Consider the following 122242-nt stretch of genomic DNA (forward strand, 5'->3'; position numbering starts at 1 on the left):
AAGCACGGTGAACTGAAAATGATCTCTTTTGTAGCTTTTTTTTGTCAAAAATAAGTGTCTTCATAATTGTATATAAAAAAAAAAGATGCCTCAGGTTGTTTCATTTATAGATTAATAAATGTATCATTTGCTAGGTCAGGGGTTCCCAAACTTTTTCATTCGAGGACCCACCTAGACAAGTATAATCAATCTCAAGACCCACTTGCACTGGTGCTACCAACTTTCTCAGTTAGTCGCACCAGCATGATTTGGTCGCACATTTTTTTTTTTTTTTTTTTTTTTTTGCTACATGCCATGGGATTAATCAATGCATGCTGATGATCTTAATCTGTATACCCTAGTTTTGCACTGATGTAAAAAGACTGACAGTGACAAGACCTCATGTTAGCAAAATATTTTAAACTTTTAATTCTTAAAAAAACAACAACAACAAAAAAACATGAATGTTCTTTAATGTTTGATTATAATTTTACCGTCTTCACATAGGGATGGGAAATGATCAGATTTTATCAATAAAAATAATGCCACTGACAATTCTGATTGTCGATCCGATTCTTTAACGATTCTCTTATCGATTCTTGATAGCACTGTGTGGAAAAATTTCATATGCTTTTCAAAAAAAACAAGGGGTTTTATTTATTTTAAAGCTTAAGCTTGAGTAAGCAAACTGTACTTTTTATGTAATGTAATAAATAGAACCTTATTGTAAAGTGTTACTGATTATACACCGATTCATACGTCTCCTGAGTTCACTGTTGGAAAGATCAGTTGTTTTAACCATTCATTAAAATGAATCGGTTCAAAGGAGTCATTAGTTCGCGAATTGGACGTGTGCATGTGCGCGTTGTGTGATTATCCCAGCAGTTAGGACATGGACATCCAAGATTTCTGTCAACACAGAAAACATTTCATCACTGGATTTTTTTTTTCGTTTAATTAAAGTGTTGTTTTATGTCGGCTGAATGTCTGGGACGCTTTTCAGAGAAGATAAGGCAACTTATTTAGCACAATTCACACCCAGCAGTAATTCAGGAAAAAAAAAATCTCCGAATGCTCCACATGAAACTTTGGTCTTCCGACCTTTTACCACCATGTTGATTTATTTTGATTAATATGTGCGAGGGAGAGAGAGAGAGCAAGACAGCGCTTAGTTTGAAGACGGTGAAGTCTTGTTATGTTTACACTTTCGCCTGGCTCCGAAGAGAGAGAGAGAGAGCGCGCGCGCGACCGAGTCTCTCTCTCTGCTCGACGTTCTTTCAGTTAAACATGCGCTGTGACAAGCGCAGCAGTTCATCTAATTACTCACCGATCAAATAAGATTTTGGCGGGACAAAAATTCACTTTGGCGGGCGCTAAAACTCACTTAAGAGTCGTTTGGTCATTAATCGGACTGGTTTTGTTTCACTCATCGTAACGTAAATTTAGCTGCAGCTAAGTGCCTTTGTGCGACCCACCTTTTCTCACTGTGCGACCCACAAGTGGGTCGCGACCCACAGTTTGAAAACCACTGTGCTAGGTTATAGGTACAGAATTTGTTTTTCGATTGTTAAATATAGGCTATGTATTATTATAGGCTAAATGCAAAACATTGACATCTAATTTACAATCTTGAAAGCCTATAATTAAAAATAATGAGTTGTTGTAATCACATATATTAGACACTGGGTATAACTGTGCACACAAAAGACTGAGTCTCGCTGTATCGCTCAGGCTGCACTGCAGTGTCTATTCACAGGCGCGATCCCACTACTGATCGGCACGGGGACTTTGACCTGCTCCGTCTCCGACCTGGGCCGGTTCACCCCTCCTTAGACGACCTGGTGGTCCCGGGCTCCCCCAGGAGCACCATATCGATACCGAACTTAGTGCGGACACCCGATCGACATAGTCCACTGCAGCCCAGAACCCCTGAACTCAAGCGATCCTCCAGCCTCAGCCTCCCAGTATCTTGGATTACAGGCGCGCGCCACTGCACCCGGCGAGAGCTGTGAGAATCAGCGCTGATACTGAATCTAGTGGCTCACAGCGACATCTAGTGTATGAAAATAGATGATTAGGTTACAATAAGGCATCGTAAGTTAAAGCTTTTTATAATCTCATTGGTAGATTTTTTTTTTTTAAAGAATATTTTCTTCATAATTATTTGTTTCAAATTCATGCTTCAAGTTGATTCAGCACAAAAGACACACTCTCACTCACTCACTCACACACACACACACACACACACACACACACACACACAAACTCAATAGCTGTTTAACCACATTTCACGAGTTCACATGTTAATGAAATCTGATGTAATATTATAATGCGTATTTGGCTTGCTGTCCGGGGGGAGGGCTCCGAGCTCGGAATTCAGCCCGACCCCAGAGTACTCCCCCCTATGAATGTATAGATCATGGGTATCTATGAGCAGACCCATCTGAATGTGAGGTGATGGGGTGGTGGCGGGATGCTGAGAAATTAGTCATGAGACACGAGGTAAGGGAAGGCTTTATTTATACTGGCTTCTTCTTGTGCTGATTAGATGATTACCTGAACATGCTCCTCCCGAACTTTGTTACATAAAACTTCATTCAAGTTTTACTTTACTTTCATCAAGACAAGAGAAACTGCCTTTCATAATGCAATTAATTAAAGAGTATTTATTCATAGCACCCTATATGAAAGCAGACTGTTAGACTACTGTAAGCACGGTGAACTGAAAATTATCTCTTTTGTAGCTTTTTTTGTCAAAAATAAGTGTCTTCATAATTCTATCCAAAAAAAATAATAAAAAACTGATGCCTCAGGTTGTTTAATTTATAGATTAATAAATGTATAATTTGCTAGGTTAAATATAGGCTATGTATTATTATAGGCTAAATGCAAAATATTGACATCTAATTTAAAATCTTGAAAGCCTATAATTAAAAATAATGAGTTGTTGTAATCACATATATTAGACACTGGGTATAACTGTGCACACACAAGACTGAGTCTCGCTGTATTGCTCAGGCTGCACTGCAGTGTCTATTCACAGGCGCGATCCCACTACTGATCGGCACGGGGACTTTGACCTGCTCCGTCTCCAACCTGGGCCGGTTCACCCCTCCTTAGACGACCTGGTGGTCCCGGGCTCCCCCAGGAGCACCATATCGATACCGAACTTAGTGCGGACACCCGATCGACATAGTCCACTGCAGTGCAGAACCCCTGAGCTCAAGCGATCCTCCAGCCTCAGCCTCCCAGTATCTTGGATTACAGGCGCGCGCCACTGCACCCGGCGAGAGCTGCGAGAATCAGCGCTGATACTGAATCTAGTGGCTCACAGCGACATCTAGTGTATGAAAATAGATGATTAGGTTACAATAAGGCATCGTAAATTAAAGCTTTTTATAATCTCCTTAGTAGATTTTTTTTTTTTTAAGAATATTTTCTTCATAATTATTTGTTTTCAAATTCATGCTTCAAGTTGATTCAGCACAACAGACACACTCTCACACACTCACACACACACACACACACACACACACAAAAAACTCAATAGCTGTTTAACCACATTTAAGTTTTACATTACTTTCATCAAGACGAGTAATTGCCTTTCATAATGCAATTAATTAAAGAGTATTTCCATAGCGCCCTATATGAAAGCAGAGTGTTAGACTACTTTAAGCACGGTGAACTGAAAATTATCTCTTTTGTAGCATTTTTTGTCAAAAATAAGTGTCTTCATAATTGTATAAAAAAAAAAGAAGATGCCTCAGGTTGTTTCATTTATAGATTAATAAATGTATCATTTGCTAGGTTATAGGTACAGAATTTGTTTTTCGATTGTTAAATATATGTATTATTATAAGCTAAATGCAAACCATTGACATCTAATTTACAATCTTGAAAGCCTATAATTAAAAATAATGAGTTGTTGTAATCACATATATTAGACACTGGGTATAACTGTGCACACAAAAGACTGAGTCTCGCTGTATCGCTCAGGCTGCACTGCAGTGTCTATTCACAGGTGCGATCCCACTACTGATCGGCACGGGGACTTTGACCTGCTCCGTCTCCGACCTGGGCCGGTTCACCCCTCCTTAGACGACCTGGTGGTCCCGGGCTCCCCCAGGAGCACCATATCGATACCGAATTTAGTGTGGACACCCGATAGACATAGTCCACTGCAGTCCAGAACCCCTGAGCTCAAGCGATCCTCCAGCCTCAGCCTCCCAGTATCTTGGATTACAGGCGCGCGCCACTGCACCCGGCGAGAGCTGTGAGAATCAGCGCTGATACTGAATCTAGTGGCTCACAGCGCCATCTAGTGTATGAAAACAGATGATTAGGTTACAATAAGGCGTCATAAATTAAAGCTTTTTATAATCTCCTTAGTAGATTTTTTTTTTTTTTAATATTTTCTTCATAATTATTTGTTTTCAAATTCATGCTTCAAGTTGATTCAGCACAACAGAAACACTCTCACACACGCACACACACACACACACACAAAACCCTCACTAGCTGTTTAACCACATTTAAGTTTTACATTACTTTCATCAAGACAAGAGTAATTGCCTTTCATAATGCAATTAATTAAAGAGTATTTCCATAGCGCCCTATATGAAAGCAGACTGTTAGACTACTGTAAGCACGGTGAACTGAAGATTATCTCTTTTGTAGCTTTTTTTGTCAAAAATAAGTGTCTTCAAAATTCTATCCAAAAAAAACAATAAAAAACTGATACCTCAGGTTGTTTAATTTATAGATTAATAAATGTATCATTTGCTAGGTTATATATATAGATTTACAGAATTTGTTTTTCGATTGTTAAATATAGGCTATGTATTATTATAGGCTAAATGCAAAATATTGACATCTAATTTAAAATCTTGAAAGCCTATAATTACAAATAATGAATTGTTGTAATTAAATTTATTAGACACTGGGTATAACTGTGCACACAAAAGACTGAGTCTCACTGTATCGCTCAGGCTGCACTGCAGTGTCTATTCACAGGTGCGATCCCACTACTGATCGGCACGGGGACTTTGACCTGCTCCGTCTCCGACCTGGGCCGATTCACCCCTCCTTAGACGACCTGGTGGTCCCAGGCTCTCCCAGGAGCACCATATCGATACCGAACTTAGTGCGGACACCCGATCGACATAGTCCACTGCAGCCCAGAACCCCTGAGCTCAAGCGATCCTCCAGCCTCAGCCTCCCAGTATCTTGGATTACAGGCGCGCGCCACTGCACCCGGCGAGAGCTGCGAGAATCAACGCTGATACTGAATCTAGTGGCTCACAGCGCCATCTAGTGCATGAAAACAGATGATTAGGTTACAATAAGGCAGCGTAAATTAAAGCTTTTTATAATCTCCTTGGTAGCTTTTTTTTTTTAAAGAATATTTTCTTCATAATTGTTTGTTTTCAAATTCATGCTTCAAGCTGATTCAGCACAACAGACACACTCTCATACACTCACTCACACACACACACACACACACACACACACACACACACACAAAACCCTCAATAGCTGTTTAACCACATTTAAGTTTTACATTACTTTCATCAAGACGAGTAATTCCCTTTCATAATGCAATTAATTAAAGAGTATTTATTCATAGCGCCCTATATGAAAGCAGACTGTTAGACTACTGTAAGCACGGTGAACTGAAGATTATCTCTTTTGTAGCTTTTTTTGTCAAAAATAAGTGTCTTCAAAATTCTATCCAAAAAAAACAACAAAAAAACTGATACCTCAGGTTGTTTAATTTATAGATTAATAAATGTATCATTTGCTAGGTTATATATATAGATTTACAGAATTTGTTTTTCGATTGTTAAATATAGGCTATGTATTATTATAGGCAAAATGCAAAATATTGACATCTAATTTAAAATCTTGAAAGCCTATAATTACAAATAATGAGTTGTTGTAATTAAATTTATTAGACACTGGGTATAACTGTGCACACAAAAGACTGAGTCTCGCTGTATCGCTCAGGCTGCACTGCAGTGTCTATTCACAGGCACGATCCCACTACTGATCGGCACGGGGACTTTGACCTGCTCCGTCTCCGACCTGGACCGGTTCACCCCTCCTTAGACGACCTGGTGATCCCGGGCTCCCCCAGGAGCACCATATCGATACCGAACTTAGTGCGGACACCCGATCGACATAGTCCACTGCAGCCCAGAACCCCTGAGCTCAAGCGATCCTCCAGCCTCAGCCTCCCAGTATCTTGGATTACAGGCGCGCGCCACTGCACCCGGCGAGAGCTGTGAGAATCAGCGCTGATACTGAATCTAGTGGCTCACAGCGACATCTAGTGCATGAAAATAGATGATTAGGTTACAATAAGGCGTCATAAATTAAAGCTTTTTATAATCTCCTTGGTAGCTTTTTTTTTTTAAAGAATAATTTCTTCATAATTATTTGTTTTCAAATTCATGCTTCAAGTTGATTCAGCACAACAGACACACTCTCACACACTCACTCACACACACACACACACACACACAAAACTCAATAGCTGTTTAACCACATTTAAGTTTTACATTACTTTCATCAAGACGAGTAATTCCCTTTCATAATGCAATTAATTAAAGAGTATTTATTCATAGCGCCCTATATGAAAGCAGACTGTTAGACTACTGTAAGCACGGTGAACTGAAGATTATCTCTTTTGTAGCTTTTTTTGTCAGAAATAAGTGTCTTCAAAATTGTATAAAAAAAAAAAAGATGCCTCAGGTTGTTTAATTTATAGATTAATAAATGTATCATTTGCTAGGTTAAATATAGGCTATGTATTATTATGGGCTAAATGCAAAATATTGACATCTAATTTACAATCTTGAAAGCCTATAATTAAAAGTAATGAGTTGTTGGGTAATCACATATATTAGACACTGGGTATAACTGTGCACACAAAAGACTGAGTCTCGCTGTATCGCTCAGGCTGCACTGCAGTGTCTATTCACAGGCACGATCCCACTACTGATCGGCACGGGGACTTTGACCTGCTCCGTCTCCGACCTGGGCCGGTTCACCCCTCCTTAGACGACCTGGTGGTCCCGGGCTCCCCCAGGAGCACCATATCGATACCGAACTTAGTGTGGACACCCGATAGACATAGTCCACTGCAGTCCAGAACCCCTGAGCTCAAGCGATCCTCCAGCCTCAGCCTCCCAGTATCTTGGATTACAGGCGCGCGCCACTGCACCCGGCGAGAGCTGGGAGAATCAGCGCTGATACTGAATCTAGTGGCTCACAGCGCCATCTAGTGTATGAAAATAGATGATTAGGTTACAATAAGGCAGCGTAAATTAAAGCTTTTTATAATCTCCTTGGTAGATTTTTTTTTTTAAAGAATATTTTCTTCATAATTATTTGTTTTCAAATTCATGCTTCAAGTTGATTCAGCACAACAGACACACTCTCACACACTCACACACACACACACACAAAAAAAACTCAATAGCTGTTTAACCACATTTCACGAGTTCACATGTTAATGAAATCTGATGTAATATTATAATGCGTATTTGGCTTGCTGTCCGGGGGGAGGGCTCCGAGCTCGGAATTCGGCCCGACCCCAGAGTACTCCCCCCTATGAATGTATAGATCATGGGTATCTATGAGCAGACCCATCTGAATGTGAGGTGATGGGGTGGTGGCGGGATGCTGAGAAATTTGTCATGAGACAGGAGGTAAGGGAAGGCTTTATTTATACTGGCTTCTTCTTGTGCTGATTGGATGATTACCTGAACATGCTCCTCCCGAACTTTGTAACATAAAACTTCATTTAAGTTTTACATTACTTTCATCAAGACAAGAGAAACTGCCTTTCATAATGCAATTAATTAAAGAGTATTTATTCATAGCGCCCTATATGAAAGCAGACTGTTAGACTACTGTAAGCACGGTGAACTGAAGATTATCTCTTTTGTAGCTTTTTTTGTCAAAAATAAGTGTCTTCAAAATTCTATCCAAAAAAAACAATAAAAAACTGATACCTCAGGTTGTTTAATTTATAGATTAATAAATGTATCATTTGCTAGGTTATATATATAGATTTACAGAATTTGTTTTTCGATTGTTAAATATAGGCTATGTATTATTATAGGCTAAATGCAAAATATTGACATCTAATTTAAAATCTTGAAAGCCTATGATTACAAATAATGAATTGTTGTAATTAAATTTAGTAGACACTGGGTATAACTGTGCACACAAAAGACTGAGTCTCGCTGTATCGCTCAGGCTGCACTGCAGTGTCTATTCACAGGCGCGATCCCACTACTGATCGGCACGGGGACTTTGACCTGCTCCGTCTCCGACCTGGGCCGGTTCACCCCTCCTTAGACGACCTGGTGGTCCCGGGCTCCCCCAGGAGCACCATATCGATACCGAACTTAGTGTGGACACCCGATAGACATAGTCCACTGCAGTCCAGAACCCCTGAGCTCAAGCGATCCTCCAGCCTCAGCCTCCCAGTATCTTGGATTACAGGCGCGCGCCACTGCACCCGGCGAGAGCTGTGAGAATCAGCGCTGATACTGAATCTAGTGGCTCACAGCGCCATCTAGTGTATGAAAACAGATGATTAGGTTACAATAAGGCGTCATAAATTAAAGCTTTTTATAATCTCCTTAGTAGATTTTTTTTTTTTTGAATATTTTCTTCATAATTATTTGTTTTCAAATTCATGCTTCAAGTTGATTCAGCACAACAGAAACACTCTCACACACGCACACACACACACACACACAAAACCCTCACTAGCTGTTTAACCACATTTAAGTTTTACATTACTTTCATCAAGACAAGAGTAATTGCCTTTCATAATGCAATTAATTAAAGAGTATTTCCATAGCGCCCTATATGAAAGCAGACTGTTAGACTACTGTAAGCACGGTGAACTGAAGATTATCTCTTTTGTAGCTTTTTTTGTCAAAAATAAGTGTCTTCAAAATTCTATCCAAAAAAAACAATAAAAAACTGATACCTCAGGTTGTTTAATTTATAGATTAATAAATGTATCATTTGCTAGGTTATATATATAGATTTACAGAATTTGTTTTTCGATTGTTAAATATAGGCTATGTATTATTATAGGCTAAATGCAAAATATTGACATCTAATTTAAAATCTTGAAAGCCTATAATTACAAATAATGAATTGTTGTAATTAAATTTATTAGACACTGGGTATAACTGTGCACACAAAAGACTGAGTCTCGCTGTATCGCTCAGGCTGCACTGCAGTGTCTATTCACAGGCGCGATCCCACTACTGATCAGCACGGGGACTTTGACCTGCTCCGTCTCCGACCTGGGCCGGTTCACCCCTCCTTAGACGACCTGGTGATCCCGGGCTCCCCCAGGAGCACCATATCGATACCGAACTTAGCGCGGACACCCGATCGACATAGTCCACTGCAGCCCAGAACCCCTGAGCTCAAGCGATCCTCCAGCCTCAGCCTCCCAGTATCTTGGATTACAGGCGCGCGCCACTGCACCCGGCGAGAGCTGCGAGAATCAGCGCTGATACTGAATCTAGTGGCTCACAGCGACATCTAGTGTATGAAAATAGATGATTAGGTTACAATAAGGCAGCGTAAATTAAAGCTTTTTATAATCTCCTTGGTAGATTTTTTTTTTTAAAGAATATTTTCTTCATAATTATTTGTTTTCAAATTCATGCTTCAAGTTGATTCAGCACAACAGACACACTCTCACACACTCACACACACACACACACAAAAAAAACTCAATAGCTGTTTAACCACATTTCACGAGTTCACATGTTAATGAAATCTGATGTAATATTATAATGCGTATTTGGCTTGCTGTCCGGGGGGAGGGCTCCGAGCTCGGAATTCGGCCCGACCCCAGAGTACTCCCCCCTATGAATGTATAGATCATGGGTATCTATGAGCAGACCCATCTGAATGTGAGGTGATGGGGTGGTGGCGGGATGCTGAGAAATTTGTCATGAGACAGGAGGTAAGGGAAGGCTTTATTTATACTGGCTTCTTCTTGTGCTGATTGGATGATTACCTGAACATGCTCCTCCCGAACTTTGTAACATAAAACTTCATTTAAGTTTTACATTACTTTCATCAAGACAAGAGAAACTGCCTTTCATAATGCAATTAATTAAAGAGTATTTATTCATAGCGCCCTATATGAAAGCAGACTGTTAGACTACTGTAAGCACGGTGAACTGAAGATTATCTCTTTTGTAGCTTTTTTTGTCAAAAATAAGTGTCTTCAAAATTCTATCCAAAAAAAACAATAAAAAACTGATACCTCAGGTTGTTTAATTTATAGATTAATAAATGTATCATTTGCTAGGTTATATATATAGATTTACAGAATTTGTTTTTCGATTGTTAAATATAGGCTATGTATTATTATAGGCTAAATGCAAAATATTGACATCTAATTTAAAATCTTGAAAGCCTATGATTACAAATAATGAATTGTTGTAATTAAATTTAGTAGACACTGGGTATAACTGTGCACACAAAAGACTGAGTCTCGCTGTATCGCTCAGGCTGCACTGCAGTGTCTATTCACAGGCGCGATCCCACTACTGATCGGCACGGGGACTTTGACCTGCTCCGTCTCCGACCTGGGCCGGTTCACCCCTCCTTAGACGACCTGGTGGTCCCGGGCTCCCCCAGGAGCACCATATCAATACCGAACTTAGTGCGGACACCCGATCAACATAGTCCACTGCAGCCCAGAACCCCTGAGCTCAAGCGATCCTCCAGCCTCAGCCTCCCAGTATCTTGGATTACAGGCGCGCGCCACTGCACCCGGCGAGAGCTGTGAGAATCAGCGCTGATACTGAATCTAGTGGCTCACAGCGCCTTCTAGTGCATGAAAACAGATGATTAGGTTACAATAAGGCATCATAAATTAAAGCTTTTTATAATCTCCTTGGTAGATTTTTTTTTTTTTCATAATTATTTGTTTTCAAATTCATGCTTCAAGTTGATTCAGCACAACACACACACACACACACACATACACACACACACACACACAAAAAGCTTGTTTAACCACATTTAAGTTTTACATTACTTTCATCAAGACAAGAGTAATTACCTTTCATAATGCAATTAATATAAGAGTATTTATTTATATCGCCCTATATGAAAGCAGACTGTTAGACTACCGTAAGCACGATGAACTGAAGCTTATCTCTTTTGTAGCTTTTTTTGTCAGAAATGAGTGTCTTCAAAATTGTATAAAAAAAACTGATGCCTCTGGTTGTTTTAACACAATACACAAAATCACACAGTAACCATTTAACCACATAGCCAAAGTTTTCCAGACATAACTTTCATCTAGCCTTTCTTAACACATTATATTATTTATCTTCCTCTGTTCTCATTCATTTGAACACAACTGATTATTTTTGTAATCAAACTGATTTTAGTTTAATAAATTAATAATTTGCTAGGCTATATTGGCTATGTATAGATTTACAGATGTTGTTTTTCGATTGTTAAATATACAGTAATTAAAAAATGCAAAATATTGACATCTAATTTACAATCTTGAAAGCCTATAATTAATAATGAGTTGTTGTAATCACATTTATTAGACACTGGGTATAACTGTGCACACAAAAGACTGAGTCTCACTGTATCGCTCAGGCTGCACTGCAGTGTCTATTCACAGGCGCGATCCCACTACTGATCGGCACGGGGACTTTGACCTGCTCCGTCTCCGACCTAGGTCGGTTCACTCCTCCTTAGGCGACCTGGTGGTCCTGGGCTCCCCCAGGAGCACCATATCGATACCGAACTTAGAGCGGACACCCGATCGACATAGTCCACTGCAGCCCAGAACCCCTGAGCTCAAGCGATCCTCCAGCCTCAGCCTCCCAGTATCTTGGATTACAGGCGCGCGCCACTGCACCCGGCGAGAGCTGTGAGAATCAGCGCTGATACTGAATCTAGTGGCTCACAGCGCCATCTAGTGTATGAAAACAGATGATTAGGTTACAATAAGGCAGCGTAAATTAAAGCTTTTTATAATCTCCTTGGTAGCTTTTTTTTTTTAAAGAATAATTTCTTCATAATTATTTTGTTTTCAAATTCATGCTTCAAGTTGATTCAGCACAACAGACACACACACACACACACACACACACAAAAACTCAATAGCTGTTTAACCACATTCAAGTTTTACATTACTTTCATCAAGACGAGTAATTGCCTTTCATAATGCAATTAATTAAAGAGTATTTCCATAGCGCCCTATATGAAAGCAGACTGTTAGACTACTGTAAGCACGGTGAACTGAAGATTATCTCTTTTGTAGCTTTTTTTGTCAGAAATAAGTGTCTTCAAAATTGTATAAAAAAAAAAAAGATGCCTCAGGTTGTTTAATTTATAGATTAATAAATGTATCATTTGCTAGGTTATATATAGGCTATGTATTATTATGGGCTAAATGCAAAATATTGACATCTAATTTACAATCTTGAAAGCCTATAATTAAAAGTAATGAGTTGTTGGGTAATCACATTTATTAGACACTGGGTATAACTGTGCACACAAAAGACTGAGTCTTGCTGTATTGCTCAGGCTGCACTGCAGTGTCTATTCACAGGCGCGATCCCACTACTGATCGGCACGGGGACTTTGACCTGCTCCGTCTCCGACCTGGGCCGGTTCACCCCTCCTTAGACGACCTGGTGGTCCCGGGCTCCCCCAGGAGTACCATATCAATACCGACCTTAGTGCGGACACCCGATCGACATAGTCCACTGCAGTCCAGAACCCCTGAGCTCAAGCGATCCTCCAGCCTCAGCCTCCCAGTATCTTGGATTACAGGCGCGCGCCACTGCACCCGGCGAGAGCTGCGAGAATCAGCGCTGATACTGAATCTAGTGGCTCACAGCGCCATCTAGTGCATGAAAATAGATGACTAAGGCAGCGTAAAATAAAGCTTTTTATAATCTCCTTGGTAGCTTTTTTTTTTTTTAAAGAATATTTTTTTCATAATTATTTGTTTTCAAATTTATGCTTCAAGTTGATTCAGCACAACAGACACACTCTCACACACTCACACACAGTCACACACACACACACAAAACCCTCACTAGCTGTTTAACCACATTTAAGTTTTACATTACTTTCATCAAGACAAGAGTAATTGCCTTTCATAATGCAATTAATTAAAGAGTATTTCCATAGCGCCCTATATGAAAGCAGACTGTTAGACTACTGTAAGCACGGTGAACTGAAAATGATCTCTTTTGTAGCTTTTTTTTGTCAAAAATAATCGGGTGTCCGCGCTAAGTTCGGTATCGATATGGTGCTTCTGGGGGAGCCCGGGACCACCAGGTCGTCTAAGGAGGGGTGAACCGGCCCAGGTCGGAGACGGAGCAGGTCAAAGTCCCCGTGCTGATCAGTAGTGGGATCGCGCCTGTGAATAGACACTGCAGTGCAGCCTGAGCAATACAGCGAGACTCAGCCTTTTGTGTGCACAGTTATACCCAGTGTCAAATAAATGTGATTACAACAATTCATTATTTTTAATTAGTGTTTCAAGATTTTACAATTATAACAATACGGTATATAGAAAAATGGTTCTAAACAGTATACCAAATTAGGGTTCTTCGGTTTGTAACAATAGCAGAACCCTTTTATAAGGTAGGCTATAAGAACCATGCTTTGAAAGTGCTATATAGAACCTTAACGGTGTTATAAATAACCGTTTCAACAATATTTATTTTCATTACTATTAGTATATTGTCTTCATTATGAATATTAGTAAAATAATTTTTTATCAATTATTTATTAATGTATTTTTTTATTTATTTTTAGCCCTCTATCTTATATTTTGTTGCCTCTATTTGGGTTTAACGTTTAAAAAAAACAGCATGTTCTTGTTCATGTACTTTTAATTTTTATTGACATACATGGCAGACTGTAGCAAAAATGACAGTGCTCTAATAAAAGTTGTAGCTGAATACATTAATAAATAACAATTGACATTGAACATGATACGGATGTAATGAAGAACAAGTTCCAGTGAAATATGAAATATACTTTTCTATCAGCATGTTATTATCCTATTCAATTCAATGTGATAAATGAGGTAGGTCAAAAGTATTCTACAAGTAATTAAAAAGTAGTCAGAAAATGTGTATGGATTATGTTGCTAACTACATTTTATGTAATGTAATTTGGAATCAGTAACGGACTACAATTTGCAAGTAATCTACTCAACACTGCCTGTAGTCTCACTCATTGATATACTGAAAGGTATTTTATTTTATTCTGTTTCTTATATAATATAGCCTATATTTTATTTTGTACTGTACACTGCAATAATTTTATTGTTTGGCACATTTTCCCCACTCAATTTTATTATTATTATTATTATTATCATTATTCTTTTTTGTAATCTGTATCCTTTTAGTTTGTGCTTTTAATTGAGTGTGTAATGCTTAGCCTATAATGTGCTTCTTTTGAAAAACTGAAAATTGTTCAACCTTGTGGCTTTTTAAGAATAAGCACACTTTTCACACTCGCTATTTTATTTAATTCGTCTGCTAATAATGTTTAACTTTCTAAATCCAAATCTCACAGCAGAATTCGGATTATTTTTTGTAATGTATGTCATTCCTGATCTGATGTCCCCCTGTCCTACAGAGGGCGCTGTGGCGCGTTATAATGGCATCACGTCCCAGAACGTGCAGAAGTCAACTCAACACCTGTAACAGAAAATTCCAAACATAACGACGCCGACTCTCCTTCCTCATGGATTATTTTTGACAATGCACCGGTAACTCAAAACAATACATGTCTGTGTTACAACCTGTGTTAATTACGAATAGTTATTTTGCTTCAGTTTCATAGAAACTACTGGTCTGTTAGCCAGCTAGCTGAATAGCTTTCTTATTCTTTTGTGCAAGTTTCAAGAATTAGATGGCGTTTTAATTTAGAAACGGAAAGTGTATAGGCTAGTATATGGCACTGTGCAAATCATTTTATATAGGCTAAAGCATATAGGCTATATTAAAACGAGGTCTTCTGAGGCTACACGGGTGTCTATTTTTAACATCGCTGTTATATACAAATACACCTTTAAATGGTATCTTTAAATTTCTGCTTTTACTTTCGGCAGTTTATGAAACAAAAGCTATCTAAAAGACAAACAAGAGATCTACTTTAAGACTGCATAGCATACGCCCTGAAACGAAGTTGCACAATTCGGTTATAAGTCTTTACAGTTTCATTTGAATATGGGGTCTTGAAGCATATTTCTCTGGCAGGACTGACAGTACACGACCATGGCCATTGGCTGTGTGTGTGTGTGGCTGCTTAAAAATAGTGAGAGAGATATTTTTAGCAGTCAGTCAGTAGAGATGTATGACGTGTCAAATGGTGCCGGTTCACCATTATGCAAGGTTTGGATTCAGAAAGCCTCTGGGGTGAAAGTCTCTTGGTCATATGTCACAGGAAACGCATCACTCTAAGGCTTTTCAAAACAACATTGTAATGAATCACACTTATGCAGATAACATATTTTCCCAGATTACCAAATGAACACTACTGAGACAAACTAAGTGAGACTATATGTCACAATGTATATAAAGAACAACAGATAGAATAGTCAACAGAAAACAACAACAATACAAACATCCCCTTCCAATTTCAAATTCTTTTAAACAGTCAGGTCCCTCATCTGACCTATAACAAAAAAAAACAATAAAATATATTTGCAATAAAGCTGCGGCCACATTAGCAATATTTTGGTGGAATTTTGCAGACAAGAAAAAGGTCCACTGTCAGTAGTGTAGCGATGTATTAAGCACTGCACACACAGAAGTCCCTTTCAAACCAAACTTGAACATTATCAAAATATACTTTTTTGTCCTCAAGAAGGTGGATGCAGTTGTTAGAAATTACTTTTAAGAGTTCAGAAGTTAAAAAATAACAGTATTTATTTCAAATAGAAATCTTTCGTAACAATATACACTACCGGTCAAAAGTTTGGGGTCATTAGATTTCATAAAAGAAATTGATACTTTTATACAGCAAGGATGTGTTAAATTGATCAAAAGTGATAGTAAAGATTTATATTGTTAGAAAAGATTTCAATGTTCTTTTAAACTTTTTATTCATCAGTGAATCCTGAAAAAAAGTATCACAGGTTCCCAAAAAATATTAAGCAGCAAAACTTTTTCCAACATTGATAATAAATCAGCATATTAGAATGATTTCTGAAGGATCGTGTGACGCTGAAGACTGGAGTAATTGCATCACAGAAATAAATTCTATTTTAAAGTACTGTATTAGTTAACAAATTGTACCTGACATCCAGCCTTCTGGTGGGATCAGGATAATCAAAAATCTTTTGGAGATCAAAGGTATCCCACTCCTATTAAAAGGTTTTAAACACATATTGAAGTTCTAGATCTAGATAAAAATCCAGACTGATTTAAGAATCAACCTATTTACATGATTTGATCCAATCCAATAGCTGAAATACAAGTTGTTGTTGTTGTTTTTTTGCAAGGCCCTGATGATACTGAACTAACATAGATATCTTTTTGACTGCAGGAAGGTTACATGTGTAGCTGGGGTCTGGCAGCAGTGACATGGCGCTGTGCTGGGGTGGTTTGTTGGTGTTGGCGGCCCTCTCCCGGGCCCTGGGCTCTCTGCAGCTTTCAGAGGAGCATTCTGTGCCAGAAGAATGGGCCCTGCTCCATGTCGTGCAAGGCCACATAGGGGCGGGAAACTACAGCTACCTGCGTCTCAACCACGAAGGACGCATTATCCTGCACATGCAAAGCCTTAAAGGGGATGCGGATCTCTACGTCTCTGACAAGACGCTGCGGCCAAACTTTGATTCCTACAAGCTTCAGTCTACCACCTGCGGCCAGGACGTGGTGGTCGTCCCGGGGGATTTTCTCAGGCCTGTTGGGATCGGGATCTACGGACATCCCTCCTACATGGAGAGTGAGTTTGAGATGAAGGTGTTTTACGACCAGACAGCACTGAAACAAGGTGAAAATGAGAAAAACTCTTATCCTTCAGATGAGACTCCTGGTCAGTCTCAACACTCTCAGGGCCCCGAGGATGTGATGGAAGAGGAGGAATCCATCCTGTGGACTATTCTAATTGGGATTCTTAAGATCATACTTGAAATTTTGTTCTGATTTTGATGTGCCAGCTGGCAAAATATCACATTTGCCACAACATTCTTCCCATTTAGATCAAATAAACAGATTTTTTTTGTTTTTTGGCCGGAGTTTTGACAGAGGATTAGAAATGATTTGTCTGAAGTTTTGTTTAAATATAGCGTGGCGCCTCAACCATTCTATAAGGATTATGTTCATTTCTGCCATAGTTTTCTTAATATGTCATCTAATTTGACTAACATTTATAATTTGCATATCAACACAACTGATTGCACTTGATATGTTAAACACAAGGTTCTTTCTTTTGACCTGATTTGTTTTCTTCTGACATTTTATTGATTGAGTTAAAAAAACACACAAAAAAAAACAGTTGTCTTTTACTGACCTTGGGATGTAAATTCTAGGTTTTAAACTGCACTATGCAATCACACAAATCACCTTGTGATGAAGGTTGTACGGCTGTGCCTATTGTAAAGAAGAGTCTGTTGGCTAATAAACAGCAAAAAAACTTCTGCACCTGTAGTTGTAAGATACAAATAAAAGAATCACTTATTTTTGAAAAATTCTCAGTGTTCAACATTACTTAGTAGTGTTCAGCTTTTGTGTTATATATGTGTTTTTTGTGCAAATAACAAGGTGGGGTTTCCTTTTCAAAAATACCAAACGAGTGAGATAGATAAAAACGGTAATTTAGGTTTGGTCACTGTTAATATAGTATGGTATTCCATGAGCACATAATTAGATACAGCTGTGTCTCTGAATAAATCACATCAACAATATTATAACTACATTATTATTGTTTTAGAAACAATGTACAGTAAGTATATTATTTTAGAATGTGAAGATACCTGTATATACAATAACATTATGCTCATCTCAATCTATGTATAAATATTAGAATACTATATATATATATACACTGCCGTTCAAAAGTTTGGGATCGGTAAGATTTATTTTATGTTTTTAAAAGAAGTCTCTTATGCTCACCAAGGCTGCAAATCCTTCTAATATGCTGTTCTTTTTAACTTTTTATTCATCAATGAATCCTAAAAAAAAAATTACAGGTTCTAAAAACACATTAGGCAGCAAAACTGTTTCCAAAACATTGATAATAACTGAGTATCAAATCAGCATATTAGAATGATTTCTGAAGGAACGTGATAACAACGCGGCATACGTCATATGAGGGCGACGGAAGTGTGCGCACACCATCACGACCTTCCTGACAGGCAAACCAAATAATGTAAGAAGCTGATATTATAACAGCAGTGCTTTTAGTATTTATTTTATTTAGCCCGCATCATGTTTCGTGCCACGTTGGCAATATGTGGAAGAACAGTTGTTAAAAGGGTAAGTGTGCGCATGCAATTCATCATGTTAAACTCTTGTGCATGCGATATTTCTGTTCATGCTGATACACACTGACTAGTGTGTATTAAACCATGATTTTTCTCAAACCAGTTCATCTCATCGGTCTCCGGAGAAAGCGCGCTTCCATCAAATCTGCGACTCCCATCAAATCTCATCGGAGTCGCGGGACAAAGTAGGCAAAGCTTTGTTTATTTAATAGAGAATTATAATTCATTCTTCTTCTGAGAAGAAACTCTGGCTTTGAAGTGTTTTCAGCTTTACACTCCTGCTTACATCCTTGAGTTAAAAGTACACCACGGTAAAAAATAGTTTTTACAAATATACCATAGTTACATAACAGCTGCCACAATGAAACTGAGAACTTTCGATTAGCCATTATTATCTATAAAGCTATTCAACCAAATGACAGATGGAGTGCAAGGACAACCTATATTCATTTAGTATAGTTTCACATTAATAACTTAAGTAATTAAAGGATTGGAAGGAACTTTTGGCTTCCATGCTACATTTTTGTATGTTGTCAATGAAAGTGCCACAATACCATTTTAAAATGCATGTGGCGTGTGTTTTCTGAACTCTTGTTTCAGAGAGGGCTCCTCCATCCGGCTCTGATCTTCCAGTTCTGCGCAGATGTGACGCTGATATCCCAGCTCACCTGGCACCCACTCAAACGTGGCTCGAGTCTTTGGCCGGTCTTGACAGTGAACCGCTTGGTGTGGTTGACCTACACCCTGATGTCTTCTCAGTGCCTGTTAGGTAAACCATTTAATCCTCTGAATCCTTTCAGGAGTTATTCTGCAAACAAATGGTATTTTTTTTCTGTTCCTATTAATAGGTTGGACATTCTCCATGCTGTAGAGGTCTGGCAACGTAATTTCAAACGAATAGTAAGTAACCCTGAGGAGCATTTTATGTTTTCCGGTTTGGACTTGTGCATTAAGATACCGTCCAAATCATGTTCTATGAACCTCAGTCATATTGAATCATTGCGAATGAAATAAACATATGTAATGTGATTACTGTAGAGCCACGCAAAAGTCAAGTCAAGAGCTGAAGTCAGCGGTGGAGGCAGGAAACCTTGGAAACAAAAAGGAAGTGGGCGGGCACGACATGGAAGCATTCGTTCTCCACTATGGAGGGGGGGTGAGATATAATTTGAGTTCAATTTTAAACACATAGATTAATGACAATATATAGCAGTGAACAATCTGAATCACTAAACAAATGCTCCTCTTGCACATTCAGGAGGAGTAGCTCATGGTCCACGAGGACCAACCAGCTATTATTACATGTTGCCCATGAAGGTGCGGGTGCAAGGGCTGAAAATCGCCCTAACTGCCAAACTGGCTCAGGTAAGGGGGGGGTGCGCTCTAAAAGTCTTGCTTGCTTTGGAATGCACTTCAGTATTATACCGGTTTAGTATTTCATATTTTGCAGGTTTTTAATTTTTGAATGTTCAATTGTCATTTAAATTTTAAGTATTAGTTATTTTATTTGTTTTTTATATATATATATATATATATATATATATATTTATACATACATACAATATATATATTTATACATACATACATACATACACACACACACATATATATATATATATATATATATATATATATATATATATATTTATTATTATTTTTTTATATATATATATATATTTTTATATTTATTTATATTTATAGTTTTATCTAGCTTTTACCCAGCAAACATTTGTACATTTAATTACCGTTGAAAAGACACATCATCATAGTTAAAAAATAGTTCCAAAATGAAAGTCGAACGGACATCTTTGACGTTATCTGTTCTGTGTTACATATTTTTAACGATTTATGCTGTCCTACTGCGACTATTTTTGGCCAGGGACTCGACGGTGCCGTCAGACCAATGTTTGATGGGTATTTTTTTTATGTTTTAGCTTTAGACATTTTAGGACTTCTTAAATCTTGTTCCTTAAACTTTTTTTTCATGTAATTATTTTATCTCAGCTTTTTCAATTAACAAACATTTTTATAGTTTTAGTTAACAGTAGCAAAACTGATGCGCTTGTCAATAAGTGAAAAGTGGTTTGGTTCATATATTTTCCAGGATTACCTTCATATTGTGGACTCACTGGAGATTCCTACTCTAGACCCCCACTATCTCCAGGACCTGGTCAAACACAGACAGTGGGGGGATTCAGTCCTCATAGTTGACGTGTAAGTAACATGCCGTTGCAAACCTGATATACATATTTGTTTCCTTAAAGGGATAGTTCACCCAAAAATGTAAAATTCAGTCATTAATTACTCACCCTCATGTCGTTCCAGTCTGTTCATCATATAAAGCTATCGAGTCTCTTCAGAAAATTTGGACTAAACTGCTCAATTCATATGGATTAGATTTACGATCTCTTTATGAACTTTAAGCATTCAAGTGGTAGTTGTGTAGACTGTCAATGGAGGGACAAAAATAACTCAGATTTCATTAAAATGTAAAATTTGTGGAAAGACATGAGGGTGAGTAAATATTTGGATTTAAGTCATTTATTTTTTTGCATGCTTGCATTCCAGAGGTGAAGAATTCCCTCAGAACATTCTCAAGGCAACCGAAAATCTGAAAACAGTGAATATTATTCCAGCTATAGGTAAACAAACTAACTACATAAGCGCACATTTATTGTAGACCGAACATAAGGGATTGTGGCTTTTGTATTAAAACATATGCAATTTGTTTTGTTTTTTACAGGCCTAAACGTCCACAGCATGTTGAAACACGAGAGCCTGGTTCTCACTCTGGAAGCTGTCAAATTTCTTGAAAAGAAGCTTCTTTGGCATGATGTGCGTTACACTCCCCTGTATCCCTTTAAACTCCCATACAGAGACCTGCCATGAACACAGCACTGATTTCAGAGTATTAAAATGTTTATTTCATAAAAACAGTGATCAAGTTGTCTGATTTCACATATTCCACGTGGTAAAAAAATGTCCATATCATATGAATAAATAACATTAAGAGTATATAAAAGATAAGGCATCAGTGGAATATTCTTCATCAGGGATAGGAGATTTTTGTTGGGATAATGCCGTGTGCTAAATCGTGTCGGATCTCCCATCTTAGAGCAGATCGCTTCTTCTCTGTTGGAACTACATAATTGTTGGGAATGAATGTCTTCTGAGGTCTCGTCTGTAGAGAGTGAGAGAAGGAAAAAAACACTCAGATTGAGAGAATCTAGGCTGTCCTTTCCAAAAAATAAATAGATATGGATATGTGTGTGTCTTACTGGTGGAGGCTGATACATGAGTTGTTCCTGAGAAAAAAAATAATAAAAATAATGTAATAAAAATCAAACTTGCACACATTAATACTCTTGGTTTTCTTAGCAAGCAGCCACTACTTAAACAAGTACAGGTTTACCCTGATGGCCCAGTGCAGCTCCTTCCTGCTCTTCTCTCCTGGAGGTTTAAACATCTCCCAGTCCTGCTTATATTGCAAATACCTGATAAAGCAGTCAAACGCATTTAGATCAGTTTGTGGTGTTCAGAGGGTTATCTATCACATTTCAAGTGTAAATCCTTCCAAGTATTATGAGATCTTTAACAGCAACTGTAAAAGCCTGAACCAAATCACAAGAGATTCAAGTCTTGAATCATTTATGAAGATCAATACAGGACGCCATACTTTGCCACTGGATCAGTTTTCTTCAAGTTCCTCGTGTGAGGATGATCAAAAACTGGCCGTATAACTGTGAAGAGAATCGGATTGTGTAAATGCACGCAAACCGACAGTCATGGGTCAGAGAAACGGGTATGATTTGAAACTAGACGTGAACATGGAACTTACATGACTTTGGACGAGGGCGGATGTCATTCTCGCTGTGTGATCGTGTCTGTTGGAGGACAAGGGCGTAGAATTTAGTAGGAACGCTAGGGTCATGTCCCTACCAATATCCAGTGACTACTGAATTGTCCCTAGCAATAACTTTAATCAAACAATTCAAATATATTTATATACAACCACTTGTTGCAATTTTGTCGCATCTGAAATGGGTCATACCACTGACATTACCTCATAAGTCAAAGTAAATAAATTAGAAAACTGCATGCACTCTTTCAAGGACACGCATTTAATGCATAAACAGAGAATATAAGGTAGGTGTTTAAGTTTATCCTCTTAAACTTAAAATATTCTATATATCTTTAAAATATTTTTGTAAATATGTGCGATTTATCTGTCAAACATACGCGTGAAATTTGTGTTCGTTTCTTTAGCAACAGTAGATTCCTCGTCTCGTTTTCTTTCAGAATTTTCACTGGTTCAATTCATTTTTAATATTAAAATAAAGCAATGAGTTGAAGCCGACAGCCTCATGGGCAGCAGAGTTTGAGTCCCGGCTCGGGGACCTTTCGCCATCCTGTCCCATATCCTCCCACTTTGCTTACTGTCAATCACCTATAATGTCACCATAATTTCAATAAAGGCAAAAATGCCAAATATAAATCTATAAATAAACAGCGTCATTAACTGTGTAATTAGCACCCTGCCTGCAAGTCCTCAACATACATTATATGCATGTACTCTGATGTAGGCTACTCTAAAGTTAAGTCTCTGTTATGCCTCCTCGTCTTCATTCCTTACCTTTAAAATATAACATTACAGAACTGATTAATTGTCAATATGAGCTAAAAACCTTAGTCGATCCCTGAATAACTTGAGTAATAAGTGAGATCCTACCTATATCTATAGATAATAGCTTTATATGACATGAAATTGCAATTAAAAGTCTATCATAAATGCAAAAAATAGAAAATGAGGGTGGGGTGCTGCTTTTATATTATATTACCATCAATGTCAAAATCAAACCAACGCCCTTAGAAAAACAATTCCAGTTTAGAATTCAAAACTGTAGAAGCGATCAGTAGGAATGTGTCTGTGTACTGACCATGCCTCTGATGTATTCCAGGAAAGCACTCGGGGGTTCCTCCGTCACAGAGCTGGATCTGTCACTGTAACTTCCTGTTTCTTCACTCTCGGAGTCATACTGCACACGAGATGCACCGATCCGCATGTGGTCCAAACGCTCCTCCAGCTCACTAACTGTACCTACAAAACATAAGTACATGATTACACACATCCTAAACATCTATAATATTGTACATTATAGCCAGTTATTTATATCTTTTGATATAGTACGTCAGTAGGAAATATCAGTATACATTTCCAACATTCCTTTTGCCATTAATTGTAATAATCCAGTGAGATTTTTGTATGCACAAGGAGTCTGACAACAGCCGGTGCTCCACACGGAGATCTGTTAGGAAATGTAAACTTATATTTCCTACTGATGTATATGTATATATATGGTTTACACAAAAATATTAAGCTACACAACTGTTTTCAACATTGAGAATATTGTTTCTTGAGCAACAAATCAGCATATTAGAATGATTTCTGAAGGATCATGACATGATGTACATTTGCCATCACAAGAACTGTGACATTTTAAAATATATTAAAACAGAAAACAGTTTACACAAAATTACTATTTTTACTGTCTTTTTGATCAAAATAGTACCATATAAATATTTAAGATGTTACACGCTTCTAAGCAGTATACACATCTTCATAATGAGTATTATATTCATAATAATGATCCCAGTAAACAGTGTAACACACCAAGGCAGCCAGTATAAACTCTGACCCTCTTCCCCTTTGAGCCGTCATCATATCCATCATCATTCTGTTTCTCCTCGGGTCTCCTTTGAACTCTGCCCCTCCTGTGCCTCAAATTAAATGGGTGGTCAAGACTGTCCCGCAAAGCCTCAACCTCCAAACCATCGTTGAAGTATGCCACATTTTGAGAGCCTGCATCTTGAGTTCCAATGTCATTCCCTGTGGGAGTCTGCTGCAGGTCGGCTTCATGACCTTTGCTTGGCGTGTCAGGAAATTGATGACCATCATCCTCACATCCATCATGGCTCTGATCAGTACAGTGTACGGCTACATCTTTCCTATCATCCGGTGATTCTGCAGGAGCTCCTCCGTCAGATGTTTCTAATGCTTGATCGTCTCCGAACCACACCAGACTGCTGTTCTCCTCATAATCATGAGCATCTAAGATCGACTCGCTCTCTTCTTCTAATCCAGCCAGAGTACAGTCGTCTCTATAGTCCACTTCCTCTGGGTCTCCATCTTTAGACGAGTCTGGTCTGTACGTGCCATAGCCGGACGTTAAAGTGCTTGCGGCGGGGCTTCCCAGACTTTCATGATAATCCTCATCATAGATGTCTCTAGTTTCCTTCTTCTGCCGTACATCAGCATGCTCTTCTTCCCAAGCTGGTAACATGTTATGATCGTCCTCCTCTTCTTTCTGCGAATGGCCACTGGATATTGTAACATAATCATCATCACTTGCCCATGACTTCCTGTCCTGGTCCCAACTCTCCTTTCCCCCAACAGGAGCATCAAAAAACCAGTCTATCTCCTCTTTTTCCTTACTGCCTCCCTCATCCTCCTCCATCCCACTTTCATGTTCACCTGCTCCTGATCTGTTCTCTGCCAGATTGACATCGCTGCTTATATCTTCGTCTTTTTCATCACTCTTTCCAAGTTCTATCTCTTTGTCATATTCATTGATAAAACATTCTCTCTCTTCCTCTTCACCGTTTCCATCTCCAATACCATTCCTCTCCTGTTCCTCATTGCTGTCAGGGTTTTCCTCTGTACTGTCTTTTGCGAAAAAGTCTTTCTCCTCTTCGTCATTCATGTCTTCCTCATTTTTAGGTTCTCTCTCATTCGGTTTGATGTTCTCTGATCCCTCGCTTTCAGAGTTTCCTGTGCTCCCTTTCTTCACAAAAGATTTGCCACCATCTATTTTGTCCTCAATGCCTTCATTATCTTCTGATACATTAGCTCCTTCTTCATTTTCTTCTCCTTCCTCCTCCTCGTCTTGTTCTTCTTTCCCACTTCCACCTGTGCTCTCTTCCTTAGTGAGACCCTCTTTCTTTTCATCACTGTTTGAATCTTTATCTGTACACTTTTCTTCACTATTTGAGTCTTCTTTTGGAAAAGACTCTTCTTCTTCTTCACTCTCCTCTACACTCACCTGATCTTTCTCGCTCTCTGAATCATTGCTTTGGGCTTTGTTCTCCTCAGAGTTTTCTCCATTGACAGAGCTCTCTTTCTCCTCCTCATTATCCTCTTCCTCCTCACTTTCTTCTAGATACTCCTCTTCCTTCTTTTTATTCCTTTTCCCCTGTTCACACAGCTCAAACCCGTCTTCCTCGTCTCGACTTCCTTCTTCCTCCTCTTCACTTTCTTCCTCTTGACTTACTTCTTCCTTTTCCTCCTCATCACTTGCTTCTCCTTTTTCCTCTTCACTTTCCTTTCTCTTTTCCTCTTCTTCCTCCACTGCAAGTTCTCCTTTTTTCACCTCTTCACTTTCTTGTTTCTTTCCCTCCACTTGACTTTCTTCTTCAAGCTCTTTTAGAATTTCTTGCTCTTCACTCTCATGTCCTGTTTCTTCCTCTTCACTTTCTTTTCTTTTATACTCCTCCTCTTCAAACTCTTTTTCCTCAGCTTCACTTTCTTCTTCCTCCTCTTCACTTTCTTCCTCCTCTTCATTCTCTAGTCCTGTTTCCTCTTCACTTTCTTCTTCCTCCTCTTCAAGCTCTTTTTCCTCGTCTTCACTGTCTTCCTCCTCATCTTCACTTTCTTCTTCCTCATCATTCTCTTTGCCTTTTTCCTCCTCCTCCTCTTTTTCTTGATCTGTTCTTGTTACCTCTATGCCTTTTTCCATTTCATCTTCTATGAAACATTCTCTCTCGTCCTCACTTCCGTCTTCATCTGCCTTAGGATTTGTTTCAGCCTGTACATATTTCTTCTTCTCCAACTCATTCCCTTGAAGAGTTTCCTTCATCCTCTCCTTTTTATCATCTCCCATTACAAATCTTTCCTTCTCATCATTATTGTCTCTTTCAGGCTCTCTCTCAATCCTTCTGTTTTCTTTCTTAACATAGTCCCTGTCTTCCCCCTCACTTTCACGATCTGTCCAGAAAGAAGAGGACAGGGATCCTTCATCGTCCTTGCTTTCATTTTCCAAATGGCTGTCAAAAGCTTTATACATCTTGAGGTAGATGGACAGATCTCTCTTTTAGCCCTCAGTAAGAAAATGAAATCCTCTTCTGAGCCAAAGCAGATGGCTGAGAGGGAGGGTGAATGTAACTAAGAAGATTACTGATAAGAACTTTACTGGGTTTATTATAAGGCTAATTGCACCATCTGGTGTATGGGAGGTATTATTACTACTCTTCAGGATGTAATCTGTACATTACAATTCAAATGTTTGTGGTCAGTATTGTTTTACTGTATTTTCAATCTAATAAATGCAGCCTTGGTGGGCATTAGTCTTTTTTTCAAAACCATTAGAAATTCAGTTTGAAATAAAAAGCTGCATAATGCATTATGCTTCACATTAAAAAATTTTTTTTAAAGGTATACATTAGATACTTGGCAGCATTCAGTAAGTAGTTTATTAGTATTCCTGAAACATAATGACTGGACTTACCAGAATCTTCACTATGCGTGGACTCATCACAGACATGGGACCGACCTTGATGCTTTCTATATAAGGAGATAGAAAATAATGTTTACTGCACATGCGCATGGAAGATGATGTTGTTTTTTTACTTTAACAATCAAATCAAGAAATGATTATGTGTCCTCACCTTAACACTTTCCTTTTAATCACAGGCTTCAAATGAGCCCTATGTTCTCTATCAGGACTTGTCGTCTCACTCCCATCCAAAACTGAGTGAACTATTTCAGAAGGCTCAGTCTCCAGCCTGTTGGGTGCTGTGGAGGGCCGAGCTGGTCTGTGAGCAACTGAGTGCCGTGAATATGAATCATAGTAGTGATTCATACCAGTCTCTCCATGATCATCCTCATTAAATGTGGAGGTGAAAATCTAGGAATGGAAAATAGGAAAAACACACAATCCTAGAACGATTATACGTGTTTAAGTCACCATGAAATCAAAATAGTTCAATTAAATTCTTGTTTTTTATGGAATATTGCAGTTTATATAACTGATTTATTCGTGCACATCTTTTTTTTTTTTTTTATGTGCCCACATAATCAAAAGAACTCCCCCTCCCCCAATGCAGCAACATCTCTTCTTTGATGATGTGTTTTCTGGTATGAGGGCGGGACAACCTGTCACTCACATGACATAATAGCAATAGCAAACCACAACGGTCCAATCAATTCCCGGTGGACAAAATCAAGTTCCGCCCAACATTTTCTTTCTCATTTAAAAAGCCGTTTTACTCTCATACACATCACAATAATGAAAAAAACATTATCGCAACTTCCGTCTCTTTAAAAACTCATACCTCTCTCTGTTGCCCCGCTGAGCTGGTGTTCAAGAGAACGAAGTTAGAACCGTGACCAATGTTGTTCAGTTGGACTGAGGCAAAAACAAATTTAACAGGTTAAGTGTGTTAAAAAAAAATGCTTTAAAGTCACATGAAATTGTACAGCATAAAGCTGGAGTGACTGCTCACCCTTTTCCTTAATAAGCGCTGGTGGACTTTTGCTGGAACTGCTGTGAGATGTTGGAGAAGTCCATTCCCTGGAGCTGTGACTCTTTGACTTTTCATGAAGAATCAGCTGATCTAGATCTAGTGGAGATTCATAAATATGACAGCACTACTTCAAGGCAAGACATGCTATAAAATGCATTTGAATGCAAATAAATGCACTGATGTAGGCTGGAACAGTTCAAAATATTAGCCCACCTCGCTTGAATTCCCGCAGTCTTTCTTTGGGAATATTACTGTATCCAAGTGCAGCTAACTGCAGCTGAATCTCCTCCTCAGAATAGTCTAGACTCTCCATCTTTTAATAACGAAATAAACATATCAGACATTAGTCAAATACGTCGTAACTTATTTACTCAAGAGAAAACATATAGCCTATCTGCTAAGTTTAAACAAAACTCAACATAATCTTTCTTTAAACTGCCTCACTGACAGCAACGTTCATAGTGCTGAAATAAGAAGCCTGTTGTGCAACATATGAAAAGAAAACATAAGTGAAGTTTAAAGCACAATGATTATTTTTCTTCTGTTTTTCCTCACCTTTAAATGGTCAGATTTTATAGTTGTTGTCTTCACAGTACCAGGACAACGGCGGCGGTTCCGTTTTCAAAATAAAAAGATAACCGAGGAAGAAAGCGTTTCAATTAACAGTTATAGCGCCATCTGATGTTTGGGAGACCCTATGGTTATCGCATCAACCACATTACAGTCGTTAAATTATTTTATTTTATTTTATTTATTTATTAACCTTAGACGGTTATTTATATTTTAAGAAAAATCAGGAAAAGACTGATGCAAATATTCTATTTATTCTAAGTTTTTTTATCTCCACCATATTATATGGGATCTCGTTCAAATAGATTAAGAATTTATTTTTTAGATAAAAGTTAGGTGAATTTCTTTTTAGATAGTGGTCACTAATACCAAGTTTCCTATGCATAAAACATAAAGTTTTACATTGAAATCTCGGCGGAGACGGTTGTTACCATATTCATTTTTGTACCTTAGAAATACTGACTAATTTTTTTTTTAAAGTTACTAACACCGAATCCGATCTAAATCTAGGAATACATCTGATTCATAGGATGTATTGTTTACGAGCGGTACCCAGGTACCCGGAGCTTGAGCCACGCCCATTTTACACAAACCTTTGAACTCATATCCAATCACCTTCAAGTTCCCAACACGGCTCATGAATAGGCATGACTTTTTAATACTGCATCGAGAGACTGGTAGATGGTGTGGTTTAGTTGGGGAATATTGATAGAAAACCCGTGAACCCCAACAAAACTCCTAAAAAGGACTATTTTGCCTCCTTCAAGTCATCGGGGGTGACTATGGCGCACGCCGGGACTCTCCGCGCGCCCGTGCTGCTGATTTTACTGCAGTTAGTCCTGGTCATCTCTGCACAGGTAGGAAACAAGGGATTTCTTTAAGCAGTAGAGATGGACTGTGTGGGTGTTTTGGGTCCATGGGTTGAGTGAGTCTCTGTATGGCTCTTAAAATATTTGAATATTTAAACATAGAGACAAAAACATTAATTATAGGGAGAAAAGGAATGTGTGGTTTGATGTGAGATTATTAAATATTATCTAGCCTACTAAAGCAGCAAATACATTTTTCTCAAACTGTGCACTTTTTCTGAACTGTTTGTCTTATGTTACTTCTTTATTAATATGATCTGAATTTGCAAGTATCTTACAGCCAGAACATTATTTGACATATGGAAGGTATTTTCCGTAAATTGGTCCAGGTGTGCACAGCTGTTTTCACTTTCCCAGGATAAGAGGAAAGCCAGTGTGATACCTCAGCATCAGACCTCACATACAATGACTTCATTGTTTTTAGGACTTTTTTTATTTCAGGATAAAATTTGAGTAAGCGGTGGTTTGTTTCATGTATTTTTGTTTGTTTTTAGAGGGGGCCAGTTGGTCCGAGAGGGTCGCCTGGACCTCCAGGGCTTCCTGGGTTTTCTGGAGTTGACGGCATTGATGTGAGTCACATATCGATTATTTTGCTTACACTTTGATTTCTCAGAAACAAATTAAAGGTCTGTCCTCATACTATACACAAGGTATGTTTTGTAGCCGTGAATAATGTCTCTTTTTTTGTATTTTGTATGATTTAGGGGGAGAGGGGTCCTGGCCCCGGTCCTGATGGCCCCCCAGTGAGTATTAATCTTTTTCAAGAAACAAATGAGTACGCATAGCTGAAATTATATTCTACAATCCGTTAATCTGATTAATTCGGCAGGGCCTTGATGGGGACAATGGCAAAGATGGATTAAATGGCCGTCCGGGAAAACCTGGAGCGGATGTGAGTATTGTTCTTTATTTTTGTTGAGGTCTGGAAACCGAGATAAAATCAGCTTTTCTTTGCTAAATAACACTGGCGTCACCAGAGCAAGTGTAGTTTGCATTGGAGGGGTCTGAGTAATAAAAAAACAAAATCCTAGATGGAAAAAAGGATTGGAGAAGAGAGAGAGCAGAGAGAGACCCATATTAGCTTCCTGGTGGAGACAGAGACCTTTTTGTGTAAGTATGAAGCCACAGGAGCAGAAATGTGTACTATTACTGATGAAACTGAGCATTAAACCGAAGAACACCTATTCCTTTGTGACTCCTCTGAGCTTTATAGTTTTTTAAGTCATTTGAAAGGCTTAACGCAACACAAATCAATTTCTTTATCAGTTTTTTAGTCTTGTTTTTCAGTAAAAATATCCAAACATCCTTAAAATAAGATACATTTACTTTAGAAGCAGGCTTGTTTATGATGCGTGTTTTCAGAGACTATATCATGGGTTAAGTTTATTTTTAATATCTTTTAATATCTTCAGTTTTAATTTAATTAAGTGATTTTATCTTGTTTAAAATATATTTTACAAAAAAAGTTTCCTGAAAAACAAGACAAAAATACTGATTAAGAAAGAGTTCTTTTGTCCATAATAATCTATTATGTTAGCATTAATTAAACATACAGATGTTTTATTGTAGGTTGCTTGATATTGTAGTATATCATGTTAGCATTACTTTGCAAAAAAATAAAATAATATATATATATATATATTTATTTATTTAAGTCAATAATTATACAGTATATGTATGTATGTATATAAATAGAAATATATTTAAGTAAATATACAGTAGGCTATATGTATGTATGTATATATATATATATATATATATATATATATTATTGTTGATAGCATAAAATATATATTTGCTGGTTATATATTTTGGTTCTAAATGTTGGTATTACTGATGCAAAGGGAAAAAATACATTCATACTAAACCATTCTATATGCATAATTCCATTTTAAAATGAAATTGTTTTTGGTGGCTATCATTTTGGAGAGATGTTCCTTGTTCCCTGTAATGAAGTGTTGAACACAGGCGTCTGCAGTGGTCTACTCTGTACATATATTAGAGAAAATGTGGGCAGGGTTTGATATTTGTCAAAGTCAGGAGAAAGGTAAATGTCATTTCTGATTGGTTTAAAAAGTGGTTATCATTTTATTGTATTTTTTTTGTGTGTGTGGTAAAAAATGCAATTAATTTAATACAAATATTAAATAAGCATAAATAATTAGCTCTGCAATCCTGCAGCTGTATGACATTACCGTTAGTTCAGCTGTTGTCAGATCAGTGAATAAAGTTAATTTACAGTGAGTTATAGTGAAATCTATGATCATAAATGGTTTTGTCGTTCTAAGGGTTTGACTGGGCCCCGTGGAGTACCTGGCCCTGTTGGCCCTCTTGGACAGAAAGTAAGTTTCCACTTAATAATACATTTTATTTATTATTCCACGTTTTCTCTTAAAAATAAGTGAAAGTGCACACATGCATGTGAAATTGAAAGTACTAGGTCTTTTTTGTGAATGGCTGTATTATGACTGATACTTCAATTACATAAGTTCTAAATGTTAATCATTAAAAGATCCTATGGTTTGATGTTTATTCTTTATTAGGGTGAACCGGGTGAGCCAGGACTAAGAGGAGCCCCTGTAAGTAAATGATTCAAATTCTCTTCACACTGATCGGTCTCGTGTAATTTCAGTGTGCTACTAGAATAATCAGATATTAATAGGGATTTCTCTTCCATTAGTTTGTTATTATGAATAGATATATCTGTTTAAACAGCGACCGCCCATTATAAGATGGCTGTGCACACTTTTAACTGTTGCAGGCAGTCGGTCATTGATCAAGTTTACCTTCTAGCCCATACAGTGATGTAATGATACAAGGCTGTACTGAGCTGATGCTAAGTTCACATCATTGCACATCTGTTACTTTGTTAACAGGGTGTTGGCGAGGATGGTGAAGCTGTAAGTGCTTAATATTTGATTTAATTATTATTATTTTATAATGGCGGGATTTGCTGATACTTTTTTTCTGTTGTTATCGGCTCCTTTATTGTTTTCTTTTTTTACCGAAGGGTGCTGATGGGGAAGATGGATTACCTGGAGAGCTGGGCAAAGTTGGACCTCCTGTATGTAATATTACTCCATTATTCCAATAAATTAAAATAAAATAGTTGAATTATAATTTGAAGTGTCTGTCTCTGGTTCTGCTTTAAAGGGAAGTCGGGGACCGAGAGGTCCTGTTGGTGCGCAAGGACTGCCAGGGCCCAGAGTATGTATTAATGTTGAGATCTTTATGACCATTCACTCACGTCCATGATGCATATATGGCTATAAAAACAGAATTGTTAAATGTATATTCGTTCTATCCATAGGGCCCTCCTGGAGTCTGGGATGGGAAGGAGTTGGTATGTATCCTCAAGTCTCATATCGGGTTACCTTTGCACTAAATCTAGATTTCAGGAAACAGAAACTCAGCAATCTTCTGTAAACAACAGCAACACATATTTGCTGTTCTGTATCTGTTTTGGTTGAAGATGTTGAATTTGAACTTGTAAAATTAATTCAGCTGCTTGGTTACTTTCTCAATTGCTCCAACAAAACTGCCATCACATGTTAGGACTCTTATATTTCTGGGTGATTCTTCAATTAGGAAAAACTTTATGTCCACTATGATGACCCATCACACACTATATAACAATTCTGCAACATCACACTTCATGCCAAAATTGACTTTGATCTTTGTTGATCTTGATCTATGTGATAAATGTTTTAAAATAGATAAGTACTCTTAATTTTAATGGAACAATCACTCGTATGCATCAATGTTTCTACTAATTGATTTGTATTTGTTATGTTTTTTAGTGTCCAAATGCCTGTACTTCTGGCCTGAATGGTTACACAGGTCTCCCTGGCATGAAGGTGCCTTTTAAATGACATTATTTCAATTAATATGCACTTCCAGCCAAACACAAGGATGTCTAACACACAATGGTGTTGTTTTTCAACCTTAGGGTCACAAAGGTGTCAAAGGTGAATCAGGTGAACCAGGAAGGCAAGGACATAAGGTGACAGTTGCATAAATGAAGTTCTTTTAACAATTAAAATTATTATTATGAGTTATTTTTTGTAGAGCAAATGTGGGCAAATGACCTTTTAATTTATGGTGGCTCGTAAATACATAATTGTTAAAATAATTACAGAGCAAAGATCATGTCTAGGTGTGTAATTTTATTGATTTCTTACAGGGAGAAGAAGGAGACCAGGGAGCACCTGGAGAGACGGGTGCACAAGGATTACCTGTAAAAAAAGACATTACTTATCTAATATTTTTTACTGATGTTATCTGATATACTATATACTTATATGATGTTTGTTTGTATCTTTTCAACCCATGTGTTCCTGTTCAGTGTGTCGCTTGTTTTGTTACTGTAGGGTCCGCAGGGTTTGAGAGGAATCACAGGGATGATGGGCCCTAAAGGGGACAGGGTGAGTGTCAAAAGGTCTTCATATCTAATACAATAACAAGGATATGTTTTGAAATTACCAACTGCATATTCTTCTCCATTAGGGAGTTCGTGGGAATGTTGGCGACCTGGGCTCTCAGGGTATTCAGGGTGCTCCTGTAAGTGGCAAAATCAAAATGATGTAATTTTTTATCCTATAAAAATGCACTACAAAGGTTTGGCCTTTAACCTCATTTCAGTATTCTTGCCATTTATCCACATTCATAGTAATATTATCTTTTCCGGCTGCTTGATTTATTTTTGTAAATGAACACAGTAATTAAAACCTATAGATTTATATTGTATTTGATATTTAAAGGGTGATCGGGGTCAAAGAGGAAAAGTGGGTGAGACCGGACCAAAAGGAGCTCAGGTGAGTCTTCATACAGAAAACAACACATATACATTATATTTATAATGTCATATCAACAGCTCAAGAATACTCAACAAGCTTGCCATATTTTTTTCACTCCCTTAAAGGAATAGTTCACCTAAAAATGAAAATTCTGTCATCATTTACTCACCCTCAACTTGAGGGTGAGTAAATGATGACAGAATTTTCATTTTTGAGTGAATTGTCCCTTTAAGGCCCGTTCACACCAAGAATAACTATAAAGATAACTATAATATAGTTATTGCCATCCACATAAGCAGATGACATGGTTCTGTTTATTCTAAGCATGCACTGCCGTTTTTTCGCCTGTCGCTTTAAATGCTCGACATGATTCTGAATGAATTCTGATTGGCTGTCAATATTTTTATCATTCATCAGATGAAAAAAAAAAAATCCTTCTGAAAGTGATTTCTACGATTTGTGTTATCGTTATAGGTGTGGACTCTGATATTATTTAATTTTTTAGATTTTTTTTTAGAACTCTATCTTTATCGTTATCGTTACAGTTATTAACTATATCTTTATCGTTACTGTTATCGTCCTTGGTGTGAACGGGCTTTTACACTAAGAAGTTCTAATAACTTTTTGATTTACTATAATAATATATAATGTGACTTCTTCTTTCTAGGGACCTCTGGGGATGCATGGACTTACGGGTCTACCTGGACCGAAAGGAGAGGCTGTAAGTCACTTGTGCTGCTAAAGTGACCTATTATACCATCAAATTAATAAAAAAATGAATAGAACGTTTATGTGGTGTAGGGTTTGCCTGCTGTTGATGCTCGTGACGGTATTCCAGGGCTGCCTGCAGTCAAGGTAATGACTTTAATTTGTGCATGCACATTTGTCAGCTTTATTCGTGAAGTGAATTTATCTGCATATGTCTGTTATCGTTTTAGGGTCTTCCTGGGAAAGTTGGCTCACCTGGTGACGCTGGTCTTCAGGGATTTCCAGTGCGTATGATCCTTGACCCCTGTTCAAAATGCAACTTGTATGCAGTGATATCTGCTTGTGAGATTACCGGGAATCGTTTGCATTATTGATTATTGATTTATTTTCCTCCAGGGTTTGCCAGGAATTTCAGGAGCAAAAGGCCACATGGGTGTAAAAGTAGGTAATTCAAGTGTGAATTGTTAGAGTGTGTCTCCGTTTGATTTATCCAAGATAGATTCCTGTTTTAAATGTGTGCTGAGAAAAACTACTGTTTAAAGTTAGGGGTCAGTGGGGTTTTTTTAATACAGAAATTAATACTTTTATTCAGCAAGGATGCATTGAATTGATCAAAAGTGACAGTAAATACATTTACACTGTTACCAAAACATTCTATTGCACAAAAATATGCTGTCCTTTTAAATTTTCAACTCATTAAAGAATCCTCAATAAAATGTATCATGGTTTCCACACAAAAAAATTAAGCAGCACAACTGTTTTCAACATTAATAATAATCACCAAATCAGCATATTAGAATGATTTCTGAAGGATCATGTGACACTAAAGACTGGAGTAATGATGCTGAAAATGCATCACATGAATACATTGTATTTTTACAATATATTGATCAAATAAATGCAGCCTAGATGAGCATATGTGACTTTAAGTGACAAAAAACGATTGAACGGTAATGTAGCTCATTTATTCATAATAATTATGTTAACTCATTTATGATATAATTCTCATTGAAGTGCTGTAAATGATGAGTTTGTGTCCATTAGCAGGAAGGATAACCTGTGTTGTCTTTGCACCAGGGAAATACTGGTGATCCAGGTGTGGCAGGTCTGATTGGAAATAATGGGAAAACAGTGAGTCCCGTTTATCCATTTGTACGCCTCAGCCTACAGGCCCATGTGGATGGATGAACATCTTCTGGTGTTTTGATTTCAGGGAGAGCGTGGTGAGCAGGGAGAAGTGGGACCAGTCGGGGCAAGAGGTGGGCCAGTGAGTATATTTCCTCTTACATCGTAAAGTGTCATATAAAGAAATGTGTCACTTCTATAATGTTCTCTCTTTTTCTCCAGGGTGAGAGAGGAGTAAGAGGTCCAGATGGGCCTGCAGGCATGCCAGGTGCGAGGGTGAGTTATCAGGAACCACAATTTAATTGAACCTTATATTTTTACATTTAGACAATAACACTCTTACATGAAGCTTCATGAGCACTGAGAATAGCCTCGCCACTAACAAAAATATGTTCTAAGAACGTTTTGCTAACGTTCCCATTCTTGGTTATGTGAATGTTAAAGGAACATTCCATGATAATTTTCCAAACATTATGGGAACGTTACTTTTGAATGTTCTCTGTAGCATTAAAAAAATGATAGACGAACGGCCAACTAAAGCGTTTCAGAAAAAATGTTCCATGAATGATGAATAAATAATGTTTTTGTGCCTATGTTTTGAGAGCATTATTAAAGACCTGATAACTTTTGAACGAATGTTTTATAAACATTACTGGAAGAACGTTTGTTCATAACTTTGAGAGAACCTTGAAAAACATTAACCAAAGTTCCCTGTTAGCTGGGATGGAGCTACAAAGGAATGGCGAAAATGTACAGAAAGAGGTGAAGGACAGATGAAAGATGAAGTGAAAACATTAAAAGATGACAAATAAGACACATGTAAGTGGATTCCAAGGATAACGTCCCGTCCCCACCACCACCACCCTAAACTCTCAAAGGTCCTGTTCCAAATGGCATACTTGATGTGGACGTCCAGTTTTGCTGCCTTTGCATCTCTGAAGTCCACAAGACTGTAGGTTGTACACTTTTTTTTACGTCCTCAGTGTGTGGACTTCACAGCATATTACCCAACAGCCTGTTTGGGCAAAGTGTTTAAGAGGATAGCGAGGGCTGAGGTAACCATTTGGGACAGACCAAAATAATATTTCAAATAAGAGTGCACATTACAGTTCGAAATCACTTCAACTTGAATTAACACTTTTAAGTTATATTGCAGTATACATTGAGACATAAGCTCTATATTATTAGTTCTGATATATGTGAATAATTTAAGGCAAGATACCCCAGGTGAATACGGTAAGAAATTTCACTAATAGATATCACACTTCCCCAGTTGACTGATTACATTAAGAATTGCAAACATGCTTTGTATTACAATTTTTCTGAAATGTTATGTTATGTTTATATTATCTAATTAAATATGCTGTAGTTTACATACAATCCGAACACGGGATAAAGCCAGGTTCAAAATACTTGTCATTTTGTTGACATATTAGAGTCAAATGTTTTACTGAGGGGATCTAGGATATCTCTTTTTATTACTCCAAAAATCAGAAAATACTGTCAGCAGCCAGAATAAAATTAATTTTCGCCATGTTTTTAGGAATAACATAAAAACATATAAACTCAGGCAAATGATATATGAACAAACACCTCTGTAAGAACCTTTACATAATAGACAACTGTCACATTTAGTGTATGTACGTGCTACTGAAGTGGACATTTGAAATTATAATCGAGGGAAAAGATCTTTAAAGACATGCTTTGCATTTGATATAAATAGATAAGATGCAATAAAGTTAACACTTAAAAGTGTAGTTTGGATGTTTACTTTCCACTCGTCTTAAAAACATGTTATGCAAATGTCTCACAATTGACTAGTGCATGTAAAAGCAATGTTTTTACCTGTAGTGTAGGGAACTATATTGGGACCCAACGACTTGTGCATTTAAACTTGTACTACAACACTGTTTAGATGTCCCACAACAAATATAACACAATCAGAGACATGTTCCTCTTGGTCTTAGTTCTCAGATTCCTGTCCTATGTGCTTACTCTCATGCCGAGGAGCTTAATAGTGCTGCAAACCGAAACACAATCTCCTTAGAAAGCGCCGGAGTGCTTTAGTACAGTAATCGGCTGGTAGGGGCATGAATAGCCTGTTGTCATTGAGGCCTAGTAGCTGGGGGTATTTTCTTTGGTAAGGGGATATTCAGAGCAGGAAGGGGGGCTTGAATGAACCCTCTGTCTTACAGGCATTCCTTCTAGCAGCCGGCGAAGGGCATCAGGCTTAATCATAGTCCACATCCATCCACACACCTTACGTGCCCCGCCAGCACCCTGCTCACCGAGCTGCCGACTCTGTTTTTTTTAGCGCAGATGTGGTTTGTAAGGCAGCTACAGGCACAGGCCGTGTAGTGTTCATGAATTTGTATTTATTTATGTGTGTCTGTGTGTTTGTGTATCCTACAGGGAGCTAAAGGAGATCCGGGCCTCCCTGGTCTCCCAGGGCCCGCTGGCTTCATTGGGCAGAAAGGCGACAGGGTAGGATTTCAAAAGCAGTTTCTGTCCGCTAATCAATACAGAATAGCATTATAACATTACTAATAACATACTATCACTCTATTTATATACTTTTCTGCATCAAATTTGCATAGAAATATATTTAAACAATGGCAAAAATGTGCAGTATACAGTACATTAAATGCATCCCATAATGCAATTTTGAAAGTAAAATCAACTTTTGACATCTGTTTCTTTACTCATTTGATCAGGCTGACAAAATTTAAGGCATTTCAATTCTTGTATATTTTATATTAAATATAATGTAAATTAAATGTTTAATTCACTTTCTGAATTAAATATGTAATGTGGTGAGGTCACGTGTCTTCTGAATCTTTGTTAGCTTTGTAAGCTTTGTTATTGGTTATATGAAGTAAAATTGTTATTCTCTTTATCGCAGAACTTTAAAACTGAAATTTTCTTTGTAACATTCTCTCAGAAACATATGGAAGCTTGTTTCCGCCACAGAATAAAACATTTTAAGAGATAATTGCGACTTTTTATCTCACAATTGCGAGTTTACATCTCGCAATTCTGACTTTATTTCTCTGAATTTTGAGATATAAAGTCAGAATTGCGTGAAATAAAGTCGCAATTGCGTCTTATAAAGTCAGAATTCTGACTTTTTTTCTCGCAATTGATACTTTATATCACGCAATTCTGACTTTATAATACGCAATTGGGAGATATAAAGTCGCAATTGCGTGTTATAAAGTCAGAATTGTGAGATAAAAGTCCGTCTTTTTTTTCCCTTAGAATTGGACTTTATATCTCACAATTGTGAGTTTATATCTCACAATTCTGAGAAAATATGTCAGAATTGCGAGATATAAAGTCGCAATTGCGTGTTATAAAGTCAGAATTGTGTGATATAAAGTCGCAATTGCGAGAAAAAAGTCAGAATTCTGACTTTATAACACGCAATTGCGACTTTATATCTCGCAATTCTGACTTTATAACACGCAATTGACTTTATTTCACGTAATTCTGACTTTATAACACGCAATTGCGACTTTATTTCACGCAATTCTGACTTTGTATCTCGCAATTCTGACTTTATTTCTCGCAATTCTGAGAAATAAAGTCAGAATTGCGAGATGTAAACTCGCAATTGTGAGATAAAAAGTCGCAATTATCATTTACATTTTTTTATTTTGTGGCGGAAACAAGCTTCCATAGAAACAAGCTGGCAAAATGAATAAATGACAATCAATCAAAATCATTATATTTTATATGGTCTTGTTTAGGGTAGTTAGGATCAGATGTGTTACAATTAGGCTACTATTAAAAGCACAATCTTATCTTTATAATTCTTCAGGGCGCTGTTGGTCTCACTGGTCCAAAAGGAGAGCAAGTAAGCCAAATTAATTTTTTATTCTATACACTGTAAAAAAAAAAATATATATATTTTCATGATTTGTTATTGCAACTTTTTTTCTTTTGTCAAATAATTAATGTGGTTCAGATAACGTAATATTTTGAGTTTCTATTTATTAAACCAATCTCCTTCATTTTAGTAACTTAAATTTTTCATTTCAATGAACTCAATATTAAGGCAACCAGCTAACTTTTTTAAGTTAAACCAACAATATTTTTTTACAGTGAAAAAGTATATCTTTTTTAATAGTTAATATAAATAATTCGATCTAAACTAGACCTATTTTAATGCATGTTTGTTTAGGGACCATCTGGTGAAGAGGGAACACCAGGATACAAAGGAGATGTTGTAAGTAAAAACAGCACAGATATTTAATTATGTCACAGAATGTATTGGTTATGCATCCAGACACTGGTCATGACCCCCTTGCTGATCTAAAACTCCATGTCCTTTTATTTTCCCAGGGTGATGAGGGGGAGCCAGGCGAGAAAGGATCGGTGAGTTTGCTTTTAGAAGTGATGTTATTGTTGAGATCTCTAGAACTGTCCTTCAGGGTTATTATAGTGAATTAACTCTTTCCCCGCCAGCGTTTTTGAAAAAAGTTGCCAGCCAGCGCCAGCATTTTTGATCATTTTCACAAAAGTTGCATGGCCCCCAATATTGTGTTGTTTGAATATCTGAACACGCAATATGTACAATAAAGAACAGACCCTCTGCTGTTTTTAAACAACAAAAAAGTTGTATTCTAGCTTTATGCATTTTTTTTTTTTTATCAGCACAGTAAGTAAAAAGCAACATTTTGAGCAAAAAGCTGAGATGAGGTGAGAACGATGATTAAAACATAGATGGAGTAGATCGAGTCCATAAACACCCCCAAGGCTTCACAGTCCTATAGCTCGTCCTGGGTCGACATTTCATTCAGTAACATTGATTTATATGCTGTTAAATATTGATAATCAAGTTAGTTTACTTATGCATCTGCTTACATATGATATCGCTTGTTTCTGCTTATTTTTCACGTCTTTTGATCTGGAGATTCAGTACTCTTTTAGAAGATGCGTAATAGCTCCCCCTACCGTATAACAGTGAAAACACAGGAAGCTGGAAAATTACGTCAGTGGCAGGGAAGCGGTGTCTCATAAATGACGGAAATTTCCGTCAATGGCTGGGAAAGAGTTAAAACCATAACAAAAACGTTTCTGTTTCTCGAAATAAAAGTAACGGTAATTGATTTTTTTTTTTTTTTTTTTTTTTTGAAGCTCTCCTACAATAGGTTTACAAGCATCCAAGGTCAAAAAACACTTTAATTTTCTCATAATATACATTGTAGCATCACATCTTTTATCACAGTGTCTGAAACAGTTCAATCCGTTCCTTTCTGAAAGCCTACTCTGCTCTGATTGGTCAGTTGGCCCAGTCTGTTGTGACTGGTCTACCGCTTTACAGTTTGTCGGAAACTATTTCAGCTCCGGAGGATTCCACAGCGCATGTAGTAATACGAACCCTAACGATGGTCGGTTTGTACCATATTAATTTGAGCCTGAGTCCTTTTCATGTGTAAGTGCATGCAAAATGGATTTTGCTTTTCCAGTGCAGAAAACAACATCTTCTCGACTTGTCGACAGTACGAACGAAACTCTTCCAGGTCTCAGATAGAGCTACAGTGTTTGAGAGCAGGTCAAAGTAGACGTTCACAGGGAGTCCATATTTCCATATTTTCAATCCATAAAATGAGAAAAAGTGTACAAAATTCTACGTTGGCCTTCTTGAAAATGAGTCAGAGTTTATCTTTTGTTGTGCTCAGACTGGAAAACCAGGGGACGCAGGAAATAAAGGCCCAGAAGGTGGACGTGGCCAACAAGGACCCGAAGGCCCACCAGGAGAGCCTGGTCCAAGAGGCATGCAAGGAGACAGAGGGGTACCTGGACTGGCTGGGACACAGGGACGACCAGTACGCCTGTTTTAATCATCTTAATATTGACGGCTTAATCAAAGTTTATTGTATCTGTCATTCGAATTAGATTTCGCTGTACTAAACTCATTATATGGTTGGCAGACCATCAGGAATTTTACCTCAATGTGATTTTGTCAAGTTCTAAAGGGATTTTTTCCACCAAAGCCCTTTTTACATCCAGTCAGCGAGGAACAACAACAGGAAAATACTTGAAATATTAATAGTGTCCACATAATTCTCCTCTAGGGCCGAGCACCGACAGATGCACACATCAAGCAGGTCTGCATGAGTGTTTTGCATGGTCAGTATTTTGATATCCAAACAGATATTTACAAATGGAAGCTCAACTCATTGTTAAATCCTTGTTCTTCGATTGGTTTTGACATTTTCGTTTTTTCCTCACAGGACAGCTTGCCCAGTTGGCAGCCAGTCTGACGAGGCCTGAGTCGGGCATCTCTGGGTTGCCAGGTCCTCCTGGTCCCCCTGGTCCTACAGGGCCTGCTGGAGACAATGGCTTCCCTGGGCATCCTGGAAGCAGAGGACTGCCAGGTCTCAAAGGGCCCCCAGGTCTTCTGGGGAGGAAAGGGCCCAAAGGTACGAAGAGACAGTATTCAACTTCTGAAGCTGATTTTGTAACGTCTGTGACCTGGGACTCATTTTTGGGCCATCAAACAACAGTTGAGAGCCCTAAGCCCACTATTAAACTTTTGTGTTCCCCTTGATTTAGGTGACCAAGGTGACAGGGGAGATAGAGGGCCCACAGTGGAGGGGTCTAAAGGTATACCTGGACCACCAGGGCTCCCAGGTAAGAGCAAGGCCAACATCTGATCTAATATCCATAATTTAATTCATCACGGTGCGTTTAATGATCTCTGCAAATATCATGCCTCTGACCTCTGGCCTGTTTCTCCACCTGATCTCAGGTGAGCCTGGTAATCCAGCATATGGCAGTAATGGTCGTGACGGCCTGAGAGGACCAGCAGGTGTTCCTGGAATGCCAGGTGTGCCGGGACCACCCGGTCCCCCCGGCCTGAACGGATACTGCGAGTCATCTCAGTGCGTGCTTCAAGTAGTTCCAGATCCGCGGTCCATCAAAGAATCCAACATGAAGGGACCAGACGGTCTATGAGCCGACAGCCATCAGCGAGCCACACATCAGAGCCCAGCGTCTCTGGACAGGGAAACTTGAGAGACTAATGGAGTGACTCCCTCTACGAGGAGATTTCTGTGTCGATGGTATATGCAGGTGTGATTGTACTTATCAAACACAAGTGTGAAGTTGGATCCGGTTCCCAGTCTCATTCAGGCTGACACTTTTGTATAGGTCTAATATTTCTATTAAGAATCAAAATAAACCTAAATTGCCCCATAAATAATGCAATTATAGCTTGCAAAATAATTTGAATATACTATTATTTAGGATGCATACAGTGTTCAAATCATGCCATCACAACCTAGTCAACTTACATTGAAGACTGTTAAAACTTTTTATATCAGAGGGGGTCCAAACGTTGTAAATTTGTCAATATTGCATTCAGTTAGAAATAATTTGCAAGCATTTTATTAAATCGTTTTCAGGTTGTTTTAACCTTGACATTCTCCGATCTTTGCAGTGGGGCTGTTTAAAAATATCTAGGAATTTTCTATATTCTTTATTTATTGTAGAAAGGATTGCTGTGACACCTGCAGTTGTGAAAATGGAGGAAAATAAAAGAATTTTGATAAAATGCTGCATGTTATTAATTGAAAAATCAGGCTTCAAAGAGACAATATTTCCTTCAGTGTATCTTTATTGTACTCTCAAATTGGCGAACTTGTAGCAACTTGTCTCTCGCTATGATAAAACACATATCCACTGATATAAATAGGAGATTTAACAGTACACATATTCAAATACCATACATAAATCAATTATCGAAATATTAAGTTACGCACATCAAATAAAAAGGCATAAAAATACCGCAGACATTGAGGTCCAGTTTAAGCCAAAACACAAACATCACACTATTGACATGGCAGTAATAGGTAAACGAAGTTTGGATAAACAACAAAAACTAGTACCCCAACCTTCAATATATTTATATAAAGAATTTTTATTTTCCTCTATTTTTTTTTCTTCCTTTCTTCCTGATTTATTTATTTTTCTTCAGCAAAAGACATCGAGAAACCTCTCCAAATGCCATTGAGAACTGCTCCACCAGACGGCATCTTTCTTCTGTAATAAGGCATTTATTTTAGATCTTTTTGGAGGCAGGCATTTATTACAGATAGACTAAAAATCATATCAATAACAAAAAAATGCATTAAACCATTTTTTTTTAATTAAACCATTTAGATTATAAAGCATACTATGTGTTTGGCAGAGGTGGGATTTGACCATGTTCACCATCCAATATAAACGTCATCGCAAAACACCAAGCTCAAGTTCAAACAAGCACTTCACCTTGCTGACAGAGGCTCTCCACAGGAAAATACATAAAACAAAGAGGAGGGAGCGGGACACTTGTAACGAAATAAGCTTCATTTTTGTAATGGCATTTTCACACTTACCAATTAAGAGAACAAACTACTTATGCTAGATACAAATTTCCATTACACATTTGAGAAAGGCTGATGCGCAAGCTTTTACTGAATGCAGCAGTTGGTGCGGTGGCCGTTGGAGTCCTTGAATCGAAGACGCATTTTGGGATGATATTTTTCCAGATAGAAGAGCTGCTTGCTGTTAAACGCTCCACGGCGCTTTCTGGAATTAAAATAAACATTTCTCTTTAAAAAAATGGAGATCACGCGCTGACTATCATTATAATATTTTCACAAGTACAACGTTAACTCACTGTCGTATGAACTGAACAGCATCCTCGTATTTCATCCCACACTCAATCAGGGCCAGGGCAACCAGCACTGGGGCTCTATGGGAAAGAAAACACGCACAGCTCAGAACACATTTTACCCCATGTTTGCGCCTTATGATACAAGCAATGATATCTTGAATCCTATAAAACTACCTTCCAAGGCCTGCTACGCAATGTACGGCAATGCAGCAGCCTGGCTCCTCCCTAAACTTGAGCCGAAGAAGATTCAGCCAATCATCAACGATCTGGTTAGAGGGAGGAGCTCCATCGTCAAAGGGCCAATCCTGCAACGAACAACGGTGTTAAAACATGACCAGAGATGATTCATTTTCATTTAAGTGAATTGGTTCATACGGACGTACCAGAACCTGAATGCCTTCTTTAACAACCAGGTTCGCATCATACGTGGCCTCACACACTCTAACAACCGTCGTCACACCGTATTTCTTCAGTTCCTAATGGATGGGAGGGGTGTCATGTAAGTGATATTTTGCAGTTGCTGTAATTATAAGCAATTGTAATAGACCCTCATTATGAGCTCTATCCAAAACATCACTTTTAGTGTGTTCAAGCCATTTAAACCAGCACTCACCTCAATGAACTTGTGAAGCGTGGCATTAGTGGGGTTGTGGGTAATGAGGAATCTCATGTTTTTGTAAGTGATCTCCACTGGGGCAGGTCTATTCATACGAGCCATTTTGGACTTTTCAAAATAAAACAGCTTGAAAATCTTAAAGAAAAGTGGGAGAAACTCTCTCCTGTAACAACAGAAAATCTGGCGAATACAATTCGGAGAAAAGAGGTGGGCAGGATTAAGAGAATAAAAAAAAAAAGAAGAAAAATAGGGAGACGACCAAAAAACTAAAGAAACCGAGGCTGGTTCTCTGGTGAGAGTGAAGACGTAGGGCCGGCAAGGGCAGTGCACTTCAAGAGACTTTTTTTACCCCATCCAGAACCGCCGACCGCTGTGGACACCTGCTCTCCAAGCCCGATCCCGCCAACGTTAAAACTGTAACACAAGTCTCTCTTCTGATGAGGTAGCGAGGCTAGCCGTTCACTTCTCTGCATAAACGCCGTGCTGAGCCTGGCAGTAGTCCCCACTGCCCTTCAGAAACTCCATAAATGTGTGACCCAAAACACCACAGAACTGCTGCAAGGACACAAGAACAGAAGCACAAGCGGTCAGGAAACAGGACTTCATTTAGCTTTTTCATTCCTGATTTAAAGCTTCAACAGTAACATGTTTTTCGGCTTTCTGCTTGTCCAGTTGTGTGTGTCAACATTTGAAGTGGATCAAAAAAGTTCATCAAAGTTGCCCTAAGACAAAAACAGGTGTTGTTCAAAACTTATGGATCATTTTGATTACAGGTTTTGATCCACTTCAAATGTTGACTACTGTATATATATAGCCTAGTCTATACACACACACACACATACAAAATGTTAGCCTAAATGTAATTATAAAATAACCAAAATAGAATTTTAGAATATATACTGTTCTTTTTTTACTTTTTATTCATCAATGAATCCTGAAAACAAACAGGCTCCCAAAAAAATTACAACATTGATAATTCAGCATATTAGAATTATTTCTGAAGGATCATGTGACACTGAAGACTGCAGTAATGATGCTGAAAATTCAGCTTTGCACCACAGAAATAAATTGCATTTTCAAGTATATTAAAATAAAATAACATTTTAAATTGTAACAATATTTCACAATATTACTGTTTTTTTCATCAAATAAATGCAGGCTTGATGAGCATAAGAGACTTTTCAAAAACATCACATTTAAAAGCTACATAATTACTAGAAATTATAGCCTACAGAAAACTACAAAAAAGTTATTTAGAATTAAGTAATTTGTGGCAAAAACTGACAAGAATAGCCTAATTCACAACCACAGCAAAACAAAATGTTTACATTTACAAGCCATGAAATTTATGTTTAGAATCATGTCATCTAGTTCATGTACATTCTATAATACATATAATATTATAATAATTATAATATATAATATTATTAATCAAATATAAAACCGGACATTTTCAGACAAGTTGATTGGATATGATTTTGGATCAATGCTGACACTCTGTATTGACCAATCAGAAGTTTTATAATCTGAAACAGATACACTCATGAACACAATAATACTCATGCATCCCTATAGCCTAAAGAACCGAAACAGTGTCTTCGTGTCGGCTGTAAAAATGAACCATATTCCTCTCATTTCCATAAACACATGACTCAGAGATGAGTCAACGAGCATCATGTGGGTCATCAGAGAAGACCGGTTCCGATGGGATGCGTTTTCTGGGAAGGCTGAAATCTTCATGTCAGTCTCGTGAGGACACACACGTGTCTCATCAACTCTTTGGGATTACCAGATACTAAGCCTCTTTAGCAAACCACTTTAAAAACACGCAACAAGCCTCATGTATTCGTAACCCAAATCTAACATGTCAATCAAATGAAAGGCACAGATGTTTGGTTGGGTTATTTTTAAGCGTGACTTTATGGAAATGAAGTGTAAAGGCCCCAAACGAGGCCATTAAAATGACAAAATGCAGATTATGATGTAGAAAACCGGTCAAGGTTTGAAATGTGGAGAAATGTTTGAATTGTACAACCGATGAATTGTCCAAAACATCATATCCAAAACATCATCAACATATGCTAATTGCTCGACACAAAGACTTCCGCTCGGCTAATATTAGCAATGGGGCAGAAAACTCACAGATTACCTTCATTTTGAACAACACAACACTCATTATCTTCCCAGCTAAGTTACTTACTTTGATTCATTTTAATGTAATCGATTAACGAGAAATAAAAGACCGAAATGTCGTTCTGAGTGCTCTCACTGATGTAGCCTAAGTTAGCTGTGAGGCTAACCGAAGCTAACATCGTCACCAAGACGACATTATAGCGATGCAATCTAATATTTATAATCACATACACAATGTTTTAGATTTGTAGATAGTTAAAACAAAATAAAACACATGTATTCATGTATATATAAACTGTGGTCGACGACAAAATCTGTTTTGGTCTAACGTTAGTGTCAATTAGCTCACAATAGATCGAGATTACGACCACATTTCACAAAAATAAACCCCGAATCCGCGAAACCAATTAAATGTATATATGTTGAAAGGCTTCACTTACTGGAATATGCTTACTCATTGAAGATTGTAGCTTAATCATAAAGCCGCTCCGGAGAATATTTGTTGTGGTGTTTGACCATACAGCGCTGCCGTGTATGTGATGAGAGAGAGTCTCCGGTAACCGGTTACAGCTGGACTCAAGAAACCGCACCCAACTACACACTCCACAGCACACACAGCCTGACTCACTTACCATACACACAGTTTACACATACATCATTTTATTATCATTCAGGTTGATTGGGACACTTTTTCCCAGTCATCGCAAAAAGGGTCCCAAATTACGTGAATTTAATTATATTAATACTTTAAACATATCCTGCAATTGTAATACAACAACAGATCTTATATTTGTTAAAAAATATAATAATAATAATTATTATCAATAATACTTTTATTTAAAATGTTATTAAAAAAAAGGTTATTTAATTACATTTATATTCTAAACTCATCCTGTAGGCTAATAATAATTCTGGCATGGCAATGAATGAAAATGTTGATATGTTTGGTCTTGGCGGAATAGATCTGCTACGCTGCTGCTGCAGGCAAAGGTGGCCTTAAGCATCTGGGGGCCCGTTTCAATAACTAATATGGGGCCCTACCAGGGGGCCAATGTTTCGGAAAAACTGAAGCTTCCCTGGGCGCCGCCATTGATTAGCAGACTGATTAGCATTCCATTGACTCCCATTCATTTTGGCGTCACTTTGACAGCGAATAACTTTACATCTGAGGCGTTTAAAGACTCCATTTGTCCATTATTTATTTCTAAAGAAACACGAAAATGTATAAAAGACTCCATTACCTTGTATCTTACGTTATGGCCCCGTAGAAGCAGTTTTTGTAAAAATAGGCTAACGATTGCGTCATAACCACGCGGCTCTCTGTCGCACAGTAGAGAAATTACCGTTTGGACAGGAGGAGAAGCTTGCGGGCAATCGGGGGGACGTGGAGGCAAAATGACAAAATAATTCATCAGAATACTTAGCAAAAGTTGCTCCTGCTCCTAGCTCATGGACACCTCCTACTCACGCTCTCCGTCTCTGCAAGTTTCGGAAGGGAATGATTCAGATTTCTCTTGGCACAGCTACTAGAAGACAGACGGGTTGCTCACGTCACATCTACGTCGTCAAGCTCAGTTTGAGTCTGCGCAGTACGCTCAGCCATCAGAAAATGAGTGCTTCTAATTGACTTCACTTTTCTCCGTTGAATCCAATGGGGTCTCTGTGTCCATTTATTTTACTGTCTATGGGCCCTACCCACATACCTATCCAGCAGTTTGAGTTGAAGACAGATAATCTGTATTTTGGTTAGCATCCTGTGACAGGGGTTCGGCCGCTGCTTTCGCCCGGTAGGGTTACAGATACTGGACCAAAGACAGAGGTCACTTTTGGTAGACTGAATAAAGCTTTTCTTTTGTTGTCTTCGTTTTTCAGCACCACTGGCATAGGTACGTTTCATTTCCTCTTAAAATTATTTTCCTGCTCAAAATAACATTTTAACCTAACGGCAAAAAAGGCAAAGGTATAAACACATAAACTTATACTTCAGATCGCTTAAGCCGTTCACGGGGGCCGTACACGTCGCCATGGTAACCGCGGCGCGAGTTCAACCAATCAGAGACGTCAGTGTTTTGCTTAGAATTGTGGGTAGTGTAGTATTTCTCCAAAAGATCGCAAATAACAAGGTTGATTTCATACCTTGTGGCTTTTCTAGGAGCAGAAACTTTCGTTTCACAACCTCGTAGCTCATGGTCAATCTACCTTGGATGGTTTAGACATTATGGCTGAAAATCAATATCCTACGGAGAAAATGAATGGGATTTTGCTGGTCTGTTGGGGCCCCCCTTGGAGGGCGGGGCCTGTTTCAATTGAAACGGGTGAAACATAGGTAAGGACGCGTCTGGCTGCCGGGCAAGTACGGGACTTGCTACTGCCAAAACATACACGACACGCTGCTGTGAGCAAGACATGCTGCTGCTGTATAATATAGCATACATGAATTACCCATAGCACATCTATACAGGTGGAGCTGGGGAAGGTGGAGGGTTTCTGAAAGCAAACCACTACAGCAACAACTACAGCAAGTATTTGAAGGTTGAGCAGACAGCAGAGAGCTCATTGGCTACGGATACAACAGGAACCAATCAGCCTGCCCAATCTAGTTTTTCATGACAGAACTTTGTATTATTAATAATAAAAGTTCATTCTATTATCAGTTCATCTAATAATTTTCTAGACAAAAATACATCTTTGTTTGTGTAGCCATCTTTGAAATATGCCTTTTATTTATTTGTTCAAATTTACTTGGCAACAACAGTGCAAAGATATGTGTTCAATTATGTTCACTTTATAATCAATGGCGTTGGCATTCTGTTAAATAACCTTTAGTCAAACAACTGCATCTTTCTAGAGATTTGATGAATGATGTGTTGTGGGCTGTTGAAAACAGCTGATGTGCAGAAGCTCACAATAGATGAGTGGGACTGAACAGACTGGACGGTTCATGCAAATGGTTGGGGAGAAAGGGAGCAGACTGGTTTGTTTCAGTCTCTGTTAGTCAGTTGTGTGAGTCACTTCGATTGGGAAATGGTTATGACTTTCCAGACATTCACATAAAAAAACGATCATAATGCAAGAATCAGAGGAGTCCAAAGATACGGTAAAACTTCAAACCTTTGCAGTTATTGTTTTGTTTTTTACTTATATATTTTTGTTAAATGCAGTGTGTACATAAAGATGTATGTATATCATACTTTGATAATTTAGTATATGATTATGTGTTACTGTATTGTGAGTTATATTCAGTCTGAATGCCATAAATTTCATCTTCAGGAGAACATTCCAGACCAAGTGGATGGAGGAAGTATGAGTGCAGGAAAGAAGAGTGCAGATCTAAGAGAGAAGCATCGATCCTCCTCTAACTGGGACAGAAAAGGGACATCTGTACCCATAGTGCCATCAAACGTACCAATTCCAGGCCCAACAAACGACCCCATCCTTATTTCCATCGGCCCTCCACAACGTTGCCCCTCTGTCTCCAGTGAGTCCCAGTACCAGGGTTTCGAGAGGGAGGACGACTACGCCAACAGGCATGGATGGAGAAGGGAGAACGTGCAATATTACATGCCAACTAGTGAGGGTGGCGTCCCCAAACAAACAATGGATGAACTGAAAAGCGTGTTGTGCGAGAGCTCCCTACTGAGTGCAAAAGGGCAATATGAAAGAAGGAGCTACCCTCCTGGTCAAAGAGTGGACTGTAAGCCAGACCAAGTGCCTTTTAAGAGTTTCAGCACCTTCAAGCCAATTTCAGAAGCTAGGAGAGCGTCCAGACTAAGAGAAGGAAGCTCTAACTTGGATTCAGGCAGGTCTTCAAGGACTGATGGGCCCCCAGACAGGTCCTCTGGTGTGAAATCCCCCACTGTTGAGACATCCCACTGGGGTGAAGCTGGCACATCACATTCAGGTCAGTATGTGCCTTTGGGTCATCTTCTTCTATGAGAATATTTATGGTTGTCTGAGTTTAACTCATTTATTTTAACTTTCTCATATTTCACCCCTCTGTCAATCATTTCTTATTTCCAACAGACAAAGAGAGCTCACAGGAACAATCTTTTGCATCTCAAAGCTTCATTTCTGACGTTGAGAAAATAAAACAGCAAATTGCCTGGGAAAACATAAGCTTTGTTCGCTTTGAGGCCACCGATCTTCATGGCGTAGCCCGATCCAAGACCGTTCCGGCTCGATTCTTTCATGTAAATCTTTTAAATGCCTCTTATTGATTCTGTACTTTAGAAAGTGTTTTGGTATATTATGGTACAATCTTAAGCTGCTGTTTTTGTTCTATTGTTTACTTTTTTCTGTAAAACATTAACTCTGTATAAGGGATCAAGAATTTTCATACATTATATCTTGAATATAAGTGTATTTTGTCATAATGATACACTGGCATATTTTTCTGCTGGTTTAGTCAACAATCTCATCAGAAGATGTAAATATTTTAAAAGCTATCTCACAACCAATTCATACAAACCCCAGTGATTGGTAGGTTTAGGGGCGGAGTCAGGGGTTGGTAATTCGTACGAAGAGTTGCCCAGTAAAATATGTACGATTTAGCAAAAATCTTACAAGTGAGGTCGTATGAATTCGAACGAATTAGCCACCTCGTAATACGTACGAATTGCCTTGAGATCGTGTTGGTATTTTACAAAGTGTCAATTTCATATGAATTTGTAAGATGTGATTAATACGAAAAAAAGTATTTTTTAGGTCCATCCCTAACCCCACTTTTAAACCAAACTGTCAGATCTTATGAAAACACACGAATGAGATCATGTGACTTAGTCACCAATTCGACAAAATGTAAAATAGCTACTGATATCAATGAAATAAGTGTCATGAGAAATCACAGATGTTTCTATGACAGCAATGTCCTCAGTAAAAAGCAACAACAAAAATGAACATGGCCCTCACATGTTAGCCAATAAGAAAACTAGGAGGCACCTCTCTTTCATCTATCAATTTGCACATTTGGGTTTACTGAGATTTGGTTTGCTGGAGAGAAGAGGGTGTGAGGTTGATGGCTCAGCAAGATGGCTAACTTTGCTTACAGCAGCTTTAATTTTAGTAATAAGTTTGACTGTTTAGTATCCCTTTGTAATACTCAAAGTGTTTTTGAAAATACTGAATCAGTACTAAAAATTAATCATTATTGACACCACAGGAAAAAGCTGTATATGGCATCCCTATGCCGAGAAGCTACCTGGAGTTAACCCTAAGTCCCAAAGTCGATGAAGTTGATCATCAGAGCACAGCCAACTTCAGCAGTGATGTCCTCCTGGTCCCAGACCTCTCCACATTCCAAATCCTCCCCTGGGCGGACCAGACCGCTCGTCTTATCTGTGACCCCTGCACAATCACAGGTGTACCACTGCGAACATCACCCCGCCTCATAGCCAAGCAGATGCTCGGCCAGCTCCAGAGCATGGGATTCTCTCTCCACTCATCTTTCACGTATGAGTGCTGTATCTTCGGAGCCCCTGAACGAGTGGGACCCAAAGCTGTCTTCTTCCCTGCCACCACACTGTTGAGCAACCACGATCAACCCTTCCTTCAGCAGTTAGTCAGTGGGATGTACTACATGGGAGTTGATGTTGAGAGCTTCTCATCTGCAAATGGACCAGGACAGATGGAGATTTGCTTTAAATCCAGGTTTGGAATCCATGCCGCCGACAGCGCCTTCACCTTCCGAACGGGAATCAAAGAGATGGCCAGGAAATTTGACTATATCGCCACCTTTTTCACGGATGAAAATATCAACAATTCAGGATTACTCTCCCATAGCCTTTGGGATGCCAGTGGCAGAAGAAGCCTCTTCCACTCAGGCGACGGGGAACTTTCGGAGATCGGCAGGAAGTGGCTCTCAGGTCTTCTCCAGCACTCAGCCGCTCTGAGCTGCCTCTTGGCTCCAGGGATCAGCTGTCGAAATCAGCTTTCCCAAGGCAAGAAAGAGTCCAAGAACCATGTTTACGCCACATGCGGCTGCAACGACAACAGCTGTTCCTTTAACGTGAAGGTTCATGGTGGACGGGAGATGCACATCGATAACAAGCTGGGTTCGGCAATGGCCAACCCTTACATCGTGTTGGCGGCCACGATAGCAGCGGGACTGGACGGTATTAGGCGTAATCTCAATGCCGAACAGGTTCTAAGCAGAGCTCCAGTTCAGCAGAAACAGTTCCCCATCCCTATTAAACTGGATGATGCTTTAGAGGCTCTGTCAGAGGACAGCGTGATTCGTGGTGCATTGGGAGAGCCTTTCGTGCAGTATTTTATTGCCATGAAGCGTGTAGAGATTGAGACCCAAGAGCAGGATGCCGACAAGAACAAGGGACTTGAGTATTTTATTTAACTTTTGGATTTGGTCAATTTTGTGCATTTCAAACAAACAAAATACATTTAATCACCATCTGATAATACCTTTCTTGAAAATAAAATCATACAACTGACCGGCATCAGCACACTGTCTGACTGATTTTATTTACAGTGTTAATGTGTCTGAATAGTCTCAACTTCAGAAGTAATAGTGACTTGTTTTTAGATAACCTACTTGAAGTTTAAACTTTCCAAATCTGTTGAGTTTGGACCTGTCAGCTGCCTAAGGTTTCGGATGCAGCCTTGGCCCTCAAGGAGCAGAATTGGACACCCCTGGTATAATGTGTCTAGTCTGGTTAGCACACACAGCTGAATATTACCTTGATAGTAATCCTGAGGTTAACTAGCCAAACACTAATTCACAGACTGCCCATATTATGTAAAACTGAATCAAATTAATAATGTCCTTTTGGGAAATAAACAGAGACAAAATTCAACTCAGACTATTGAACATCCACTCCAGAGAGGAGACGGCAGATTTTTATTGGCACCAAAAAGCATTTGGAGGGTACAGAATAAAGACAGATAAGACAGCGGTGGCCTTTGTGATGATTTTTGACTGGCCCAAAAGCACTTTATTTAACCTTTATTAGCTTTTAGCTGCGAAAGCAACACATAAAACACAATCTTCCTATTTTCTGTCTCAATTTCAGAGATGAACTGGTACATTGGAGTCTGAAACTGATCTTAAAAGGACTCTTCCCTCAGATATTTTATTACAAGTATCTTTAATCTCGCAATTGTACCAGTGACAGATCCTGATTTGTAGACTTCTGCAGCAAACTAAAACCGATCATCTTCGGCTGATTTGAATCGAAACACTATAAATTAACTTTATCTATCTTCATGTATCTTCAGGTTCTATAAGCCATAGTTTACTAGTTACTTCTTAGTAGGGGTGGGAGATCGCATGGATCTTGGCGGGGTGGGGGATCTCATGGACCTTGGTGGGGTGGGCGATTTAGGAGCCGGAGTTGGAGTGGGAGACTTCACAGAGGGAGGAGGAGTTGGAGTGGGAGACTTCACAGAGGGAGGTGGAGTAGGGGTGGGGGACTTTATGGAGGGCGCAGGAGTCGGGGTCTTCACGGACTGTGGAGCGGGTGTAGCTGGCTTGGGGGTGGCGGCTGGCCTGGACATCTGTCCCAGTTTGGGCTCAGGGATCTCTTCGCCTTGTTTGTAGACGCTCACTGTGATCTCCACAAATTCACCGCCGTACTTGTTCCGCACATTGATGCTGTATTTTCCAGAATCTTCCACGTAAACACTCTTGATTGTGAGGCTGGAAAACTTGCCGCCCTCGAAGGTGATCTTGTAGCGGTCGTCAGACAGAATTTCCTGCTCATTCTTAAACCAGGTGACCTCTGGGCTGGGGTCACCCCACACTGTGCAAGTGAGACTCAAGCTCTGCAGAGGTGAGAGGTCACAAATTATGTGCACATGTACTGCGAATTAGTCCAGAAAATATGAACACTTCATGAAAACACAGTTAACTTGTGTATGTATTGAGTTCTAGTGAACATGGGGAAAGTAAAGGAAATACTACCTTCTTCTCCATAATGGTGACAACATCTGGCAGGCCACCTACCACTCTACCACGGTCTACAGAGGGCAAATAGTTCATTTAACACATTTGGACACTATTTCCAACTTTTTTTGGAATGATGTCTATTTAATAATAAATAGGTTACTTCCACTTGTATGAAAATTTGGCATCTGAACACATACCTAAGCGAATTTAATGAGATTATTTTCATTGCACAAAGCTTAATGATCCTAATGGAGTTCAAGTTGAACTGCCTGAGTTCAAGTATGCATGAATACCAGATTAGACCCTTATTAATGTTCCATTTGACCAGTTCTCAGAAATACTCACTCTTCTCAGCGAAAGCAGCAGCTCTGATGAAAGAGGAGGAGAAAATATCAGTGTAAAACATCAATAGGAAAAAAATAGAAGTCTGTAAAGAGAATGAATCCAAGCAATGTCGATTATCTTACTTAAGTCTTTGGAATTCCGCATAGGCATCAGTGTATGCTGTTAGAATGGAAGAAAACACAATAAGTAACACATTGCAGAATCCATGACAAATAATTGTTTCCATGATAAAGAAAAGAAAAACGTTATAAATATAGTTATAAACACATTTCAGAACAGTTGTATATCAGAACAGTTGTATTACCCTGTCATTTTTACCCGGACTTTATGCCCCAATCATAGAAAATAAATGTGTATTCAAGTATTAGTCTGAGCCTGTAGCATTCAGCAGTTCAGTCTCCACTTGCCTTGTCCAGAAAGGTCAAAGGTACGAGAGTGTGGTTTTTCCCCATCATGAATCTCAATGGTATAATGACCCTTTTCCTTATCTGTGGGCTCACAGATCTGCATCCAGGCCATCTCAGATGTGCCTCCAATTCTCATCTTCTCTGAGGAGGAGATCTTACTGTCTCTAAAGCCAAAACATCAAAAGAAAATCTCTTCAATTGGCGATAACCCACCGAACACAACATTGTGATGAATATCATTTCAGCATCATTCATTAGTATATTCTGAGTCTGAAGTTCTGAACAGATGGATGGCCTCTTTTCATGTGGATGTACCTATGAAACCAGCTGGTTTTCATCTCCTCTGTGTAATACTTCATGTAGCATTGCAGTCTGATACCCTCTGGTGTGCACTGAAGAACCAACTCAGAGGCAGAGGATCCTGTCGTGAAACACAACACAATAATAACACTATACTTATATAATGTGTTAAACTAATAGTAAATTCATTTAATGAATTCAGGTTACATTTTCATAAAATTGTCCAACTTACCAGCAATACTGGCGATGGCATTGATGATATCCTCAAACACTGGCAAAAAATAATCATATAACATGACAATTAATGTTTAAATATAATTTGTATATCACATAATGTGCCCATTTATACACCCACAGTATACCATTCCAACAATTGCGGTCTCTTATGTTCACTAAAGGCTCTTAAAGCTGCCTTTATTTGATCATTATATTTAAGAAAAATACAGTACAAACAATAATATTTTAAAATATTATTTTCTATTTCAATATACACTGTTGAGCCAAAACATTATGACCAACGTTATACATGTCTTTACCATCACTTTTGATCAATTTAGTGCATCCTTGCTGAATAGTAAGCCATGTATTAAATGCTTAAAAAAATCTTATTGACTGTATATATATAATTATTATTGCACACTCACACACACACTCAGTATATATATATATATAAAAAAATACCTTTGCCAGAAATATCATAGACAGAGGTGTCCTTTCCACGGTCATCGCCCAGTACAGCTTTGTAAATTCCCTGGTCTTTCCTGGAGAACTATTGGACCAAAATAGTTCCAATGTCACTGAATAGTTAGATTTATGAAGCCGCTAAACTGTTAAAAAACCTTAACTGCAATTATGTTAATGCTTTATAAACTTCGATCGCTGGAGTGCTGGTGATCATACCATGGGGATCGGAAGGGAGCAAGATCCAGACATTGGGTTGGGTGGAACGTCGACAGTTATTTCTTCATCTTCTTTAAACCAGGAAAATGTTGTCTCTTTCTTCACATTGGCCAGCTACAGTGTAAAAATATGACAAGGATAATGATATGAGACACTGATATCAATTTCTCAGTCTTTTAATTGTTGTGTTGCATTTACCTTGCAGACAAGCATCACTGTGCAGTCATCGGTCACATGGAAAGACAGGTATTCTGAGAAGTGAGGGCCTGAGAGAACCAGAATAATGTAACGGATTAATTACATCAGATTAAATACACAGTACAAACAATACTGAGATTTTGGGGATATGTGTAGCTTCACAAACCTTGTTTTCTGATGTGCTCTTTTCTCTGGAACTCAGCCTCTTTCAGAGCAACTTTGAATGCTAAAATAAAAAAAATACCAAGAACATTTGCTAACAGAAGTTTTATACTTTTTTAGTTTTATATAGAAATCCCGTAACTGCTCTGAGACTGGACGCTGTTAAGCCCTTACCGTCTCCCACAAGAACCAGTGAGCTTTGGCTTTTGGCCTTGCCATCGTGGATCTGAATGGTGTAAGTGCCTTCATTGGCTTTGGTGAAGTGCTCAACAGTCATCTGGATGATTCCAGTGGATACATCATGGCTGATTTTGCAACCCTAAACACACAGTAAAATCAATTTCAATATACTTTTTTCAAGGGTTTTAAATGGGACTAAAACAACAACAACAACAACAATAATAACAATAATAATAAATAATTGTAAACAACAATAACAAAGATCACAATAATAATAAACAAAAAACAACTGGCTGTGGCTAATGTTGTTAATATATGTACATTTATTAGTAAACAACAACCACAATGATAATAATAATTTTATTGATTATTTGTAAATGTGTAAATGTATTAGTATGATTTTAAATAATAATAATAAATAACTAAGCAATTTTGTTAGTTATTTGTAAATGTATTATTATTTGTAAATAATAATAACAAACAATTAATAATATAATAATAATAGTAACAATAAATAATAACTGGCTGTGGCTAATTTGGATAATAATTGTAAATCTATTATTTTTCATAAACTACAACAACAATAATAATAAATAACTGGGCCATTTTGTTAATTGTTTGTAAATGTATTAGTAAACAAAAACAATAATAACAGGATCATTTTGTTGATTATTTGTATATGTGTAAATGTATTAGTATTACTTTTAAATAAAAATAATAATAATAATAACAATAAATAACTGGGTAACTTTGTTCATTATTTGTAAATGTGTAAATGTATTAGTATTATTTTTAAATAATAATAATAACAACAATAAATAACTTGGCAACTTAATTATTTGTAAATATATTATTATTTGTAAATAACAACAACAACAAATACGGTAACAATAATAATAAAAATAACGGACTGTGGCTAATTTGGTTCATATGTGTACATTTATCATTTTTTGTAAACAACAACAATAATAATAACAACAATAGCCTATTTTTTCTCTTAAATTAAAAAAGTAATATTTTGGGAAAATGCTGTTATATGTCTTCTGAGTGATTTTGAAGCAGTGAAGTGTTTGGCTGTACCTCAGCACTCGTGATGGCTTTATCGTTGACGATGAACCTGTAGTTGACAGAGGAGGACAACTTCAGAGCCTGGACCCAGAAACGCACATGACCCTTCTCCAGAATCTCATAGTTCAGCTCCGTCTTCAGTGGAACAGCTGATAAAAAAAAGTTAAAAAAGTTCAACTTCAAACTTCTCATGAAAGGGCAATCAAAAACATTCATGAACAATCCACAGGCAACTCACTAGGATGTCTGATGTTGTAGCTCAGATCAAGCACTTTATTGAGCTCTGTGAAAGAAAACAGGTATCATATTCAGCAAACTTCATCTTTATTAGTAAATAAAGGAGATATGTAGATGCTCATCTCTGACCTTCCTCATTGACGGAGTAACTGGATGAAACTCCATTTGTATCGGTCACCGAGACAGAGTAGGTGCCCAGATCCTCCATCTCAGGGTTTACAAATGTCAGCTTTGACCTTAGCAGAAAACGTTGCAGCTTTTTAATTTACACCACGTTGTTTTATGATGCTGTTTTAATAAATGCAACAAAGTCTCATGACTATTCCTAAGTATTTTTCGATTTGAAAAATCTCACTATGATTTGCTCAAGCTCCCCTGAGGGTTAGGTTTTAGGGGTGGACCTTCATGATAGCGTTTTATCTTCAAATCACACGTTTTCATATGAGTCAGATTGTATGAAATTACCAACTTGTTCAATACTTACAAATTATCATGAGATTGGGTTGAATAAAATTACAAATTCACACAGAACAGACATACTTTCTTCCAGAGGACGTGATGGAGACCCTGCTTGATTCGGTGATTTCTTTGTAGGACTTTGACCAATTGAACTTAGAGGTTTCAGAAACTTCACAAGCTTCAAAGTTCAGGAAAACGTCTCCGGTCTCTTCATCCACACCACATACGATCTCCTTTGTACCTTAAGAAACAAAATAACAGAAAATAAAAACAAAATAAAGAGCTATATATCATAATCCACTTTTTGGCATACAATGAAAGTGAAAGGTGAACCCATTTGCCCCTGGTTCTCATCTGCTTTAATTGAATGGAAAACACATCCTGATAAACATCTTTTGAGTTCCACGCAAGAAAGAAAAGGGGCTTTCAGACTGGGTAGTTATAGGAACGAGCCACCAGGGCGGTCCCCCAAAAACTAATGTTCCCCTAGGGCCATTTTCCTGGTTGCATTTGCACCACCAACTCTGAAGTTACGTAAGCTGGCAAACAGCAACGTCATTTAAGCAAGGCATTCTACAACGTCAACAAAAGCTTGAGAAGTTCCTGGGCTTCGGCGTTGGTCCATTTATCGCTGTTTTCCATGTTTGTGGAGTTAAGTATATGTAAACTGTGTGTTTACAAGGCTTTTTAAAAATGGTGAGTACTGGTGTTTTGTAAGGCATGTATTCGGCCAATCAATGCACACTTACGTCTCTGGTAGCTCCTATTGTGCTGGGTTAGACCCTACTCTGAAGTTTGAGCTAATTTAGTCCCACCAAATGGCGTTCCTATTACTAAAATCATTCCCAATTCCTGCGGTGTGAACATTACAAAAAGCAGGTACTTCCAGCAATAGTTATAAGAACTATGAAAATGTTTCTCAGGTGCGAAACCCCCCGAAATTCGGGTTTGGAACGATATCTATATGCTGCATGTTAAAGAATGGATGTTACCTGGCAGTGCTTTTGCACATACGGGATCGGACACATCTGAGGCTTTTCCAACACCTTTATCATTCACAGCCCGCACTCTGAACACATATGACGCTCCACTCTCTAGTCCAGTCACCTACATATCAGAATATACACATTTGAACACTGAATCACATTTATTTATGTGCTTAGATTCTGTGTTGTGCCACTTCTTGAACTGAGAGGTTATTTGAATTTTGTAACAAAATTAGTTTTGTTTCATACCTTCAGGTAACAATGCCCCACTGGCTCAGCATTCACAGTGACAAAGTCTGATGAGCCCATTTTAGCCATGTCCACAAAGTATCCAGTGATGGGACCATCTCCGCTGTACACAGGGGCCCTCCACTGCACCAGGATGGAGCTATCCCGCACCTCCCAGAAACTGATGTCATATGCTGGGCCTGATGATAAAGAGAAGAATAGAGGATCAAGCTATAAGCAGCTCTACTGAAGACAATAGTGTCGTTATTCAGCTTGAGTCAGTTCAATGTTGAATTGTGTTAGTTCAATAACAGTGTTGATGTTGAGACGGTAGTATAGTGGAGTAAAAGGAGAACTGACCAGGCTCAGCCATTGTCCAGGCTTCACAGGCAAAAGCTTTGCTCGGCTCAGATGGCAGGCCAACTCCGGCCATGTTAACAGCCTGAACCTTGAACTCATAGAAAACGCCACCGGTCAGATTCTCCACCTGTGGCCAATCCGGGAAACGCACAGCAAAAGTATACATTTAGAGTACATTTTTATTCCATCAGTAAAGATTATTTTCATATTCAAAGTTCTTGTTTTAAATACACAAGAAATATATTCATGTAAAGCGCACCGTGAAGATCCTGTGGACAGCCGGAGTCGGGCTAACCTCCTTCCAAATAACCGATTCTGCCCTGCGCTTGTCCACGTAGTAAGACGTGATCTTAGAGCCGCCCGTGTGTTTGGGGCGTTTCCAGGCCAGGGTCATGGAGGATCCATTACAGTTCAGAAGACTGATGCCGTATGGGGCGGAGGGAGTAGCTGATTATGTGGGACAGAGAGACAATCATTCAGCGAGACGAATAAAGGTCCTGAGGATCACATATAGCATAAGTGATTGGAGCCGTGGATGAGCCATTGTGGATCAAATAATGATCAGGTGCAGTGATTAAAATAATTTACTGCGACAGCAGAATCACTTAGATACAGTGATATTGTTAGAGTGATTGGTTACGGTTAGCTTTTCATAAATTCACAAACAGGCTAGACAGTCACTGTGCCTCTTTCAATGACTTTAATGCATACTGAGTAAAAGAAGAGCGGATTTTATTAGGCTGGTGTGTAAATATCAGGAGTGGATGTGTCAAATTACTTTATAAATGAAATATATCACATACATACATACCATACTCCACTGCACCCGCTGTGTAAGATAACACAGGTGTTTATATGGCTAACTTCAAAACACTTCATTTAAATGTGTCTTATAAGAAATTTTACATGTTTCCATTGCATGGTTTCAGGTTTCTAAAATCAAACAATAGTGCACTTGATGCACAAAGTACCTCTGATAGCACACAAACCTCTTAGAGACGTCTATTTGATGTCTGTATTTAAGTCTGCAAGATGTATTTTTTAGAGTGTTTGCTCATCTGCAATACGTCTCTGAGACGTCTCCTGTCAGATGTCGTATAGACATTTAGAAGATGTCTTTAAGATGTTTGTGGTCTAGAATTTATGTAAAATTGATCTTTCTAAGATGTTTATCAGATGTATTTACACTGCAGATGTTTTCCAGATCTCTAGCAGACATCTTACAGATGTACCTGTGCTATCTTTTTCCATTTAAAAACAGTTCGACACATAAATAAATAAATAAATAAATAAATGCTTATAGTAGAAAATTGAAGGTGTATATCATTCTATGTCCTCTCTGCTGTTGGATACATTTGCATATTTTCACATTGCATCTGAAAATGTTTTTTTGCATAATAAAAACATCCACGCCACTAGGTGTCAGTATAAACCACAAGACCACTGTTGTCTTCTGGCCAGTGAAACAAATTATTTAGTGTGCCTTTAAGTCAACAATGAATCCCTTACAAATTATAATAGTCACGATTTTGGTTAATTAATTGTCTTATCCTAACTTTCCATTCCTTTTATTACTGTTTTTACAAAGCCATTACAAAGACACTGCTATAGATGTCAGTTGTGTACGTACAAAGTGCAGCATCAATGAAGAGGGGAGCCGATTCCTGTGATTCTTCACTCAATCCGTAAGCATTCACGGCTTGCACACGGAAAACGTAAGTATCTCCTGGGACCAAACCATGGACCACAAACCTGACAAAAGTAAGTCCAGAGAGACAGGCCCAATGTAAACCTACAGTACTTCCAGAAACCACTGTAAGAATTATCAACTTCTTTGGTGTGACAAAGTTGAACTAAATCTGGACATTTTTGAGGATATATTTTACCTGGTGTGTTTGTAAGGTCTGTGGTTACAAGGGAACCAGGTCTTAGAGCCGATCACAGAGGCATCTACATAGTAACCCATCAGGTTGTTGGTGTGTTTTGGGGCCTCCCACTGCACAAAAGCAGATGTTTTGGTGTTTCTGGAAGCAATCACCTGTCCCGGGGCAGAGGGGACACCTGCACAAACCAAACACATTATCAGATTCGTCATCAGATTTCGCCACAGATTTACTAGGGAGTGAACTCTGCCCTGCTGAAAGTGAACATGTTATGGTGGACGGATGTGGAGGTGGAACTGAACCACAGCAAATGTGAGCCGAACAACAACAAAGTGGAGGGGACAGCAATGCATTTCAGATCATAGTATTATTTCAGTGATTTCCTTTTCGCAAAGCAGAAGGCTGTGGAAGCTTAAACATACATACCAATGTTCGGAACAATACCTGCAAAATACAGCATGGAAGTAGTTACATAAGTAGCATATGTAGAGTTCTTTGCACTGAACATCATCTGAATGATCTTTCAAACAGCTTATTTAGCATATTTTGGCATCGGACAGTTAGACAACCACAACAGCAGGTCTGTTAAGTTGCAGTTTGACAGTTAGAGCCTTCTTACCATAAGGGTCCACCTTTTGGATGGGTGCTGTGGGCTCTGACGGCTCACTTGAGCCATACTTGTTGACAGTGATTATGCGGAAACGGTACGTTTTCTTGTCCTCCATATCGAAAACAGGGTAACGGGGGGATCGTAGCTGGACCGCAGTGTTGAATCTCTGCCAGATGTGACTGTCACCTTCACACTAAGCCGAGAGTCATAGATGACCATTATGAGGAGAGTTTCCCCTTACAAACCCAGGAATTATTGGATAAACAATCTATTTAAAAAATATGATGACTAGCACTGTGCAATTCATTTTCATGTATAAATTCCTCACAATATAAAAAAAAATTATTCTTGACTAATAACTTTTTTAAATTTAGCACTATGTTTATTCTTAAAACTTTTTAAGATTTTACATTATGTACAAATTTACATTATTTCATACATTTGTAACATTAAATAAGAAAAAAAAGATTTTTTTTTTACAGTTCTAAAAGTGCAAACACACACACACCTTCTCAATGAGGTACCACACAGGTGCCCGTCCTCGAGGGCTAGGTGGTGTCCAGCTCAGAACAATATACGTTTTGTTTATTTCTGTAGCATGCACATTGGTGGGTGGACCTGGTATTGTAACATACACTAAACAGGAATAAATCAGATGTTTGTTTATACAAAATACTTTTAACATCATCTACTTTACACTCTTATTCGCAGTGTGTTAGTACCAGTGTTGGGGGTAGCGCATTACAAGTAACTTAAGTTATGGAATCAGATTACTTTTTTACAAAAAATATCGGAGTTACTTTTTCAAATAAGTAACGCAAGTTACTTTGTTTTTCCATTTATTAACCTCTACTCTACAGCTGTGAATTTGTAGGTAAAAGTAACGCAAATGTAATGTGACACATAACTCTCACTAAAAACTGTAAGTAACGGGATAAGTATAAGTGTAAGTAACTAAGTAAAGTATTAGTTACTTTTTTAGGGAGTAACACAATATTGTAACACATTACTTTTAAAAGTAACTTTCCCCAACACTGGACTTAGTACTAATGTGTTGAGACAACATGAATTTTTGGCAAAATAAGTAAATAAATTATTAGGACTTGTATGCTGACAAACAAAGCTACTGTAGATAATTGGATTACTTGGACTTTACTCAGAATATTCTGTGAATATATTCTGTGAATATTTTGAGCATTGTAAGGGAAAGAAAATACATTTTAGCCAAAAATTCAGTTTGTCATTTCCTGTTTTTTTTTTTTTTGTTTGATTGACCACACTGCAGAAAAAACAAAGATTTTAACATGTTGAACTTTAATTAATTGGATTAATTTAATTTAGATGGATGAAATTAATTTAATGGATTTCACTCATTTATTTGCTGGTTAAAGTCAATCTGAGAAAACATGTTTGGGGTTAAATGCGGCGATGACGGTAAATTGTGCATTTTTACTGGTTAGCTGGTTAATAAGTTCACACTTAAAATGTAACATTATCTATCATTAATTATTATTATTGCCACTATTTATTCATTTATTTTTGCCAGACAGGTCTGGGTAGCTGAAATAAATACCTTTAGGAAATCATGCCTTACTTCATCTAAAAATATATTTTTATATTTATTTTAAAATTATATATTTTGTTATATTTGCAGTTTATATAACCTCATATTAATTGAGAGATTACATGTAATATCTTTATTTAAAAAAATAATTAGTCAAAACAGGTGATTAAAATGATGAAAAACTTGACCAGATACAGGACACTTTCCCTTATCCATTCATATAAATTTTAGCCTAAAATCTAGATTTTGATTAAAAAGGTGTCATACCTTTTTCTTTATCCTTGGTTACAATGTCCTGTTTACATTACATGCATCTCTCTTAAAAATGAGATTAAAGCTTCATGTTTACCCCTTTTTGTTTCAATAATTTCTACATGGTATGAATGAATGAAATGAGTGTTAAGCTGTAAGGTACTTTGACAAAGACAGCATGCAGTATAGGTGGATGGAGAGAGATGATATTAATGGCTCAGTGAAACCTGAAATCGAATGTACCTCCTTGTAGTTCCTCCTGTCGAATCGCAATGTCATATTTCCCTTCGATTTTAATCACTGTTTCAATACATAAACATAATACTTTCCCATCAGCTTGGGTGATTCCATTTAAACACATTAAACACCAGACAGCTTTTAAGATCATCACTACAGATGCATTTCTGTGTGCGATATGCGAGTGTGGATTATAGCAACTTACACCAAATACATACTATGACTAACAGTTGTGAAAAATATAGAAATACATTATTAAAGGCACTTGAATCACACATCTGAGAAAGTCGTCATTGTACAGTGAATTTGGTGCAAAACATAACTGAGGAAGGAAAAGCATATTGCTGTATACTACACACTTACCGTGTCTAAAGATAGAGGTGTCAAGAGCTTGAAGAAGCAGCCTTTTGCAACCAATCTTTTTTGCTCCCATTTAATAAAAACTCTTTTAACGTGTGTGGGCTATACTGGTCCTGTTTCAGCACAAGATATTTTGGTCTGCTGATAGTTTTTACTCCTACCTTCCACATCACTCTCCACTTCTGCAGCCGTCACTCCACAGGACATCCTAGAAGCCAGACTGATGCCATCTTTGTTCACAGCCCTCACTCTGAAGTGATAGGAAGCTCCCTCGGTCAGGCCGTGGACGGGCAGCTTACACACTTTCACAGGGGAGTCGTTGCACTGGACCCAGTCCTTTGCTCCTGACTTACGTCTGCCAAGGCAACATGCAAGATGTACACAAGATTTTTATTAGCATGCAAAAATAATTATTAATTTATTATTAATGTAAATAACAACAATGTACATTATTTATTTAATTTATTTTGATAATTATTTAATTTAATTTGAATTATTAAAAAATAAATTAGCTTTTGTTTAAATTATTTTCAAATAAAATTATTTAAATAATTTAATGCATTTAAATTATTTATACATTAAAATGAAATCTATTTGAAATCTATGTTTACCTGTCCACAAAGTATCCAGTGATGGGAGCCTCATGGGTGGTGTTTGGAGGTTTCCAGGAGACCAGGACGTAATCTGCATTGGCATCAGAGACGGTAACATCCATGGGGGCTCCTGGGGCCCCGGCCACTGTGGGAGGGGCATCTGTGAAACAAATACATTCACACATTTATAAAATAGCAAAACATTTGTGAATCTCTTTTTCAATGATGTGTTACTCTAAATGTAATACCTCTATGGTACTAACACCTAAGGGGACATGGTAGTGGAAAAAATATGAGACGATAGTAAAAATTATATTTCAATACCTTTGCATTTGCTCACAAAAAGTTTGCGTTGTCCAGAAAAGCTTTGCATTCGCTAGCAAAACTTTTGAATTCCCTCGAGGGAACTGAAATGTAATTTTTCCGCCCATCTCGTTTTATTTCCATCACCAGAACTTTTCCAGTCTCCCGAGAAACCGTGCATTCACTCGCAAAAATGCAGCTTTCTCTCGGAAAAGGCTCACAGAGGAACACAAAAGTTTCGCAAGCAAACGCAAAGTTTACTGAGGGAACATGAAGATTTGCGAGCGAATGACAAAACACTGAAAGATAATTTTTCGCAAAAAAAGTTTTTTGCGTATATAATTCATAATATATATAATTCGTAATATAATTTTCCCTTCCATCTCATATTATTTCCATCACCAGAAGTTCAGAACTTTTGCATTCTCCCAAGTAGGGAGCCCCTAGAGGAACATTATAATGGGAAAAAATTTGATGAAAGGAAAAATGATATGTACAGGTGAAACTCGAAAAATTTGAATATAGTGCAAAAGTTCATTTATTTCAGTAATTCAGCTTAAAAGGTGAAACTAATTTATATATTATATAGACCCATTACATGCAAAGTGAGATATTTCAAGCCTTTATTTGTTATAATTTTGATGATTATGGCTTACAGCTTATGAAATTGGAAAAACATTTTTTTTTACATTTCATAAGCTGTGAGCCATAATCATCAAAATTATAACAAATAAAGGCTTGAAATATCTCACTTTGCATGTAATGAGTCTATATAATATATTAGTTTCACCTTTTAAGTTGAATTACTGAAATAAATTAATTTTTGCACGATATTCAAATTTTTTGAGTTTCACCTGTAATTGCTTTTGCGTTCTCTCGCAAATGTTTTGTGTTTCCCTGAAAAACGTTGTGTTCGCTTGCAAAATGCTTTGTGTTCCCCTGAGAAATCTTGCGTTTGCTCACAAAACTTTTGAGTTCTTTGCGAGCGAACGCAAAGTTTCTATGAGGGCCGCAAAAGGTTTGCGAGGGAACTTAAAGCTACTCGGGGAAACGCAAAACTTCTGAGAGGGAACGCAAAGCATTGAAATAATACTTTTTTTCATCCATCATCATGTCCCTTTAGGGGCTCCGTACCCAAGAAACTTTGCGTTTGCTTGAAAACTTGTTTCTCCCATCTCATATTTTTCCCTTTAGGGGCTCTGTATTCTTCCTAGTCATTTTAGGAATGGTTAGATTACTCAATGCATTTATCACTTCTTTTTTTTACCTTTAACAAACAGGTAAGCGCTGTGTTCTGTGGTTCCATCCTTGGTCCAGACGCGGAAGGTGTAAAGACCCTCATCATCCTTGTTCAGGTGAGGAAGCGCGAGCTTGGCGACCCCACCACCAATAGACATCTCAACCCACCTGGATGGCACTAGCAAAGTATCTACACAAACAAATGCAAAGCGTTAGTATCAGTTTAAACTTTTTCAGTGGTTCTAAACTGAAAGACAAATGCAGCATCTCACCATCTCTGTACCACATGACCTCAGGTGGCAGGTTTGGCAGGTCCGGCACCACCACAATGTTGGCCACCAGACTAACAGACTCTCCCTCGGTACCAAATGTCACTCCAAAAGAGCGCAGCATGGTCACCTCAAGCTTACTGGGATGAATGCTGCTGAGCAGAGGAACTACAGGAAACACAACAGAAACCCAAGATCAGAAATGCTCCATAATAAACCAAACCACTTTTTTTTTAAACAGATTTATTAACTTATTTTTACTTCAACAAACTCATTGTTTCTGCCTTAAATTAGTACATTGTTTAAATCAATATATTATTAGCTTACTGTGTGATTTGTATATGTATATTTCTGAAATACATAACTTGGACGCAATCACCTCTGATAGCATTGTCTGTAAAGCTGTATTGTGAATGTACACATGTATTGTGAAAAGCGCTTTACAAATAAATGTGAATTGAATTTAGCGTTTTAGTTTGATATAAATCTATTAGATAAATCCTCATATTTATTTATTTATGTATTTACTACAATACATTTATTTTGATGAATTATGAGTTTTTTTTTTCGTGATTATTGGATAAGGATTTATAAATTGTAGAGATTGCACTCACTATTATCAATTTCTAACCAATAGGAAATATTTCAGAGCTCAGAGTAATGAGAAAAATCACTAATGGAATTTCCATGACTTTTAAATATTTCAATTTAATTATAATTATCTAAATATTAATTTCTATGACTTTTCATTGTACTATACACACATATACATATATATATATTTAAAAAGTCCTATTTATTTATTTATTTATTTATTTATTTCAAATAAAATAAAATAATTTTCTGTATTTATTTTTATATTTATTTATCAACCATACTTTATTTGCTTAAATCCCCAAGAGGTAAATCCGGTAACGCTTTAGATTACAGCCCGGAGATTTTACAGTGTAACTTTCTGTAATTATAGTGTACCTATAAAGTACACATGTAAGTATAAGGGAACAACATGTACAGTTTGGGGAATAAAGGAGTAACAACCAGGAGAAATATATTTTTTTATATATGTAAGGGGTACTTATTCTACTATTATGATACAACAATCACATTTGGGACCAATTTATAAAGGTTTCCAAGTCAGTATTATAAGATTGTCTGTATATATTTTTTATTGTACTTACCCTGTAACTACATTGAACAAGAGGGTAACAAGCACCACTTTAATTTACGGCCCGCAATGTCACACTTACCCTGTAACTACTTGGAACAAGAGGGTAACAAGCACCACTTACCCTGTACAATTCCCAGTATAAAAAAAAAAAAAAGCAATAGTTTTGGCTTTACTTGCCTTGAAGCATGTAAGCTCAAACTTAAACATCTGCACTTTTGCTATAAAAAAAAAACAACTCTGTATAAATGCATAGATATGTACCCTGTAATTTTTTAAAAGCCTATACAGTTTGTATTGGTACACAATTTTTACAAAAAGGTGCACAGTGTATGTTCTCGCTAAATTGGTCCCAAATGTAAGATTGTTGTATCATAATAGTAGAATAAGTACCGCTTAGTTCTATAATACTTACAGTATAAATATATATTTTTTAATTCTCCTGGTTGTTACCCCTTTATTCCCCAAATTTTGCATATTGTTCCCTTATACTTACATGGAAGTACTTCATAGGTACACTATAATTACCGAAAGTTACGTTGTAAATTCATCTTAATTATGTAGTACTTTCCGGGCTGTAATCTAAAGCGTTAATCCCTCCATCCCTGTTATAGTAAAGCCTACTGTTTTCACATTTCATTATTTCATATTTATTACATTTCATATTAAATTTCACATAACAGAGGCAATTTTTTCTGTGCATACTTGTCCACATAACAGTCACTTGAACTATGAAGTATTAATATGAATGCACTTTTATGTTTATTGACAACTGGTGTTTACCACACTGCCTTCTGTTTACAAGCACAAATGAACCGTGGGGAAAAAATGTGCCATTGTTTCCATATCTTATCAAGACTTTGCGCCTGGAACAGAACAGATATTTATGGCTCATGATCTCAAGTAAGGCCCTTCAGACCTGGGCGTCAGCCAAATACAAGCTCCATCTTACCTTGTCCTGGCAGATGGGAGAGCTCTCCTCCCCCTTGTGGCCCTACATGGAAAAACAAGCAAAGTAGATCACTAAAAAGACCACTCACCAAAAGAGAAAGATACAAGATATGAGGAGAAAAGAGACACTCACTCCTGACACAGACAGTAGCCTTGGAGGTGGCCTTTCCCTGCGGATTGGTTGCCACGACACTGTACACTCCAGAATCAGTAACTGCACATCTGCAATAAAACAACACAATTTCACAATGTAAATCAACAGACTGAACATGAGTTTTCTAACCAAAATATAGTTTATAGTGGCCATATGGGACATATTCATTAGAAATCAGATTAAAAGGATAGTTCAGCCAAAAATTTAATTTACTCATATCGTTTCAAATCTGTTTGACTTCCTTTCCTCTGCTCCGTGAAACACAAAAGATATTCTGAAGAATGGTTCTCAACAGTTTTGGTCACAATTGATGTCCATTGTATGGACAAAACAAACAAACAAAAATCAACACAATTTTGGAACGACATGAGAGCAGGTAAATGATGAGAGAATTTAAGTTTTTGGGTGAACTAACAATTGAATCAGCAACGTCATGAACACACATAAACGTATAAATAGTATTAGAGATTTTTGTAAATTAACTTATATAATTTAAAGTTCAAGTGTGTAATTTCTGTGCCTCTATTTGAATAGAATTGGAAAATAATGACTGTGTTCAAAAAGGTTTCCCTGAACACGCCATTGGTGAAACAAACAGATAGCCACGCCTCCAACTCACACCATTGGTTGAGCCACTGTTGCTATGCTGGGCTGGTAAGAATTTTCAAAAACACAGATTTTTTAAAAGTGCTACAGAGCCATAGTGTTTAGACTTTTTTGTTGTTGTTGTTGTTGTCTACGCATATTAAACTGGGACAAGAGAAACATTTTAAATGGAAAAATTACAAACTTCAGCTTTAAAGGTGAGACAAAATGTTTGCTTGGTGATCCGCTGTTGGTTGTATGGCTAGTTAACAGGGTGGAAAAAGTGTTTTATGTGTTCCTCACACATCTTTCACGAACCGTTTGGTACGAGTGGAGAGACTTCTGCATCCAGAACATGATCTCACTGGACAGCAGTGTGTTGGTTTCAGACATGCTGTGCTCTCCTTGAAGCACGGAAATGTGACCTTCAGTCCCTGTGGACTATTTTAGAGCCACTCCTTTCCCTTTGCAATGCATATGGCATGTTTGTCCAAACCAATGTATTTGCATTTTGTTTCTCTCTGAGAGTTGTAGTAAAATATTCATCAAGCTTTTTTCAAGCTTTTTTGAGAATGAATGAGTGTCTGGTTAGATCAAACAGTGGCCACTGCGATGACCTGTGATCTCTGAGAGGTGCTACTGTAATGGCGGCTCTGGGTCTTCACTGGCGTCAGGCGTTCCAGGATCAAATGACGCATAGCTAAGTTGAGCAGAACCGACAGCTGAGACTTCTTCAAGATGAACCTCACTGGGACTAAATAGGAAAGCGTCGCTTTTAAAAGCACTTCATTCACTTTCCCAGGGCGTTACAAACAGGGAGGGGTGAGTTGCGCTCTTCCATACAATGAAAGTGAATAGGGCTCCAACAATGAGTAGGTTACATGGATTGTAGGCTACATAAAGCTATATGATAGCTTTGTGAGAGTAAAACAATGAAATTTAAGTTAAAAAAAAAGAAAGAAAATTTTGCTTCACATCATTTGCACTGTAAAAAAAAACATTCCTGAAAACCCTCCTACGGAAGAGGATTAGGGCCAAGCAATAATAAAAAAATAAAATCATCTTGAGATTAAAGTCATTATAATGCGAGATTAAACTCGTTAAACTTCGAGAAAAAATGTCTCACAACGACTTTATTCTCGAAATTTTATGAGTTTATTTCTAATTTTTTTCTCGAAATTTAACTAATTTTTTTCTCGAAATTTAACGAGTTTAATCTCGCATTATAGTGACTTTAATCTCGAGATGGTTTTATTTTTTTATTATTGCTTGGCCCTAATCCTCTTCCGTACCCTCCAGCTTTTCTGAGAGAGAGAATAAAAAATACAAATAAATTAATGTGACATATAGTTTCCCAAATTACGGGAGTAGGGACTTCTGGGAAGGTATTTGTTTACCGCCATGTTAGCACTGGGGCCAACACAAGGTAAACAACAAGCAAAGGTAACAAGGTAACACATGGTAATAAGGTAACATCGCAAACACAAGGTAAACAACAGCTTCTGTACTTTTACTGTTTTTCACCATTAAATTACATGGAAATTCATATTGTTTTCTTGAAAATACCTGACAGTAATTTACTGTAAAATATATAAATATGAAATTACATGCAATGTTAAACTATTAACAATTTGTCACTGTGTATGTCAAGGCAACTTACAGTTAACCAACTAACAGGTTTTAACTGTAGCATTTGTCTTATTCTTTAAAAATGTAAAAAAAAAAAAAATTTGGTGTGTGAGCACAAAATCTGCGGGAATGAGTAAAATTATGCGCAATACGCGCAATCCCAAGCCCTGTAACACTAACAATATTCATAGCAAATGAAACGAGTGAGTGAGGCGAGGCGGGTTGTGTTTCAGCTCGCTGTCAGAGAGATGAGAGAGCGAGAAAGCACAGCTGGTATCGTGTATCTATTCTGCAGGAAAATGAGTCAAGCCCTGCAGGTCACCATTCACTTTCATTGTATGGAAGAGAGCAGCTTGGACATTCTTCTCAATATATTGTTTTGTGTTCCATGGAAGAAAGAAATCAAATGGGGTTTTAAAAAGACAAAGGACGAGTAAATATTGAATCCAGGTTCTCTTGAAACTAAAATGTGTTGCTAATTCATGCAAGTACAGTATGTGTAAAAAAAGATCAACTTAACTTGCTTATTTTGCAACTATAAGTTAGTTTAAAATGGAAAAAGGAAACTACTAGAGGCCTACTTGTAAACTGAGTGTGTGTGAGGTCATACCTGCTAATAATCAGACTGTGAACCCCATATTTGCTCTCAATTTTGTACTTTCCAGGAGCACTCAAGCGTTCAATGACAACATCATTCCTATACCTGCCAATACAGAGAAATAAAGTTCAGTTGTGCTCAATTTTAACCACATCAGTGAGAGAGCCAAAGTACAGTAACAGTAAACACATAATGGACCTCATTAATGAAGCATGAGCAGAATAAATGCATCTGACAATTTATTTAAGCATGGTTTTACTAACAATTTACAAATTTCTTCTCATGTTTCATTGTTTTTTTTTTGCTCAGTATATTCAAATAATATTACAAACAGTTTATGTTGTTTAAAGTCCCCCTGTGGTGAAAATTAGGCTTTTAATGTTATTTATATGTCTATGTGGTGTTTTTAATATGCTTTAAGACAAACCATGTGTATTTTCCTGAGTATTTTCTCCTTAAAACTACAGTGAACCAAACAGTCTCAAAAACGCAGTTTGAAATCGCTGGTGTTTCTGACATCACAAACTACCTTAACCAATCACATCAATGTGTGATCGCCAATGAGTGGATCTCTGAGCGGGTGTGATTTGCATATTCATAGAACCAAGTATACTAAATGAGGAAAGGGTGTAGTGTTACATTCAAGCTATTTTAAGGCACGACGAAAACACTTTTCAAGGTAAAAACGTTTAAATGTGTAATTTTGGTGATCAAAGATGAGTTTTAAGGGATACAATTATTGACTACAGGGGGACTTTAAGTTTGAGTCATCTAATCAGTATCAAAAACATTAGGGTTTTGGAATTGAAAACCAATCAAACCATTTGACAATAGGGTTGGGTTGGCCGGACACAGTGCAGAACAGCTTGACGGGAGTCTTCTCCCACACAGTGTGAGATCTCAGACTGACCAGGAAGTCCGGTGCTTTGGGAACCACAGCAGGAACATCCTTCCTAAAAGACATTCCCTTCACCTGTTCAAATACAGAAAGAACAGAGTAAAGATTCAAAGGTTCTGCTTTTTTGACGTTCATTGTATGGGCAACATTGTAAAAAAAATATTCTTTTGTGTTCCACAAGAGAAAACAAATACAGGTTTGGAACGGCATGAGCATTTTCATTTTTGGGGTGAACTATCCCTTTAAAGGCATTTTGTAGAGATATTCTTCCGAGAGGTTTAAGATGATGTTCACCTCTCTAGTAATCTCGATATTTTTCACTTGCTCATGTGTGGCCACTTTCATTCTGTGCAGCTCCTGCTGCAGATTAACCAAATCTCTTCCAAAGTGAGCTGCCATCCTCTGATACTCCTGCATTCCCTCGGGAGCCCTGCGCACACACACACACAAAAATGACATTCCATACTGTACAGGTTTAGTCTTAAGAGTAAAGTGACACTATCATTTTTTTGTCGTCTGTAAATATGGAAGCGGGCTTCTGGTTTTCTCTTACACTGTCTTTAAATAGCCTTCTGAACTGTAATAGATGCAGGAGCCAGTAAAATCTCACCTCTCCCTGAAGGTTGGCACTGTGTAGGCTGGTTCTGCCATAGCCTCAGTGGCCTGGACCTGCTCCTTCTTCACGGCCCGAGAGCTTGATTTCCTGACAAACACATCAGAATAGCATTCGGGTCATGTTTGCATTGTGTGACGGCCGGTGTGAGCAATTTGTTACATTTCACACTTTGTACTGTTACAATTTTACTTACAGCATTGAAGGATGGATAATTGATTTATTATAGTAGTATACAGTATATTGTGGATTTACTATATGGTGGTTATTATTGTAAATGATGAATGCCAAGTGCCTAAACCCAACAAAGACCAGCCTGATCAGGAAACCATATTTCGCTTGCAAAAACGAACCTTTTTAACATAATTTCATAATTTTAGGTAAGTTTGGTACCAAATTAACACTTGTAAAAATTGTATTGAATGTGAACTTGTAGTGTCCTTAAAATCTTAAAAGTACAGTATATTTAAAAATCTGGTAGACAATATAATATGAATTGAATACAATTCCACTTAAGTGTACTTAATGCTAGTACATTTTCATGACTTTTAAAAAGTGCATTTTTGTACTGTCAAATGTCTAGTCATTTGAAGTGTATATTAAGTACATTTGAAATCAAATTATGTTTAAGGAAAACTTTTTTGATGTGCTGATTAACATAATATGCTGACATAAACATGTTATGTTAACAACATAAAATTGCAATGAAGTTGCAATTTACACTTTTATTAAGATTTACATTTATATCAACTTCAAATGTAACATGGTTTCATAATATGAAACCATGTTACATTTGAAGTTGATATAAATGTAAATCTTAATAAAAGTGTAAATTGCAACTTCATCATTACAAATGTAATGTAATTAGAAATATATTTAATAAATGCATACAAGTTTCAATCAAAATGACATTAAAGTATATTTTAATTTACCACAAATGCTTGTTAGTATATTTGGCAGTACACTTTAACTATATTTCAAAGACAATAGAAGTTATGAAAATTACATGTAAAAATGTACCGAAGTGAAAGTCAAAAAAGCAGTTCAGTTAATTGCATTTAATATAAATTTAATTCATTATAATTTCATTTTAATTTACATTAAACGCTACATTAAGTTTGCACTTACAGGAAGCATATTATTTTATTATATAAGTAAATTATTTCCATAATAAGTTGCCTACTCTTTCTTGAGTACTTAACTTTAGAGAGTTAATAAGCTCATGTGATCAGATGCTAACAGGAAATGCTAAACAAATGCAGCATGTTTCATTCAACAGCGCCAGCAAAGCTTTAGAAACGGCTTTGATCAAGAACTGTAAAAAGTGATCAGTTCACAACATAAAAAAAGTGAGGTAACCCGTAGCCTTAAAATGATTAAGTAAATAAACTTAATGCGTAATTGAAAAAAATTAAGTTATGTGGAATTGTCACATAACTTAATTTTTTCAATTTCAATGTACATTTGTCAACTGATCACTTTTACAGTGTGTCTTTAACACAAAATAAATTATGATCACAAAATTGTGACAAAAATATGATTAAAATGATGATTAAATGGTAATTACTCTGTTCTGCCAAGTATGCTGTCTGGATCCATACACCAAATTCTTGCAAAATCTCTTGAAAACATTGATTTTTGAGGGCCAAATTGATTACAGCAACATAATCAGTCCCTGTAATGTATAGTATGGATTGGTCAAAGCTGATTTATTCATGCTTGTTAACCTAAAGGCAACAGCACCCACACTGAAGCAAATCTGAATTCCTCTTCACCCAAAATGTGAACTGAATACAAACTATTTTCCTTGAGTGCCATGCTTCATGTCATATTTTCCCACTGTACTGTGAAGCAACATTTTCTCCTTTCTCACGACTGATGCATGACGTAACCTTTGATCAGCCAACTGAGTATCCGAGTATCAGGTCACTTGACCTTTAGATGTCTTATGAAGCAACAAAGAGAGCGGTATTAGCATAAGCGAAGACGTTCTTCTGGCCAGCTGAAGCCTTTGAGCAAAGCTCACGCCAAGGCTGTCCGTATGCTCGGCCAATCAAACTGAGTTTATCCACATCCATCCCATACCTTGAGTGATGGACAACATGTTTTGAGCTTTGATGTTGCGTTTGCTCCTGCCGATAAAGTGTTACGGCCCTCGCAGGCATGTCGGGAACACTCTGAAAAAGACCTAATGACCACACCAATACTCATTGTGCAATCTAAATCACCTTTAAAAGGGTTTATACTGGACAAAATGTACAGTTAACAATGTTGAATATGAATATGGAACAGAGCTAGTGTTACTGTTCTTGCGATTACATATTGGGTAATATTGTAAACTTATATTAGGTTTACTTATAGAAGGTTATCATGACACACTCTTAAAAAACAAAAGGTTCTTCATTGGCATCAATGGTTCAATGGAAACGTACTCTAAACTTCACTCTAACAACAAAAATGTCAAGAACTGTTTACTGAATTTGGGATAACTGCAAAAAAACACTTTTGAAAAACGTGATAATTTAAGTTGAGAAAACTTAATTTCTTTAGGTGTTACCAATTGAAGTAATTTTTTTAAGTTGATCCAACTGGTCACTTTTTACAGTGTATAAACTGTATATCAAACTTTTTTTACTTAAGCTTTTACTTAATTATGAGATCAATAAGTTATGACAATGTGATTTTACATTGCTTTAACTCATCAAAACAAGTTAATCAATTTTCAACCATTTTGAGTTATATATATCAACAAAGTTATAGATTCAACTCAAGTCAGTTTAATGTAATTTAAGTTGAAATTACTTCAATTTTTTAAGTACAATCAACTTGGATGTTTAAGGCAGCAACTTTAAAAAAATAGTATTATTTTTTTACAGTGGTTATTGTAAACTAGCACCAAAACCGCCTCTACTCACATTCCAGCCCATCAGCAACACCCATGAGGTCAAGTGCATCACATTACAGGCAGAAAGTGAAAAGCTGACCCAAGAATAACTGGCACAATTTATGGACACAAACACACACATCTCAGAATCCAAGTCGGAGCAAAAGAATTTGAGCAAAATCCCTTAGATTTGACCTTTGACCTGCACATAATATGACTATGGTGACAAGGTTTCAAGTGGAAACAAACAAATCAGTAAACCCATTAAAGGATTTGTGCATATTTCTGCATTACATGAACTCTTCAAAATTAGAGCTCAACCTGTGGGAAAGTAATATCATTTCCCCCCCCTCACTAAAACAAATATTAAATATGGAAGAATCAAAAGTGACCATACATTTGGTAATGATCTAAAGTCCAGAATCATGTCACACACAGTCTTTCCCCCCCAAGTATTCAATAATATCTTTTTTTTAACAATATTCAATTGAAATCGTATATGTGAAATACACCAAATATGATCATCTGGGCAACGTACGTATCCCAATACATATCTGTTAACAGATTAATAAAATAAAGCTGCACTTACCCCAAGAGAAAAGAAGAGCTTTGAGTGTCGGAAGAGCAGCCTGAGAGCAGTTGGAAAGCTCCTGCTGATGGAACAAAAATAATGCGCTCACTTAGGGAATGTCTTCACTCAGCCACCCCATGTAAGGATACTCTTAAGACTATATATAGCATTTACCTCAATTTTTAGACCATTTTACCGACTGAAAGAGGACGAGACAACAGATTTAGTTTAACGGGGGTAAATGTTCATTTGTTTCTTTTAAACTTATCTGATGATTCTTGAGACATACAAATAGGGTAAGATAGGATTTTACCTGGAATCACAACCTCAGAGGGATCGGCACTGGGACGTTGTAAGCATGTATACGTCCTCACTAACTTCTAAAGGAGAGAGGCACATTCACGGCAACTTTGGGTTTAAGTTCTGTTCAAAATAAGAATCTTTTAGCCCTCTGCAAAATTTTGAAAGACGCTTCAGTTTGTAAATATTCAAAAAGCCGTGGGTTGATGCCAAGACAATTTCTTATCAGTTTTTAAATTGTATCTTCAAAAAGAAGTGATTTCCAAAATGATGCTTAAGTCGGCATCTTGGGAGCCCCTTTTTAGGGGTTTAATCTACCCTCCCTCTTACTGGGCTACAGTTGCCAAAATCTATTTTTAACAGGAGATAAAACAGAGAGAGACTGTAAGTGACACCCTGAAGTTACAGTACTGCTATATAAGACATTAACTAATTAATGGTGTCTGTCAAAACCCTGTAGATGTAGAGCAAGACCAGAAAAAATAATAATAATAATGAGCCAAAACATTATGGCCAGTCACAGGTGAAGCGAATATCGTTGATCATCTCCTAACAACGACACATATTAAGGTCTGGGTAGATTAGATGGTAAGCAAACAATCAGTTCTTGAACTTAACGTGTTGGATGTACGAATAACGATCGGAGCGATTTTGACAAGGGCCAAATTGTTATGGCAAGCCGACTGGGTCAGAGTATCTCTGAAACGGCAAGGCTTGTGTGTTGCTCCCGGTCAAAAGTGGTGAGAATTTACCAACAGTGGTCCAGGGAGGGACAAACAACAAACCGGTGAGTGTTGGGCGTCCAAGGCTCATCGATGCACGAGGCCAACGAAGGCTATCTCATCTGGTCTGAACCAACAGAAGGTCAACTGTGGCACAAGTCATATCAAAATCTTAATGATGGTGCCTATGATGAACCGTCAACTGTTGAAACGGTGTACAATGGGCACGCGAACGTCAGATCTGGATGAACCCTGGGTCCAGCCATTCATGTGGAAACTTACATTTGACACGTGCCACCTGCCTACCTAACATTATGCTTTTTCCATACACTATTCAATGCAATTTACTTGCATTGTATAACATTCAGTTTAGTATGAATGACAGATTGAATGACATTCAATAGCATGACATACAAGCCACCTTAAGTACATCTGTGTAATCTGTTCTTCACTTTAGTATTCTATTTGCCCTGAACCATTAGTTTCCTATCGTGTGAATGGCTTGTGCATTAAATACTGCCTTTTTGGCAGCCTGGATAAATACTAAAGCAGCATGTAGATACTAATGAATACTGCAACTTTCTAAAACTATCAATTCATTTTAACACTGTGATCCAAAAACATTTCGGTAACACTTTATTATGATGGTCCCTTTAGACATTCTGTTGACTATAAGTAATGCTGCTCACTCTCATTAGAGTTAGAGTATTAGTAGACTGTCTGCTTAATATCTGCTAACACTTTATTTTGATGCTCCCCCAACAGACATTCTACAGACTATAAGTAACTTTGTAACTACACATGACAGTTTATTTTACTAACCCTAACCTAATAGTCTACTAATACTCTACTAACACTCTAAAGAGAGTGAGTAGACATGTATGTGCAACATTACTTAGTCAACAGAATGTCTAAAGGGGACCATCAGGGTTGGGGAGTAACGGAATACATGTAACGGCGTTATGTAATCAGGATACAAAAATCCAGTAACTGTAATCCGTTACAGTTACGTCAAAAAAAGTAGTAATCAGATTATAGTTACATTTTGAAAAAAAGGGGGAACACTTTCAGGATTACAATGGTTTCATTTAAAACTAAATAAATAAGTATTTTGGCATAATACCACTATATTAAGCGCTGCTTGATTATACAGTAGTTCCTGGTTCTGTTGCCAGTAATGACTCACATGTGCATGTGCAAATAACAGCTTTCTACAATCTCCTCAGATGCAGATTGAATCACTGCTGCTAGTAGAAACGATGCTGCCTGCGGGTAAAATCGCTTTTAATTCATGGAAATTCGGCTGCTATTTTGTAGAAATTAGGAGAGTCGCTTTTTTAGTACCCAAAATGTCCTTTCTTAATCTTTTCTCACGTAACGGGAAGTTCGCTGTCTGGGTAACGTCGAAGGGAAACTCCCACTGCCAACGCCCCAAGTTCAGTCAGGCAAATTAAGAAAGTTCACGGCTTTAGTCAACATGTAGGCCTATTTTAAAATAAAATAATATGTAGATTGTGTAAATTTTTTAAATGTTGTGTTTTTATTTTTTTGTTAAAAATTAGTTAAAAATAAAACAAAATAATCTGTAATACCACACATTAGCCACTAGATGTCTGTATAGCCCTTTACATAAATATATATTCAGGCCTGTGTGAATATTTAGCAAATATTGTGCACTGGACCAAATTCTTAATAAATAAAAGTTTATTTTGTATTTTTTTTATAATATTTCTTCTTGCTTGACTTTATTTATATACGTGACCTTGAAGTAATCCAAAAGTAATCAGTTACATTACTTTCATATTATAGTACTTGGATTACGTTACTGAATACTTTTTTTTATTAAGTAATTTGTAACTGTAACGGAATACATTTTTAAAGTAACCCTGAAACCCTCCCAAGCCTGCGTGTAACCAACATTTCTTTTAATATTCACCAACAAAAGACATATACTATTAGAAGACGTACATTGTTTTATTGAGCATCTTCTGCTGTGGTCAAAACAGAGGAAAGCTGATATGTATTCAAATCAAAGACAAGGATCACAAAAGATTCTCTTAAAAAATCTTTTTACAAAAGCAGCTTTAGTTAACATGTTTGGGTTTGCAATACATTACCATCAATTCCCAAATCATCTTTGGTGTAGTTTGGAGTAAAAAAAAAAAAAAAACAATCAACAGCAACAACAAAAATATAATAAAATATTTACAAAGCATGAACTAAATCCTTCACTAATAGTTCGATTCACACAGCTCATTAAAGTGCATCAGATTTCAGTAGTTTGAGTGAATTAAGCAAAAGAGTGCATAGATATAATCTCTGAATGTAATTAATCATAAGCGTCTTACACTGCACTCAGTGCACTGCGTTACCATAAGCTGTTGTACAGAACTTGGATATTAAATGAAAGCAAACCAAGCCATTATAGGATAAGTACATGATACATCATCATAGGAAAACAAAACACTGTGAAAAAACACCATTATGGCAAGTTTGATTGGAATGTTCTATTGAGGGATGACTAATAAATCTAGAAATTTTAAAGAGAGGCTTTCAGAAAAAAAAAGGAAAAAAAGGAAAAACGATAACTAGGTTTGGGATCATTGACGCTGTTAAAATAACATCTTCAAAAAGAAAAAAAAGAGGAAAATCTTCCAAAATGTACAATCTTAAAATCTTCCCAGCTCTAAGTGCAAGTTAATATTCAGTGGTGCTCAAGAGGAGTGAAAAACTCGTAATTTCAAGAAAAGCCAAAGTAACATAATCAAATTTTTATAGTACGGAAAGTACCAGCAATCCTCCCATTAAAATATACACAACCATTTCAGACATTTTCATTTAAACATTAAAACCTCAAACATTACCACTCCTATTTTAATTTACAAAAACTGTCGAGTCATCTATTTAAGCCATGCTGTGGGGTGGATAATAAATAACCTTAGTTTGAACCACTGAAGCAGGTGTTCCTGTTGATCGTGTTTATCGTAAAAGGCACGTAATAGCTACCGTTTAATTTGACATCATTCAGTTGAGGCGTTATTCTGCATTATTAATTATACTTGTACTGTCCGCGTCATCAAAGTTGCGCTGGTAACGCACAGTCGAATGGAAGCGATGCTTGTTTTTCTGGTATAGGAGGAAGACGCCGGCGACGATGATGCAGATGAGTACAATGATGAAGAAGATCAAAGCCACAGGGCTACCTGGATCTGCACATGCAATATACAACATGTTAAACCATAATGTTGCTTTGTTTTGAATTTGCAATGCCACTGAAAACCATTGATAGATGAAAAACAATCAACAGTAAAAAAAAAAATTGTTAGAAATTAAGTGTAGTAGGTTTAAAAATATACATGTAACACTAGTAGCCATATTTATGTGCAGTAAAGGCACTATTGTTGGAATAGCCAATTAATGTTCAGTGAATAAATGTGTGTTCCTCATACCTTGTACACAATAACATTTTGTTTATTATTTTTAACTTAATCATTTTAATTTCAGTTTTTTTTTAGGTTTAGAATCTAATGTTTATATTTTAACCCCTTTTTGCTTATAATGTACATCATAGTCTACATAGATACATTTACTATATTTATTTTCATATGCTTTTATATTACACATTGTTTAGGGGACAGCATTGGGCAGGATGTGGAATAACATTGTTTCAAATAATGTTTATTTTTGTATATTTTTTATCCGATTAATCGGAAATGTAATCGACAAATTAATCAATTATAAAAAATAATTGTTAGTTGCAGCCTTTTGGAGTTGAACAGATTCACCTCAGGGGAAAACAGTTTTGTATTATTTCACATGAGCTTGATGATTAGTTAAATCTGATCACAACCACATACCCAATTAAAAAAAAAAGAAAAAAAAAAGGTCTGCACACTTATGCCGTCAGGTTATTTAAAGTTTTTATTTGAATTAAATTTTGTATCTGTTTTCTCTGAAATGGTTTTTCAGTGGCATTGCATAGGATGTAATTTTTACATTAAATGTGAAAAAGTTCTGATATGATTTATCTTGGTTTAATATATATATATATATTTATGTGTGTGTGTGTGTGTGTGTACAATAAAGTTAATAAAATTATGAATAAAATATATTATTTTAACTTTATTGTATATTATTATTATTATTATATTTAATATTTATCACATATTATTATTGATTATATGTATTTGATGAGCCATTTTCAAGAAATTTTGAGGACTCACGGGCAGGTGCTTTGCAGACGAGTCGGCTGCGGCTGTACGAGCAGTTGGCTTGGGTCCAGCTGCCTTTGCTGGAGACCATGACTGCGCAGATCTGCGATGTGTCTGACTCCTGTAATAATTTCGGCCCCAATTTTTCATCCCAGCTAGAGAAGTCCAGTTCACTACCGTCCTGCCAACCAGTGGGCTTACCTTAGAGGAAACAAAGATTTACAGAGCTGAAATAAGTCCACAAAGTTTATCTCTTCTCATTTGTAAACATTTCTATTTTTACACCGTGTAATTTAATGATCCATGCTGCAATATATAACTCTTAAAAAAGGACATGGTGAGCTTGAAGGTAGATTATTCATTATTTTACTTTTGGAGTCCATGTTGAGCGCCAGCCACACTCGGCTGGTGATGGAAGGGTTCTTATTCATATAGTTGGAGACAAAATCATTCTCCTCTTTACTCTTTATGGTTAACAGCTTGGACGAAGAATCTATACAGGAGAAATACAAGATGTTGTTAGACACATTCAGGTTGATTTTTGGATGGTTTGTACAGTTTTTAGTGATTATGTTGGGGTTTGGATTTGAGAAACTGGTCCTAAAACAGGGGTAGAAATAACAGTAACCATGTAAAGTGCCACTGAAAGTTAGTCTCAGTCTGTCCACCCACCATCCGATGCTTATCGCACAGAAAAATGGAAAGAGCTGTTATCGTGGTTAGATACATTTCAGATATGCCCCTAAATAGCGTGTAAAACTAGACAAACTGGTCATTCACATGTGTGTTGTCACTTCCTGTCTAACCAAGACAAAAAAAGCTCCCAACTGAATGTGAAAATTGCTAAAGACGCAGCAATATACTCACCCAGTTTCTGACACACGTTCTTGGCACTCTCCATGGTAAAGACTGAGTAGTTGTACGTGTTGAAAGCATAACAGTGATCGTTAAACAGGACCCAAGAGGTCTGACTATCACTCTTAGGACAACTACTGCTGGACTGAGAAGACAGATGTGCACTAGTTCCTGGAAAAAAAAAGAAAGAGAAACCAGTTTCAGACTGAAATTTTCAGAACAACAGTTACGTTTGTGTTGTGTTATTGCAAGCTTGACTTACTTTTATTGATGTTGTTGTAGCAGATGGCCCCTTGTGTAACTGTATGGCAGTTGACAGATGACCAGGTGCCTTTGGAGTCAACAAACACACACTTTTCCTCAGACTCATGGCCATCATCTACAAATCCATCTGGTTTGAATTTCATCGCGGTCCCATCTGACCACTCAAAGGGCCAACCGCTTACCTAGAGAAAGAGCCATTAAAAATTCATACTGATAACAATTGAGAGCAAAAGTTTAAGCTCACAGTTAGTAATTGCTGTCAATTGTTGCTATTATCACAAAAAGTGTGTACATCTTGTTTGGAGAGGCCAATCCACAGTGAAAAGCCGTCCCTTTTGGCGATCAGCGCCATGTTGTCGTTTGTCGTTTTGTCACTAATGCTGGCAAGATGGCCTCCATTGCTGCCACACTCTTGCAGTGCCTGATACCAGTCCATTTTCTTTGCCACTCGACGGTAACTTATGCCATCCGGAGTATTAACGTCAACCACGCCCTTCATGAATTCATCTTTGGGATCTGTAAAAGACATTTTCGTAAGTTGACAAAAAACAAGCTACATCAAGAATTTTGGCTACTAGACTATCTACATAGATATAAACAATACCATTTTTTTAAAGAAATTAATACTCTTATTCAGCAAGGACTGACACTTTTAATACCCACCAAATGCTAATAATAATGCTGTTTATTATGCTCATAATGCTGTTTATAATGCTTAATGCTGATCTTTTGAACATTCGATTAATCAATAAAAAAAAAAAAAAAAAAAAAATGCAGCACAATTTCCACAAAAATATCACCATGAATCACCATGAAATCAAAAAGGTCAATTCTTTATTTTATTTTATGGAATATAGCATTATTTATCTGTTTTTTTTTTTGTAATGTGCCCTCATAATCTTTAATCAAAATAGCCTTCCCTCTTGCAACGACATCTCTTCTCTTCTCTGATGAGGGAAGTTACTCATTTGAGATCACAGCAATAGCAAACCACAACCATCCTGATATAATCTATTCACGATGGGAAAAAAATCTAGTCCCGCCCTACATTTTTCACTCTGATATACGTTACAATCAGGAAGAAAAGACAAATCACAACTTCCATTTCATTGCAAACTTTAAGCAGCACAACTGTTTTCAACTAATAAGAATCATATATATATCTATCTATATATATATATATATATATATATATATATATATATAAACTTCAATGTGTGTATTATATAATGTACTGACTGCTGCTTTGTAAATTTAAATAAGGAACAGGCAATAATATATATATATTCGTTTTTTTTTTGGTTTTTTTTTTGCCGTTCACTTAAAGATTGCATAGTATTTGGCTGGTTTGGCAATCACAATTTTCTTTCCTACAGTGTTTTCCTGGGCCAGGATATACTGAAGGGCTTGTGCTTTTTTTTTGTACATTTTAAATGTGTAGATCAAAAGTTTGTTTTGTCCATGTTTAGTCATACACTAGAATAAAGACCCACCAAAGCTACAAAAATAATACTTTGATTTCATGAGGTCTTTAAATAATTCTGCAGTGTCACATACACTTTATAATAACATTTTAATATTTGGCTCTCTATTTCAAGCAGTTGTTTTTTAATTAATATGAGGTCATGAAAAAGGCATGCATACTAATAAAAAATAGAAAATAATAATTGATTATTGATTGTTGAGTAACAGATGGATTACATGTCAATTGCTCATTTTGCAGTTTAAGCCTAAAAAAAAATTTTTTGTAAAAATATACTTTATAGTTTATATAGTTTATAAAGGGTAAAACAAGCTGAAAACTCATTGGTGTTGCTTTACCATTTTCAATCTTGCACACCACAATACTTCGCTGTCTGAAGGCATCGAAAAGACGTTTGTTGTTTATTATTTCCCACTCTCCAATCACGTTGAGGCCAGCCATGAAGGGTTCTGTGATGTTTGGTCTTTCACCATATTTCCAGTTGGAGAACTGTACATTGCTTCCATCAAGCCATTTCAGCTGCTCATCTAAAACAAAGACATCATACAGGGCAAAAATTAACAGCTACAGTATTTTATACTTTCTTACTCAATCCATCTTTCCCTATAAACGCCGGCATGACTTTTGGACAGATTTTTGCCCTAGTTAACAGTCTGGAGGAGTCAATGCTAGTTAGCAAAAGTCAGAATTGACAGATTTCATAGAAAATTGTGTCTTGTATTATAGGCACAAACTCAGATTTTTTAGATTCGGACAATGATTCCATCCAGTCGGAACAGAGATCAAACATGTTTGATATTTACCTGAATTTAGAACATATATTATTTTCAATTGACATGCGCCTCCTAGCAAAAAGGCACATTTTTTTTTACAAGAATTTGGAATTACTTAAAGGTCTGAAAGTGTGTGATGCCCATTTTTTCTCTCTAACCATTTACAAAGACAGCAAATATATCATGTATAGTGTTTTAAAATCAGTTCAAATTTAAAAGTTGTGTATGAAAAATTCTGAATATTTAGTCTGATAATTGGCTATTAAGATAACACAACTGACAAGATTGAACTTTGAGAAGTGATCATCTTACCGGTCATGTTTCTGTTCATTCCCAGCCACACAAATGACACCAAGTTTTTGAACGGCTGCAACTGCTGCCTGATGAAATCATTCTCGGTCTCATCACGAATGGTCAGGATTTCTCCATACCCGGCTAAAACATACAGGCAAGATTACCATAAAACATCATGAAATTCAGGTAATGCTCCATAGAAATCATTAAACATTGGCATTTATGTTCGTAATCAGCTTTGCCCACGGCTGATTAGTTGCTAGTTGCTGTTTCTGCATACCATAAAACTTTGAAAACACAGCAGTAAAGGAAACATGAACAAGATGTTTTGCAGAATAGTTTATCAAGTATTTTAAGTCCCAGATATGATTAAGCACCATCCGTACCAAGAGCCTTGCAGATCTGCGGTTCACTGATGTCGTACTTGCCCCACCTGGAGGACCCCAGCAGTAACGTGTAGCAGTTCTTCTTAAAGCGGATCCAGTTCTGTCCATTGCTTTTGTGGGGACATGTGACAGGATTCACTTCAGGAGTGACGGTCTTATCTGTTATGACAATGCATTTTAAAGCAAAACGTATGTGTGTAAATAATGAAAAGCAGTTGAATATCATTAGATCAGGTTAGCAGTTATCATTTATGAATTGAATTAGCTTTGGAACAAATTATCCTCACTGTGTGGGATGTGGCAGATCACTCCTGAAAGCTCTTCTTCACATTCGGTGGCCTTCCAGAAACCGTCAGTGTCCAAATACACACAGGCCCCTTCAGTGGCTTCAGAGGACCAGCGGTTGAACTCCGTGTGGCTGTGGTCTGTCCAGTGGTAGTGCTCCCCTTCCTTGATTAAAAACAAATATTAATCAAAGATGTTCATGACATTGAACTGTTCCAGTATGTAATAAACTACCGTAAAAAAAAGTTTGGGGTCCGAAATATTTTCTTTAATTAATACTTTTATTCAGCAAGGACGAATTAAATTGATCAAAAGTGACAGTAAAGACATTTATAATTTTACAAAAGCAATACATGCTGTTCTTTTGAACTTGATATTCATTAAAGAATCCTGGAAAAAATGTATCATGATTTCCACAACACTATTATCACACAAAACGGTTCAACATTGATAATAATAATAAATGTTTCTTAGTAACAAATCAGCATATTAGAATGATCGGTCCCACATTATATTAGGTGTCTTTAACTACAATGGACGTACTGTGTTTAAGCGTGGGTTATGGGGTAGGGGAAGTGTCAACAGTGTAAAATATAGAAGAAGTAATTACAGAATTAAAATTAAAAGTATTTTTATATGTAAGTACAATGTAAAAACATGTATTTATTTACACAATAAGTGCATCGTATCAAATTATTAATTTAATTGTACACAGTAGTTAAAAACACTTCATATTAAAGGTACAATATGTACGATTTTTGTAATAAAATATGCAAAAATCACTTGCACAGTGTGATATATTTCCTGCAGTTGTATACTTACAATATCCCAAAAGTTCCCAAAGATTTTTAACTTCAGAGAAATTTCAATTTTAAATAATGTCTCGTCTCTGGTCATTGTCGCCTGTCAATGATGTAATATCCGCGCTATCCCTTGTTTCCGCTCGTACTGCCATAGTAACCATGGCGACAGACGTGGACAACTGCGTAACGTCTAGCGGCACGCTCACACTGTTGTTGTTTCGTTCAAACATTATGGACCATGGCAAGCAGACTTTGGGTCAAAAGGAGAACCAAAACGAGGATCAATATCAGCGTGCCGTTTTCGAGATGCCGAGAGCTCCACGTCCGCGACAAACTTTGACTTGGCAGAGATGCCGCTTTTGCATGTACTTTATTAGACAGGTGAGCAAATGTACATAAACTAATCAATGTTAGATAGCTCACCATGATGAAATGTTAGAATATGATCAGTATGTTATTCTAATGTTGATCTAGCTTACTGCTAGTCTCAAACTAAACAGCCAACAAACTAACACATTGAATAACATAACTTTCAACACACTCAAATGCAGTTTATTGTGATAGTGTAGAGCAAGTGAAACAGCGCTGCGTTACCTCACAAGTTTCATTCGTCTAATAAACTGACCTGTGTGAGTATTAATTCAGCATTTGCGGGTAGTTCGGTAGAATGAAATGTCCTTATTCCTTTATATCCGCGGGACTCGCGTGTGATGCTGATATCTGTCTCTTATTAGCAATCGCACCCTGCTTCATACCACAGACATGTTAAAAACATCCATAAACATTATTATCATCAAGACGACAAGTTCCATAATTACACTTATGCGTCATCAACCTACGCCTTTGTTATTGTAAGAGGTTAGCGACCCCTAGTGGTGAAAAAAATTACAAAGTGGGTCCAAATGATTTCTGAAAGATCATGTGACAGGAAGACTGGAGTAATGGCTGCTGAAAATTCAGCTTTGCCATCAAAGGAATAAATTACATTTTAAAATATATAGAAATAGAAATAGTTATTTTAAATTGTAACAATATTACTGTTTACTGCTTTTTCGATCAAATAAATGTAGCCTTGCTGAGCATAAGTGGTGGTGGCGCAATGGATAAGACACATGCCTTTGGTGTGAGAGACCCGGGTTCGAATCCACTGTGAGACACCAATGTGTCCCTGAGCAAGACACTTAACCCCTAGTTGCTCCAGAGGCGTGCGACCTCTGACATATATAGCAATTGTAGTCGCTTTGGATAAAAGCGTCAGCTAAATGAATAAATGTAAATGTAAATGTAAATGCATAAGAGACTTCTTTCAAAAACATAAAAAAATCGTACCGACCCCAAACTTTTGAACGGTAGTGTATGGGAGTGTGTGATTTTCACTCACGTCTTCACTTAAGAGTCCAATCCAGAGTGGCTGTCCTCTTCGAGAAACTTGCACTGTAAGCACTGCTTGGACATATGCATTCGGTATGCTGGCCAAGTCCATATCGTTGTTCCGGCACAACTGAAGAGCCTCTGACCAAGTTAAATTGTCCTGCTGTACCACCCTAAATGTATGATCATGAACTGTGAAGTTATCCTCAGGCTTAGGTTCCTCTGGTTTATCTGGGGAAATTGTCAGTTGGATGTTAATCAGCAGAACGCTATTTAATTTAACATACAGATGACTGAGACGGTCGCTGGTGGCTCATACCTGCATAATGCTGGCAAATGCTGAGATTCTGCCGGTCAGAGCAGGAGGTGTAGTCCCAGGTGCCCATCATGTCAGAATGATCATCATTGTACATGTAGGCACAGAGCTCCAGGGAGTCTTGTTCAAACGTCTGCCAAGCAATTCAAGAGGAAAAGGAGAAAATAAGTCAGATTAGGTGTATCAGGATTACTCTATGGCCTCAAAATGTTTTTAAGTAAAATTCTGAATGAAATGTTTGCTTATGATATTAAAAGTAGAGCCAACTGAATACATGACGTGACGTATGGGAGATGAATAAAACAAAATGTGTTCCTCCACTTTTCATTTTGCATTAGAGTGACTAGTTCACATAAAAATGAAAACTTGTACGACACGTATGAGTTTCTTTCTTCCATTAAGCAAATAAAGAGATGTTTTGGGGAATGTTCATGATGCTCTTTTCCATACAGTGAACAGTGAATGGGGACTGAGGCTGTCAAGCTCCAAAAATGCCAAAAATATTCTTGCATGTCTGTTTTCAAGTTATTGTATGACTTCACAAGACCATTCAAGTGTGATGGATCAATATTATGTTGCTTTTACAGTACCATTCTAAAGACTAGGGACTTTTTTATGTTTTTGAAATAAGTCAAGGCTGCATTTATTTGATCAAAAATACAGTAAAATAGTAATATTATGAAATATTATTACAATTTAAAATAACCATTTTCTATTGTAATATACACTAAAATGTAATTTATTCCTGTGGTAACAAAGCTGAATTTTTAGCATCATTCCTCCAGTCTTCAGTGTCACATGATCTTTCAGAAATCATTCTAATATGCTGATTTGCTGCTCAAGAAACATTTCTTATTATTATCAATGTTGAAAACAGTTGTGCTTCTTAATAATTTGTGGATTCTTTGATGAATATAATTTTTTTACATTTAAAATTTACATCTTTTGTAACATTATAAATGCCTTTACTGTCACTTTTGATCAATATAATGCATCCTTGCTTAAAAAAAAAAAAAAAAAAAAATTCTGAGGCTTTCATTTTTGGGTAAACTACCCTTTAAAGAAGAAGCTAGGCTTCCATTGTTCCATTACTCTAAACATATTTCCTGTTTTTATAAAATGAGAAACAAAACTATTGTCTGTATAATCCACCGCGTGCCACAAATGCTGTACATAGACTGTTGAAAAACCCCCCGATTTCTTTGGACCAGATCTTCGTGGTCAAAATTATAATTTACAGTAAGACTTTCAAAGCAGATGGACACTTGCATTGATGAATATGGGTCGTAACTGGCCATGCAGGAGAGGATTGAAGTTCAGATATTCAACTGGCGAGTTATCCACCCACTGAGTGTCATGAGGCTTGAACTTCAGACCAATCCAGACCTTCTGAGGTTGCCCAGGTAACTGCGGTAACATTGTAGTGATGAAGTCTAGATGGAGGCAAGGTGCACATGATAGAAAGTTGTTAAGTGTGTTAAAGATGTGTTTATATTTAAATATGTTGTCGTGGATTTTAATGCTATATAAAACCAAACAAACCCTGTTCAACTTGGTCAGATATGGTGAGCATCGAGCCTTTCAGTGTTTTGCAGAACTCATTTGCATTATTGAAGTTTTTGAAATAAGAATCAGTTAAGAGCCAGTAGCACTGCAATACAAATATACAATGATGGCATTAAAAAACACACACATCTTCAAATTTCAAGGGATGTGATTGGTATGTCAGACCTTGTCTTTGAAGTGCTGGGACCTTCCCCCACACGGGGTGCCGGGTGGGTGCGGTTCTGGGGTTCCTTTCTCCGCAGAAGTGACATTCAGGGTCTCGCACACAAAGGGCTGTCTTTCATTACAGCTTCTGGTAAAACCTACAGAAAAAAAAAAAAAAGATTAAAGAGGATCATCTGAGTTGCTTCATAAATCATAACTGTTCTTATCTTTTACAATTAAATTTGTCTTTCTTATCCTCTATTATGAAAGCAATTAAAATGCTTTATTGGCTTTTCTTGTACAAAATGGACCTTATAATTATATAATAGTACTAATAAATAACATTTGGGAGGGGTCATTTATAAGTAGTGTGTCTGGAAGAAAAATAATTATTATAAATATTATTTATTTAAATTTATTCCAACTTAATGAAAGTGACTAATATTGGATTCAAGGTAGACATTGACATTTTATTTTTTCTTGCTCTTCCTGGGAAATGAACTCATGACCTCTATGCTCTATTGAGCTACAGGAAAATAAATCATTTAAACTATTATTTATACAATTTATTTAAATATTTATACATAAAATGAGAGCATTTAGCCCAGCACACAGCATTGCTTTGGATGATCAGTAAGATCCGTTGGAAAATATACGCAATAAAAGCCGATCAATCAGGTTGTGAACATATCTCTATGCCTTTGGGTTCGGTGTTAAAATGCCAATGTGAATGCTAAGCGGACCAAGACTAAATGCTTTTTGTTGTTTTTTTGGTCCAGACCAAACAAACCAAGCGAACCAACCTAAAAGCTGTTAATGTTTTATAAAAAATGTATACTGATATTTACTCAACTTTTTTCATTGTCAGTGAAAATGTCACCAGGGCAATTAAAAAGAAAAAAGAAAAGAAAAAAGAAATCACTGGCCTGGCCAAGCTAGAAGTGATTTATTGGTCTTACGACATTCACAGAAATGTACCATTGTGCTACAACTAGGGAGGCCATTTGAACGAGTCATGAAACATCTTCAAATGAAAAACATGTCAAGCTGCTCCAAGATCAATTCTGCAAGATGTTGAAATTACTTTAGGAATCACAATAAGACTCTCATACCGGGTTCAAAAGAGATGGGAGTGATGGAAGGGCATCTGCCCAGAAACGCTGAATGAGGATGATAGGGGCTGAACCCTGGATGAAAGGGGCTGGAAGCACACACAATAAAGACGCATGTAAAAGACAATAAATGATAAATAAAAGAAAGGTTCATGCCTGTAATTGTGGTTTAGATAAGGTATGATAAGCCAACTTACATAAAGGGAAGCTGAGGACCAGGATAACGCAGGTCTGCCCACCACCTCACAACCTCTTTTCCTGCATGCTACAACAGGTCATTACAATTTAATTAATTACTGGCTGATATGAACAATCACATATTCACTCATATAAATTTAATCCATTACCCAACAGATCTCTACTTTCTTGTGTTGTGGAGGATCAAACATTGTACTTTTATGAGTACATGGGTTTTTAAACATTTAAAGCAACACCAAAGCACTTTTCCTCTTCGGTCCCCCTACAGGTTGGAAGCAGAATTGTCCATTACCGCTGTCATAAATAATTTAGCCTACCGCAGCCTACCGTCGCACGCACGCTATTTGTTTATCCAGCACCGGCATTGGAAATAACGATGTCCACAGACAAGGTAGAGTATGTTGCATGATTTTATGGAAGTATGATGTATTGCGACATCAGAAACGGCAATTTTTTTATATAGGCTCCACCTATCGGCTATGGTAACGCTTGCCGTAAAGCAAGTCAAATTTGTTTCATTCGAACTACAAATCCGCTACCCGATCTGGCAAACTTGTACAGTGCGGTTATATATATTTTGGAAACATTATTTTAAGGTACAAAAGAATCTTTGGTAAAAAAAGAAACAAACTGATTTGTTAAATTTTTGATACACTAAGTATATAAAAATCACCCAATTATATAATAATAATAAATGCACCCATAGGCAAGTGTTGCTATAGATATGAACGCAACTTCCACGTGTGTTTATTTCGCAAAAGGTAAAATGGCAAGCTCAGTTTTAGTTTTGCAAATTTGTGATTAACTAATCATTTTAATATTCAGTAATATTATTGATCTGACACTATTGGATGAGAACAAAACTTGAACTGAATTGAGCTTAACGATGACACCACTTTTGTCTGCAGAGCTGCTTTATAGCTGAATCGACTTCGTTTCGACTAATTTTTGCAACATTGACACGGTTATTGAACTGAATTGAATTAACATTGAACTGACTCAAAGTGTATAACAACACTATTGTCTTCTGTAGAGCTGCTTACAACTAATTCCATAATTGATGAACTTTACACTTTTATTGAACCGAGTAAACATTGAACTGACTTGAGCCGAATAATGACACTATTGTCTTTTTAGAGCTGCTTTACAGCAGAATTGAACTTTGTTTGCATCATTGATCCTTATTTTCCTGTTCATCCCTGCTTTGAAACAATCTGTATTGACTCTGACTTGACTTGATTATCTCAATCTTGTATATTATACCTCAAATATTGACTTATTATTTCAATGCTATATATTTAATAAATAAAAGACAGTTGGTTCCAGGCAGCTTGCTTCATATTTGGTTCAGTACACTACTATTCAAAAGTTTGGGGTCAGTACATTTTTAAAACAAATTAGTACTTTTATTCAGCAAGGATGCATTAAATTGATCAAAAGTAGCGGTAAAGACACTTACAATGTTACAAAAGATTTCGAATTCAAATAAATGCTGTTTGAACTTTCTATTCATCAAAGAATCATGAAAAATTTAATCAGTTTCCACAAAAAAAAAAAAAAATCTGCATAACCATTTTCAACTGTGATTATAATACATGTTTCTTGAGCAGCAGATCAGCATATTAGAGTGATTTCTGATCACATGACACTGAAGACTGGAGTAATTAAGCTAATATTTCAGCTTTTCAAATATGCATTTTAAAATATATTAAAATAGAAAACAATTATTTTAAATTGTTATAATATTTCACAATATTGCTGTTTTTACTGTATTTTCGATCACATAAATGCAGCCTTGGTGAACATTAGAGACTTAAAAAAACCATTAAATCTTACCTACCACAAACATTTGAACTGCAGTGTATTTATTGAATAACTTTCTAAAATAATAATACAAAATGCTTTGTTCATTTTTAAAATATCTATATAAATTACTTTTTAAATAACAACAACAGATTAAAAGTAAATACTTTTTTTTTTTCAATAATGTTTTGTGGTCTGTCTATGCATGAACTTTGGCTCTGTTACGCATAAACAGCATTTTTATGGTTTAATTGTGTTACTACTTTTTAAGACCTCACAAAGGCTTTGTTTTGACATTCTTCTGAAGGTAAAGCTTTAATTAAGGGCTCAGTCCACCCCTGAACTGCCCTGTAATTCAAACGTCTGCCCTCTCTGGTACTGTACCTGAAAAAGATGTTCCTGAAGGTGGCGGGCAGCATTAGGGCTGGCGGGTGTGGCGAGTTTGCTGTTGTTGCTGCCGCAGTACAACACGGCCTCATCAAACGACAGCTTTGGCTCTGTTACAAACCAGAACTCCTGGTCGTCTATAAACACTGATGTGTTATGGTGCCCATCTGTTAGTAGTGAAACAAAATATGTCACTGATTTCCACACACAAAAAAAAGACATAAAGGAATTTGAAATGAATGCTCTACCTGGGTTGTACCACTCTGGAGTTTTAGGTGTTTGACCTAAAGAATTATGCAAACACCATGAAATCACAAAATGCTTTTGTTAAAAACATATTAACACTGTTCCAAACCTGTATGCAGTTACTTTTTCCTTAGAACATATAAATTCTGAGCGCACTTGTCACACTTTTACAGTATTACAATGAAGGAGACTGAACTTTTCAAACTCATTTAATTGCAAATTAAACAAAAAAAAATTGCAAAGAAAATATAGAATCTATGTTAGCAGTTTTAACTAAAACTATAATCTACACTTTGCCAGGAAGTGTTGGGTATTGTTTACCTCGTGGAATCTGACACACCCATTCCAGTTTGGCGTCACAGTGAAATGTGCTGGGATAAAAAGACCGTGGAAGAACATTATGATACAGGAGGAAGAGAAACGGCCTGTAGGTTCCTTTCGAAGACTGAAGATAAAACACAAAAACACGGAATAGTAATAATTATCACAAGCTGTCTTAATTCAAAATTTCAAGATTTCTACAGTGTAACATCTACTGTCCAGGTTTTTCTTGCTCTTATTATTATTGGCAGTTTGATAACTCTGATATGTTTTTGAGTATTTTAATCTTGTTTGATGACAATCCATCGATCTGATTTATCTCCCATCTCTCTCTACTTCCAAATAGAAGGCGGAGGCCATATGTAGGTCATGCTGTGACTATTCTAGGTTTCTGATTATTGATTGGCTGTTGTTTGCCAACGCTGAAAGGCTGTTTTGTGTCAATTACTGCCCCGTCCTCAACATTTACACATCCCAATGAAACTAAAACATCAAACTCACATATTCATTAACTATAACATTGTTTTCATGTCATGTTTGAATTACATAAGTTACATTATAATGTAATTTTAACGAAAAAAGAATAAAATACTACAGTAAAAACCTGTTAATAACCATAAATTAGAAAACCTTAAGCACTATTTTAGCTTTTACATTAAAATATTGTTGTTTTCTAAGTAAATGTTTGTGTGATGCATTAGCTTTTACTATATTTTATATAAATAGCTATGTTTCTTAGTACTTTTTGTGATCAGTTATGCACATCAGTGTTTAATGTAACATTGTAGGTTGTTTAGATAACATTTATTGCGTTATTGGTAACACTTTACAATAAGGTCACATTAGTTAATGTACAGTAAGTTAACAAACATTAACAATGGGCAATACATTTAATAAAAATACAAGTGTTCATTGTTAGTTCATGCTAGCTCAGGTCTATTAAATAATATTAATATACAACTTTTGATTTTATTGATGTACAACCCCAATTCCAGAAAAGTTTTGTAAGACGGAATAAAATAAAGAATTTGTTCATTCTCTTTAACATTTATTTAACTGACAAGAGTACAAAGAAAAATATTTAAATGTTTTCACAAGCCAAATTAATTGTGTTTTGCAAATATAAACAAATCTTGATTTTGATGGCTGTAACACACTCCAAAAAGGTTGGGACAGAGGCAAAATAAAAGTGAAAAGACTGCTTACAGAATATCCAAGTTTTGAAACAGTCCACAATTAGCAGGTGAACTGGTAATGGGTGAGAGTATAATGGTATAAAAGGAACATCCACCAAAAACTCTGTCTTTGCCAGCATAGCTGGGTCATGGCTCACCAATTTGTGCCAAATATCATGAGAGAATTGTCAAACAATTCAAAAAACACATTTCTACTCTATATGCAAAAATGCACAGTATTTAGGTCTTTCACCATCTAGCATACATAATTCTGTGAAAAGATTCAGGGAATCTAGGGAATCTCAGTCTGTGTAAGGCAAGGCAGTAAATCTCTGTTGAATGTGTGTGACCTTCGAGTCCTCAGATGGCACTGCCTGAGAAACCATCATGTTATGGTGTTAAAAAATAGCCACATGGGCTTAGGAGTACTTTGGAAAACCGTTGTCACTTAACACAGTCTGCCGCTGCATCACGAAATGCAACTTGAATCTCTGTTATGCAAGAGAAATCTATAAAATAGCTACATCATCTCTATGCAGAGATGCCAGCGAGTTCTCTGGGCCCGAGCTCATCTCAGAATGTCTAAAAGACAGTGGAAATCTGTGCTGTGGTCAGATGAGTCCAGGTTTTAGCTTGTTTTGGGGAAAAACTGACGTAGTTCTCAGTCCCAAATACTAAAGGGACCAACCAGACTTTCATCAGCGACAGGTGCAAAAGCAAACATCTGTCATGGTATGGGGGTGCATCAGTGCAAACGGTATGGGTGACTTGCTTATGTGTGAAGGTACCATTACATCTCCAATACATTGAGATGTATTGGGATTGTACAGAGACATATACTGCCATCGAGATGACTTGGAATGACTTTCATGGGAAGCAAAACAATGCCAATTGCAACAATTAGTATCCTCAATTCCCAAACATTTAAATAGTGTAATTTAAGGAAAGGTGATGTGACACAGTAGGTGGTGTGTTGCGGCCATCAAAATCAAAATTTGTTTATATTCACAAAATACACTAAAGTTGGTCTGTGATTTGTTAATTCTTTCTAACCTTTATTTAACTGACAAAAGTACAAAGAAAAGATTTTCAAAGTTTTCACTGAATCTTGATTTTATCGCATTTTACAAAATGTCCCAACATTTTCTGGAAATGGGGTTGTATTAGTACATTTTGACAATGATACTAACCTTGACTAAGATTAATGAATTCTTCAGAAGTATTTTTCATTGTTAGTTCATGTTAACTAATGCAGTTAACTAATATGTTACCTAATGAAACCTTACTGTATATTGTTACTTTAGTGTAATGAATCTATAAAAATGAATCTGCATCTGACTTTACTGTTGATGCGTGCATATTGTCAAATAAAATTAAAACTATCATATTTAATTTATTAAGACATTGTAATATTGATTTGAAATATCAAAGAGTACAGCCACCCAAATAGCTCTAATGGTCAAGTAAGTAAAGATTTTAATTATGTATTTTATTAGTATGGAAATTATGAGGCCAAAATAGCCTTTTTTTGTGTAGTTTAAAAAAAAAAAGAGCTAATATTGCATTATAATGCACGATTATGATGTAATGAGAGGTCATGCAATGCTAGGGTAATGTTTCGGGGGTTTTGTTTACCCACCTTAAAGGCAACACAATCCCTGTTATAGGCATCATCTTCGTTGAACTCGTCAGGAAAGATCATCATGGAGACCTGTTACCAAGACCCAAATTACAACACCCACACATTTCACACATTAGCTTTAGTACACAAATTAATAAAGAAGCAAATGATGGCTCTGATCACAACTTAATTATGTCTCTATTTTGTTCTGGAAACATCACATGTCAATGACTCACCGGACGCCCATCACTCCACTCCCAGTTGTTGTCGTTATTTGGATTTCGACGATTTAGTCCCACCCAAAAAAAACGATTATCACTGTAAAGGGAAACAAAGAGTACAAATAAAAATCAATACATTTCTTTATGAATGTAAAGTTATAGGGAAAAAAACTGTGCGATCTGTACCTGATAGAGTCTCTCAGGATGAAATGTAACGCTTGCATATCTTTCGTCTCAGCGAGGCTGGGCAGATGACCTCCCAGCGCCTCACAGAAACGCTCCGCCTCTTCCCACGAGCGCTTCCGGCTCAAACGCTCCTCGTGAAACACCTGCAGACCCGGAAAACACATTCAAAAAGATGTCAGTTAGATCTAACGATAAAATGTCTTCATTGTCTTGATGAATACCACCTTGACACACCTTGTAACAGTAGTTTAGGCCTTCCCTTGAGACCCATCCTGGTGCGCAGGAAGCATTGGGGTTGGGCACAATTGGATCTGGGGTGGGTTGGACCATGGATTTTATGGGTTTCTTACAGATATTACCAGCTTTGAAATGAGAGCAGTTTTTAACAGCCCACTGGCCCAAAGGATTCCCAGTAGACATCACCACACAGCCACCAGCGGAAACTGGAACACATATTCACATTCAAACTCAATGCAAAATCTTTTGAATTATTTAATTTATGATATTTAAAAAGGTAGGATATTGTGTTCCCCAAAAATATATATTGATTATTAGGGCAAAATTTCCATGGGAATTAATGGGAATATATGGGAATTAATGGGAATAAACAGATTTTTTTTCAAATTAAAGGTTAACACGGAACTTAAGGGACCTATTATGCAAAATTCACTTTTATAAGGTATTTGAAGACAGATGTGTGTCCACAGTGTGTGTAAACAACCAGCCTATAATGGTAAAAATCCACCCAATACTTTTTTATAATCCCCATATATCATTATCAATCTCTCAGAACAAGGTGTTTCAAATGTCCCCCTTCTCTTTAGTAAGAGTAGGGAAATCCCGCCCACAACTGATGACGATCTGCACTAGACCCCGCCCTGAGTGAGAAACAGCTGTCCGAACGATACCTGTCCTGCTCTATCTCTATGCAGCATATATTTTCTGGCTCTGTGGGCATCCTAATACAGTTCACACACAAGCACCTATACAACAGTTTATATATTAACATGACGGTTACAGGCTAGTCGATGAGATGAATCAACGTAACTCCACAACAACTAAGTTACTTAAATGTACCATTCAGAAACGTCCATGTACAGTCTAAAAGTTGCAACCTCTTCCTGAGTCTCTCCATTTGTGTCTGACTCCGGTTCAAACATGTAAGGCTGCACTCGCTACTGGGTATTATTGACATTTTTCCTGAGAGAAATTCGGCTGTTATGTTGTTCCAGTATCCGAAGCTCGTGTAAAGAATCGGCAGTCTTCTGAACGGAGGCGGAGCAGCAGCTCGTTTGCATTTAAAGGGACACACACAAAAAAACTGAGGGTTTTCCCTCACACCCAAAAAGGGGCAACTTTGACAAGCTATAATAAAACATCTGGGTGGTATTTTGAGCTGAAACTTCAGACACATTCCGAGGACATCAGAGATTTATTTTACATCATGTGAAAAAGGGCATAATAGGTCACCAAAAAAACATCTTACCAGATTTAATGCAAATTCCGTTGAATTTCTACCCTGTACATTTCTCAATCACACGCATACAGCACACTACTTACTGCAGGGCTATTGAGGATTGAGAGGAAAAATGTAGAAACCAGAGGCTTGAGAAGCTTGAGAGAAAATGCTTGCCTTTTTTGCGATCATAGAGAATATGTTTATTTTATTATTACTTTATTCAACATTCATGCTTTTTCATTGTTCTTTGAAAGAATCAATTAAAGGTCTACTCACAAATTTTAATTTTAATTTTTAATTTTAATTTAAGTCAAAAATGTCTTCTTTTTTTTCTTATGGCCAAACAAAATGTTTATATTAATGTTTGTATATGATACAGTTTGTATAAATTACCCCCACATTTCCAATTAATTCCTGTAAATTCTTGTTAAGTTTCCAACTTTCCAAGTTTCCAAGATTCCCCAGCTTAAAGGGATAGTTCAGCCAAATTTTTTAAATCTGTGATCATTTACTCACCCTCATGTCGTTCCAAACCCATCAGACTTTCGTTCATCTTCAGAACACAAACGTAGATTGTTTTGATGAAATATGAGAGATTTCGGTCCCTCCATTGACAGCTACGCAACTGACACTTTGACGCTTCAAAAAGTTCATAAAGAGATCGTAAAACTAATCCATATGAATTGAGCGGTTTAATCCAAATTTTCTGAAGCGAGTCGATTGCTTTATATGAACAGATTGAATTTAGGCTTTTAATCACATACAAACCTTGATCAGCGAACATAAACAGAAGCTCAACTAAACCTACTTGATGTGCTAGAACAAACCTCGTGCTGAAGTTCAAACTGCTGCGTAACACGAGAACGAACCTCATTGGTTCTCGCACGTCAAGCGAACATTCTTGAGCTTCCGTTTACCACAACTGATGTGTGAGTTGATGAATGTTAATGAGAATAAAAGCCTAAATTCAATCTGTTTATCATATAAAGTGATCGTGTCTCTTCAGAAAATTTTGGATTAAACCGCTCATTCATATGGATTAGTTTTACGATCTCTTTATGAACTTTTTGAAGCGTCAAAGTGTCAGTTGGATAGACTGTGTTAATAGAGGGACAGAAAGCTCTCAGATTTCATCAAAAAAGATCTTCATTTGTGTTCCGAAGATGAACGAAGGTCTTACGGGTTTGGAACGAAATGAGGCAGGGTGAGTAAATGTTGACAGAATTTTTATTTTTGGGTGAACTAACCTCTTTAACCTCCTTCCGCAAATTTACCCATTAGCAACTCTATTGATTATATACCCCCAATGAAAAATAAGATGCACAGTAGGGCAACGATCAACGATAACACGTCAACAATAACACATTAAGCACAGTAGGGCAACTGTCAACGATAACACGTTAATGGATGCATTTATTAATGCCAGCATGCACATTGTATTTATGCACAGACACATTTCACTAAATTCACATTGTTTCCACACATTTCAGGATAATGTTTTGATCTGTCATGTGTATTTTGCTGTGGTTAGTAATTCTGAATGGATCCGTGTACTGTAATAGTTATACGTCAAGGCTGTTGGTTTAGGTTTTGTTTTTCGGCATCTCTGTGGGTTCGGTTATTTGACTTGTCTAAAATGTGAACAAGCTCTTTGTTGTTGCACTGTACACAAACTATACAAAGTTAATTATTTTTTAATAGGTGCTTCAGTGTGCATACATTTATGAATTATAAGGACTGGTTGTTTGGTGTCCTTTTAGAGTCTCAATGTGTCCTTTTTTGGAAAGACATCTAAGGACATCCCTACATCTGAGAACGCTCGCGGGTGAAAACGTAAAAATATTTTATCAGATGTGCCTTTCGTTTAGACGGCGACGGCGTTTTTGGGGCTTAAAAACGCAAAAAAGTGAAACCACCCTCCAGAGTGGAAATCTTAAAAACGCTCCACCGTCGCGTTTCCGTCTAAACGGTAAAAACGCAAAAGTCTGCTAGACAGTGAAGGCACCGATCAGTGCTTCACATTGCCACCTAGCCGCCTGGAGTGCATACTACATTGAATTTCACACACTTTTGCGTCACCATATGCACGCAGATTTCCCCCCCATAACGCTCGTCTAAACGCAGAATAAAAAGTGATCACTTTTGCGTTTTCTCTTCAGATCGTTTCCGTGTAAACGTAGCCTAAATTTACCTTGAGAAAAGCTTGCAGAAAATACAGTTTTGTGAGAGTCACCCTTCAATCTGCTGGTTTACTTTGCTGGATATACATAATTAACATGTTAAATAAGATAAATGGTGTATGCTTAATTTCACGATAAGTGTGCGATTAAACGCGAGTAAAAAAATTATCCAATGATAGTCCTAATGCACAGTAATAAGATAATACAAAAGCTGAAAAAATGTATTAGGACATTGAACAGTCACAGCCGAATCCATAATACGCATTACCTGGTTCTAGCCATTTCCAATTGGTGTAGGTGACCCGATCTGCTCTCCCATCCTGACTGATCCACTGGTACTCCCTGGACCCTTTAGTGTCCTGAAGCCCCGTCCAGAAATACGAAACCCCAGAGCCGATATACTCTTTCAGAAGACTGTTAATGAAGGCCTGTTCAAATCTAGATAGAGGATTATACATCTTCATGTTACTAGAAAATTAGAAAAATAAGCATGAGTTCTCCTATTATGTAATCAAAGTTTCACTATTATTAGTGATCACACTTGGGGGTTAGAGATTTGAACAAAAGTGTTAATCAATCATATCTAGAGACCAGAATATGATTTTTCTTTCACTTAGAGAAGAAAGCAACTATCTATCAACAAGAACCTTTAGAACATACACACGATTAATCGCATCTAAGATAAAAGTTTGTAAATTATATATATAATAGCGATTAATCGATTTGACAGCCCTACAAATTACTCAACTGTTACCTGTTATTAATGGTGATGTGGCAGCTGTTTTTGAAGAGCATAACCTCAGTGTCTACTTTATAGCAAGCATTACCATGTCTCTTCCAGTTCTAGAGAGTAGAATAAAAAACAACAGTTGTCTGCTTATACTGTATATCTAAATCAGATTCACATGTGGAATCTAAATGGACGGCAATAACAACAACATGAATCACAAACATTATTGATGTATTTCCCCTCGAGTTTCAGAGAATTGTTCAATAGTGGCCCTCTCCGTCATGTGTCACTCAGTAATGGTCACTCACCCCGTCTGGAGGGCAGCCTTCCTCTGGGACGGTCTCGTTCACAACCCCCTTTACCTTACACATGTAAGCCTTTGGCTTTTCACAGTCAGACACAGACCATGTGTGATGCTGCAAACATGCATAGAGAAATCAGAGAACAGCGCTCTTGTTCATGTAATACTGCTTAATTAAAATCTGACTGGATGAAACACACACACACACACACCTCTCCTGCATAGGACACGCAGTTGATGGTATTTGGTAGAAGTGGTGGAGGTTGAGCTCTGGCCCAGTATGTGAAAGACACTGGAACTTTATCAACCCATTCGAAGACTGAGGTGCTTCCATTACCCAAAAGACCAATCCATACATCGGTCTTCAGATCTGTCACACAGTTTATAATGCAAATTGAACAGATATAACTTTTAAGATATAATTTTTAACATGTTGTTGATACCTGTGTGTAGTGAGACGTGTTTACCTGCGTGAAAGTTTGTGTGTAGCATTTCTATTTCCTCTAAACTGTGCATGCTGACAAGCTGAGAATTCTCCATCTTACACATGTCCTGAGCTTCATGCTGGGACAGTCTTGACTCTGTTGCACTGTGGAGTTTATAACAGAATCCTTTCCACCCAATCCAACCATCTTTACACATCGTGGGCTTATAGACCTCCCTGTCTGCTGAAACGAGAGAAAGGGAGACTGTGCAGAGAAAGAGAGAAAGAAAAGAAGGAAAACAGTACGAGAGAACAGTCTCTGACCTGTACTCGTATTGTTATTGTTATACTTCATGCAGATGAATGGAAGCCGATTTTCACACGTCTCTGCGCCAAAATCCAGCGGCTCCTTCAGAACCCCACAGTCCTCGTCCGACAAAAGTGATCTTATTGGGATCCCTAACAAACATATGCCAAATGACAAACAAAAATGTAACACTTCAAGCAAACATAAAATATTTGTATTCATATAAAATAAATATATATGTTAATAAATATAAATATAAATATAAATATATATAATATGTTTATTTTATGGAGAAAAAGTACTATTTAGTATTATGCCTAAATGTAATATCCCCCAAAAAAAATTTTTCATTTTTTTTATTAAAAGTGTCAATGACGTTTTATTTATTTATTTATTTAGCAGGGGCAGTGCACAATAATAAACAATACTGTAAATTAGCCAAATATATAATCAATTATTATACTTTACAATAAATCATAAATGCAGTTTTTTCAGAATTATTTTCATCCAAAAATCAATTTAAATGCAATTCATTCATACAATGCCTTAAATACACCACTTCTATAATAGTTATGATGTCTCAATTAAAATGTATTTTAATATTTTCTTAAATTAAATGATCTTAAAAGTCTCTTTAATTATCTGATCTTTTTATGACAGGGTAAGGTTAGTTCAGGATGTAAAATATCACATGGTGCAATTCTCCAAAAAACAATAGTATTTATGAAAAAATTATTCATGATATCCGTAAAAACAAACCTTTAACTTTCAGACGTGACTGTATTAAAGTTGTTATTTTACAAGATGGCCATAGCATATGATATTTTGTCAATACATTTAAAAGTAAAAATTTTCTCAAAACCATAGAATTCTAGCTTTTTAGAATTTTTTTAATCTGAAAGAATAATGCTTGCATATAATAATATAACAATACAAGTCTAAAAAGGTCTAAACTGCATTGAGAACTGAAATGACAATTTGGTGTCTATCATTTTATTGTTGATATAGTAAAAAAAAAGAAATTAATTAATCAGTAAAGTGACAATTAACATAAAATAAAGCAACTATTAATGCCATTCAAATCTAGTTATCTAGATTAAGATTGCATTATTGAAGTAACATCTCCAACAATGTATGCAAATAATTGGCCCTCAAAATGTGTTTATAGGCACAGTTCATTACATTGACAACACACACATGGGGCGAGGAGAGACAGAACGCCCACATCATCACGGTTGACCGTCAGTCAGAGACAATGCTGTCATCACTGTCCTCAGAGACAGAGACCGATTCTGTTGTGTGTTTACTGCATAAAGACGCCATTCAACTCATTAGTTTGTTATTCAGCAAAACAAATCTCATTGTATGCCCATACACACACTGCCACATTAACACTGATAGAAGTGTCATTGTCAGTGTGAACAGCAGACTCGTGTTAAGATAAGATGGAGAACAGATACTTCGTGATCTGCTAAACCTAAATCACTGTGAAACTGAATAACAGACACACTGTAAATGTAATGTAGATGTACTATAGGACCCAACAGAAGGTGGCACAGCAGGTTGTAAAAGGGAAATCCTTGTTCTTTCAAAAGAAAAATGTTAGATGTACTATATACTGTATGTCAGACATTTAACCTCTCCTAGAAGTTTGCCAGAACAACACAGGGGTTGAGTAAATGATGACATCATTTTATTTTTTGGTTGATATATCTCTTTAAAACATAGAATAAAAAGCAATGATTTACAATAATATTAGTTATTATATACGGTGTGCTTGAAATCACCTGTTTCCCAAGGGGAATAAGATAAAGCTGATCCGTCTGACCACTGCCAACCCTGCATCCAGTCCAGATGGTTCAAGCCAATCCACAGCTTGCTTGGCAAGTCTTTGCGATCTTTAACTGCAGGGAAAGATAGAGAATGAACAATAAATAAAGTATGGATACAAACTTTGAGATCAGTGTTTTGCATCACCAAATGGAATTGCAAAACTAACTAGTTAAAAAAAGTTTGTCAAGACAAACTTTGTTGACTTGAGAAAGCCTGACCAGAAAGTTTGAATTTGTTGCTAGGATGTTATGGGTGGTTGCTAGGGTGTTGCTATGAAGGTGCAAGGGTAATCCAGGTGATTGCTAGGGTGTTGCTATGCGGTTGCTAAAATATTCTAGGTGGTTGCTAGGGTGTTGCTAGCCAGTTGCTAGGGTGTTCTATTTGGCTGCTATACTGTTGATAAGGTGTTCTGGTTGGTTGCTAGGGTGTTGCTATGGGGCTTCTAGGGTTTTATAGGTGGTTGCTACAGTGTTGCTATGGTTTCTGGATGGTTTCCATGCAGTTGCTTGGGTGTTCTGGGTGGTTGTACTATATAAAGTAATGTACTATAAATATATTTAACAGAACACTATAGCTGCAGATAGGAGGTTCAGAGATAGAGCTGGGTAAAAAAAAAACATGAAAGCAAGTGAAAATGAGATTTGAGTCTTACAGAACTCAAGCTCTTGAGGGCTAGACACACTGAGCAGATCACCATCTTGACTCCGACAGGCATCCCGCGCCTCGTGCCAGGACACCACCGCTGTGGACACCACCTGATAGCAGCGTCCTTTCACTGGGCCTTCTTCCCATAAAGTAGAACATCCTTCAACTACATAAAAGAAAACAGGTGGGGGGGTTAGTTCAAATTCTTTCACTGTACAGATCTCCATCTGTCTGTCTCACATATGTGATTCTTTCATCTGTCTCTGACTTTTGAAGCGTTGGACAACTCTGCAATCTTTTCCATATTTTTTTCAGAAATTATTGGAAGCCATAATAAAGGAATGCAACAAACATGAGTTATAGTTAAAGTGGCTTTGCAAGAACAGAACAGTGCAAGTCAATGTCTTTTCCCTGCTGAAAACTGCAGCTTAAACCAGCATGAGTTCACCTAAAACCACATTAAGTAGGTCAGCATGGTGTTTGTGGGAGAAACAGTTACCCAAATTAGTTCATTTATGTAAATGCATTTGTTTGTTTATCTCCACACATTGGTTGGAGTTTGGCTAAGAAATTAATAAATGAAAAACAGCTTCCAATTACAAAAAGTGTATCCCTTTATTATACCAATGTTTACATCAGTTGGAACTGCGTTGGAATTAATAAATAAAAGTATCCAATAGTCAGTAGTTTAATGTCACATTGTTTTGTAAAATGAGTCACATGTTTAATGTGACTGCTCTCTGGAAAACACCCAGAAGCTGGGGTGGATGTAAACTTTACCGTATTTCAGACAAGTTCCCCACTTCTCATCCAGATCATAGTTTGCTGTAGTAGAGCACCAGTCCAGCGTTCTGTCGCCAGTGCCAGGCAGGCAGCTGTGGTGCCAGGTCCCATTGTAGAGAAAGGGGAACTCACAGGGTGCCCCGTTAGAATTCCCCCCGCTTGTGTGCATTCCTAAGAAACAGAGGAACAGGAATTTATACTGTTTGTGGGTTTATGTAGTTATGCTTCGCTCAACAAATTGTCCCCAGAAGTCAGCTAAATCTGACAAAAATGTCCCCTCGGTTGCATCCTTAAAAGAATAAATGACTCATACATAATAAGGAAATGTTCCTCAGGGTAGAAACATGGGGTAAATTTAGTGAAGCAAACAGACTACGGCTGAAAAAATACAGTAAAGACCACGACTGCACAAAAATATATAACAGAATTAATATATAACATCCAAGCAGTCAGTGAGTAACAAGTTAAAAGCATCCAAAATACAGACAAATTTAAATAGTTTAAAAATCTAGTTTGAGGTATTTTTTTATTTTATAAAATTACATAAAAATAAAAAGTATACAATTAAAATAATATATTGGTTTTTTTAAATTAAAGAAAAATTAACTTTTATAAAAAAGTAATAAGAATAATAATGACAACTATATATATATATATATATATATATATATATATAATTATTTTATTAATTTACTACTTTAATTTGATATAAATTAGATTATAAATAGATTAATTTATATATTATATAAAGTTAAATAAACCCACCATTAAAAAAAATTTTGGATCAGTAAGATTTAGTTTTATTCAGCAAGAATGTATTAAATTGATCAAAAGTGACAGTAAAGATGTTTATAATGTTACTTAAGATTTGTTTCAAATAAATGCTGAAATCCTGAAAATGAAAATTCCACAAAAATATTAAGCAGCTGCGTAACACTGATAATAATAACAAAAGCACTAAATCAGCATATTAAAATGATTTCTGAAGGATCATGTGACATTGAAGACTGGAGTAATGATGCTGAAAATTCAGCTTTGATCACAGAAATAGATACATTTTAAATTGTAATATTTACAATATTACAGTTTTTTCTGTATTTTCTATCAAATAAATGCAGCCTTGGTGAGCATAAGAGACTTAAATTGTAGTGAAAAAAACTTTTGAACGGTAGTGCATAATTTATTTAAAAACAGGAACACATTTAAAAGATAAAAATAGAAACGTTTTCAGCAGACCTAACAACCACATTCTGCAGCTGTGACACCAAATTCTCAAACGTTTTTGTTTCAAAATGCATACTATCTGAGAATGTGCAGATTCGCTGGGCACAGAGCAACAAAAGTTAGTCAAAAGAAAAACAGAAAGTAAATTCAGACGAGTCGTTAATTTGTATACTGCCAGATATGAGGCGAGTGGAGCAGGTGGAGTTTCCCGTAAAACTCCATTCCTGTATTGCTACAGTCACATGACTCAACGCTGGTTAAACCAGTAAACAAACATCCAGAGCAAAACCTAAAACTATTTTTGCAGGGCAGAGCAACGGAAAGCAGATGAACTGGATGATCTGAACAACCGTTAAACCGCATCAGCCCACCCCAACAGCACAACACACAGTAAACCACATTAACACAAACGCAGAATTGTCTCTAAATGTACCTATGTATCTATCAATGTAGCGACAGGAAATCCCCTTTGAATAAAATAAAATGATTAAAAAAAAGTATAGTCTTACTCATTGTGTCAACCTCATTTCGTAACCACGACTTTGTTTTCAGGCAAACTGATAAAGTAAATAAATAAATAACCGTGTGGCCTCATTTCAATAAGTTGTGGAGTCAGCCAATCAGATTAGAGCTTGCAAGATAATCAAGATCAAGTGCTTTTGTGCATCATTTAGCAGACACCTTTATCTAAAGTGATTTATAAGGTCAATCACCCTGGACAACCTTTTTCAAAGGCACAATGGTTCATGCATCACCTTTTCTGGGCTTTGAACCTACAACCATTCAGCTACCGGTTCAGAGCATGACCCATTACAGACTACAGTATTTTACTGTTTTTGAAATAGCCTAAGTCTCTAATGCTCACCAATGCAGGATTTATTTGATCAGAAATCAGTGACACTGTGAAATATTATACTATTTTCTATTTAAATAGATTTTATATTATTCTTGTGAGGGCAAAGCTGAATTCTCAGCATCATTACTCCAGTCTTCAGTGTCACATGATCCTTCAGAAATCATTCTAATATGCGGATTCAATTTTTATCTTCTTCTATTCATCGAAGAAAAATTCATCGCGTTTTCCAGCAGCAAAAACGACATGGATAATAATAAGAACCATTATTAATAATTTAGCACCATTAATAATTCAGAAAAACTGAGCACTTAATCCGCATATTAGAACAATTTCTGAAGGATCATGTGACACTGAAGACTGGAGTGATGCTGAAAATTCAGCTTTGCCATCACAGGAATTAATTATATATTAAAATATATTGAAATAGAAAATGAAAACCAGTTCTTTTAAATTGTAATACATTTCACAGTGTTACTGTATTTTTTATTTTTTTTTTATTCAGCCTCGGTGAGCATAAGAGACTTTTTTCAAAAACTATTGACATGTAGTGTAGGTATATAAAAAAGCGGTAGTGTCATACTTCGATACACCCGCTGACAGATGTTTTCCGAGCTCCCTCCTCTTTTCCAAGTGTCCTGTCCGTCCCTCTTGGCGGTAACGGAGTCGTCAGGCCCGGTGCTGAGTTTCATTTGGTATTCTGTGTAGACGATGTCCCCCGAGCACTTCCACAGCAGAATCTCCGTGGAGTCGCAGCTGGACAGGGTCACGGTTTTGGAGCGCACCTCCAGACCCAGACACTTAGACGATTCCACGTGGAACAGCCTGTGGGCCGAACCCCACTTCCACGACGCGGCCGGGACTAACGAACAATCTCCCAACTTCAAGGCTTCATTCTGGACCAGGAGGCATTTCCCATTCTCATTGTGCTGGATAGTAAACGTGTCATCTCCTGCGGAAATAAAACAGTTTGTTGTTTGATGATTATCTGAGAGAAGATGACAGTGGAGAGAAATCGACTCTGAAATCTAACGTGCAAAAACCAAACACTGTAACATGTGCTTTTAATCAGTTTTAGCTAAATCAGCAAAGATAATTAAGATCCAAGTGTCCTTAGATGCCCTTTTTACAGACGCCATAGAGAAGTTTTGGTGAATACGTGAGGAAAGCACATTTTTTTACCCTTAAATGCATGAATGTTTTGCCAATCATTATTATATGTTCGGGTCTTAAGCAACCCGGATCTATATTTGACACGGATGGATCTCTACCTGTACCGATAATATAAAACTCTCCTGATATCAGAGTAACAATAACAGAGGAATAAAATAAGGTTATCTATTCTCCCATATTTTGTTAACTTTTGGAGCTTGGAAGGGTTCAGTTTGAGCAGATGTTTTACAACATCATAACTGTCCTTGTCAGAGCTCATTTCCCAGTACATTCAGCATCTGGCTCATATTCGAGATCTCAAGCATATTCTCAAAACTATCATTTTTAACTTCTTCAAAACCAATATTTTGATCTCTGACAGCTTCCTCACCATATTCACCATCAAGTGACAGTGACACTAATATTTGATTACGTTCAGTGTTGCTCTGCAGTAAATCGCTGAGCCATTTCAAGTTTTGCTGATGATACTTCCTATTCTTTTGTTTTCTGCCTGCATTAACTAGGCTATAAGTGAAATGTCACTTCATCATTGAAAGTAAAGGTGAATTGCAATTATTCACTCATCAAAGATTCAATTATTATTGTGCAGAAAAAAAAATACTTACACTGTTCTGTCACACACCTCGGGTCGTTAGCGACCCTAGGGGTGGGCGATATCTCGATATTTAAAATATATCGAGATATTTTTTAAACACGATATGGATTTTGACATATCGTATATCGATATTGTTTATATTTATAAAAATTGTGTTATTTCAAATGCAAGCGCGCTCATAATGTAAGAGACACCGGCGCGACCACAACATTGCCCAACATCAAATGGCAAACGTAATGCAAGCGGAACGAAACTGCTCGTTATTGTGTGGTTGAAGGAACGTTTATCAGTTTGGACCAGTGCAGCGCGAGCCGATCGTGATCATGCGACACTATTACTACACAGCGCTAATGATCCAGTAAAGAAAGCATTTGAATTCGCCACAGAAGTAATAACATCGCTGCGAGATCTAGTGAGAAACATTCACATTTCTCCGTTATTAACGGATCAAACAGCGCTGACGTGGAAACCAGGAAGAAACATTGTGCCATGAATGAACTATCCAGTGTCCACAGATCTGCAATATTCACCATGGATTTACTGTAGTAACACTAACTGCAACCATGGAAGTTTGGCAGGAATAGTAGGCTATAATGCCCTCAAGTAACATTACGTCGGTTTAATTTTGACATTATGAATACAATTGCCTCAAATGTTAATCTGAACTAAAAATAAACCTTTGTTTATAACTACTACAATATATAATTTCATTTTTTCCAAGGAGCTGTTTTGTTTTATATGCTCCTAGAGTCAATTATAGCTCCAGAATTGCTCAAAGTAAAAAAATATCATGATGTTTATGATGTTAGTTTTAATTATAAAAAAAGAATAAAAAAATATATTATTTAAAAATGTCGCAGAAGCACTTGTTCCCACATGAACTGCCTACCTCTTTGCACTTCAATAAATTAGTTAACTAACTACTTTAGTTAACATGAACTATGAATGAACAATACTTCAAAAACATTTATTAATCTTAGTTAATGTTAATTTGAGCATTTACTAATACATTATGGAAATCAAATGTTGTTTTTGTTAACAATTAATGCTCTTTGAACTAACATGAACAAACAATGAATGATTGTATTTTTATTAACTAATATTAACAAAGATTTATAAATACTGTAACAAATGTATTGCTCATTGTTAGTTCATGTTAGTTAATACATTAGATAATGTTAACAAATGAAACCTTATTGTAAAGTGTTACCGAATAGATTATTCATTTCTAGCATGTCCACACATATGCTTTTGTATGTCGGTTAAATATGTAAATAAGCTGGTTAAATAAACGATCAAACAAAGATTTGCAGTCGTGTTCTTCAGGGAACTGTCGATGTAGTGTTTGTTTGGTTGGGCCTACAGTGACGCGCCACCCTCAACAGAGCACTCCATGACTCAAAAGCCCTTTGTTTTCTGCCTGTTGTTCCAAACAGCCAAGTGCAAAGCAGAGTGCAGACACCATTATGACACAACCATGACATTTTATCAGATGTTGTGGAAAATAACTTAACTTTGGCAAGAGAGAAATACCAATTAATAACCCAGTGTTTATTTAAAGGTGCTCCAAGGCTGCTTCAACAATAACACACTGCTGTATAAACAAAGATTGCAACCGACTCTAGACATTCTGCACATCTATACAAATAGATATGTGTTAATTAACCCATAAATGCATACCTTGGGTCTTTAGTGGCCCGGGACGTCATTCACTATCCTTCTTCTCATTCATTTTTTAAAGTTAGACATCAACCTTCTTAGTATTCCTCAATCAATTAATTATAAACAATATAACAAGAAAAATAATAATAAAATAATGTGTATTTTTTGTAAAAAATGTAATAGGGTCGCTTAGGGCTGGGCGATATGGAGCAAAAAATATATCTCGATATATTTTGCTATATCTCGATATACGATATATATCTCGATATCTTTACAGGAAAAAGAACCCCCCAAAAACTACTGCAAAAACAAATATGCCAAATACCACCATAACATTATTGTAAAGTGTTACCATATATTCAATATTTAAGTACGTATTTTAATATGTTAACATAATCGTATTCTCAATTCTTATATTACATAATACAATTTATATTTTATTTAATAATACATACAAATTATTATAGTTATATAATTAACTTGAATAAACTATGAAAATGTTAATAAAATATAATATATATAAATGCGTATTGATATGTACTGTAATCATATTTGATTGTTGATATTTATTATAATACTATAAACTTTTTTAATTCTAAGTTTGAATTATGTCTATGAACATACTATAAATAATATAGTAAATCCTTAAAATACAAGGCAAACCTGAAGGCTCGAAGGAAATCAGTTTAAAGGTCATAAAAGTGTCATGGAAGTTCAAATGGTTCTTTGTCTCACTTCCTCCCCCGCTAACTCAAATAAATATTTTATAAATATATAAATATAGTTATTCAATATATCAATACATTTTGATGTTTACATACATATTGTATTTCAAATATGTAATTAATTAGAATGTTTAATCAATTATATTTATAAATACATACAGGCCTACATCTAGGGTATATAATGACAAGTATACATAAATATAAATAATACAGTAAATATAGCGGAGTTGGTATATAAAAAGGATATGGACGTAATCATTTGAAGGCTTTCTCTCTCACGCACACACACACACACACACACACATCTAACAGAAATATGAGGAGGTGTTTTTCAGAGGGCTGATATGAGCCGTCCATGAGGCAATGGAGTGGCTTAATATGTCAGTGCTGTTAAAAAACTGAGTATTGATTTCCAAAAATTAGTCATGACCCTCTAAACAGGCAGCATGTGACCGACACACCAGACCCACGAACTCACACATGCCATTGAATTAACAAATGGCCCACTTATGAGTGTATTAAATACTTCAGAACGCATAATTTATATAACCAAATGAAACAACCTGCTTAACTCCCTCGAGGTAACAGGACCTCACCGTCAGACAGGCGGGGCTTCGGTCATTTTAGGCTTTTCGTGTTTTAAATTTCAAAATGGTTCAATAATAATAATTGTATCAATAGCAGTGAGTATGATATTACAAAGGATGTATCATACAGAACAGAAAGGCAGACTTACCGCTGTTTACAGCTGATGCGTAACTTGGAGCTACGTTTTCTCCTGAAAGTAGGAATATAATAGTGTAAAACAACTTGTGTGTGCTCCAATCCATGATGTGAAATGTAAACAACCCCTCCTGACTGCAGTCACACGTTTCTCCAGACTACATATGCTTGGAAAGCCCGGGTTTGTGCTCTCAAGCTTTAAGCGGCAGAAAATCCCCCTTGATGATGTTGCCTCGACACTCCTGAAACATTTTCTGTTTCTGTTTATTGCGAACCAAACGGGCCGCTGTGGTGTGTGTCAGCTGTCAAGTAGACTACGTCATGTTGCAAACGCCACGCCCAAATATAAAGTGCTGCTGCTTCTGCTTATTGATCGTGCTTCGTGTGTCTCATCAACCTCTTTGTATATTATAGCAGCATTGATTATTAAAGCTGTCTTTTATAGCTTGGTGGGTCAGTAAAGGTTTAAAATAATTAATAGTCGTGTATTTGACTATTTAATCAGCCCAATGTGTTTTAATATTCAATATAAACATTCAGTTTTAAATATTATGATAATTACAATAGTGTGTGTGTCGGGGGTAACGCATTACAAGTAACGCTAGTTACGTAATCAGATTACTTTTGCAAGTAATTTGTAAAGTAACGCATTACTTTTAAATGTTTTCCCATGGATTTTACTGACACCTCTCCAGTCCCCATGTTAAGAGAAATCTGGAGGAACTTCAGAGGCGTTGTGTGCGCTGTGTGAACATGATGGTTATTGTAGTTCTAAACTAAATGTGAGCAGGCGTTTACTCATCTCACTTGCACACAAAAATTCTGTATTTATCAAAATGAATAAAAACAGTAGAATGCATACTCAGAATGTGCAAACATGCAATAACTAAATATGTTAAATTACACAAATACACTTTATCCAATTCAAACATACCAATAAACAAAAATTATTATTATTATTATTATTATTATTTTTTAAGTATGACTGTTGAACTTTCAATGCTGAAAGGTTTGTTTGAGCTGTACAGCCAGGTTATTAATTTCCCTTTTGGGGTAAAAGGGCCTTTTACATTTGCCTAAAATAGAACTTCTTTTGTTAGCCTATTAAAAAACAAACAAGCAAGCCCAGCATGAGGAAAAGTAATGCAAAAGTAACGTAACACATTACTTTCCATAAAAAGTAACTAAGTAATGCAATTAGTTACTTTTTTAGCAGTAACGCAATATTGTAACACATTTTAAAAAGTAACTTTACCCAACACTGCTTGTGAGAGCCAAATATCCTAGTGAAATATTATGACAACTGACTAGTGAGGACATTTTCCTGGTCCTTATTAGTTCAGATAGGTTTATTAGGTTTTAGGGTTAGAGAATATAATAGTTTGTACAGTATAAAAATCATTATGTCTATAGTCTCCATAAAACATGAAAACCCAACATTTGGGTGTGTGCATGTGTTTGTTGTGTTTTTTAGTATGGTTATAGTACATGTAGGCTACATTTTATCATGTAGCAGACGCTTTTATCCAAAGCGACTTACAAATGAGGAGAGCAATAGAAGCAATAAAACTAACAAAATATGCAAGTGCTGTGACCAGTCCCAGTTAGTCCAGCGCAGTACATGTAGCAAGGTTTATATATATATATATATATATAGTCAGTGTTAGTATTAATGGGTTGTGTTGCCGTAAAAGATGTGTCTTCAGCCGTTTCTTAAAAAATGGCTAAAGACTCAGCAGGTCGGGTTGAGTTATATTGTAAATTGTTTTGTACAGTATTGTATCATTGTTTATGAGATTGTTAGACTTTATTGTGTTTTGTTTCATGTTGGGAGCAAATTCCTCATAAGAACAATGTTACTACATAGATGACACAGAAACTCCAATATCAACTGCTTATTTTGGTTAATTGGTTTTACATACAGCATGATGAACTATCTTTTTCATTAACCTGTGATTAATATAATGAATTTGTTGCTCTTTGCTGTTGTAATTCAAATGAATTGTGTTTGTAGATTCATTGTACTAGTGCAAAGTGCCTGTGCAAAATCAGTTTTTGCCTGTGTTTTTAGTAATTGTTGGTTCTGTGTGTTTTTAGTGCTCATTGTTACAATGACACAGCAAAAGTTCAGTGACATTTTTATCTGTGCATGGTAGAAAGCAAATACTGATAAATATGGAAAATTGAACTACATGGTTGAGGGAGCAGGCTACACAGTGAACTTTTAGAAAACGCTACGCTTGAGCAAACAGTTTGTGAATAGGCTACTACAAATGATGGCCAAGAGACTTTGAACGCATTGAACAGAATATGTTTAGTTGGTGAATAGCATAGGCTACTATTACACTGTAGCGATAACGTTAAGCGCACCAGAATAAAATATAATATTCAGAAGTAAACAGTGTAGCTGACTTACAGATTCAGTTAACATCCACAAATGAGTAAGAGCTGCGATTCAGGGAGCTTGAGCAAACAGTTTGTGAATAGGCTACTACAAATGATGGCCGTGAATAAAATATAATATTCAGAAGTAAACAGTGTAGCTGACTTAATGTTTAACTGACAGAGTGTTTATGTCAGAATCAACCCTCTAATGTCATAATGTTCATTTTTAAACCACAACCCTCTAATGTCAAAATGTTCGTTTTTAAACCACAACCCAATGTCAGAATATTCATTTTTAAACCACAACTCTCTAATGTCAAAATGTTCATTTTTAAACCACAGCCTTCTAAGTGCTTCTTTTACCGATATATTTACAGATATCTTTTGCATTTCTAATCCAAACAACGTCAAACTTGGCACTGCACTTACTCGTGCCCGTAGCAAAACACCTGTCAAGTTTGAAATCCATCAGACTTACGGTTCGAAAGATATGCGAATAAGAGACACACAGACAGACAGACAGAGGTTTCTGTAATTTATAGATAGATAATTATAGACAAGAAGATTTTAATATATTTTTTCAAGTTTTCTTGAAAACTGGTCATGAAAAAAAAAAAAGCCAAAATTTACACTGACAATTGTACTTCTTTAGAAACAAAACTGCTAAACAATGATAAAAACATTAAAAATGTAAACAGTGACACGCAATAATACTATGAAGACCCTTTAAACACAATCACAAATATAAACACAGTCTTACAGTAATATACAAGTTCAGAATGAAAAGAACCAATCAGAATATAACTGCTTATCAAAATGTACTACAAATACATGAAATGTGTGTCGATTAAACAAAAACAATGATGCCACGATTGTCTTGCCAGATATAAAAAAAAAAGAAAGAAAATTCCAAGGCAGTTTTATACTCATTTCTTATTACAGAGGGGATTCCTGAAACTGAAACGTGCAGCCTTTTGTGACAATTAATGAAGCACTAATAGCCTAATTTCCGTTAGACGATGCAGAAAGTTATAGAAGCACATTCAGTAAAATACAGAGGAGCAAAACAGCCAAAATGAAGATTTGAACTTTGAACTTGGGGTCAAGTTTTTTAACCACAGAAGAAGAATCTGAAGTGCATAACATGGCTCCGGTGCAATGGGAGCTGTGCAAGGTGTATAAAGAACAAACATGTAATCCAAACAAACACACTTTAGCTCAAACTAGTTTCAGGTATCAAAGGAGAGAATACAACACTAAAATAAGGTTGTGTAACTGATAACACCACCAACTGTGCAAGGTAAACATTTATTCATGGCCACACTGTTCTTCTGTGCTTTGGTGTGCAGTGGCTTATTTTGAATATGTGGACTCTTTTACTGTAGTTTATAGTTCTATCTAGAACAAGCTACTTGTGAAAACAAGCTTCCTGCTGTAGATCAACTATTAAAAGACTTCAAAAGATATGTTCTTCCTGGGTAGGAGGATCACCCCAGCTAACCTTCTCAGAACTTTGGCTAACGTTCTGGAACTATTGATAGAATGTTCGTTTTAAGTTATCTGGTCTTTAATAATGTTCTCACAAAAAACATTATTCATGGAATGTTTTTTTCTGAAATGTTTTACTTGAACCTTTCTCTAACATTTTAAATGCGTTCCCATTATGTTCCCATAACCGAGAAAAACGTTTTTAAAACATTTAAAACATGGACCTTTGTAATGTTTCAGAGAACACTCAGAAATAACGTTTTCATAACTTAACGGGAACGTTAGCCAAAAGTTCTTTGAACATATTTTTGTTAGCTGGGACAGAGATCCGAAAGTTGCATTGTTTAATAGTTGCAATAGTTGAAGAGTAAAACTTAAAGTCAACATGAAATGACATCCACTACCCCTTTTACTTTTACAATGTGTCGAATGTTTCAAAATGTGACTGAATAGGAACGCGCATTGAAAGTACACTCAGTAATTGTTCTGTTTTTGTTTGACACATTTTTCACATAAAAAAAATCTTTATGCGTACTGAGTACACCTTTAAGAAAGTGATGTATCCGAAATGGTCATTTTTTTGTGATAATGTGCTTATTCATATATTTTCATATATTTAACTTGTTATTGATAATTCATTTATTTCATAGCACCAGAAAGTAAATTAGGTCAATTTTGATTTCATGCTGACTTTAAAGGCCTGTGCAGAAAAAGACGAATGTTCGAATCAAAATAAGTGCAGTAAACATTTTAATTCGAATGAACAGACGTTAATGTGTCTGTTTAGACCGTCACAAACATCCCCATGCTGTCAACGCGATGGAATTTATTAAATTCTAAACTCTTTTCTATTGCTGGTGATGAACTGGCCAACCAATAAGATCCACACTTTTTTGGTCACATGCCCAGAACCACTGCTGTTCCATAAAACTAAAGCTGTGTCCGAAACCGCTCCCTATCCACTATATAGTGCACTACATCGGGTGTTGGCCATTTTTGTAGTGGTGTCCGAATTCTGAGTGAACGACATCATTCCCTACTTTTACCCACAATCCTCTCTGAATTCGAGTGTACATTCAGAGAATGTCTAATAAGGCGAGAAGTTTCACTCTCAGTACACTTCCGGCTTCTGAAATGGTTGCAGTTCCACTTTGATTCCATATGAGGGCGCTCACAGGACGAGTGCAGAATGAATGGAGGTCTATGGTAGTATACCCATCAAAATCCACTTTTCTCAGGATATAATTTTTTGTCTAGTAATTTGAATATTGTATTCGAAAGGAGATGCAAAGAAATTACACATTGCTGGGTGTTAGAGTCACTTATTTGCTTTAAAAAGTCTTTTAAAGTGTCAATGACGTCATACACATCGTTCGACCAGAGATACTGCTTTACGGCAATCCTTCAGTCACTTTGGTGCTTTCGCGCTCTGCACTTTCTTTTCTCTCCAGGCATCGACAACACAGCTGACACAGGTAAACACACGTGCTAGACGAGTTTTTGTTTTGTTTGTTTCTGGTCCCGCTTCGGATGCCACGATGCCATCAAGCGGTATCTCTGGTCGTAATCAGTCCTTCACTGACCAATCAGCGTTCATTAGCAGAATGCTAGCGTGTTATGGGCAACAACAACTCAACCTGTAAGAAATCGAAAGGACATAAGTACTCGTTCATTCAACTTTCGACCTATAACCCATGTTGAACTTGCAAAACCTACTATCGAATCTGAGATTTCTCAACGGCAATCGGGTGAAAGAGACACATTTAGCCGTCTAGCACCATAGACTCCCATTCAATCTGCACTCATGGGCGATCGCCCCCAGTGGAACTACAACCAAAATTCGGTACAATAGGACTTAAAGGTGAACTAAGTAACTTTTTTTACCTTAACTGAACAGCTTCGGAGTCATTGGAATGGTTATATTACTTATTTCGGGTTGAATGGTGGTCGTTTCGCACCCCCCTGGTGCCCGTGAGCGGAAAATACGCACTTGCAACTTTGGGGCGGCGGGCCACCGGCCGCCGCGTCAGGAAGTCTCGCGTGATATCAGGTCTCGCGATGTAAACAATTGCTTTACGGCCAAAAGAAATCTGCTAAAATGCCGTCATTATTGCGCTCCCTCACGCTGTTCGAACCCGAATGAAGAAGACGTTTTAAAGAATATCCCATCTGCTTTGATGTCGTTGATCTGCTAGCCTCTGGTGTCTGAGAATCACCAACGAGTTTTTACAACAGTGTTGTCAAATATCTATTCCGAAGCTGTGGGGGGAGCTCTAGAGAGAAACCTGCGAGCAAAAAGCGAGAATACAGCGAAGAAATCCCGAAGTTACTGAATGCAGCTTTAATAGGGAGTGGGCAGGCTCTCCGTAGACGGGCTCTGATGTACACTTGCTGAATCACTATTTCGGAAGTCTATTATAATTCCTTATTTAGGCATTAACTCAATTTAATGTGTTTTACTAATAGCCAGGTGTTTTAAAGGTGTTATTAACTCGTTAAACTGTAAGGAAGAGATGATAATTTGGTGGATGATTTAAAAATATTCGTCAATCGTAGGCGCGTATTCATTGGAATGTAATAATCATAACGGTCGCTTGAGGGCGCTCAACCATCACGTCATCTGTGAGCGTGAGAGTTTCTAACAATTTCAATCGACGAAACTACAAAGCTGGCATGGAGATACTGTATATATAATTACAAAATAAAGTCATTGATATTGTTGTTAATATTACTCCTAATATCACTCCTTTTAGATATAGTGCACTCACATCACATGCCATTCACTATATAATGATTAGTGAATGAGCGAACGAGTGAGCACTTTCGGACACAGCTTATGTGTGCGTCCGCAAAGCTTAAAAATAATCCAAGACAGGAAGGCATCAAAGCACGTCTGAAACCAATATTAGATTCACTTCCTGTCTCCTGAAATACCTTTATCTGATCGCTTTTTAAAGGCAGCATAGATTCATCCTTCGCTCCCTTTGATATCCTGTGCGTTCCATTCAGTGACAGTTAAAGGAATAGTTCACTTCAAAATGAAAAT

General features: G+C 36.9%; 9 protein-coding genes across 16 annotated transcripts; 4 read left to right on the plus strand and 5 right to left on the minus strand.

Moving 5' to 3' along the window:
* The first annotated feature begins 14655 nt into the window (after positions 1-14655).
* Positions 14656-17717, plus strand: cUnh6orf120 (chromosome Un C6orf120 homolog). Its single transcript, XM_084394877.1, has 2 exons — positions 14656-14797; positions 16579-17717. The coding sequence occupies exon 2, from the start codon at positions 16617-16619 to the stop codon at positions 17175-17177; it is 561 nt and encodes a 186-aa protein (XP_084251003.1). The 5' UTR covers positions 14656-14797; positions 16579-16616; the 3' UTR covers positions 17178-17717.
* A 601-nt stretch (positions 17718-18318) lies between these two features.
* Positions 18319-21406, plus strand: mrpl4 (mitochondrial ribosomal protein L4; the record flags this gene model as incomplete). Its single annotated transcript, XM_084394958.1, has 9 exons — positions 18319-18509; positions 18621-18702; positions 19118-19286; positions 19366-19417; positions 19556-19673; positions 19776-19882; positions 20622-20731; positions 21086-21159; positions 21261-21406. Exons 1-9 carry the CDS (start codon positions 18462-18464, stop codon positions 21404-21406), a joined length of 906 nt encoding a protein of 301 aa, XP_084251084.1. The 5' UTR covers positions 18319-18461.
* A 160-nt stretch (positions 21407-21566) lies between these two features.
* hyls1 (HYLS1 centriolar and ciliogenesis associated) lies at positions 21567-28807 on the minus strand (the record flags this gene model as incomplete). The annotated part of the gene is made up of 12 exons (XM_084394957.1): positions 28652-28807; positions 28310-28409; positions 28076-28192; positions 27905-27978; positions 27239-27477; positions 27079-27134; positions 23455-23615; positions 22356-22401; positions 22194-22257; positions 21930-22011; positions 21796-21822; positions 21567-21698 (listed from the first exon to the last, which is right to left on the minus strand). Exons 2-12 carry the CDS (start codon positions 28407-28409, stop codon positions 21567-21569), a joined length of 1098 nt encoding a protein of 365 aa, XP_084251083.1. The 5' UTR covers positions 28652-28807.
* A 519-nt stretch (positions 28808-29326) lies between these two features.
* On the plus strand, positions 29327-43785 carry col9a1a (collagen, type IX, alpha 1a). Its single transcript, XM_084395431.1, has 32 exons — positions 29327-29523; positions 30030-30104; positions 30240-30278; positions 30365-30427; positions 31824-31877; positions 32079-32114; positions 32412-32435; positions 32546-32599; positions 32689-32742; positions 32846-32878; positions 33336-33392; positions 33485-33538; positions 33719-33772; positions 33906-33959; positions 34042-34095; positions 34296-34349; positions 34999-35052; positions 35133-35186; positions 35270-35323; positions 35436-35480; positions 36117-36170; positions 36253-36306; positions 36387-36440; positions 38577-38648; positions 39985-40020; positions 40348-40392; positions 40509-40541; positions 41849-41995; positions 42245-42299; positions 42404-42592; positions 42726-42803; positions 42922-43785. Exons 1-32 carry the CDS (start codon positions 29449-29451, stop codon positions 43125-43127), a joined length of 2064 nt encoding a protein of 687 aa, XP_084251557.1. The 5' UTR covers positions 29327-29448; the 3' UTR covers positions 43128-43785.
* Positions 43771-45772, minus strand: ptp4a1 (protein tyrosine phosphatase 4A1). The gene is made up of 5 exons (XM_084395432.1): positions 45443-45772; positions 45213-45305; positions 45004-45134; positions 44833-44907; positions 43771-44741 (listed from the first exon to the last, which is right to left on the minus strand). The coding sequence occupies exons 1-5, from the start codon at positions 45545-45547 to the stop codon at positions 44624-44626; spliced, it is 522 nt and encodes a 173-aa protein (XP_084251558.1). The 5' UTR covers positions 45548-45772; the 3' UTR covers positions 43771-44623.
* Positions 45773-45859: 87 nt separating this feature from the next.
* LOC311281988 (uncharacterized protein) lies at positions 45860-48172 on the minus strand. The gene is made up of 2 exons (XM_084395434.1): positions 48019-48172; positions 45860-46000 (listed from the first exon to the last, which is right to left on the minus strand). The coding sequence occupies exons 1-2, from the start codon at positions 48055-48057 to the stop codon at positions 45905-45907; spliced, it is 135 nt and encodes a 44-aa protein (XP_084251560.1). The 5' UTR covers positions 48058-48172; the 3' UTR covers positions 45860-45904.
* A 2357-nt stretch (positions 48173-50529) lies between these two features.
* On the plus strand, positions 50530-53924 carry lgsn (lengsin, lens protein with glutamine synthetase domain; the record flags this gene model as incomplete). The annotated part of the gene is made up of 4 exons (XM_084394544.1): positions 50530-50675; positions 50849-51479; positions 51602-51768; positions 52737-53924. The coding sequence occupies exons 1-4, from the start codon at positions 50646-50648 to the stop codon at positions 53922-53924; spliced, it is 2016 nt and encodes a 671-aa protein (XP_084250670.1). The 5' UTR covers positions 50530-50645.
* A 469-nt stretch (positions 53925-54393) lies between these two features.
* On the minus strand, positions 54394-79250 carry myom2a (myomesin 2a). 7 transcript variants are annotated; one of them, XM_084394535.1, is made up of 38 exons: positions 78977-79250; positions 78838-78862; positions 78682-78745; positions 75206-75298; positions 74890-75025; positions 74519-74670; positions 73710-73802; positions 70865-70953; positions 70733-70774; positions 68619-68783; positions 68375-68536; positions 66823-66964; positions 66373-66566; positions 65858-65914; positions 64307-64434; positions 63808-63991; positions 63192-63366; positions 62936-63057; positions 61565-61752; positions 61306-61432; positions 60967-61145; positions 60724-60838; positions 59813-59972; positions 59402-59508; positions 59274-59318; positions 59048-59184; positions 57962-58106; positions 57792-57851; positions 57626-57693; positions 57428-57541; positions 57209-57296; positions 56760-56798; positions 56543-56648; positions 56228-56391; positions 55943-55979; positions 55821-55843; positions 55491-55546; positions 54394-55351 (listed from the first exon to the last, which is right to left on the minus strand). In XM_084394535.1, the coding sequence occupies exons 4-38, from the start codon at positions 75244-75246 to the stop codon at positions 54830-54832; spliced, it is 4362 nt and encodes a 1453-aa protein (XP_084250661.1). In that variant the 5' UTR covers positions 75247-75298; positions 78682-78745; positions 78838-78862; positions 78977-79250; the 3' UTR covers positions 54394-54829. The 7 variants fall into 7 exon arrangements, with proteins under 7 accessions (XP_084250661.1, XP_084250657.1, XP_084250659.1 ...); XM_084394531.1 differs by lacking the exons at positions 78838-78862; positions 78977-79250 and adding exons at positions 62117-62134; positions 77294-77396; XM_084394533.1 differs by lacking the exons at positions 78838-78862; positions 78977-79250 and adding an exon at positions 62117-62134 and having other exon boundaries at positions 78682-78800.
* A 2390-nt stretch (positions 79251-81640) lies between these two features.
* On the minus strand, positions 81641-115641 carry ly75 (lymphocyte antigen 75). Of its 2 annotated transcripts, none has more exons than XM_084395021.1 (35): positions 115337-115641; positions 111029-111397; positions 108366-108539; positions 107593-107751; positions 106895-107011; positions 105125-105259; positions 104844-105041; positions 104589-104746; positions 104384-104491; positions 104100-104188; positions 103614-103783; positions 99941-100149; positions 99707-99849; positions 99536-99617; positions 99318-99389; positions 96504-96627; positions 96185-96220; positions 95934-96103; positions 93746-93813; positions 93549-93637; positions 92458-92594; positions 92269-92377; positions 91996-92159; positions 90730-90859; positions 90421-90641; positions 88239-88401; positions 87952-88110; positions 87584-87706; positions 86837-87025; positions 85308-85531; positions 85014-85197; positions 84764-84922; positions 84267-84389; positions 83909-84097; positions 81641-82894 (listed from the first exon to the last, which is right to left on the minus strand). In XM_084395021.1, exons 1-35 carry the CDS (start codon positions 115428-115430, stop codon positions 82722-82724), a joined length of 5211 nt encoding a protein of 1736 aa, XP_084251147.1. In that variant the 5' UTR covers positions 115431-115641; the 3' UTR covers positions 81641-82721. The 2 variants fall into 2 exon arrangements, with proteins under 2 accessions (XP_084251147.1, XP_084251146.1); XM_084395020.1 differs by having other exon boundaries at positions 104844-105044.
* Positions 115642-122242: the final 6601 nt, after the last annotated feature.

Source organism: Rutilus rutilus, assembly GCF_951802725.1.
Source record: "Rutilus rutilus genome assembly, chromosome: 22".
In the NCBI taxonomy this organism is placed as follows: domain Eukaryota; kingdom Metazoa; phylum Chordata; class Actinopteri; order Cypriniformes; family Leuciscidae; genus Rutilus; species Rutilus rutilus.

What these genes read in the sequence shown, in the direction of transcription:
- col9a1a (XM_084395431.1), top strand. Translation starts at nt 29,449, where the DNA reads ATGGCGCACGCCGGGACTCTCCGCGCGCCCGTGCTGCTGATTTTACTG. An exon ending in TGGGCAAAGTTGGACCTCCT is followed by an intron (nt 32,600 to 32,688) that starts GTATGTAATATT and finishes TCTGCTTTAAAG; the next exon opens with GGAAGTCGGGGACCGAGAGG. An exon ending in CGGGTGCACAAGGATTACCT is followed by an intron (nt 33,773 to 33,905) that starts GTAAAAAAAGAC and finishes TTGTTACTGTAG; the next exon opens with GGTCCGCAGGGTTTGAGAGG.
- ly75 (XM_084395020.1), bottom strand. Translation starts at nt 115,430, where the DNA reads ATGGATTGGAGCACACACAAGTTGTTTTACACTATTATATTCCTACTT. An exon ending in TTCAGGAACATCTTTTTCAG is followed by an intron (nt 93,814 to 95,933) that starts GTACAGTACCAG and finishes GACCTGTTGTAG; the next exon opens with CATGCAGGAAAAGAGGTTGT. An exon ending in TTGGCCTCTCCAAACAAGAT is followed by an intron (nt 85,198 to 85,307) that starts GTACACACTTTT and finishes CTCTTTCTCTAG; the next exon opens with GTAAGCGGTTGGCCCTTTGA.
- ptp4a1 (XM_084395432.1), bottom strand. Translation starts at nt 45,547, where the DNA reads ATGGCTCGTATGAATAGACCTGCCCCAGTGGAGATCACTTACAAAAAC. An exon ending in CGCTTCACAAGTTCATTGAG is followed by an intron (nt 45,306 to 45,442) that starts GTGAGTGCTGGT and finishes CCCATCCATTAG; the next exon opens with GAACTGAAGAAATACGGTGT. An exon ending in GCTGTTCAGTTCATACGACA is followed by an intron (nt 44,742 to 44,832) that starts GTGAGTTAACGT and finishes TTTTAATTCCAG; the next exon opens with AAAGCGCCGTGGAGCGTTTA.
- LOC311281988 (XM_084395434.1), bottom strand. Translation starts at nt 48,057, where the DNA reads ATGATTAAGCTACAATCTTCAATGAGTAAGCATATTCCA. An exon ending in CAATGAGTAAGCATATTCCA is followed by an intron (nt 46,001 to 48,018) that starts GTAAGTGAAGCC and finishes GTGTCCTTGCAG; the next exon opens with CAGTTCTGTGGTGTTTTGGG.
- myom2a (XM_084394531.1), bottom strand. Translation starts at nt 77,373, where the DNA reads ATGCCTGCGAGGGCCGTAACACTTTATCGGCAGGAGCAAACGCAACAT. An exon ending in GTGCCAACCTTCAGGGAGAG is followed by an intron (nt 75,026 to 75,205) that starts GTGAGATTTTAC and finishes GTGTGTGCGCAG; the next exon opens with GGCTCCCGAGGGAATGCAGG. An exon ending in ATCACGTCCTCTGGAAGAAA is followed by an intron (nt 59,509 to 59,812) that starts GTATGTCTGTTC and finishes TTTTCTGCTAAG; the next exon opens with GTCAAAGCTGACATTTGTAA.
- cUnh6orf120 (XM_084394877.1), top strand. Translation starts at nt 16,617, where the DNA reads ATGGCGCTGTGCTGGGGTGGTTTGTTGGTGTTGGCGGCCCTCTCCCGG.